Source organism: Hakea prostrata, chromosome 1 (assembly GCF_041222555.1).
Source record: "Hakea prostrata isolate BN-2017 chromosome 1, UWA_Hpros_2, whole genome shotgun sequence".
Classification (NCBI taxonomy): domain Eukaryota; kingdom Viridiplantae; phylum Streptophyta; class Magnoliopsida; order Proteales; family Proteaceae; genus Hakea; species Hakea prostrata.
Window position 1 is genome coordinate 49,522,337 of NC_142600.1, and position 144,179 is coordinate 49,666,515.

At 39.8% G+C, this 144,179-nt stretch overlaps 1 protein-coding gene across 2 annotated transcripts; it reads left to right on the forward strand.

Moving 5' to 3' along the window:
• The first annotated feature begins 44,495 nt into the window (after window positions 1-44,495).
• Window positions 44,496-102,015, forward strand: LOC149029093 (lon protease homolog 2, peroxisomal-like). 2 transcript variants are annotated; one of them, XM_089140357.1, is made up of 17 exons: window positions 44,496-44,731; window positions 45,066-45,178; window positions 45,310-45,418; window positions 46,164-46,333; window positions 59,699-59,790; window positions 72,341-72,520; window positions 72,630-72,716; window positions 73,816-73,943; window positions 83,765-83,966; window positions 84,070-84,276; window positions 86,315-86,445; window positions 86,862-87,075; window positions 91,841-92,134; window positions 92,227-92,421; window positions 93,481-93,726; window positions 100,607-100,708; window positions 101,201-102,015. In XM_089140357.1, exons 1-17 carry the CDS (start codon window positions 44,625-44,627, stop codon window positions 101,282-101,284), a joined length of 2,661 nt encoding a protein of 886 aa, XP_088996483.1. In that variant the 5' UTR covers window positions 44,496-44,624; the 3' UTR covers window positions 101,285-102,015. The 2 variants fall into 2 exon arrangements, with proteins under 2 accessions (XP_088996483.1, XP_088996489.1); XM_089140363.1 differs by having other exon boundaries at window positions 72,633-72,716; window positions 101,201-102,014.
• Window positions 102,016-144,179: the final 42,164 nt, after the last annotated feature.

Genomic DNA, 144,179 nt, shown 5'->3' on the forward strand with positions numbered 1-144,179 from the left:
GTAAAAAGGTTTTAATGTCACCTTCCACCAAGGAGTGTTCTAAAACTGAGAAGAGAAATACAGAGGGGGCAGCTGAGTCAGTCTAGCCCTCTGGACATAATGTCTCCACTCTTTCGTTTCTAGTTCACTCTTCTGCTTGTGAAAACCGCACTTTAGTCAAAGAAAATGTTGAATCAGGAACAAAAGGTGAGGATTTCTCTGAGCATCTAATTAATCAATTCAAGCAAATGGTTGAAGAAATTGGCGTTCATGCTGCAAGTGAAATTATTGAACAAATAGCAGATCAATTATTTGATGAGGATAATCCTGATCAATCCCATCATTCCTGACCAAGCTTTGGAGGGAGCTCTTGATGAAAATGCTTTTGATATTAACCCCCCTACATTGGATATTATTCCCCTTGTTCCACATGTTGCCCCAGATGTTATTCTAGATATTGTTCAAGATGTTGTTCCCCCAAATCCAGATATGTAGATTGAGCCCCACATTCAGCCCTTTGTCGGCACTAATAGTCAAGAAAATCTAGTAGCTGAAGTCATTGATCTTCAAGTTGCCTCTAATGATGCAATAATAGCTCCCAATCACCATGAAGCAATTGGTGTTGCCCCTGATCACCCAGCTAATCCTACCCTGCTTGAAGACACCCAGAGCGTTGCTGACTCGAACTGAATTTGAAAGATCACTTCAAGCCCTCAAGCCCTCTTGGAATTTGAAAGCAATCGGAGATCACTTCAAGCCCTCTTGGAATTTGAAAGAGAATCATACTACCAACTCGAACTGGGAAGTTGCCCATGAATGAGGAACCAAGGGTAGGATTCCACATGACAAAAGAGAAAGTGCTGCCATGAGTGATTTTGGCCTCTATTCTCATGCTTGGGGGTGAAAAACCTATTTCTCTCATTTTAATTCTTAATTACCCTTCTCTTCACTCTCTTCTCCACTGACCTTGTTGACCTGCTTGCAGATGTTTCGGTGCTGCGTTCTTTTTTTGAAGTTTTAGAAAGGGAGAAGGTTATGTCCCTACAGAACCAGAATTTGATCAACAAGAATTTTGAATTGATTGATGAGGTACAGGATCTTAAAAGTAACTTGAATATCTCAGAGTGAATATTAGAAGCTGCAAAATTGAAGGAAAAGGAGCTATATTCTGAGATTGATGGTTTACAAGATGATTTTGCTTTATGTTCTGACCTCTATGCTAAATTGTAGGAGGAAAATTCCAATTTGAAAGCTTTTGTTATAAAACAAAGAGAAGAGCTCATGCAATTGGAGATGATGAAGAATGATGCTCTGGAAAGAGTCGGGCTTGCCAGTCATGAAAGAGAGGAAGGTCGCCAGAAGTTGGAAAGGGCTATAGCATGGTCCCAGAGCATTGAGAAAGAGAAAAATGAGTTATTGATCAGATCTCACAGAGCTATGAAAAAGAATTCAAGTCCGGAGAGAGGAAATAAGCGGTTACTAGGGATTGTTGATTCTCTTTCACGAGAGATATCTGATTTGGAAACTGAAAGAGATAACTTATACTCCAGCTTGAATGAAACTTTTCAAGAAAAAGCTACTTCAGAGGAAGCCTTTGAGAAGGAGAAAAGCCAAACCAACTCAGTTGTGATTTGATTGCAATTCCAATTGATTCTTTGGTAGAACCATTAAACCTTTGTCACATCCAACAAAACCTAAAATTAGGAATACAAGGAATACCTATTATATAGTAGAGATGTAAATGGATAACCTAAATATTTTTGGTAGTGATTTAAATTGGTATCTTACATCGAAATCTATATCGGTGTTCCTATCTGTTTAGAAGAACTTCACATTCCAATCTATTTATGCAATGAATCCATTTGAAAAACTAATATGCAGTTGTCTGAGAGCTGATACACATGAACATAGTATACCCATAATCCAAGAAAAGATACTTACTAGACTCCCAAGTCTCAAACCTAATCTAATCAGTATAATCACAAAAATGTCAATTATAGTTGAAAATTCATATCCAATTCATGTTCATATCCATCTGGAGAATCCATATAAAAAGGATAACTATACAAATTCATTTGAATGAATCCGAAAACTAATTGGTTAGTCTCTAAATCAATCCAAATAGTAGATATGAATGCCACAAGTTGGTCTATTTATGTCACACCCCACCAATGGTATCCCACCTGACTACCCATGGATGTGATCCACATTCACAAGATTAGGTTATGTGGGATAATTCATAATAGTCAACACAATATCATAATTAATAAGCAAAAAGAAATAAATGTCCAATATATATAATTGTCAGAAAGGAAAGGTATAACGACTGTATCAAAAAGAAAGTGGAAAAGAAAATGAGTTTAATTACATCCTCAGTAATATTGGTGTTCCTCCCAATTTATAATATCTATGTCTCTAAATAAGGCAATCTTCCTATCAAAACGGTTGAGTGCCATAGGAGCACTCTAGACACGCACACGAATCTCTATGTGCCTCGTAGTCTTCTACAGCTGGAACCTCGAATGTCTATGCCGGTGCCGAGTTCTTGTATGGCTTGGTCATCATAAGTTGCAAGTTACAACATAGTCTAAAATATATTTCAACAAGAAATGAGTTCCATAGAACTTAGCGAGGTAAACAAGTCAGCACATGACACAATACCGATATCATGATGAAGTATGCAATGTTATATGGGATGCATCTAGTATTCTAACCATGTTGGTCTCTATCTAGGCAACATGCATTAAGGATACCACCAGCCCGTTCTAGGAAGTCTCACACCGACCCCTTATGACACCGACCATCCACATCACAACCATGGTAGGGTAGGCCCACACTCTCTCACCACAACCATTGGTATGAGATTGGCGCACGTTAGAAAAACACCTAGCCCAATGCAAGATGATCATCTAAGTGTCATTTACTCAAGGTTTAGATACATTTCCTCCATGACACTGACTGTCTATTGGTCTAGTATCCTTCCAAGTCTAGGGAATGTCGAATCCTATAGCCTCAACCAACTCAAATATGCACATGTAACCTTATGGTCATCCACATATAATGGGGTGGATGCTCTCGTATCCTCTCACGACACCAACCACCATTGGGCACACCATGAGCCTTACACCTACTGTCATATCCACCCAGCCGGTACCCTACTTGGCATACTCGAGTGTGTGAACCACAGCCCCGAAGAACAAGTATCGAGGAAATCATCCTCCCACATACACAATAATATAATCATGAACAAGATATAATCAATGTGTAATAATATAAACAATAGATCAAGATAAAAAGAAAGAATGACAATATAGTGCGGAAATAATGATACCAATATATAATAATCAAAATGTAGAGTGCGTGGAAAATCACTTCACATATTACAGCAAAAATGTAGCTTGAAAACTAAAAAGGAAAGATTACAACTGATTCTCAAAAGAGAAAAAGAAAAGAAATGATCAAACTGAACTAAGGTCTCTTCGGTCTTATAAGGAATGTCTTCATAAACATAAACAAAAGAAACTAAACAAGGCCGCTTCCATTCCAAAGTAGGGCTAATCTTGGTACGCAACATGATCACTTGAGGGATCTTCAATGTAATATTTGTAACCGCTAGCACCTTGAGTGAAGTATGCTTCATCGGTTTGCGCCTCATAATACTGGCCCTCATATTCTTCAGTACCTACAGGATAATCTAACAAATATATTTGCACAAAAAGGAGTGAGTTTGAAAGAACTCATCAAAGCAATTTATTCCATAACAACATAAATAACATGATAGCAAAACATAGCATGATGCAATATGATACGAAACAGACAATGCATGTATGAATCTAACTCTATGTATGCTGGTCTCTATAGGAAGATATGCTTTAAGTCATAGCACCATACTTCTTTGGGTAGGTCAAGTCACTCTCCCTCAACCATCTAGGTATCTTGGGTTCTGCCAGTGGTATTTGGGTCTTGCATCCCTTGGGACATTCCATGGCTAGGGTTTAGGTCACCGCTCTCTCACATCACCATTGGTCTAAGTATTGGCGCATGTCAAGGTAAAGCCTAGCCAAATGCAAGTCATCTACTTGGTTATATCAACTTAGATCCAGATACATTCATTCCTCGCCTCGAGCGATCCTTTCTGGTATCCTTCACACTAGAGTCATCATAGTCCTGGACTACGGACTCATCAACCCTATTGGTCATCCATAAATAATAAACGGGAAGCTCTCATGTCCTCTCACAAATATAACTCACCGGTCTCGAGCGCCCATGAGCCCAAGCCTACTATTTGCAACCCTACCAATGAATGGTCCCCACAATATGATTCATGTCCTCTCACAGATATAACTCATTGGTCTTGAGCGCCCATGAATCCCCATTGCTACCATGGGTTACTCGGTCTCAATACCCTTCCGAATCATGTCTAATATAACGGGGACATCCTAGCCAAACACTGCTAGACAAGCTCTAGGTATGACATACAATAATCTAGGAAAGCGTCAAAGGGCACCATCAGAAATATCCCATACTATTCCCACTGATGTCCAAGGACAGAAATGTCAAAAGGACATTCCCAATTCAGTCACAACATACACAATCGATATTCCAACATACAGAAAGATACATATAAACATGATCAATTGCATATGTAAATGACAAGGATAAGTAATCATACACGATTCAAGTAATAAAGAAATACGTGAACAAGGTACTACTATACTTGAAGTACGCACAGCAGTAGCATCATACTATAAAAGTATAAGAACGACAGTGAATCTATGAAATTCCCAAAATAGAAACTAAGATTCACGCAATCTATTTTAATATGGAAACAACTGTCCTTACCTTAAATAGCTTCGACGAATATCCAAAGATCAAAGAGAATGGTTCCAAACGCAAATAAACCCTAAACAAGTATAGACACAACATTAGGAAAGAGGCCTAGAAGATCAGAGATCAAACAAATCAAATCGTACGAAGAACACAGCTACTGTTAGCCTTGGTCGATTGGTTCCAATTGACCAAGCAATCGACCACCTGAACAGTATGCAACAAAAATCTGATTTTTTATCCGAAACTCATTCTACAAGATTCGAAACACTACGAAACATAGAGTCTATTCTAATTTATAAAGAACGTCTTCATAAACATAGACTTCATCAATCACGCTCAGACGCTCCCACTCCACAGTAGGGCTAATCTTGGTAACAGGTAAGACCACTCGAGGAATCCTCAACGTAATCTTCATAGTTGCCAACACCTTGCGTGTTGTACGCTTCTTCATCTTGCGCTTCCTCATATTGGCCTTCATAGTCATCAATGCCTATAGAATAATCTAACAAAAGATGTTGTACAAAAGGAGTGAGTTTGAAAGGAAACCTAGTAAGGCAAGTTATTCCATAATAGCATAAATAACATGATAACATAAACAAAGCATAATGTGATATGATATGAGACAGACAATGCATGTATGAGTCTAACTCTAGATATGCTAGTCTCTATAGGTAGACATGCTTTAAGTCATAGCACCATACTTCTTTAGGAAGGTCAATCACTCCCCCTCAGCCATCTTGGCATCTTGGGTCTGCCGGTGGTAGTTGGGTCTTGCATCCCTCTTGGACATTCCTTGGTTAGGGGTTTAGGTCACCTCTCTCTCACATCACCATTGGTCTAAGTATTGGCGCATGTCAAGGTAAAGCCTAGCCCAATGCAAGTCTTCTACTTAATCATATCAACTCAGGTCCAGATACGTCCATTCCTCGCCCCGAGCGATCCTTTCCGGTATCCTTTCCACTAGAGTCAGCATAGTCCCAGACTACAGACTCATCAACCCTATAGGTCATCCACATATAGTAAACGGGAAGCTCTCATGTCCTCTCACGGGTTGGTTACCGGTCTTGAACGCCCATGAGCCCAAGTCTATCCATATGCAACTCTACCCATACATGGCCCCCACAATGTGATGCATGTCCCCTCATGGGTTGGTTACCGGTCTTGAGCGCCCATGAATCCCCATTGCTACCACGGGTCGTTCGGTCTCAATACCCTTCCGAATCGGGTCTGATATAACAAGGAATATCCTAGCCAAACTGTCACATCCTCCCAGCCGGTACCCTAACTGGCATACCCGAGAGTGTGATCCACAGCCCTAAAGATCAAGTTTAGGAACGATCATATCCATTTCGCACAATAACATAATCAAAAGCAAGAACAAATCATAATGTTCAAGTAATTTATAATAAAAGTCAAGAAAGGATCTCAGAAGGATCACTATAGAATATCAGAGTGCGGAATAACAAGATACCAAATCAAAAGACAATTGTAGAGTATAGCGAAAATATACCCTACAAACACATGCGGAAGGTAGATCGAAATTTAAATAAAGCTCTAAGCTAATACAAGTAAAGTAAAAGATAAGTCTAGAAGAAACAAAAGAAATCTAATCCACATCTTCAGTCAGCTCTTCTTCTCCTTCAGTCTTATCTTCTTCACCTTGCGCTTCCTCGTACGGATCGTCAAAGAAATCCGAACCTGTAGAGAAGTCTAACAACAAATTGTACAAAAAAAAGGAATGAGTTTCGAAAGAAACTCAGTAAGGCAAGTTAATCCATAACAACATAAATAACATGGAAGCAAACCATAACAAAATGCAATGCAATATGAAACAAGTAATGTATGTATGCATCTAAGCTCTATGTATGCTGGTCTCTATGGCAGACATGCTTTAAGTCATAGCACCGTACTTCATTGGGAAGGTCCACTCACACCCTCAACCATATAAGATATCTTGGGTTCCCTCAACCATTTAAGGTATCTTGGGCAGCCGGTTGGTAATGGGTCCTTCATCCCTCAGGACAAACCATGGCAGGGGGTTAAGTCAACACACTCTCTCACAACCATTTGGTATAAGTACCGGCGCATGTCAGGGAAAAGCCTAGCCTAATGCAAGTCATCTAGTCAGTTACATCAACTCAGGTCCAGATACTTCCATTCCTCGCCCCGGGCGATCCTTTCCGGTATCCTTTCCACTAGAGTCCTAATAGTCCCAGACTACGGACTCATCAACCCTATTGGTTATCCACATATGGTAAACGGGAAGCTCTCATGTCCTCTCACGGGTTGGTTACCGGTCTTGAGCGCCCATGAGCCCAAGTCTAGCCATATGCAACCCTCCAATAAATGGCCCCCACAATGTGATTCCTGTCCTCTCACGGGTTGGTTACTGGTCTTGAGCGCCCATGAATCCCCATTGCTACCATGGGTCGTTCGGTCTCAATACCCTTCCGAATCGGGTCTGATATAACAGGGGTGTATCCTAGCCAAACACTGCTAGACATCCCTAGGTATGACAACCATTGATTCGGGAAAGTGTTGATGGGCAACCCCGGAAACATCCCATACTATTTCCAATAATGTCCAAGGACAGAAGTGTCAAAAGGACACCTCCCAATCCCAAACCAAACTTAATCAAACACATTCTCAAATCAGTCATGACATACACAACCAGTAGTTCATCATATAAAAGAGAATGTAAAAGCAACATCAGATTAAGCAGTAATAAGTAATTCATATAACATAAATAATGAAAAAGATGATATAAACAAGTGCTACTATTCCCACAGTAGGAGATCAGAATTAAAATACAATAACAGTAGGTAATCTCATAGTTTCATAAAGTAGAAACCAGAGAACAAGCAATCTATGCAGTTAAGGAATTAACTGTCCTTACCTTCTAACTTGGATGGGATCTTAAAGAATCAAGTATGATCTTGACTAAACTTGAGAAGACAGTCCTAAACAAGTGCACACAACATGTTAGGAAAGATGCATAAAGGAAAAGATCATAAATCAATTCGAAACAGACCAAGATTGAGGTTGCTGTACTCATTGGTCGATTGATTGGTCTGCTGGACTAGTCGACCAATGACTCGACCAATGCAGACAGTGGCCTGCAAGAATCCGAATTTTGAGAATCCAGAACCGAATTCGATGGTTCAAAAGGGTACAAATCAGAGGGGAATTATCATGGTAGTATGCTAGGGTATGGAGGACATCAATCATAGATCAAAACAAGTTCTCAAGTTACAACCTAGAAATCATGAGGTTAACCTAATTAGGTTGAACATAGGTTAGGAGGGAAAAATAGAAAAATTAAAGATAATGAACTATGATAAGAAAGAATTCAGATCTAGTAAAGAAAACATAATAATTGGGTTAACATGATCAACAAGGGGGTTCCTGGGTTTGATCCAAGAAAAATTAGGGTTTCACCCTTTTGGCTCCCTGGACAAATAATTGTGAGATCTGAATGAACAAAGACAAATCAAAACAGGAAAATATAGAAGATTAAGTTTTAGGTTAACACAAGGTCACCCAAAAAGGATTTCCCTTTCACAAGGTAGGTTACCAAAAGTTCTCCAGACAATCACACAGGTTAGGGTTTCAAAGAATTAGGGTTAGGGTTTTCAAAGATTCCACTGGCTGAGGTTAAGATCATGATGATGATCATGGATCTTAAAGAACATGATGAGATCATGGAATAGATGGTTGCAAGAGTGCATCATCTTCTTCCTGATCTCAACGAAGAACAGAATTAAAGAAAGAAAATCAGAGATAGAAGACAGAGTGAGTGAAATCATACCTTTTCCGTAGAAAGATGAAGAATTCTTCAAGTCTTTGCGAGAAATCACCAAAGAATGCAAGCGAATGGGTTAGATTAGGGTTCTAACTCGTTCCAGAGGCTTAGGAGGCAGAGGAGGCGGATTATTCCCGAGATTAGACTTAAATAGAAGAGACAGGACCAAATTGGTAAATTCAGACACCATTGGTCGATTGATTGGTCTGTTGGTCCAATCAACCAATCAGGACAGCAAGGTTCAAACAGGGATTCGGAGGGCTATACAGGGTCAAATTGAGTGAGGTTTTCTTCTACGAGTCAATCAAGAAGTCTAGTTTCCAGAGATACTTTCATATCAAGAATGGGAGTTCATTAGTTCCACAAACTAAGCTCATCTTCTTTGATGCGCAAGCAGGATTTGTCAGACATAGTTCAGCAACTTCGGACAGGGATTTGGAAGGTTATATGGGGTCAAATTGAGTGGGGTTTTCTCCTGGAATTCCATTAAGAAGTCTAGTTTCGGAAAATATAATCGGATTGAGCACAGGAGTTCATTAGGTATTTCAACTAATTCACCCCTCTTCGGTGCGCAGATTCAGAACAAAACTGATGGCTCTCATGGAAAGGCTAGGGGTAATCAAGATTCACCCTAGGGAAAGAGAAACAAAGAATGCACAATCTGAAAAGGTGTTGGGAAGTTTCCAACAGATAAAAGAACATTAGGGTCTCAGATATGGTTACCTCTCATAAGAGTTGGTTACCTCCCATGAGAGTTACCCATAATTAACTCTTACAAAAACAACCCAAGATAGATAAAGGAACATCTCATTAATATTTCAAAATCAAGAATGGAATTAGGAAGGGTCTACCAATGAGAGGAAAGAATGTAAATAAATTCAAAGGAAAGAAATCCTAATATCCCATGGGAAGACTAGGGAGAATAAAGATTCACCCTAGGGAAAGAATTTACAATCAAGAAAGGTTTTGGGGAGGGTCCAATGAATTAACAGAAAATAAAAGGTTGCCAATTGGTCCAAGGAAAAACAAGGATCAACTCCTCAATCATGATGACACAAGGGAAGGTCATGGTAATAGTATGAGACCTTCCCCACAATCATAAAGATAGGTAGAAAATTCAGGGAAAGTATCATCAAGATTGTTGGTGGAATCAAATTCAAGAATCATCGCCATATGGCTTCAAGAACATAGAGTGAATTGGGGAATTCACTCTAGGGCTAAAAGAATTAGAGAAGAGGTCATTACAGCAGTGTAATACGCTTCTCATAATCAGAATATCAGAAGTAGAGAAGAAATAATGAATTAAAGAAGAAACGAATTGAATATTAACCTTTTAGAAGAGAAGCCGATGAAGAAATCTGAATAGATGCTTGAGGGTCTTCCTTGGCTTCGAAGGAGAGGATCTAGGGCTCTTCCCATGTTCTCCAAAGGTTTAGAACAGATTGTGATTGGAAAACATGGAGTTCCCCCTTTTAAATAGCACAAAGAGTCCAAGAATTACTAGGATTTCACCAAATTGACCAAATTGACCCTGCTGATTGATTGGTTGCCAAAGAGGAAGATCTAAGGTCCTTTCCACGTTCCATAGAGAGTTAGAAACCTAGTGGGAATGTTTACCACGAAATTAAAAGAAATAAAGCTTTTAAAAACATAAAATTACCAAAATGCCACTGCCGGGACAGCTTGTTCAAAAATAGGGATTTAATGGGCCTAACTTCAATATTTTTGGATGGGCTTCTATCAACACATCATACTACTTACCTAGTATGGAGGGATGTCTTCAAACCAGGTCCAACTAAGCTTTAGGTCCATCAACCAAGTTCTTCTTCACTAGTGAGTAGTTCAATACCTGTTGGAATTTATTAATATGATTAATAAATTAAATGCCCAAGGGCAATATTGGAAACTCACTATTAGGGCGGTTACAAAATAGGGTTATATATTTTGGTAACCACCGCATTAGTGAGTAAGTGTGTGATTCATTCGCACGAGATTTATCTTTGAGAAACGGCGGCTCCATCTCTCTCTCCCTCTCTCTTAGAATCGCAGGCTTGGAAAATTTTTTCCTTTCCTCGCTTTTGATCTTCATTCCATTAATCCACGGAATTTGGGTTGTGGATATCATTCCCTTTCCTAGTGATTGTGGAATCGCCCCGGTAGAGCTTTGGTGGTTGAACGAGAACGTGGATCTAGACTTCCGCTGCGAATACTTCATAAAAGGGAAAGCGAATCCAGGTAAGGAATCCTTCCCCCGTCAATTAAACAATATTGATATATGGAGTATTACCAACATTGGTATCAAAGCCATTGGTTCCCACGTTTATTGTTCCTCCCCATTGTTTAATTTTAATTGTATGGATCCAATGGGAGGATCAAGGGTTTAATACAAAACCCATGGGAGAATTGATAGGGTTTATGGAAACCCTTATTTTGGTTCGGATCCGAATGGGAGATCCTTGTGAATTTCCCTAATGAAGATTTGCATGAATTGATAATCCATGATGATAATTTTTTGTTTAAAATTTATTGTTGGGTTTTTTTCATGTGTTTTTGGATGATATTTTGAGTGAACAAACGTGTTTTACCGTTTTTTGGAAAAATTTCGTTCATGAAAAATCCAGAAAAAACGCCGTTTTCTGGTCACAAAATGCCTGACGGTCATCCGTCTAGTCACAGAATGCCAGACGGAATTTTCGTCGGGGCAGACGGTCATCCGTCTGGGCATAAAAGGCAAATGGAATTCCGTCTGGGCAGACGGCAGTCCGTCTGGGAGATGGATTTTTTTTTATATTGGTCTGTCCAGCTCAGAATATGTTTCTAACTTACTGGACACCAATGGCCCGACAATCTGTGTGATGTTTGGGCATTGAGGGCCTATTGGGACCTAGTGGGAGCTAATGAGGTAGAAGTGTTCTCTATGAACCACCTCATAGCTTTAACATGATTGCATGTTTTATTTTAATAAAACTATTTTTTATTTTGGGTCTATCAATCATGTTTCTTGCACAGAATGAAACTAGTGTATAAGTCTATGTGGGTTTGCATGAGAATTTGATTGAATGTTTGTTAGCATCTCTTTTGGTTTAAATGCTTATCCCATAGGTTGACTATGCTAGTGTGATTTGCTGTTGCTTGAGTTGTGTTTTATGCTAGAATAGTTGAACTCATCCTAGTATGTAATGTCTCTAGAATAAATGGCTGCTACCAAGAGCATTGTTGCTAACTTCGCGAAAGGAGATAAACCGAATGAGAGGTATTATGACCTTTGGCACCGAAAGGTGCAGTATCTCCTAGAAGAATAGAACATGTTGGAAACCGTAAACTAGACCATGTCCCCACCTGAGGAAGGTACCACTGCACAGTATAGCAAGAACCTTGAGCTTTACAATGCCTGGAAGAGGAAAGATCGGGTAGCCAGGATTACAATCCTGAGCTCCATGAGGAATGACCTGATGCTTCGTTATGAGAAGCATAGGACTGCAAAGTCTTTGTGGGAGGCTGTGAAGTTCCAGTATGGAGGGACTTCCACCACAAGAGGCCGCCAGCTCAGACTCACCTTTGACAGTTATAAGATGCGCCAGGGTCACACCATGAGGTAGCATATAACCGTCATGTCTAACATGATTAGTGAGTTGAGCGCATGTGGGCACTAGAAGACTGATGAGGAGCAAGTCTCCGCAGTCATCAGGTCATTGCCAAAGACTTGGGAGCATATCAAGATCTTCTTGACTCATGTTGATGAGGTCAAGACATTTGATCAAGCTGCCAAGCACCTTGAGCTAAAGGAGGATCGGATGTTGGCCGATGTCCCTCACACTGAAGTAGTTGCTGCTGAAGCAAGCACTAGTAAGGGTGCAAGCTTCAAGCGCAAGAAGGAGAGAGCTCAACCTCAGTGGTCTAGGCAAAGTAACAGAGGTGGGAACAGAAACAAGAGTGGTTTATGAGACATGGCTTTAGAATTGTATTTGAAAACAATTCTTTGGTTTTGTATCTGGGTGATACAGTTTATGGTTATGGTTTTCTTCTGAATGGTTTCATTGTATTGGATACAATTGATTATTCATTTAATTCTAGTAGTGCTTTTGTTTGCCAAGATACTGTGTGTATTGATTATAATTTGTGGCATGCTAGACTAAGACATATTGGCTTAGATAGGATGAACAGATTGGCAAGAGAAGGTCTCTTAGGCCAAGGTTCACTATCTGATTTGCCAACCTGTGAGTCATGTCTAGCAGGAAAAGCAACTAGAAAACCATTTAAAAAGGCTTTTGAGAGCCTCTCTTCCTTTAGAACTTATCCATTCAGATGTGTGTGGACCCATGAATGTGCATACTAGAAAAGGACAGTCTTATTTCATCACATTCATAGATGACTATACAAGGTATGGTCACATTTATCTAATTTCTCATAAGTCGAAGCTCGGAATGTTTTAAGAAATTCATGAGCTTAGTTGAGAATCAGTTAGATAAAAAGATTAAAACTCTTAGAACGGATAGAGATAGAGAGTATCTCTCCGATATGTTCAAAGGGTTATGTGATGAAAAGGGGATATCTAGACAACTTACTATTCCAGGGACTCCACAACAGAAAATGGGGTTGCTTTGAGAGGAGGAATAGAACCTTGCTAGACATGGTGAGATCCATGATGGCGCAGGCAAATCTACCCATCTCTTATTGGGGAGATGCTTTACTGACTGCGGCCTATATCCTCAACAGAGTTCCAATCAAATCGGTTCCTTCCACACCATATGAGTTGTGAACCGGAAGGAAGCCAGATTTGAGTTACTTGCGCGCATGGGGATGTGCAGCATATGTTCACTCTACTTCTCACCAATATGGGAAAGCTTGGACCCAGAGGAAGAAAGTGTATCTTTGTGAGATATTCTGAACCCTCAAAGGGCCATGTCTTCATTGGACTAGATGAGAGTGAGAGGAGAACGGAACTTGAGTCTAGGGATGCAACATTCTTGGAGAATGATTTTCCATCTCTTTCAGGAGTTAACAAAGAATCATCGGAATTCTTTGAGATACAAGATAGTGGTCTTGTCACTTCAGGGATTTAGATTCTGGATAATGAACCTGGGGTTCATCCAGAAGATCCTAGTGGGAGTGGGAGTGCAGATGTGATAGCTACCTTAGACGGTGAGCAATCTGACATGCACTTGCGCCGTAGTGGGCGCGGGCTAGTTCCTCGTCGACGTTTCGACATAGAGGATGAAGCCTACATGGTAACTCCTGAAGAGATCGACTGTGAGATGACTTCAGTCGATGAGCATGAACCAAAGAGCGCGCAGGAAGCTCTTGCGGGGTCAAGTCAAAGGAATGGTTGAAAGCAATAAAGGAAGAGTTGGAGTCGATGAAAGTCAATCATGTCTGGGACTTGGTTGACTTGCCGCCAGGCCGAAAGGCAATTGGGAACAAGTGGGTTCTCAAGATCAAAAGAAAGGCGGATGGATCTATTAAGAGATTCAAGGCTCGTTTAGTGGCTAAGGGCTACACCCAACGAGAGGGCGTTGATTATGAGGAAACTTTTTCCCCTGTGGTTAGGTTTGCCTCAATTCGCCTCATACTAGTGCTCAGTTGGACTTGGAGCTTTATCAGATGGATGTAAAAACTGTTTTTCTCAATGGAGAACTTGAGGAAGAGATCTATATGGATCAACCTCAAGGCTTTGAAGCAAATGGACTTGAGCGCAAAGTGTGCAAGCTTAAGAAGTCCATACATGGCTTAAAGCAAGCATCTAGACAGTGGAATGGTAGCTTCCACCAAGCTATGGTGGAAAATGGTTTTTCCATGCTTGAGGAAGACCACTGTGTTTACACCAAGAGATCTGATAATAATCATGTCATTCTGACACTGTACGTAGATGACATACTTATGGCTAGCAATAGCAAGGAGCTATTGGAAACCATTAAGAAATGGTTGTCCTCCGTATTTGATATGAAGGACATGGGTGAAGCAAGCTATGTGCTTGGTGTCAAGATTGTCAGAAATAGGCAAAAGAGATTACTGGGTTTATCTCAAGAGACCTATATTGACAATGTCTTGACGAGATACCAGATGCACAACTGCAAACCAAATGATACTCCAGTGGAGAAGGGTTTGCATTTGAGCATTGATATGGGTCCTAAGACTCCAGAGGAGAAAACCAAGATGGAAAGAGTTCCATATTCCAGTGCAGTGGGTAGCCTTATGTACGCTATGATGTGTACTAGGCCGGATATTTGTTATGCAATGGGTTTGGTTAGTCGGTACCAATCAAACCCAGTCATAGAGCACTGGAAAGCAGTCAAGAGGATATTGAGATATCTCAGAGGAACGAGTAACTACATGGTGTGTTACCAAGGATTGGATTTGCGCTTAGTTGGCTATAGTGATGCCGACTGGGCTGGAGACATCGATGAGCGCAAATCAACCTCTGGATATGCTTTCTTGCTGAATGGCTAGGCCATTTCGTGGTGTAGCAAGAAGCAGGCTTGTATATCCCTCTCGACCATGGAAGCAGAGTATGTGGCATGCTCAGCTGCGGTTCAAGAGGCTGTTTGGTTGAGGAGATTCCTTCGACACACTGGGATTGTGATGACACCCAAAGAGGCTGCCCTTGTCTACTGTGATAGTACGGCAACTCTTAGCTATGTCAAGGACCCCAAGTATCATGGGAAGACCAAACATATATAGTTGAGATATCACTTTATTAGAGACATTACATCAAGGATGAAAGTTGTACTTAAGCACATATCTACTAGTCAGATGGTAGCTGACCCTCTTACCAATCCTATAGCCAAGGATGTTTTTATTTCTCATGTAAAATCCTTAGGCTTGCGTAGATTGTGACTTATTTTTGTACTGAGAATTTCTTATTAATGAGTAATATGAGTTCATTCCAGCATTTATTCTTATTCACTTTCTGTGTGATTGTGTTTCTTCTAGCATAAAACAAGATATGTCAATAGGCAAGAGAATGGCTCACTCACACAAGCATTCGTCTCTGGCGCCTTGGAGGCGAGCAGAGATGAGACGGATTGTGAATGACTTTGTGTAGGTCAATTCATAATCATGATGTCGCCTTGATTTGGAATCAAGATGAGTTTCTCTATTGTGAAGAGAATCGACATGAATGTTCCCACTATTCATGTTGCCTATAAGAGCCAGGTTCGAGTACTTTATGTGGCGCTAGGGTGGCGACAATAAAGAAACTCGGGTTAGGCGCAAGAGGTTGCGACTAGACTATGACCTGTATGGTGTTGAGATGGACATACATTCTATTGTATATAGAATGCTCCACCATAGCACATATATCATACTATGTGTGCTTAGCGATCATTGGAAATAAGAGGATGGATCCCTGCTCCTCTCATTGTGTGAGTCTTGGACCTTATGGTCCATTAGTGTTCTTAGTGACTTTCGACGACATCATGAAACGAAGGGTTGATGTGGCTACTTTGGGGTGTTACCTATGGTCATGATTGATTCGACCTAAAGGGGCACTACTGGGAAAGGGGTCAATCCTAAGTGTAGTGATGGTGCCGGGGCGAAAGGAAAGGTTTGATTCAACCGCACCCTAAAAGTGTTTGCTGGCGCCAACTGTATGTGTTACAGTAGTGAACATTTTAAGGACAAGAAGGTGATCTTTGAGAGGGATCGAGATACCTTTAGTCTGGTGAGTTTGAATAAACCTAGGACACTGTGTTATACTAATGCTTATTTGATTTGTTTCTATGAGTGATGTGCCATTCTGGCCTTCTGGGAAGGTTTCTAGTTTGGGGCTCACGCGTGCAGGTATATCACCGGTCGCACAACCCATTTTGCCAGTATGACTTGTGGATATTAGTGTCTGGGACACAGGTGGTCTATGTATCTGGGATACATAGTGAAGAGATCAATATATATGTATATCCGGGATATACATGTGTGTCTCTGGGACACAAGAGGTCTATGTATCCGGGATACATAACGAGAGAGATTGAATATGTATATCTAGGATATACATGTGTGTCTGGGACACAAGAGGTCTATGTATCTGGAATACATAGCAGAGAGATTGAATGTGTATATCTGGGATATACAAGTGTGTCTAGGACACATTGAAAGATTAACACTTGCCCTTGTGCAAATGGGAGCTGTTGGAATTTATTAATATGATTAATAAATTAAATGCCCAAGGGCAATATTGGAAACTCACTATTAGGGCGGTTACAAAATAGGGTTATATATTTTGGTAACCACCGCATTAGTGAGTAAGTGTGTGATTCATTCGCACGAGATTTATCTCTGAGAAACGGCGGCTCCATCTCTCTCTCCCTCTCTCTTAGAATCGCAGGCTTGGAAATTTTTTTCCTTTCCTCGCTTTTGATCTTCATTCCATTAATCCACGGTATTTGGGTTGTGGATATCATTCCCTTTCCTAGTGATTGTGGAATCGCCCCGGTAGAGCTTTGGTGGTTGAACGAGAACGTGGATCTAGACTTTCGCTACGAATACTTCATAAAAGGGAAAGCGAATCCAGGTAAGGAATCTTTCCCCCGTCAACTAAACAATATTGATATATGGAGTATTACCAACAAATACCAAATCAATTAAGGTTTCCATAAGGAAACACCATCATCAATATCCATGGGTTTTGGGTCAAACACCATATCTTCTACTAAGATGGCCCACGAAGACATCATCCCTCATTTTGGGACATTGGATCAACCCTAAGAGAAAGGTCTGACATGGCTTCCTAAGATTTTCAAAGATAGTAAAACTGAAATCACGGTCAAACTTCAAAGTCAACATTAAACAAAACTGAAATCACGGTCCAACTTTAAAGTCAACATTTAAACTAACCGTTCTTTACCCAAAACAGATAGGGTGCCCTGGCTAGGTTTGGGCTGGATTTCACACAAACACTGCTAGACAAGTCCTAGGTATGACAACCAATAATCCGGGAAAGTGTCAAAGGGCAACATTGGAAATATCCCATACTATCCCCAATGATGTCCAAGGACAGAAATGTCAAAAGGACATTCCCCAATCCCAAATCATACCTAAACAATCACAATCATAATTCAGTCATTATCATCCACAACAGATTTCTCATCATATGAAAGAGTATAATAAGACAAGATTAAATAAATAAGAAACATACATGAATAAGTTTTCATACATGATCAAGTGCATAAAGTAAATAAGGAAATAAGATCCTACTGTACTTACAGCATTCATATCATAATAGAAACTAACATAACAGTAAAAAATCTAAGTAGTTCCCAAATTAGAAACTAAATCTATGCAATCTATCTTAATATGGTAACAACTGTCCTTACCTTAAATAGATTCAAATATATTCCGGACGAACAAGAGGATGAATCCAAAGTTAGCAAATAAACCCTAGAATAACATCATATAGTCATTAGGAAGTAGTCCTAAAAGAATGAGCATCAATCGAATCGAAACGGACGAAGAAATCCAATTCTATCACTGCGGGTTGATTGGCTGGGTTGATTGATTCAGTCGACCCAGTCAATCTGCCCAGGAGTAAATCCGAGTTCAAAAATAGAATCTTGATCCGAAACCTATGCTATACAATCCGGAATGCTACGAAACTTGGAGAGAATGTCTAGCACAGTAGTCTAAGACTAAAAAGCATAATTTAGACATCAAACAACAATTAAAGCATTACTTACTAATTTGAAATCATACTTTCTATTTTGGTAAAAACCATGGTTTTCATTGGAAACATGCTATGGATGAAAGAGATGAACTAGAGATGATAAGGTCTCATTCTAGTACATGAATATAGTAAATCAAAGGTACGAATAATCATGGAGAGGCATCTACAATGCTAGAATAAATCAAAATAAGAATATGATCATACTTTAAGAAGAAATCATAAGAATCATATTAAGAATGAATAAGATGATCATGGCATAAGAGAATGAAAAGAGATTGTAACGATATGACTATAAGGTTGCAGCATCTTCATCGAAATCTCAGTTCAGAGAAGAGAGTGATGATAGAAAGAATGAATCAATAACACAATAGATTGAATACTAACCTTTGATTGAAGAACAAGAGAGAGAACTTGCAAGTTTGCAAGGTTAGGTCTTCTTCAACACTTTTGGAGGCTTGGAGATGAGTTCCCTTTGTTCTCTAAGTGTTTTGGAGGCTAGGGATACTAAAATCACGAAGTCATGGGTGGTATTTATAGCAATATAACCTAAACATAAGATTCTGTTCGAGTTTAGCATCTCTGGGTTGATTGGCTGGGTAGCCTGGCCCAGTCGACCCAAGCAGTCGACCCAGGCAGACAACAAAGCCAAAGTCAGGGAATTGAGGGCCTTCCACTACTCGGAATCAAACGAAACTTTAAACACATATACTATAACTTACCTAGCATGGAAAAATGGCTTTAAATCATATCCCACCAAGCTCTACGGTCATCAACCAATCTTCTCTTCATCAAGGCGTAGTCTCTTTTCTAGATCCAACACTGTCTTCAAATATGGGGCATCATCTTCAATCTCCATAGGTTCGGAGTTGAACACTATATCTTCTACTGATATGGCCCATAGTTGACTTTCACTTCTACTTCGGGTCTTCGGACCTACAGACAAAAGAGTATCCTGGTTAAGGTTAGGGCTGGGTTTCACAAACATGCTAAAGAAATCAAATGGAAAGAATGATCATGGCTTCATGAAGAAATCATAAGATTCATAACTATGATCAAGTATGAAGATCATTGGAATGAATGGAGATTCATTCCCAACCTTGAATACTGTAAAAAGTGGTGTTTGCAAGTATGCAATACCTTCTTCATGATCATAGTACAGGGATTAGTTGTAAATCAATAAGAAAATAAGAGATTACTAACCTTGAAGATGAACAAGAGATGGAGAACTTGAGATCTTGCAAGAGTTCTTCACAAACACCAAGGAGAGGCTTTAAGAGAGGCTTCCCACGTTCTCTAAGGGTTTTAGAAACAAAGGAGGCTAAGAAACACGTACTTTTATTATATAGAGCACAAAAAGACCTAACAGAGGATCTTTGGCAGATTCTGTCCCTATTGGTCGATTGGCTGGTCGATTGGCCACCAGTCGACCAAGCCTGTCAGCAAGGCCAAAACAGGGAAATGAGGGCCTAGATCAAATCCAAATCCAAAGAGCTTATCCCAACATAACATATGACTTACCTAGTATAGAGGAATGCCTTCAAATCATGCCCAACTATACTTTAAGTCCATCAACTAGTCTCAACATCATCAAGGTGCAGTTTCATTTCCAAATCTGTCAAAGCTTCCAAGTATGGAACACCATCATCAACTTCCATGGGTTTTGGGTCAAACACCATGTCTTCCACTGAGATGGCCCATAGTTGGCTTCTTCCTTTACTTCGGGTCTTCGGACCTACAAACAACACGTCCGGGTCAAGGTTAGGGCTGGTTTTCACACCTACCCTATGCAACCCTATCATAAATGACACGAGGTAGGATTATGTCTCTGCATGGCACCGACTAGCATTGGACTCCACGATATGTCTATCGCTGTCATGGGTTACTTGGCCTCAATCCCCATGCCAATAGGATCATATCGTGCTAAGGGTCCCTAGCCATACATCTAGATACCCAAAGAATGTGCATACAAACTACATGTCATGCAAGAGGTACCAAGGGCAATGGTCTAAACCACAACCCCTAATGGAAAGAAAATATGAATGCATCTACATAACCCAACACCCAACATACATCAATTCATATAATCAAAAGAGATAAATAAAAGAGTTAACATAATTCTCAATATCAACCCATGCATGCATGCCTTAACAATGTAAGAAATCAACACAAACTACCACAAGCATGATATAGGAATCAAAATAAAAAAACAATTATCATAACCACATGTGAGGATTTTCTCCCTCACCTGTTCAACATTCAAAAATCTTGAAATGATCCCTGTCACATCCACCTAGCTAGTACCTAACTGCAATACTCGGATGTGTGATCCACAGTCCCAAAGATAAGTTCAGGGTGATCATATACCCACATAACACAGTAATTGTAACCCCCTGTAATTCTAACTCGGGATCTGTATTGCAAGTCCAAGTACCCAAAGGTCCAGCTGGAATAAGTTGTGGAGTATCCGGATTGAAGTCCATGATCCATAACCTGAGCCCATGGATTTGGATTCTGCTGATGAAGAACTTGCCTTACTGAGAATCCAAAAAAGAACCTGTAAAAACCTTGATGGACTGGGAAAGTGGATCACCAGTCCGAGTCAAGATGTGTTTGAGGATGTCCGGAATCAAGGTAAGAACTATGGGGTTAGGTTTGAGTTGGGGATCAACCCCTTGAGCAAAGCACCCAAGTACTGGAAAGTACTAGGGGGTGGTTGCTTAAGGCGATTTATTGACCAATCAACCGCCCTAAGCGATCGCCAAGTTTGCTTACGGGATTTTAAACCCTATTTTGCCCCAGTCTTCTATATATAGCCAATCTCAACCTTTTTACTCATTATTATATTTAGAATTATGGCTCAGGATGGTTAAGAGGCAGAGAACACATGCAGGAAGGTGAGAGAAGCATGGTTTGCGAAGTAGATCCAATCCTTCGTCAGTTTTGCGAATCAAGTGGGGGTAAGTTGATCTCATAACCTCTCTATTCTTTCCTCGTCTCTTTGAATGGTGTGAATCCATCCTCCTTAGATTGGTTGTGAGTTTTTATGTGATGGTTCTATTCCCCATTAATGATCCTGATTAAATCATGTCCAAAAACAGATCCTTGCATTCGAATAAAGGATAGATCTGATTGAAGGAGATGATGTGAATATTAATTATTAAAATTCTCGGGTCTAGGTTTGTTCTTGTGTTGTAGGCTTCTTAAGGACGAAATTCAAATCTAGATTATCCAAAAATTGGATTAAAATTCAGAGATAAAATATTTTGGACTTCGAAGTAGTTTGGAAAAGTTGCGGTCGCTTGGCCGGCCAACCGCCCCAAGCAACCGACTGTGTGAAATCCAACCCAAACCTAGCCAGGACACCCTATTTGTTTTGGGTAAAGAAAGGTTAGTTTAAATGTTACACCTTGAAGTTGGACCTTGATAACAGTGTTGCTACCCTTTGAAACCCTTAGGAAGTCATGTCAAACCTTTCCTTAGGGTAAAACCAAGGTCCCGAAGTGAAGGAAGAAGTCTTTGTGGGCCCTCTCTATAGAAGACATGATGTGTGACCCAAAACCCATGGATATTGTTGATGGTGATCCATACTTGGAAGCATTGTCAGTGTTTAGTGAGAAATTGCGCATCGAATAGGGGTGAATTATTTGAAGTACCTAATGAACTCTCATGCTCAATCTGAAGGTACTTCTAGAAACTAGACTTCTTGATTGACTTGTAGGAGAAAACCCCATTCAATTTGACTCTGTATAGCCCTCTGAATCCCTGTTTGAACCTTGATGTTCTGCTTGGTCCACTCCTTGGTCGACTGGGCCAGTCAACCAAGCACTCGACCAAAGGTTTGCTAAATCCAAGAAAATGCAATTTTAGGGTTTTTTACTCTCTATTTAACCCTACTTCGAGTTTCATAGTTACGGCTGCCTCCTAAACACTTTTTGAACGTGAGAAGACTTCTCCAAAACTCTCTCTGGTGATTTCGAAGACTCCTCTGCAGATCTGAAGCCTCTCATCTCTGATCTGACAATTCAAGGTTAGTACCTCTTCTGAATTTTAAATTATTCTTTCTTCAATCCTGTTCTTGATTGAGATCAGGAAGAAGATGCTGCAATCTTGCAACCATCCCTTCGTGATCTCCTTCGTTTCTTTGAGATCTATGATCATCGTCATGATCTTAACCCTAGCCTATTTATTTTCTTGAAACCCTGACCTTGTATGATCTTTCTGGAAACCTTTGGTAACCTCCCATGTGAGGGAAACCTCATGGGCAATGTTTCTATTAATCTAAATTTGGTTTTCTATGATTTTCTTGTTATAATTGGCCAAGCATTCATTCCCTCTCATTTCGTGATCATAACCTTTTCATGGGAGCCATAAAGGTTGAAACCCTAGTTTCTTGGGTCAAATCAAGAACCCATATTTTGACCATGACTTGATGATTTTATCTTCCCATATGATTCTAATACATCCTAGGAAGTTCCCCTTCGAATTTCGGATCAATCCAACTTCAAACGAAGAAGTTATGACCAAATCAGTTTCTGCAATTCCGTACTGACTCGTTTGGTCGACAGCTTGGTCGACTGGGTCAGTAGACCAAGCACTCAACCAAAGGAGGCAGTAGCTTCATTTTTCGCCCGATTCGATTTGTTTGCTCTCTAATCTTTTAGGTATCTTTCCTAATGTTGTATCTATGCTTGTTAGGGGTTTATTTGCCAAGTTTGGTATCTCTCTCTTTGATCTTTGGATTATCTTTGGCGATAATCAAGTTAAGGACAGTTATTTCATAATTACATAGATCGCATACTCTCTGGTTTCTACTTTAAGAAACTATGAGTTGTTTACTGTTCTTGTACTTTATACTTCTGATATACTACTGTAAGTACAGTAGCACTTGTTTATGTATTCTTTTTCATTATTCAAGCTTATATGAAATGTTTTTTACTGCTTGATCGGATTATGTGCTTTTACATTCTCTTTTATATGATGAATTGTTGGTTGTGTATGTCATGACTGATCTGAGAATGTGTTTGACTAGGTATGGTTTGGGATTGGGAAGTGTCCTTTTGACGCTTCTGTCCTTGGAAATCGGAGGGAATAGTATGGGATGTTCTCCGAAGATGCCCATCGACGCTTTCCCGAATCATTGGTTGTCATACCTAGGGCTGTCTAGCAGTGTTTGGCTAGGATGTCCCCGTTATATCAGACCCGAATCGGAAGGGTATTGAGACCGAACGACCCGCAGCAGCAATGTGATTCACGGGCGCTCAAGACCGGTAACCAACCCGTGAGAGGACATGAGAGCTTCCTGTTTACCATATGTGGATACCCAATAGGGTTGATGAGTCCGTAGTCCGGGACTATTAGGACTCTAGTGGAAAGGATACCAGAAAGGATCGCCCGGGGTGAAGAATGGAGGTATCTGGACCTAAGTTGATGTAACTGAGTAGATGACTTGCATTGGGCTAGGCTTTACCCTGACATGTGACAGTACATATACCAAATGGTTATGTGAGAGAGTGTTGACTTAACCCCCAGCCATGGTTTGTCCCGAGGGATGCCAGACCCACTACCAACAGGAGCCGTATGCGTGACCTACCTAAAGAAGTACGGTGCTATGACTTAAAGCATGTCTGCCAATAGAGACCAGCATACATAGAGTTTAGATGCATACATACATCATTTGTTTGATATTGCATTGCATCATTTTATGGTTTGCTTTCATGTTATTTATGTTGTTATGGATTAACTACCTTACTGAGTTTCTTCGAAACTCATTCCTTTTGTACATTGTTTTGTTAGACTATTCTACAGGTACTGATTACTATGACGGACAGTACGATGAAGCGCAAGCCGATGAAGCGTACTACACGCAAGGTGTTGGTAACAATCAAGATTACTCTGATGATCCCTCAGTTGATCAAGTTGCATACCACGATTAAAGGCAACGTGGAGGTGGAACGTCTCAAATGGATTGATGAAGTCCACTATTTTGAAGATGTCATCTATAGGATAGAAAACTCTTATGTTTAGTTATCTTTCTTAGTTCCTTTTTATTTAGTTGTTATTTCTTTTAGACTTACATACTGCGTTCCGTTGTATTTTGTGGAGTGAGTTTCCGCCTCTCTCTACTTCTTTTGATATCTTCGGATATCTGGTATCATTTTTCCGCACTCTGATTATATTGTTTATTCACTTCTTGTTTTGAACCTTATTTATAATATTAAACCTTGATTATTTCCTGTTTATGATTATGTTATTATATATGTGGGAGGATGATTTCCTCGATACTTGATCTTCGGGGCTGTGGATCACACTCTCGGGTATGCCAGTTAGGGTACTGGCTGGGAGAATGTGACACTCTTGTTAGACTATTCTACAGGTACTGACTACTATGAAGAACAGTACAATGAAGCACAAGGCGATGAAGCGTACTACACGCAAGGTGTTGGTGACAATCAAGATTACTCTGATGATCCCTCAGGCAGTCACATTTCGTACTACGATTAGAGGCAACGTAGAATTGGAACATCTCTGTTGGATTGATGAAGTCCACTATTTTGAAGATGTCATCCATAGGATAGAAGACTCTTAAGTTTAGTTTATCTTTCTTATTTCCTTTGATTTAGTTGTAATTCCTTTTAGACTTACATACTACGTTCCGCTGTATTTGTGGAGTGAGTTTCCGCCTCTCTCTACTTCTTTTGATATCTTCGGATATCTTGTATCATTTTTTGAACTTTGATTATATTGTTTATTCATTTCTTGATTTGAATCTTTGTTTATAATATTTAAACCGTGATTATTTCCTGTTTATGATTATGTTATTGTATATGTGGGAGGATGATTTCCTGGATACTTGATCTTCAGGGCTGTGGATCACACTCCCGGGTATGCCAGTTAGGGTACCGGCTGGGGGGATGTGACAAATAGTATGCTTGACATAACGTAAAATACGTTTTGCTGCTTGTAGATGATCTTCTGTGGGAGATTGCATAAATTGACACACTTGATTGACTGCATAGGAGATATCTGGTCTAGTGATCGTCAGATATTGTAAGGCTCCTACTAATTGTTTGTATGGTGTTGGATCAAGTAGGGGATAACCTGTTGTTGATGATAACTTTGTTCCAATTGCAATTGGGGTTATGCATGGCTTTGAAGTCTCCATTCCAGTAGACTTTAATAAATCGATGGAGTATTTACTTTGAGTGAGTAAAAGACCATCTGAACTTCGATAAGCCTCAATTCCTAAGAAGTAATGTAAAACCCAACCCTAACCTTGACCTGGAAACCTTGTTAATTGTAGGTCCAGTGACCCGAAGTAAAGTAAGAAGTCAGCTTTGGGCCATCCCAGTGGAGGACTTGGTGTCTGGCTTTGAATCCATGAGAGTTGATGATGAGGTTCTATTTATGGAAACTGAATCTTGATGAAGATCGGATTAGTTGATGGACTTGGAGTGCTCTCTATCATGGTTTGAAGGCATTTCTACCTATTAGGTAAGTCACTTGATATGTGTGCAAAACCCCTTTAGGATTGGATTTGATTTGGGTCTTCAATTCCCTGTTTAGGAGTTGCTGAACTGATTGGTCGACTGATTGGTCGACTGGTCCAGTCGACCAATCCAATCGACCAATGGGTTCTGTCTTTGGCAATTAGGTCTTGCTTGCTCTATTTAAGTCCAATCTTGAGTCTACTTCGTATTTTCTGCCTCCAAACTCTTTGGAACGAACCAAAGACCTCTGCAAGTCATCTCCCTTGCATCCTTGGTGTTTTTCTTGACGGATCTTCATCAAAACTCTTCCTTTTGCATCAAAGGTATGACTACACTCTCTTCTTCTCCTCCATCTCTGTTTTTCTTTCCTTTTTGAGTTGAGACAGTAGAGGAGATGCTGCATTCTCTGTTGCAAACATCTCTGGACTTGTCTCTCATGTTCTTCCTAAGGATTAATGGCTAATGCAATGATCTTAACCATGATCATTGCAAGCTTTTGAAGGAATCATGATCAAATCATGATCTTGTCTTTGTTTATCTTTTGATTTGAATTATGGTCTTCTTAGATCTACTATATTGATCATGTTAGTAGTCAATTGCTGTGTTTTCTTTTCATGATCCATGATCTATCAATCTCTAGTTGTTTCTCTTCTACCATACCATGCTTTCTTCATGAATCATGATAGTTACATATATGGTAGGTTTTGTTTCCTTATTTAGATTTATGCTCTTAGGTCTATTTTCTTGAAGATCTAAGTATGCCTTCCATGATATCTTTATCTGAATCAATGATTCATTCTCCTATTGTTCTTGTCTATGATTTCTATCTTGAATTCTTCAAGAACCATGATTGATCTAATTATGGTAACTTTTTGTTTCCTAATTTGTATCTTGAAGACTTGATTCGATTAGTGTTTTGAGGTCCCCTATATGTTAGGATACTACTAATGTAGTTTACCCCTTGATTAGTACCCTTTTGAACCACCAAATTCGGATTTTATATCTTAAAACTCGATTTTGTAGGTTATCGTCTTCATTGGTCGATCGATTGGTCGATCAGGGCAATAGACCAATCCAATCGACCAATGAGTACAAAGCAACTCCAGAATTGGTCTGTTTTGGATGTTTTGGTATCTATTCTGTTAGGGATCTTTCCTAATATGTTGTATACACTTGTTTAGGACCTTCTTCTCAAGTTTGTCAAGATCTTACTTGATTTCTTAGGATTCCTTTGCAAGTTATAAAAGGTAAGGATGGTTACTTCTTTAACAACATAAATTGCATATCTTAGTTTCTATATTTGAATCTTGTTAATTTATTTCTTTAATTAGATTCTTATAATGTTATACTACTGTGGTACTGTCTTGATATCAGTAGCATTACTTGTTTATATTGAATTGACTCATGTATGATTTACTTACCAGTTATATACAAGTTGATTGTAATTATTGATTTCTTTCCATATATGAAGTTACCATATATGTGATGTTATGAATTGATGCTTGTGTATGCTTAAGTATGGTTTGGAAAGGAGAGGTGTCCTTTTGACACTTCTGTCCTTGGACTACTACGGGAATATTATGGGATGTTTCCGGAGATGCCCTCTGGACACCTTCCTAAACTGTTGGATGACATATCTAGGACTGTCTAGTAGTGTTTGGCTAGGATGTCCCGTTATGTCAGACCCTAATCGGAGGGGTATTGAGACCGAACGACCCGTGGTAGCAATGGGGATTCATGGGCGCTCAAGACCGGTAACCAACCCGTGAGAGGACAGGAATCACATTGTGGGGGCCATTTATTGGTAGGGTTGCATATGGATAGACTTGGGCTCACGGGCGCTCAAGACCGGTAACCAACCCGTGAGAGGACGTGAGAGCTTCCCGTTTATCATATGTGGATGACCAATAGGGTTGACGAGTCCGTAGTCAGGGACTATGAGGACTCTAATGTGAAGGATACTGGAAAGGATCGTCAGGGATGAGGAATGGACGTATATGGATCTGACTTGATGTAACTAAGTAGAAGACTTGCATTTGGCTAGGCTTAACCTTGACATGAGCCGGTACTTAGACCAATGGTGATGTGAGAGAGTGGTGACCTATACCCCCAGCCATGGAATGTCCCGAGGGATGCTGGACCCATTACCAACTGATGATGAGTGATTGAGACCTTCCCAAAGAAGTACTGTAAAATCCAGCTTTTACCTAACCCTGACCCGACCCGGTCATTGTTATGTTTGTAGGTCCAAAGACCCGAAGTGGTGGTAGGAGAGACTTATGGGCCCTACTGGTTGATGACGTAATGTCGGGATTCCATTTTATGGACATTGATGATGCTGCTCCTTCCTTGAGCACATTACCAGTGTTAAGTTAGAATCTACGCACTGATGAAGAGCGAGACAGTTGAAATAGCAAACGGACTCTGGTGCATAATCCGAAGGTACTCCCTAAAACTAGACCTCTTGAGTGAACTGTAGGAGAAAACCCCATGCAATTTGACCTTGTATAGCCCTCCAAGTCCGCACCTAAAGTTGCTGTACTATTCTGTAAAATTCTGCAGAGTTTGAATTGGTCGATACTATTGGTCGATACCATCGACCAAATGTATCGACCAACAAGTCTGCTGAGCCAAGATTTAAAGATTCTTAGAATATTCTTTTCTATTTATTTATTCCTCGAGACTGGAGCCCTATCCTCGTGTCTTTAACATCTGGGAACGTGAGAGAGCCTCCCAAGAACTCCTCCTTGGTAGTGGTGAAGCATCTTCTTCATCAATCATTGCCAACCACTTATTCCTACCTTCTTGTTCCACTCTAAAGGTATGACTCTCTCTCCTAATCACTTTCTCACTCATCTTTTCTCTATTTTACTGTTGGGACCATGGTCAAGGTGCTGCAACCTTGCATACACCTTGCCATGAACCTTCTAAACCCCACACAATGATGTTTTCACCGATGTGACTATGATTGATTCACCTCATGATCATTGACTACACATTTCCATGATTTATTGCTTACCAACTTGCTTTATTTACCAAAACTGAGATGGAGCTCGTGATTTACTTAATCTATACCTTGCATATGTGCTCCATGTTACTTCTAAACGATTCCCTACCTAATTCCCCATGTTTTCCCCTAATTTGCATTGAGTTATAGCCAATGCTATGATCTACAACTCTTAACCTTAATATGTCAATTTGGGGATTTCCAAATGGACCATTGGATTATGAAAGTTTCTTGATAATTAGTGTCCCCATGTTGTGCCTAGACTATCCTCCAAGTTTCATGTCAATCCGAGACCAGGAAGACCAAATCCGGGCAAGAATCCCAAAAGCCAGCTTGTCTGTCCTGGGAATTGAATTGGTCGATACTATTGGTCGATACTATCGACCAAATGTATCGACCAATAGAGTTGTCACAAGCAACTTTTGCCCAGCTTCTGATTCGTTTGATCTCCGATTGTTCTGATTTCTTCTCTAACCTTTCATATATGCTTGTTTAGGACTTTAAGACTATTTGGGCCACTGCTTGTGATCTTGGACCATTCTCTTCTCCGATTCAAGGTAAGGATAGTTATCGATGTAATTACCTAGGATATGGAAATCTTGACTTGGTATTCCTATCCTAGTAAATATAGTTTCTAATTCATATCCTTATCATGTTAGACTTGCTACATATGTATTTTAACAAGTAGCTTTGTGTTTACATTATATTACTTCAATGTTGTATCATGTTTATCAATTTCAATATATGATGACTTATGTCAATGTCATGAATCGAATGTTTATTATGACGTTGTATCTTGTGAACTGATATGATGAACTTGGGCATGTGATTGCTTAAGTATAACTTGGGATTGAGGGGTACCCTATCTGGTGCTTCTGTCCTTGGACATCGGAGGGAATAGTATGGGATATTCTCCGAAGGTGTCCATTGACGCTTTCCCGGGTTATTGAATGACATGCATAGGATTTGTCTAGATGTATGGCTAGGATGTCCCTATCATATCAGACCCGATTCGGAAGGGCATTGAGACCGAACAACCCGTGGTAGTAGTGTGGATTTGTGGGCGCTCAAGACCGGTATCCACTCCGTGAGAGGACATAAATTGCATTACGGTTACCCGAAAGGGGCCATTTATTGGTAGGGTTACAAATGGCTAGACTTGGGCTCACGGGCACTCAAGACCGATGAAATGATCCGTGAGAGGGACGTGAGAGCTTCCCGTTTACCATTTGTGGATGACCAATAGGGTTGATGAGTCCGGTGAGTAATATCCGTGACTCTAGTGTGAAGGATACCGGAAAGGATCCCGAGAGGGGAGGAATGGAAGTATCTGGAACTGGCATGATATGATTAAGTAGATGACTTGCATTGGGCTAGGCTATACCCTGACATGCGCCAATACTTAGACCAAACGGTGATGTGAGAGAGCGGTGACCGAGACCCCCAACCATGGATTTTGTCCGAGAGGGATGCAGGACCCAATTCACCCCGGTGATGAGTGACTGAGACTACCTAAAGAAGTATGGTGCTATGACTTAAAGCATGTCTACCATAGATGACCAGCATACTTAGAATAAAGTCATATTGCATTATATGCCTCATATCATCTGCATCATTTTATGATTATCTTGTGGTTTATATGTGGAGGGATAACTTCCTTGCTGAGTTCTTTTGAACTCATTCCTTTTCTGTTGCAATATTTTGTTAGGCTACTCTACAGGTGATTACTCCGATGGTGCCCTCCCTGAGACGGACCCGGATACCTCATACTACTATCCGGAGGCTAGCTACATCAAGACTTCGGTGACCATACCGAAGAAGATCACCCGGCGTACCAGGGTTAGCCCTGGAGTTGTATGGGAGCAGTCATGTTGGATCTCCATGGTCCTCACTTTTGAGGAGGACATATCCATTGTGGAGGAGACTTATGAGTAGTTACTACTTCTTTTTGTGACAGTTAAACTTAGAAGAATTGTAATAACTTTAATTTATCTTCATAACTTGAGACTTGTACTTAACTTAATTTTGACCTCACTTCCGTTTGGTGAAGGAGTGGATTCCGCCCACTGCCTTCTTAAGTTATCTGATTTGATATTTATTTCCGCACTCTGATTATGTCTGACATCTTATTTTTGGATTCCATGATCATTCATTGTTAGTCTATGATTATTATCTGTTCATGATTGTATTATCGTTGATGTGGATTATGTGGTCCCTGAACTATGGATCTGCGGGGCTGTGGATCACATCCCGGGTATGCCAGATAGGGTACCAGCTGGGTGGATGTGACAAGTACGGTGCTATGACTTAAAGCATGTCTGCCAATAGAGACCAGCATATATAGAGTTAGATTCATACATTCATTGTTTGTCTCATACCATATTGCATCTATGTTTGTTTTGTAATCCTGCCATTTATGTTATTATGGATTTAACTGCCTTACTGAGTTTCTTTGAAACTCATTCCTTTATTGTACAATGTTTGTTAGACTATTCTACAGGTTCTGAATATCATGACGGCTCGTATGAAGAAGCGCAAGGAGAAGAGGCATATCTCCAGGAAGGTGATTGCGGTTACGACAATTACACTGAAGATCCCGCGAGTGGTTATGCTCCATACGATGCTTAGTCCGACCATAGAGTGGAAGCGCCCTTGTGCCATTTATGAGATTTATACTTATAGGGATATTGTCTATAAGATTAAGAACAATTTAGTTACCTTTTGTACCTGCTATTGGGATTAGATCCTATCCTGTTTATTCTCTTTTTGAACTACTTTTCCGCTAGTTGTAGAGTGGGATTTCGCCTCACTTTACTTATCTGATTTAGACACTCTGATTATATTTAGTACTCTGATTTATATATGATTCATTCTTTCCTTATTTTGATCTATGGTTTATCTTTCGCACTTCGATTATTATTGTTCATGATTACGTTATTGTTTATGTGGGAGGTTGATTACTCGATACCTGATCTTCGGGCTGTGGATCACACTCTCGGGTATGCCAAATAGGGTACCGGCTGGGAGGATGTGACAAGTAATGCAAGTGTCCCAAATCTGTCATTGTAAATTCTTTGCTCAGGCTTTGAATGACCTTTTGAATTACAGCTTCATTGGCTTCTATCAATATTATATCATCTACATATAACAACAACATTGTCATTGTACCTTGGGTTTTGCGTGTAAACATGGAAGAATCTGCCACGCTTTGCTTGAAACCTTCTCCTTGTAGGTATGTTTTGAATCTTTGAAACCAAGCTCGTGGAGCTTGCTTGAGACCATAAATTGCTTTTTGTAGATGACAAACATGTGTTGGTTTAGATGTGGAAACGAACCCTTGTGGTTGTTCCATGTAAACATCTTCTGCTAAGTTGCCATTCAAGAAGGCATTTTTCACATCAAGTTGATGTATTGGCCATGACTTTGATAGTGCAACGGTTAATACTGTCCAAATGGTGATTGGCTTTACAACTAGACTAAATGTTTCATGAAAGTCCACTCCTGGCTGCTGGTTGAACCCCTTGGCAACTAATCGTGCCTTGTATCTCTCAATGGAACTATCACTTTTTGTCTTGATCCTGTACACCCACTTACAACCTACAATATTCAGACCCTTAGAATAAGGCACCAAGTTCCAAGTCTGATTGTTTATCAAGGCTTTGTATTCTTTTTCCATTGCATCAATCCACTTTGGGTCTTTTGAGGCTGATTTGTAGGTTTTAGGTTCAGTTGGGATGTTGGAGATGGTGGTAAGAAAGGTTTGAGGTATTGGGTGTCTAATAGTGAGTAAAGAGAGAGGGGTTTTTGGTTTGGCAGAATTGGTTTTACTCCTAGTAATCATAGGATGAAATGGTTGGGGTTGTGGTTGGTCTATTGTTGGTGGGGATTGATTAACATCTTGGGTTGGATGTGCCATTGATATGGCTGGTGATGATGTTGTAGGGGCTGTTTGTGATGGTTGGTTGTTTGAAATAGGTGAAGAAGAATGTGAAGTGAGTAGAGGCACATTTGGTGGGGTGTGTGGGATGAAAACAGGTAGAGAAATAAGTTCGACTGGTGGTTTGTTTGATGATTGGTGTGATGGGGGATTTGAAAAGGGAAATTCCTTTTCTTCAAAAATAACATGTCTAGATAAATATACCTTGCCAATGTCCTTATCTAAGCATCTATAACCCTTGTGATAAAGACTGTAACCAAGAAAGACACAAGCCTTGGACTTTGGGGATAATTTGTCTTCTTTGTAGGGTGTCAAGTTGGGGTAACAAAGGCAGCCAAAAACTCTCAATAAACAATAATCTGGTTTTGAGCCAAACAGTGCTTCATGAGGAGATTTTCCTTGCAATATCGGTGTAGGTAACCGGTTTATTAAATAGATAGCAGCAGTAAAGGCTTCTAACCAATATTCTTTGGGCATGTGAGCTTGGAATAGAAGGGATAAACCCATCTCTGTAATGTGTTTGTGTTTTCTTTCTGAAACTCCATTTTGTTCTAGAGTATGAGGGCATGAAATCTTGGATATAATGCCACATTCATCAAGATAGTTTTTGAAAGCTCCCCTTGTTAACTCTAAGGCTCCATCACTTTGAAAAAATTTAATATAAGTAGAAAGCAAGTTTTCAGCCATATTTTTAAAATGCTTGAACAATGAATTGCATCAGATTTAAATCGCAGAGGATAAAACCAAGTAAATCTACTGAAATCATCAACAAAAATAATATATGAATTGAATCCACTAATTGACAAAGTTTTAGTGGGACCCCACAAATCACAATGAATAACCTGTAATGGTTGAGTAGTTCAACTAACTGAAATAGAAAATGGTAATTTGTGATGTTTGCCAAGTTGGCAAGCGTCACAAATTTTATTGGATCCAAGTGTTTCAAAGGAATTAAATAAGACATTATTTCTCAAATAAGTAAGTACTGTAGAAGAAGGATGACCAAGCCGGCGATACCAAATATCAGAAGAAGCTTTATTTCCATAAAGAGCCAAAGGAGGCACAACATTGGCCAAGAAAAAATACAATTTATCTTTCACTGGAGCCTTTAGTAGAGTGATGCCTGACTCCAAATCCTTAACACAGAAACCCCATGGAAAAAATAGAACAATTATTGTTAGACGTAAGTTGAGAAATGGAAATTAAATTCTTTGACAATTGGGGACCTATTAGTATGTCATTAAGAGATAAATGATTTGAATTTGTTTTCAAAGTTAAGGAGCCTATATGAGTTATAAGGAGTTTCTTACCATCACCAATTGAAACCTAGTCTTCTCCTTTGTAAGTGGCAGATCGATGTAGCATGGCTAGATCAAATGACATATGGTTGGTAGCACCTGAATCCGGTATCCACTGTTCATCATTCTGCGGTGTAATGTGTTGGGTATTTTGGGTACCATATAAGCTAGCATAAGGAATGTGAGGTGGTTGATTATGATTATTTCGGCTCTGGGCATAACAGAAATAGCATCTATTGGTCAAATGGCCTTGCTTAGCACATATTTGACATTTGAAGGAATTAGTATTAAAGGTGTTTCGGTTTGGTCGGTTATAGGAATTTTGAGATCTTGGAGGGCCATTTGATGAATTTCAGAAGTCAGATCTAGGTGGGTTTCGGTTGTTGGGTGGATAGGAATTAATACTATTATTAGGCCGATTAAATTTAGGCTGATTTGTAACAAATAATGTAGTAGATGAATGGGAATCAGTTAAGATTGATTGGGTGTTCCCATAGCCACAACGTAACCGTTGCTCATGAGTAAGTAGTTTGGCCCTTAGGTCGGTAAAGGTAACGGGTGGGGTAATATTTTCCACAGTGATGATGAAAGTGAGATAATCCAAACCAAGACCATTTAATGTATATCCTACCAAGTCAGAATCGTTTATCTTGTCATTGATTGCTACTAAGGAATTAGCGATGGACTTAATTTTGTGAAGATAGTCCGTAATTGTGCTTGTTCCTTTATTGATCATCTGCAATTCATTGCGAAGATAAGTCCTTCGAGTAGTGGACTGTTGTTGGAAAAGTTGTGCAAGAAAATCCCATACATCTTTTGCTATTTGAAGGCCAAGAATATGAGAAGAAAGAGATGGTGTGAGGGTGGCATTGATGCATGCTCAAACAAAATGATCATCTTTCTTCAGGTTTGAAATGCTGGATTCGGCGTTTGGGTTCCTCCAGTAGTGACAGTTTGATTTGGCATTGATCCAGTACCATCAAGATGATGCATAAGATCACAGGTAATAAAAATTGATTATAATTGTTCTCTCCACATGAGATAATTTGCTCCATCAAGCTTGACGAAAACAAGGTTGGAGAGAATGGGGAATGGAGTGTTAGCAGTGGCCATTGAAAATATAGTGTTTTGGGGAGAAAAAAAAATCTCAAAACCTTAGCTCTAATACCATAAAAGAATGCAAAGAAAAACTCTAATTATGATAAGTAGATTGCTTACCTTGATGGGTAAGTCTTATATATTTATAAATAAATATGGCTGTTGTACAAGATTCGCTTACAATATTCAAATTTGAATTCAAAATAAAAAACTTGAATTCAAAACTTGAATCCAAAAATTGAATTCAAAAACTTGAATTCAAAAATAAAATTCAAACCATAACAGACCCGTTATGGTCTTTCACTTTCTTTTGGCTAACCTCATCAAACTCACGCCAGACCTCAGTTAGTCTCTGTTCTTCATGATATGATTGTTCGACAGAAACAAAAACAGTGGTCTTGACACCAGAACCGCCCTGACTGGCATAACGTTCAGGGGAGCCCTCGTCAGAAGTTTTACCGCTTCCCATTACAAGGAAAGTTTGGTTTGTGACTTTTAAATCAGAAAAGAAACAAATGCGAAAGTGAAAGGAGTAACTAAAGCAAGCAAAGAAGGCAAGAAAGTTACTAAACTTACTTGTTCACCGGAGTAAGAAGCTTGGAAGCAGAAAGGCAATTAGGGCACAGAGAAGACGACGACGAGTTTTCGAGTTGCAAACAAGAATGAAATTTGAAAAAGCAACTGGCGGTTTTTAAATAAGCCAGCCAGTGGGCACGTGTATGATCAAGATCAATTCAACTTAACGATCGCGATCGGGCGACGATTCGAAAAGGTGTAAATGAATCGAATCGAAGCTGACGTTTTGAGGAACCGTCGTTTTGAGTTAAAAGCAATGATGGTTTCGGCTATGACAAACATGTGGCGACTCCCACATGAAAGCTGAAGACGTTCACGTAACTCAAGGAGAGTGGTGACGCAGTAGCATTAAATGCGACTTGAAATTTATGAGAACAAGCAATTGTTCGGATTCCTTGTTCGGTTTTCACATTCGGTTTAAATCAAACCAAGCCCTCGGTGTTACCGAACGCTTGGTATGGGGGGCTCGTGATACGGGAAAAATATCGTTGAACCGGGTCCGTCCATGGTTCAACCCTCAACCTCGGTCGGGGACGAACCGACCGACTTAGGTTTGAGCGAACCGGGTTCGAAGATGGCGTGTTCAGGAAGAAACCTAACATGATCAGCTAGCAAACATGAGTTCGAGATTCTTGGGACGAATAGCTGGTCAAAGTGACGGTTATCAACACTTGCGGGAGCAGACGATCGTGCCAGCTCGGATAACTGCCACGACCATAGCATCAGGATCATACCATCAGGGGGAGTTATCCATTACCCCACTAACGGGTCTAACCGTCATGACCTGACGGTCAACAGAAGAAGGCACGTACGAGTTCAACGAACGGGATTCAAAGGTAAATTCTATATAAGACAGAACCAACATACGAAGAAGGTATCTGAATCGTATTCCCAATTATCGTATTCTTATTTTAGCTCTGCAGCTAATTAGAGCCTTTGTGATCAGTTCATTAAATGACTTAGCCATCGGAGGTGGACTCCCGACCCCCACGGTCGGACCACATCTGACGATTGTAGGTCATTCTCACGTGATCTAAGGGCTGAGCAGATTTTGGATGCATCACATATGTTACCAAAATCATTGGTTTTGAAGAAAAAGAATGGATGACATGGTCATACTAAACCTCGGTTCCCCACCTTCAGCTAGCTTTCCAAGTCCAAATCTGCAACCTAGGGTATGGAAATGAGATTAAAAGTGGGTATGAACTAGGGCTTCTTTTTATAAATTTAAAAACTTGAAACCTCAAAAATAAAAACTATATTTACTAATATATCTAGCACTTTTTTTTTTTTGGATACAAAAGTGGTTTATATATATAAATGCGTTTTTTTTTTATATACAAGGAAATTTGGAATAAGATATTACATATGTCCCACTGACGAGTGAGGTTCTCAATCATTTCACTAATTCTCCATTAGCAGGATGTAAATCTTACTTATGTCACTAGTAGTCCAGTAGGCAGGGGCGGACCCACTAAGGGGCCGGGGGGCCATGGCCCCCCGAATTTTTAAAATTTTTTATTATTTGCTTAGGTTTTTCATTTTTTATATTAATTTCCTTCATTTTTCCAGCTTTTTTCTCTTCTCACATGTGAAATATCACTATTTGGCCACCCCAAAATTTGAAAACAAATTTTAAAGGTAAAATAATGGGTATAAATGTCATCCCTATTTAAAAAATAAATCCTCAATCTCTATTTATTCTCCCCTCTTCTCTCTCACATCTTTTCTTCCAATTTATTCTCCTTCTATAAACTTGGGTTAAGGGAAAGTTTTTACCAAAAAAAAAAAAAAAAAAAGGGAAATTTTTGAAAAAAAATTTATTATTAAATATTCAAAATGCCATTTTTAATGGAAACTAACTCCTCAATTCCGATTAATTCTCCCCTCTCTTCTCTCTTAATCTTTTCTTCCTATGTATTCTCCTTCTATAAACGTGAGTTAAGAAAATTTTTTAAAAAAAAGATATTATTAAATATTCAAAATGTCATTTCTAATGGAAATTAACTTCTCAATAACAAAATGTCATTTCTAATGGAAATTAACTCCTCAATCCCTATTTATTCTCTCATTCTCCTATTTTCTTCCTATTTATTCTCTTCAGTTTCTTTCTTTTTATTTATTCTATAAGTGCGGATTAAGGAAATTTGGGAAAAAATTCTTCTGCACAATTAGGTTCTCTTTCTCTTTTTCAATTTATTTTTTTTTTTCTCTTTTACTTATTTTTTACGTTATTCTTTATTTGATTTTATATTATTTGTTTTTGTATGCAATTTTTATTATTTGATTTTATATTATAAATAAAATGTCCATAATTGTAATGTAACTAACTACCATTGGTTTGCATCTCTTACTTAAAAAAAAATTTTGTTTGTAAAATTTTTTAGGGTTAAAGTCACGTGTATTTTTTTTAACTGATGCTTTAATTTACTTATATCTTGTTGAAAAAAAATACCATTATTAATAATTTATCTATTTTTGTCAAATATATGTAGGTGTGCTTCCCAATCTGAAATTTTATTATTCGGCCCCCCAATTATTGAATCTTGGTTCCGCCTCTGCTGGTAGGTTGAACTCATGACATTTCTACTGAAAAGTGAGGTTCTCAACCATTCTACTAACCTTCCATTAACATATACCCTGCACTTTTATTTTAAGTGTGATATGGAGAAATTATGATCAGATCGGGTTCATACCTGGTCCGACCCTCGACCCCGGTCGAGACAGAGGAAACCAACTCGCTCCCGAGCGAACCGGATCCAGAAGATGGCTTGCTGAGGAAGAAAACTTATTCAGCTACAAGCACGCCCTAATCCTACTTATGGATTAGGTTAATTACCCTAATGATGGCAGACTCGAATTGACGGCTGCGGCTAATCATTATCCAAGGGATATCATCACATAACCTAAAGGTTATCTCAGGAGTCCTCTACTAGTCCAAACTAGTAGAAGTTTATTGCTCAACGGATCTAACTGTTAAGATCCAACAACTACCCGAAGAAGGCTCAAGTGCATCCGACGAAGGAGATTCGAAGGTACACTCTATATAAACCTCACTACCATACGAGGTGAGGGGATCGAAGACACACACAATCTGAGACTCAGGCTCAGATTGAGATACATACTGATAGACATAAACTATCAGCGGCTGACGATCTAGATCACCTTTCCCAATTCTTTATTCCTTAGCTCTGTGCCTCTAGCATAGCCGTTTGTGATTAAGTTCATCAACTGACTTAGCCTTCGGAGGTGGACTCCCGACCCCCGCGGTCGGGCCACATCTGACGCTTTAGTTTTGCAGGTCATCATGAGGAGATCTAAGGGCTAAGCAGATTCATGGACGCATCATTTGGCGCCGTCTGTGGGAAACGACTTGAAAAGCCATGGTAACTAGATCAGCAGCAGCCGCTGCACAGCGCAATTCCGGTGTTCAGATCCCTGGGGCGAATAATCCAGATATTCCCCAGGGAAGCCAAAATCCTATCGAGGTAGATGGTGGTCAGGGAGGACGTAATCCTCCTGATACATTCCAAGATCAATTGGATCAGGTAAAGATTCAACTTTTGGAGGTGAGCCAAGCACTCCGCATGCTCACCAGATGAGTGGTTTTACCACAAGAACCTGATCAACGCGATTCAGGGAGACGTGCGTTGCCACGTGATCAAAGATTGGCTGAAGACCGGAATATCGGTCAGAATTCTCATGAAGGAGATCGAGGACCTAGGAGGATTGACGATCAACCTAGGCGAGATGATCGGTTCGACAGACCGCAAGAGAGTACAACTGATTCAAATACAAGGTTGGATACAGGGGTAAGAACTCACTCACCAACTATCAGAAGAACCGTTCCCGATGATCGAGCAGTTCGCGAAGAGCGGAATGTTCGGGAAGGACAGGCTGTTCGTGATGATCGAATAGCACGGGATGATCGTGTTAATCGAGGTCGTGATCATATTGCTGAAGATCACCCGACCCCGATTGGTCAGGAATTGGCCAACATCAATGAGAAATTAGGGCAGTTGGCTAAGGGAAGGATAATTGAGGATATTTACTCAGTCATTCGGAAGACCCCCTTTGCCGAGCCAATTGCGGGATATCAGTTTCCCCATAACTTTCGTTTGCCTACCTTTTCTACATTCGATGGCTCCGGAGATCCAACAGCTCACATTGGCTATTACCAACAGACCATGGCAGTTTCAGGTAATTTTGATGAAATTTTATGCAGGGTTTTTGGTTCATCTCTAACTGGAGCAGCACAAAAGTGGTTTTCGAACCTCCCCCTGGAAGGATCGTAAACTTTGATGAATTGGCGCGCAAATTCATAGGGCGATTCCAGAGTGGAATACAAGTCAATCTTTACAAAAAAAAAAAAAAGAGATAACTCCCTAAGCCACTTCTTCATTGTTGCCCGAGGGACCCTGGTCAGGAGGACTTTTCTCAGGATCTTGAGAAGAGTCTTCCTCAAGAATGACATTGTCAGAGTCCTCTTTAGCAGCAGCTTGAGACTCGGCTTGTGACTTCTCCTCTGGAAGCGCCGGCTCGTCAGCCAGGTATGCCTCATATTGAGGGTCAGCTGGAAAAGGATCATTTTCTTCTCGAGCCCAGTCTGGGAGATCCATGCCTAATTTCCCGAAGACCTCTTTATGGCACACCTCACGAAAGGGAGTAGTATTGAAGGAAGGAATTGATGCGAGAATTCGCTCCCAAACGTCATTCTGCCCCAAGCGATAAGCTTGAATGTTGTAGGCACCTAGCAGCTTGGAGAAAGGTACGTTGTTCAGGTATTTCCGAACACACTCCTTCCGAAGCTCTGGCTTGATGTGCTCGGGCTTGCTAGGGACCGCCCACTTCAGATATTCTTCGTTCTCCATACATTTAATTTCAAGCCTGTCACCAAACAACGTGGCAGCTTCTTTTTGCTTCCTGGCCTTGCGTTCGGCAGCAGCAGCACGAGCCTTCGAAGCAACCAGGGCATCCTTGAGGGAGATCACTTCTTCCTCATGCTTTCTCTGCAGCTGCTCTGCAGCTGCAGTCAGTCGGTCTATCTCAGAATTGGCCTTGGCCAAATTCTCTTCATAGGTTTGTAGCAAAGAGCTGTTGTGGCCAACCCGGCTCAATGCTTCCATGTGTTGATAGAAGCTCAACACAGCATTCCTGGGAAGGCGAAAAATATCAGAAGAAGTCATAAGAAATTATAAAAAAATAAGTAAGCGAGAAGACCGGTACCTTGTGGATTGACTAACAAGGGCAACGTCATCTAGGTTTTCAAATTCCTGGCGATCAGAAGGAACAAGACTGAGGGAGATCCACTCTGCAGCTTTCTCAGGGTCCCGAGTCACCCTGTCGGTCAACTTCAGGGTCCATTGGGGGGTGAAGACCTCATCACAATCCGTTGAAGTTTTGGATTTTTTATGGGAGGAAGCATCAATTGTATCATGCCTCCTTTTGGTTCGGGCGGAGGAGGAGACATTAGACCTCTCCACCATTGGCTTCTTTTCTTTACCCGAAGCATCAGCCGCAGGCCTGATATTCCTGATACCCCTATAAGAGGGGTCAGGAGAGGGAACAGAAGCCTCTTGATCTACGGTCAAGGCTCTGGGTGATCGCTGCTCGGCTGTCGCAACGGCCCTAGCGGCCTTCACTCGCAGGTTCTCGGGGTTCATTCTTGGAGGCACTGTAAAGAAGAGCAAGAGTCAGAATTAAAGACATATCACTTCAGTAAAATTAAAGGATGATGGTTATAAGCTCACAATGAGCCAAGCCCCAATACTAAAGAATGGAGTTATACTCCACCTCAAGTCCATGTATCTCTTGATACCATGGAATGGATTTGATCTTCCTGACGGCCGCCTCGTCTTCTTTGGATAAGGGAATGCCTCGGTTATTCTTGGAAGAAGAAGTACACCGCCTCCAGGCGGTTGGGAAGTTAAGATCCGATGGAGGCGCTTGACAGAAAAAGTATCGTTCGCGCCATCTTTTGTGGTTAGAAGGGCAAGTTCCTTTGGCAAGGATGCTGCCCCTCCAATCAAGTTCAGCCTTATTGCGTTTGGACAGAAAAACCATCCGAGAGGATGGGAGATAGAAAGAACATGAAAGTGTATAAAGAGAGAAAGAGATGGCGTAATGCCAAGTTCAAAACACAAACCTAAGAAGCCGACGATGAGACGCCAGCTATTGGGAAGGAGCATTCCGAGACAAATGTCCCAATGATTCAGAACTGCGGAGAATAAAGGATTAAAAAAGGGAAAGCGAACCCCGCTTTCCAGTGCATCTATGTACAGAGAAAATTCACCCGAAAGGGTTGAATCAACCCTCTCATCAGGATGGGGAGCCCTAACCTGATAAGAGGAAGGAAAATCAAAATCTTGGATGGCTGAAAGAAGGGTTTCCTCATTGTAAATGGAGGGAACAGAGCCAGGTCCACCATCGGACCTGGAAGTTTGAGGTTGCCTAGAAGACTCGGCAATCTTGGAAGATCCAGACTCGAGGAGGGCAGAAGGAGTTTCGGTTTTTCTCTCTAAACCTTTTTGAGAAACTTCAACGAAACTCGCGCCGAGGACAGCTTAGGGTTTTGTTATCACTATCCGACTGTTCGGAAGGAGGAGAAGCAAAAGCTTCATTACCACTACTATTACCAACACTGGGTACCGAGAAGACCTATTATCCGCCATTACTTGTTTCAAGAACTACAAAAAGAAAAAGACCAAGAAACTTACCGATTCAAGGAGGCAAAAGCTTGAGAGCAAGAAGGCGCGAAGCAGACAACAAAGGTTCAAATTCCGGACAGGAAGAATGAAACCTACGAAGACAACGAACCGCTTTTAAAACACCCGCACGAGTGTTCGGGAATCTGAATGATAGAGATTGATTCAAAATCGACGATTGAGATTGAAAGACGTTTTGAAAGTTTGAACTCACGAATCCGAAACAGGCGTTCAGAAACCGTTGTTTGGATTACGTGAGCCACGACAGATCGACTGCAAGGAGACACGTGGCCTTACCCTCACAACGCTCGAGGAAAAGTGACCACCGCATTAAATGTGATATGACATTTAATGGAACACGCAGAGACTATCGCCTGACGAAGAACCCAATTAAAAACCAAGCCCTCGGGATCGACCAAATGCTTGGTCTGGGGGGCTCGTGATATGGAGAAATTATGATCAGACTGGGTTCATATCTGGTCCGACCCTCGACCCCGGTCGAGACAGAGGAAACCGACTCGCTCCCGAGCGAACCGGATCCAGAAGATGGCTTGCTGAGGAAGAAAACTTATTCAGCTACAAGCATGCCTTAATCCTACTTATGGATTAGGTTAATTACCCTAATGATGGCAGACTCGAATTGACGGCTGCGGCTAATCATTATCGAAGGGATAATCATCACATAACCTAAAGGTTATCTCAAGAGTCCTCTACTAGTCCAAACTAGTAGAAGGCTATTGCTCAACGGATCTAATTGTTAAGATCCAACGACTACCTAAAGAAGGCTTAAGTGCATCCAACAAAGGAGATTCGAAGGTACACTCTATATAAAGTATAAACCTCATTACCATACGAGGTGAGGGGATCGAAGACACACACAACTGAGACTCAGGCTCAAATTGAGATACATACTGATAGACGTAAACTATCAGCGGCTGACGATCTAGATCATATTTCCCAGTTCTTTATTCCTTAGCTCTGTGCCTCTAGCAAAGCCGTTTGTGATTAAGTTCATCAACTGACTTAGCTTTCGGAGGTGGACTCCCGACCCCCGCGGTCGGGCTACATCTGACGCTTTCGTTTTGCAGGTCATCACGAGGAGATCTAAGGGCTGAGCAGATTCATGGACGCATCAAAGTGTTAGAATGTAAATCAGTACATGTGGCGTGATCCGAAACATCCGATTGTTGGCTGCAACCGTTATCCCAATAAATGCACAACTTTTTCCTCTTTGGTTCTGCACAGCTTCGAAAAAGCCGCAATAATCGCGAAAACAAAAGATGGGAAGAAGCCTCCATTACTAGTTTCTTACTAAAATTCGTTGTACGCCCATTGTGGAAGAAAAATCCATTTCGCTAGAAAACAATGCCATGCCAATTAGATGGTTGCTTTGCATATTGAACACGTGACAAATAAAAATTGGAACTAATGGAGCCCTCTCCGTTTGTCGGCATTCCAACTATTGTCGGGCACGCGAGCGCATATCTAGTGTTCACATGGAATTCTGTGGAGTCCATCCTTGATGGATTTCAATAGATTCTATTTCGACGATATAGAAGAACTCTTAATTGATTCCTTTGGTGCGTTCACATTCATGTACTCTCTCACCCTTGGCGAAATATCATATGTTAATTAACGTTGCCATAACAATACAAACAATGGAGTACGATAAATTTCTCTATCCTCAATGCTTCAACTATTATTTAAAAAAAATACCTACTATAGCATCTAATCTGACGTATGACTCTGTAATGATAATATTTGTAAGTCATTTTAAGGTAGTTAATGAATTTTAATATTTATTTATTTAAAAAAAAAACATTTCCGTCTGATTCCCGGCAGAGAAGACCGACTCACGAACGTTTCCCATACTCCATGTACTAGCTACATGGCACCAACAAGTCCACGTGGGCCCACTCTTCCCCAGCCGAGATGCCGAACCGAAGCCAAGAAACGAAGAAACTTCTATTTTGGGTGCCCCTGGGGTCCGAGTCTTACCCACTAAGTTTGCTACGTGTGGGTCCCATCTTATCTGCAAATCAACGGTCATCTAGTCAACGTGAAATTATCTAATTATAAGTACGAAAAGTTCGAAAACGAAAGGCAAACAGTTTCTCATTATTTCTGACCCCATTCGATTTCGAAATCTCTGTATGAGTCAGAGACTTCTTCTTCTTCTTGGCTTTTTTCGGTTTTTTCTGTCTCACTGTTTTCCTTCTCTTTCCTCTCGTAACATCTGAACTCAGTAGAGATGACGGAGTTGATCGAATTACCGACTCGATTGGCGATTCTTCCCTTCAGGAACAAAGTGTTGTTACCTGGAGCAATTATTCGAATTCGATGCACTTCACCTACCAGGTAATCTTCATTATCCATTTGTTAATTCGATGACGAATGTTTCGAACTCTTCGTTAAATTTTAGTTCCATTTTTTTCTTCGGGAAGTTTTAATTTTTAATGGAGAGTTTGCAGATAAGATTTTGATGATATTTCTAACTTGCATGGTATTTGGTTTGCTTGAGAATTTTGCTTTCATTGTTGTGAAACTTAATTAGCTTGTACATGAACGTCGGACGACGTCAATTTTTCCTAGTTCTCCAACTTGAAGCTCGTACTGTTTTGTTTAGGATATGTTCCGCTGTTGTTTGGATCATCAATAGCATACTTACTGATATGGTGTTGGACTTCTGTAGTGTGAAATTGGTGGAGCAAGAGCTATGGCAGAAAGAAGAAAAAGGATTAATTGGTGTCTTGCCTGTTCGAGATGCTGCCGAGTCAACGTCAGTGGGTTCTGCGTTATCTCCAGGTGAGCGTGACTGCTCTTTCATTTTATTTTATTTTGTTTTATTTTATTTTATTTTATTTCTGAAGAATGATTAGGGGTTGCAAAATCAAAGAATCTATGACTGAAATGAAGGAACCACTCAAACTTTGAAGGGTTGGATACTGAAACTGCGGAGCAAAGTTCAAAAGGTTGTGTTTCAACATCTGACTCTCAGAGGGTGGATGGAATAAATCAGCAGGAGCTAATTCAGTGGCATAAAAGGTATATACTAATTGGTTGCCTTATTGGGCGCTTCACCGCGCATATTTGTGCTTTATCACTCGTAGCTGTATTTACCTAGTCTTTCCTTTCCACTTTAGTACATGAATTGAAAAACAACTTGGAATAGGCAGATGGTTGATTCGAGCTAAAATCTGCCAGCACTGTTTCTGATGAATGCCAATTTCCTAACCCGTTTGAGAATTAGCCTTGAATGCATTATGATATTTTTAACCTTTTTCCCTCTTTTAGTCCATGAAGTAGTCCAGAGTAGTGAAACTTACCTCTTGCAGAAGATTTTTGAACAAAAAAATTTCAGGATATCCAGATGCTGCTTCTGTCTGATTCCAACCTTCAATTATTTTAGTCAATTTGAACTGATTCCAAACAGATTCATATATCGGCTTTGATGGAAGCCAATTCCAGTTTGTTAAGTAGTGAAACAGCCATTTATCTTCAAAAGAACTTAAATGTGTGTGCTTTTTCAGGGAGCTCTTGTATTTTCATTTCTCAATGAATTTATTGTTTGTGAAAAAACTTGTGCAACTTTTAGCTAATGTTGATTCCCAAACCCATTTTTGGAATGCAATTAGATATTTTTGGACAGTTCTTAGCAGAAAACCAATGTAACTTACCTCATGTAGCTAGATCTACAACTAAACTTTTCTATATTCTGATAATGTAATTCAGGACATTAATGTATCTTTATATGGAGTCAATTGATTAATCATTTAACATTGAATTTCAGGGGAGTTGCTGCTAGAGCTCTGCATCTGTCAAGAGGAGTGGAAAAACCAAGTGGCAGGGTTACATACATTGTTGTACTTGAGGGTTTATGCAGGTTCAGCGTACAAGAACTTAGTACAAAAGGAACCTATTATGTTGCTCGGATATCTTGTCTAGACATGACCAAGGCTGGTTAGTAGTCTTTTCTGCTCTCTGTGTCTCTCACAAAGATATCCTTAACTAAGATATAAATGTAGTTTCTTGTACACAAAACTTTATCCACTGAGTCCAAGATATCCTGGAAGTTTTTCTATTTGGAAGGATGTAAGTATTTTTGTACTCCCAAGATCGAGAAAGAATCTCTTCATGTTCCATAAAGTGATCCTATGATTGGACTGATGCAGGGGAAACGTAGAGGCTAGGGATCCTACAAGGGCTGGGTATGTGTACTCTAGGTGGGTGCAAGTCCTAATGGGAAACTCTGAAAGAGAGGGGATCGCAGCAGCAAATAAATGATCACTTGCAACGATAAAATAGAGTAATATTCAATAACCACCTTAACTAGCATGCAAGACTAAGGCAACACTCCATGGGAACACATGGGGAGGGGATCATGGCAACACCTAGTTGAGTGCAAATTTAGCAGAAGTCCCAAAGGTACAGATGCTGTCGTAGTCCAGAAGATCCTAGAACTAATGGCAAAATTCAGCAAATAACAGTGCCAAAGCCTGAAAGGATCCTAGAATTTAATGCAAATGGATTTACTGCACGAAGAGAGAGAAACGAGCAGACTCAAGGTAGAAAAATCAAATGTCTGAACAGCTGCAAGTGTAAGTTACCTTATCAAAACAAGGGCAGGGGTAATTAACAAAACGTAAAAATATAAGTACCTGCAGTTCCTGGGTATGGCTGCAAAACATCAGTTAGAAAGATAAAGAAAAAAACCTGTTACAATGACTTGGGGGTTTTGGCTGTGAGTAGGAAATTAGAAAGAAAAAAAATGCAGCAGGGTATTGTTGAACTGGAAAATAATGGGAAAAAAGTGGCAGCAAGGAGCTGTTGTACAGAATGCAGGGAAGGTTCTTGTCGGGAAAAGGGTAGGGAAAATAAGAAAAGAAAGGGAACAGAGGAGGGCTGTCTACGGGGAGATGAAAAGAAAGAAAAGCAAAAAAGGGAGAAGAGGAGTGGGGGGCAGTAAAGACTGCCGGACAGAATCAGAGAATGGTTAGGGTTTAGAAGAGAGAGAAAGGAGGAAGAAGAGGTTTCACCATGAATGTGTGTGTGAGAGAGGACTGATGTCAGGAGAGAGAAGGTTTGTTGTGCAGAAAAAATTTCTAAAATTTTCATTCCATAAAAATCCAATCTATCGTGAATACATTTCTATTATAAAGAAAATTATTTCTTATCCCTCGGTCAAAGATTGATCTTCACAAAGCTTTTGACTCCATTTGTTGGGATCTCATCCTCAACATCATCCTATCCCTTATGGGATTCCCTCCCTCCTTTGTCCATTAGGTCGAAGTTTGCATATCTACCTTGTCCTTCTTTATCCTCAGTAACCTGGCGGGTTTCTTTTTTCTTCTCTTTTTGGCATTTGTCAAGCTGCCCCCTTTCCTTATTGTCACGACCCCGGTTTTCACAGGCTTGGTGGGGCCCACAATATGGACATTCAACTAGGGCACGTGATAGTTCCTCTCTTTATCAACCTGTTTATAACCACTATAAACAATGTTAGACTAAACATTTTCATGGACTAAGACAGATAACATGTTTGACAGTTTGACTCATAAACATATGTATACAGTCCAAAGTCCTATTATGTTTACATTGGATCTTTCAACAGTATCTAATTAAGTACATACAATCTCAAAGGAATATATACATCCATAGTCCAGTTAAACAAACATTAGTTGCAACAAAAAAGAAAGTGAGTTTCCATCTTCAACTTTAAAGGCGTTATTGGGTAGCAACACCCTTGCCCTTGTCATGTATCTGAGGACCTGTCAACATTTACAATAGTGAGCTTGGCGGCCCAGTAAGCAATATAGACAACCATGTAAGTAAGTCAGACAATTCATCATGCATCCATTATCACATCAAAATCATATAGCATTATGCATTATGCATTCCAATTTTCTTTTTCTTTATTTAACCAGACTTAAGCGCTACCTGTAGAGAGGACACCATCAGTCTAAACCACACAAGTGGCATCAGTCTCAGTCTTAGCCTTAGAGGTTCTCATTAAGAGATTCTCTTTTCAGTCTTTTGGCACAAGGTCAGGTGTTCTCTACAGGAGACCATCATCAGTCGAGTCTATCTTCCCACTTTTCAGCCTTGCTTCATGCCCTCCCATTTGGGTACACTAAGTACCAGGACTTATAGAAGCCGCTTCATGCCCTCCCATTTGGGTACGTAAAGTACCAGGACTTACATAAGCCATTAACATTTTATTTCTTTTTCTTTTACTCTTTTTATATTCAATTTTAGTATTGCATTACTATGTTCTGTCCATTTCAGTGTAGCTTTTGCATTTCAATCATCACTTAGTCTTATCTGAATAAGACTAGACACAATTCATATATCCAATCATTTAAATATGAGAACATGAAAATTGTAAATTTAACAAGCATAAGCATCATTTCAAATTCATAATTCAACATCTCAAGAATACTATCGGCATTTCAATTTAAGCAATTCAATAAAGTCTTTAAGCTGTCATCCGATCCCATGTATTTCTATTCCATTCACAAAGCAATATATTATGCATTTCCATAAATTGTATAAGTGGATAAATAAAATAAATTTTATATTAACCTGTGAATGCGGTTGTCTACTAAGTGGAATCACCCACTTATATACATGGGTTGGTCGATATCACTTACCTGTTCATGTTCCATGTTTGTCTCTCGATCTTGCCTTAGTTTAAAAGTCTATCCTCTTTCCTATATTCTGAATAATTATTGGCTATTTTCGAGTACGCGGGAGTCAACAGGGTTTCCCCTTTATTTTCTCTCTTCCTTTCTCTCTCCTTACTCTCTACTCTCCACGTTCTCTCCACTTCCCTTTCTCTTCTCTCTCTTCTCTCTCCTCCTTAATTCTTCTACATGTTCTGTTCTTCTATTTCTCTTTTCTATCTGTTCTCTCCATTCTTTCTCTTTTCTATCTTCAGTGTACCCACATATGATACCACCAAAATAATAATATAAGTGAGGATACTTTTTTTTTTTGGATGATTAAATAATTCATTACCAAAGAGAAATATACAGTAGCGCAAACAACAAGCAACTGACAAGCCAGATATAGCAAGAAAATGCCTCAACTAACAAGCAGCCTAAGAGGCATTGAGCCAAGCAAGAATTTAAGGGCAATAATAATAGCAAACTTGTTACTTAGCACAAGAGATCCAAAGCCATATTTGCACATGGACCAACTAGCAACAATTAAAGCAAAGAGGCCTAAGGACAAATGAAGAGGCAATGAGCCAAGCAAAAATTTAAGGGCAAACTTGATACATAGCACAAGAGATCCATAGCCATATTGCTGCAGCAGTATCACAATTGCAAGGGCAGGTAGCAGCACAAGAAAGAGATAAAGAACTAAGAACAGATTAGACTCCAAAATAATTTGAGAGTTCAAAATCGATAGCCTTCATGGTTTTCCCCCAAAGCCAGAAAAGCTGTCAATGGCTAAACTCATGAGTATTTGAAGCCAATCCCAGAAACAGGAAGGAAAAAGAAGGAGAAACAAAGGGAGAAAAGGGCTGGGAACAAATCAGGGTTGGAAAGAATCCGTAGAGTTCAACAATGATGGCCCTCATGGCTTCCCCCAAAGCTAGCGAGACAATCAAAGGCAAGAATCCTCGACGAACAAATTGTAACCATGAAATAGGAAGGTACGCGGGCAAGAGAAGGAGAAAGAAACAACTGGATTAGAGAAGATTCGGAGAAAGCAGCTATAATGGCCCTCACGGCTTCCCCTGATGCCAGAGAAGCCATTAAAGACAAGAACCCTCGACGAAGAAACTGAAACCCGAAATAGAAAGGGGAGCGGGAAAGAGAAGGAGAGAAGATGAAGGAGATGAGACCATAATTGGGAATGAAAAAGAACTTGAGAGATCCGCAACAGTGGCTCTCAACGCTTTCCCCCTAAGCTAGAGAGACCATTGAAGACAGAAATTAACAGGCATCCATAGACAAAACCCGGACGGCCAATCTTCCTTTTTTTTTTTTTTTTCTGGCCAAAGAGGAAACCTCAACGATGAAAAGCCGAACTCAAACAAAAAGGGAGAGAGGAGAAGAAATAGAGAGTGGAAAAGAGTTTGGATAAAAGATTGAACCCGATTTGGAGAGAATAGCGAAGGTGCACCTCAAGACTTCCCCCCGAAGCCTAAGGAGCAAAAGAGACTGGAACCCTCAACAAACATAGATGAACCTGAAATGGACTCAGCCACGCTTTCTTTTCTTCTATGTCAACCCTTGTGTAAATTAGAAATAATAAATCCTGAACATATAATAGATACAATACAAGCTAAATATACTGTCAAGGATAGTGATGAATTTAAGATGCATATGGCGGAACTTATAAAATACAAATTAGTAAGAAAATCAAATTCTAGACATTCTAGTGCCGCATTTATAGTCAGCAAGCGTTCTGAACAAATTAGAGGAAAAACTAGAATGGTTATAAATTATAAGAGATTAAATGACAATACATATGAAGATGCTTATAAAATTCCAGATAGAGAACATCTTCTTAGATATAAAATATTTAGTAAATTTGACTGCAAATTTGGATTCCATCAAATTAAAATGCATCCAGAATCTGTTGGATGGACTGCATTCACCACAATTAAAGGACATTACGAATGGTTGTTAATGCCATTTGGACTTAAGAATGCTCCTTCTTGTTGGGTTTGGGTGTCTTGTATTCTGTGGGTCCATGTAATTATGGTTTTGGTTGTATTTGTAATTGAAACAGGGTTTGGGTCAATTACTAATACTGGGGTAAAATTGTAATTACATTGGGATTAGGGTTTTAGGTTTCCCTATAAATAGTCTCTGTGGGATAACCTATTGGCATCAATCTCTGTAGGAGATTGGGGATACAGGGATTGAGAAACCCATCTTGAGGATAAGGATGGGGCAAACAAAGGGTAGCACTTTGTGGGTGTGAGGTTTTTCCTGAAAATAGTGAAACTCCTTTTCTCTCTGGTGGATGTAGGCATGGTTTTACCGAACCACGTTAAATCCCTCTTGTATGTTTTGCTTGTGTTTTTCTCTGTTCGTGGTTGTGCATCCATTATCCCTACCACTTTTGTTATACATATATATACACACACACACACACATACATACATACACACATACATACATACATACAATATATATATAACTTAATAGTGGGCTTCTTTATGGGCTTGTGGGCCTGCTTTATTATCTTACCTCCAGCCCACTTTGAGGTGTGAATATTAATACCTTCGGACGCAGAAAATTATGCTGATCATTTCCTTGTTTTCAATTCAATCTAATTCTACCGTTGTGGGACCCACAAGTGATGTCGGATCTCGACCAAAATATCAATTAGAATCTAGTTCCATTTAAGCTATCATGTAATTACACTCAAACCATTTGATTAAACCATCAAACCAACCATCATGATCCTTTAATAATCTTAAAGACTGAAACATTCACACACAATTATAAAATAATAATATAAAAAGATGTGGGGCATCACACTCATCTTTGTTCTCTTGCCCTCAAAAGTCCTCATCGGAATTATTATCTAATAAAAAATTGACCAACATCTCATCCACTCTATCCCAAAATGAAAATCCTTTAATCTCAACCACCTTGCTTTTGCTGATGATTTTATGATTTTCTCCAAGGCTTCTCATTCCTCGTTTCTTTTAAGCTATCTTCCCTCTACCTCGTCGAGTCCCTCTTTGGGCTTTGGGCGAACCTTGAGAAATCCCTCTTGTTCTTGGTAGAAGTCTCTAAGACTACTAAGTCCTCTCTTCACCGCCTCACGGGTTTCTCCCTTGCTTGCCCAAATTGTACTCTTTTGGGGAGCCATTGCCTCCTTTTGGCCTTGTTCCAGATGCTTTTGCGGCTTCTGCAAGGATTTGACTTGGTTTTCCAGCTCCTTCTTGAGATCTTCTATTTGTGACACGACCGAAAAATGATTTTTGGTGCCATGATTGCTCATCTTTGGTCCTCAAGAGATGGACTTCCAACTTTAGGTCTATCGACTAGAATTGGAAAGTCATTTGTTTTGATGTCTTTGCCAGGATTCAAATGCTTCCGTGCCCCCCTTGTGTTGGACACCCCAAGGAACAGACTAATTGTTGTCACCAAGGGTCTTGGTTCTACTTTTCTGCCGCCTAGTTGGTTGTAATTCCCCCTTCCTTTTTCTCCCTCTTCTTTCCTTGTACATTCTTTCCTCTTCTCCTTTTGGGGTTTTGTTAACGAATATCCTTTTTCATCCAAAAATAGAAAATTCTTTTTTTGGGTACATTTTATAAGAAGATTCAAAAAAAGAAAAAGACAAAGTTTGAAACCTTAAAGGGCCTCCTTTAATATTCTAATAATAAGGTCAAAACCGGAAGTCCACAAAAATGCGCTTAAGTGAAACAACCCATGGGGCTGATTATAACCCATGGATTGGCTCAAAGCCCATTTAACATTAAATAAACCAAATAACAACCAAATGAACCAAACAAAACCCAAATAAAAATCAAGAAAGAAAAATCCAAATAGAAGACACATAACCAATAAAAGCAACTAAGCTGCACTATGGGCGATGCTCCCCATCAAACCAATGGAACCTGACAATTTGATAGCTTCTAAACATGTGTCCATCAATGTAGGTGCTGCAGTGGGTTGATCGCCACATTGATGGAGTTGATGAACTTAAAACTGTAGCTCCGTAAGAATGTTGGGGAAGTTCCAAAAGAATGATGTCCTCGACAACTCTCCCCAACTTGGAAGGATTCCCTTCTGGTGAATAAAGACTTTGGAAGTACTCACGCATGTGCGGGTTAGGCCGTTGTAGCTCTCAACAGTGTCCAAGTGCAGTCAACTTCAGCAAAGGTGGTAATGGGGAAGAGGGAGGGGGTTTGAGCAACAGAGTCATCAAGAACGAAAGGAAGGTTATCAAGATCATTTGGATAAAATGAGGCAACAGTGGGGGTACCATAGTAGGGAACAAAATCCTCTATTAGTAATTCCCATGTTAGCTAGTAGATCAAGGAAATAAGCGTTAGCACCTGTCAGAAGCAGACTTTAAAATGGAACAGAATCTAGAATGGAGAAAGAAGTGAAGAAGTGAATGAATTGGCAGAGATAGGATAACTCCCTGTAATTTTGGATTGTTCTCCTAGAATTGTAGGCCAATTATGTGTAGGCTGCAATTACAATATACTAGGACATAATATTCGGTCCACTAAGACAAAAACAAATATTACTAGGGATCAAGATAGAATATTTAATCTAATATTTTGTTTACAAAAAATAGGAAGCAATAGAAAAGAAAATGTCAGAAAATAGAAACTGCAGCACCAAAACAGAAACTATAGAAGGCAGCACCAAAATAGAAACTATAGAAGATCCGGATCTCCAATCCAATAGAAGCTGTATCCATATCTCATGCAAATCTTAACACTCCCTCTGAAGCTGGAGCATATAAATCTCAATAATATGAATATATATTAAAATTTTCATCAATCTTGAGCATAAACTGACCCCAAGAGAACTTCACCAGGCAACAATCTTCATGTTGACCGAACCATCAAACAATGAGAACAATAGGCTGTATTGAAGATGAACTATATCCATAAGTATAGTAGCTTTAGTGGCACTATCCAAATAATGCCACTAGTAGGAAGGAATCTCCACACAATAAGATAAAATGTGTAACCTGAAATTGAATATAAACTCTTCGCAATAAGACAAGTAGTAGGTAAAAGTATTGGTAGGTAAAAGGCAACATGGGTTGTGTGTTACTGTGGACTAAGTAGGTAGATGAAGGCAGTATTAGTTACTATGGACCAGGTAGGTAAAGGACAGTATGGGTTACTGTAGACCAAGTAGGTAAACGGTATAGAATACCATCTTAGGAGGATAAAATCTTTAGAAATAATATTGTTTAACAAATCTTGAGTATATATAGAATAAGTCTCCAATCTCCCGCTCACATGTAGCATTACATGTGGACTAGACAAAGTAATAACGAAAAATAACACCATTAATTATCAATGCACCTTTCACGATAGAAATAATGGCCGCACAAGTGCCAATCTTCAAAAAGTTAGTATGGGTTAATGAAGACTGAGTAGATAGGTAAAGGTAGTATGAGTTACTGTGGTCGAGGTAGGTAAAAGGAATAGAATACCATCTTAGGAGGATTAAAATCTTTAGAAATAATACTCTTCAACTAATCTTGAGTAGATATAGAATAAGTCTCCAATCTCCCCCTCAACTGTAGTATTACACATAGACTACACAAAATAATAACCAAAAATGGCACCCGACTAGATTCTTGTAATTCCAATGCACCTTTCACGATAGGAATAATGGCCACACAAGTGCCAATCTCCAAAAAGTTGGATTTCCAAGTGATGAAATAGGAGTCCATCAAATAAAATGTTTAGCATAGAAGCCCAATGGCAGTTCTATAAACTTTAACCACAAAGAGGGATCCACCATGTAAAATAATCCCAATGGCAATTTTGTATATTCTGACTGCAAAGAGGTATCCACCATGCAAATTAAGCTCAATGGCAATTTCATAAATTCTGGCAAAAAAGGGATCCATCATGCAAATGAGCCGAATGGCAATTCTGTAAATTTCTTTTTCTTGTCTGCAAATAAAGAATAACCAACATAAAAAGGAAGCTGAATAAAGAGGGACAATTAGCATGACATAAGCGGTGACCAAGTCATGATAAATATATTAAATAAATAAAGAAAGAGAACTAATGCTGGAAATAAAGGCAATGGGTGGAGTATTAGTAATGGAAAAGCAAATTTAGGATGTAACTATAAATAAGAAAACCAAATAAAGCGAAAGAATATGATGGGACACGAGGGAATACTGGATAATGGAAGCATTATTTATGGAAGTCAAGTAAAGAGAAGCTGAAATAAAAAATAGCATGCAAGTAATGTGATATTCTTCAACCCTCAATTAGGAAAGCAAACAAACTGCCGAAGAAAAAAGGGAAAAACAAAGTAGAGATTTTTGAAGGAAAATAGAAAAATAGAAGGTGACTTTTAGCCTTGTGTTTTAGGTGGTGACTTTCAACCTTAGTTACCAAAAGCTAGGGAAGGAAGCAACAATACTTTGGTCTTGCAACAAGCAATTCTCAATATTTTGAGAAACAAGAAAATAACCTGATGCAACCAGTTATGAACTAGAAGTTGAACCCAAAAATCCCTGAAAAATAGTCTCTGCCAGAAGAAAAGAGGGCAATAGGATGTGGTTACCAAACCACTAGAAATTTCCTGGATTGTGATTTGAGTGCCCTTCTAAATAGATACAATAATTCCTGAAAGTTGTAGCAGCATCAACATTGATTGTAGAATGAGAAGGAGCATATCAATCTTAACCCAAATGGGTGTGTGTGTGTGTGTGGGGGGGGGGGGAGTCAAGTGTCACGGACATATTTAGATCAATAAGAAACATATCACCCTGGGTCTCCAGCAGTAGGAATGGTAGATGACTTCATATGTGTGGTTGGGAAGTTACTACCATATGATTATAGCAGCTACATACGGCTGTGCACTGGTAAGAAGAAAACAAGAGATTGAAAAGATTTGACTGGAGGTGAGAGAAGAGGAAGTAACCGTTAACCTAATCACAGTGACTCTGATACCATGTCTGAAACCAGACTCTAAAAGTCAAACCAAAATCTAGAATGAAGAAAGAAGAAAGAAGCAAAGAAGAAGAATGAACCAGCTGAGATAGGATAACTCTCTGTAATTCTGGATAGATTTCCCAGAATTGCAGACCATTTTCTCTATAGGCTGCAATTACAATATACTAGGATGGAATATTCCGTCCAATAAACTATAATCAAATATTACAAGGGATCAAGATAGAATATTTGGTCCAATATTCTGTTCACAAAAAATCGAAACAATAGAAGGCAGCACCAAAAGAGAAACAATAGAAGGCAGCACCAAAATAGAAACTATAGAAGATCCAGCTCTCCAATCCAAGATAAGCTGTATCCATATCTCACGCAAATATTAATAGCACCTATTCTTTTTAGAACCTTGAATGGACTTGCACTATGAGCATGTAGTTTATTCCCTTTAATGAAACGTCGCAATCCAATCCTAACCATCACTGTATCTCCTTGTTGAAATTCTTGTAGTCGCCATTGAACATTAGCTCCTGACTTATATTGATCTTTAATCAGTGCTATCTACTGTCTTATGTGTGCATGTAAATCAAATATATACTGCACAACAAACTTGGCTAATGAGGAAGTCCTAGAGGTGGACATGGTTGGAATAAGGTCTATGGGTGCCCTGGGTTGGTATCCTAAACAAACCTCAGAAGATGGTAGACCAGCGGTTTGGTACATAGATCTGTTAAAGGCAAACTTAGTTTGGGCAAGGACATGGTCCCAACAGGTAAGGTACTCTATGAGGCAATGTAACAAATTCCCTAGACTCCTATTGACAACCTCAGTCTTAGGGTGGCAAGACATGGTGATGTAATCCCAGAATCAGGGACCTTGTGTACAAGTTGCAGCAGCTAATTGGAAGGTTTAGGGTTTTGGCTAGGGCTGGTAGTTGGTCTAGGGTTGCTGATTTGGTGCTTTAGTGATGCTAATAAGGGTTAATTCAGGGCTAAGATGTGTCTGGGAAGTTGGGACAGATATAGATAAGTTTCAGAAAAATCTGGAAATTCAAATTTTCTGCAACTTTCTATGGAGAAGATGAGTTGCAGAAAAATTTCAGGTTAGGATTAATGGTTTAAAGGGGCTGAGGGCTTGGGGAATGTAATCCTAAGCTTGGTGCGATTCTAGGGAAGGGTTTTGGGGGTCTAAGGGATTTAGGGTTTTTAATAGACTATTGCTATTGCTTGTGCAGAACAAGGGAGGGAAAAGGGGGACTTGCGGACTCTAGGGAATATTAGGGTTAGGGAATTGGGAAGGGAGAGGTTTCAAGGTCTGAAACTAAGAGGGAGGGGCTGGGATGGCTGCGGGCAGAAGGGAGAGTGAAAGGCTAGGGGAGGGGCTTAGTACTTGTTGGAAGACGACCTGTAGGAACTTCATTCTTGTGAACAGTGAATGAAGGTCTTGAAGTTGAAGAAACAACACCTAAACCAGATGCAGGTTCTCCTTCCAGGATATCCACAACTTTACCAGACTGTTTTCTCAAAACTCTTTTTCATTGAATCAACTCTAAAGGAAAACTTACACTAGAAAGGTTATTTATAGCCTGAACAAAAGACTCAGACTCCTACTGGGTTACCCTGACTACTAGGGCCCCACCACAACTTGAATTGGACTCTCACAAGGTATCTAATTACTACACAATCTTAGCCCCTGGATCTGAGATCACACTTAAGTTACCTAATACTAATTAGATAGCAGACATACTGGACTCCAAAAGGAAATAAAAGTTTCCTAATTTAAGTTATCCTTAAAATAGGACCTCTAAAAAGGAAACATTGCTTTACAACCCTATGACTCTCTTCAAAATAAACTAAACTATTGGACTTTGGTCTTCAATATAGCTCGATCCAGGGGTAAGAATTGACCATTCTACCCTTGGGATGGATTCGGCCTCCCTGGCTCATAGCTTGGCTTGGTTCCTTTTTTTTTTTTTTTTTTGGGTGGGGGGGGGGGTGTTCCATCCCTGGATACATCACAGTGTCCCAATAGGTAACGTACTACTATGAGGCAATATAACAAATTCCCTAGACTCCTATAGACAACCTCAATCTTAGGTGGAAATAGAGGAGAAATGAAGCTTAGTACTCATCATCCTCCATAGAGTCTGCCAAAAGTGATTGGTAAACTTAACATCCCTATCTGTGGTATTACTATTACTATAAAAGCATGAACTCAAGGAACATTACTACATTTCTATTTACTTAAATATCCTTATCCATTCAATCGATTAGATCTTTTAGTCATCAGTATTAGTAAATGATATCCAAAACTATAATTCCCCATTCATAAGTATAATAATAGTTATTACTAATGGATAACATTAATTGAAATGTAATAATTACTATTGATTGGCCATATTACCTAAAATACCCTCAGATTATAATACTGGGTGATTGGTGTGTGGCAAATCTTTCATCGGACCAATTTGTCCTATTTATAACCTACAAAATCACCTACATGCTCACTACAATTAGTGAACTTTATTGTTTATAAGGACAATTTTGTTCATTTATTGAGTGGATTTGTAGCTGATCTTTCATTGGACCAAATCAAATTAAGACCCTAATTTTGCTTAACATATGAAATTAAAAATTCTGTAATGACTTGAGGAAGAAAAAAGTCCAGCGATTGGACTCTTCACTCTTGGACAGGCAAGGTTTATCTCTTACTCCCACCTCCTATTGTACAAAATCCAAAACACCCTTCCCTGTTCCAATCCAAAGATCAGATGTATTGGTTTAGGATGTTTTGCCTTCACCTTGGGTGAGAGAAACTCCATAAGTTTCTCAGACCCTCTCTCCCATTTGGCAAGTCATCAGTCTAAAGTTTTTTTCCCTGCAGACATATGCTGACCCTAACATAACAGGAAGTTTTCATTAAGAAAGCAGCCACTTTTTTAGAAAATTAAACACTGACATAATATACGCAATTATTATGGCTAATCTATGTCAGGGTTCTTTTTCATATTTGAGGAATAGTGCATTAGATACACTATCAATTTTTGTTCAGGCAGATATTCTTGGGCAAATTGGCTATGATCAATGTCTTAAATAGGTAATAAATTGTAAAAGTGGTGAAAGTAGTCTATTGGAAAGCTTAAGAATCTACAATCCATCTCTTTGTCAAAATAGTTAACATATTTCTCCTATGTCGGACTTATGGGCTTTTGAACATCCTTATTAAGGCAAGTTTGGTAGTCCAGTTTTCATCCTTCCACGTGTCAAATGAGTTGTCATGGGTGAAGCACTTCTTAGGTGGGTCTTCAATAAGGTCATCTAGATCATGTTCAATTGGTCTCTGAATGCGGTTGCCTACTTTACATCATCTAAATTTTATATAAATGGTCTTGTACCAACTATTAATCCTGCAGCAAGTAAGGATTATTTTCTCTTGAGTTGTATTGCTCAACTTGTGGAAAATCTGATGGACTGGAAGAAATACCATATGGGATACTGCAATGAATATTCCCACCATTTTTTCTGAGTTTCTGAATACAATATCCTTAAGGGATAACTGCAACGAATATTCTCCTCCATTTTCTCTGAGCTTCTGAAAACAATATCCTTAAATGGAATGCTAAATGTTGACTGCTAGATTAAAGTTGTTGCATGTAAAAATGCTGAGGCACATTTCATTTTTTTCTTAACTAGAATTGGAGCAAGTTGTCCAAGATCCAGATCTGAAATCCCTATCTCGACGATTCAAAGCTACTGCAATGGAGCTTATCTCTGTTCTTGAACAGGTAAATATCAAATGTTTCATTTGCTATTCTGGAGGCATTTAGAAGGTTAAAAACTAAATGAATCATGGAATTCCTAAGAGTATATCTTCTTTAAACTTTGATGCATTTGTGCTGTCTCAAGCTTACTCAAGTTGAGCATTTGCTTTTTCTTTTGGGATTATGATCCACTCCAGAGCATTGGCTAGATTAATTTGCTGTGCTTTCTCGTTTCTACAGAAGTTTATTTGATGAAGTTTACTTTTTTACTAAATAATTGTTTAAATAAATTCTGAAATTGGAAATTTGAGGTTTTATGAACCATTGTATTCAGCTGTGTATTGATCTGGCTCTATCTGGATTCAACTGTGCAAGATATAGTAATGTACAGGTGTCCCCATTTGGAAGAACAAATTAATCTAAATACCATTCCGAGTCCCATTGTGGGGGGAAAATCTTAGTAACTAATATGTCGTCATTATGAAAGGTTGCTTCTTCATTCTTTGCAAATAAGCTATTATGTAACTTAATTAGATTTTAGGCATTGCCCTAAGTTATTTCTTCTTAGTCCCAGTGATGTAGGTTGGACTCGACTAGCCAAATCGCTTTGTCAAAGTTTTTTTTTGGATGATTAAATAATTAAATTAAATGCAAGAAATAGAGAAAGTACAATGGGAGGAAACAGGGGGGGAGACTAGCCTTCAAGCAGGAGGCCGAAAAGATGAGCTAAGATCCTAGGTAACAACAATGAGCCTGTTCCTTGGGGTATCAGTAACTTGGGGGTGGGGGATAGAAGTAAGCCTAGAAGAAACTTCATGATATATGGCATTCCAAATCAAGTCCAGGGAACAAGATTTTGACTTCCATCTCCTAAGATTGTGCTCCCACCACAGGTGGTGGACAGTGGCACTGAAGACTAGCTTCCCAATCTAATCGCAAATAGAGGAACCTGAGAAATTTCTCAAAACCGAAAATCAATCTCGAGCAAAACCAAAGGAGAGTCTTGAATAGGGTCATATCAAAGCAAGGGCTCTTCCCTAGAGGGAATTAGAGAAGGGACAAGTAAAGAAAAGATGGTCGAGGTCCCCTCAACCATTCCAACACAAGATACTGTTATGGTTAACTAGAATGTGGCGGCTAATAAGAAAGGATTGGGTATGAAGGGCAAGGTTAAGGTTTCTCCACATGGTGAGAGCGTGACGGGGGATGTGGCCTTTGAACCAAACAAGGGAAGGCCAGGGGGCCGGGGGGGTAGGGGGAGCGAAGTTGGTTCCAAGCAGAAGAAGTGGAGAAATGATTAGAAGAAGAGGGGAGCCAAACAATGAGGTCATGGGGAGGTCATGGAGAGAGGGGGGGGGGAGAGAATCCCAAACTTGTGTGAGATTGGGTGGGAGAGAGGCCCCCAAGAATTGTTAGTAATGAAAGTGGAAATAGGGGCAACTTTAGGATACGGGTCTTATAAACAGCACGGGGGCTAAGGAGAGTTAGGGTGAAGGAAATGGGAGGATTTTTGACCCTTCCAAAGGAAAGCAATGGAGAGGGCTTCAATGATATGGATAATGGATGAGGGGAGGGAGAAAATGCCCCACTAGTAGAGGTAGGAAGATTGGAGGACATATTTGATTAGCACCGCTTGCCCAACAAATGAAAGTAGCTTGTCCTTCCAAAGTTGGAGCTTCTTGCAAATGAGATCAAGCATTGGGGTACAGTGGTGGCTGGTAAGTCTACCAAGGATGAGCGGGAGACCAAGGTAAATGACAGGTAAGGAACTAGGCTTGAGCCTTGAAGCCTTGGAGCTGAAGAAGGGACGAGCCCAGCAAATTCGAAACTCTAGAGAGGAAGAAAGTAGACTTATCAAGGTAAACCTGGAGGCCATTCAGGGATTCAAAAAGGGTGAGAGAGGAAAGGATGGAAGAGCCAGAGGAGTGGCCAGCTTTAGAGAATATCATAAGGTCATCTGCAAAAGTAAGGTGAGTGAGTTTGAGGGATTTACATTTAGGGATAGGGGAAATAAGAAGTTGGTCAATTTTAGATTGGAGAATGCGGAGAGAGCTTCCAAGGTTAAGGAGAAGAGATGGGGGAAAGAGGGCATCTTTGACGAATACTGACATGAGAGGAGAAATAGCTGGCAGGAGAGCCATTAGTGATGATGGAGAAATGAGGAGTGGAGATGCAAGTCATAATCCAATGGATGAAGGAGGGAGGGAAGCCTATAGAAGAAAGGACATCATTAATAAAGTCCCAACGAATAGATTCAAAAGCTTTATGAAGGTCCACCTTTATAAGGGCAGTGGGGGAATGGCAAGCTCTATCAAAGCCTCTACAATTTTTGCACAGAGAAGGATGTTATCCGCAATGCTACAGCCATAAATGAAAGCAGATTGGTTAGCACTCACAAGGGAGGGCATGACTACCTTAAGCCTATTCACAAGGATCTTAGAGATGAACTTATAGAGAAGGTTATAGAGAGAGATGGGATGGAAATCCGAGAGAGAAGAGGCTCCAGGTTTCTTGGGATGAAGCAGAGAAAAGTTCGGTTAATGGAAGACAGTTGGGAAGGGTTAAAGAAGAAACTACGGGTAGCACAAACAAGGTCATCCTCAATAAATTCCCAAGTGGCCAGAAAGAAACCCATACTGAAGCCATTTGGTCCCGGAGCCTTGTTGGATTTATGGAAGCGGATGGCAGAGTGGATCTCATGAGTGGTAGGGATGGAACACAAGGAAGCTAGAGAAGCAGGATCATCGAATTTATTGATAAGTCCTGGGGGGGAGGGGGTGCGATCTAGGAGGGAAAAAGGGGGGGGGGAGAAGGTCAGAGAAATAGGAGACAACTTCTGCCTTATTACTCGAGGGTTGGAGATCCAAGAGCATTGCTAGCGAGGAGCAGGGGAGAGTTAAAATTGTGGCAGACTTTTAGAGAGTGGTGAAAGAATGCAGAGTTAAGAGTCCCCAAGCTTAAGCCACTTGATTCTAGCTTTTTGGAGGAAGAAATTCTACTCAAGGGAGACAAGGGTAGAGAGCTCAGAGGAGAGATCCTTCTCTCTTTCATCTAGGGAAGGGTTGAGGGGGTCAACCTGGAGAAGAGACTGGGCCCGCAAAAGATCGGAATGACAAGAAACTAGTGATGCCGATGGAGGAGTTCCAGGATTGAAGAGCTTCCTTAGTGTTTCAAAGTTTGCAGGCAAAGGCAATGAGGGGGAGAGAGTGGCAGTGGACAAGTTTGGTCCAAGCATCTTTGACTGTGGGAAGAAAGGAAGGGTGGGAGGACCATATATGGAAGAACTTAAAAGGTTTAGAGCCAAAAGAGGAGGGGGTGAGGATATGGAGGAGACAAGGGGAATGGTCGGAGAGACCAGAGGGGAGAAGGAGGCATAAGAAGCAGAGGGAAATAGGAGAGCCATGATTCATTAACAAAGAGCGATCAAGCTTCAAAGCGATCCTATCAGGGCCAACTCTACGGTTATGCCAAGTAAGAAGGTGGCCTAACCAACGGAGATCAGTGAGGCTAGAGTCTTCAACACAGGAATTAAATGCCTCAACTGCTAAAAGTTTGGGGGGGGGGCATCCACCAACACGCTCGTGGGAGAAGCTCACAATGTTAAAGTCACCCTCGATACCCCAAGGGTGGCCCGAAGAGGAGGAACAAATAGAATGGAGATTGTTCCAAAGCGCGGCACGGTGAGAAGCACAGTTGAAACCGTAGACAATAGTGAGAAAGAAGGGGGGAATCGAAGAGTTAGGGGAGAGACGGAGATGCATGAATTGGGGGGAGGAATCAAGGAGACAATTTTGGAATTTAGATGGGTCCCAAAGAATCTATATGCGACCATTGGGAGAATTTGAGTTAGAGAGAAAAGACCAAGAGGGGGCAATTGAAGAGGCGATCCGATGGGCATTATCACTATGGAGATGAATCTCAAGGAGAGCATAGAAAGAGGCTTGTGATTCACAAAGGGCATTTTTGACTTCCTAATGTTTTGCAAGGGAATTGATTCCCCTAGCATTCCAAATAACAATATCAGACATTAATAAGAAGGGGGGTAGGGCAACAACATTAATGCAACAAGGGGGTAGGGGCAACCAGTTGAACTACTAAAGATTGGGGGGAGGGGGTCTCACACGATTGGGCTTCCGAATGGGTGGGGGATTCCAAAGGGGAAGGTGTTTCAAATATGTTTGGGTCAATAGATGAACCCAAGTAAGGTGTTGATGGGTTAGGGGGAATGGATTGGTCCAAATGGGAAGGGCTTAGGAGGGGCTAAAATAAGTTAGGATGGGCTGTTGGAATGTTTAGAGGCCTTAAAGGGGCTATAACAAGATGTATTGAGGTGGGCTATGGGTTTAATGGGAAGATGGTGGGTTGGCCCAGAAGGGTGGGAGGGAGAAGGCCCTTTCACGTGTAGGAGGGATGCAAAGAGGGTTTGGGCTGAAAAGACAGAGGGATTAAATGGTTTTAGGCAAGGGGTGGACACCACCATAGCGTTGGGGAGGGGTAATAAAGGGTTTTCGGGAGGGGTAAGTGAGGGGAGGTGATAAAAACGAAGCAAGGAGAGGGTAATCAGGTTGGTAGGTGGTATCTTCCTGAGGATGGGGCTGAAGGGAAAGTTGTAGAGGAGCAGCAGGACTATCGATTCCCAGGTTAGCATCGCGAGAGTAAGGTTAAGCTGGAGAGGTAGAGGGGAGAGAAGGAGGTACCTGCAACGACTGGTAGGAGCTAGATGGATTGTTGGGCATTGTGGTAGGGACGACAATTTGATTAGGAGTAGGAGCTTCAACAACAGAAGGCAGGATGGTAGGTTGCTGTAGCGGCATAGGTGCAGAGGTTGCAGTCGAAGCTTTCTTTCATCTTCTTTTCCTCAGATAAGTTTTTCCAACAGGAACTACCGGCGGAGTTTTGGCAGAGATGTTGACAGGAGTCGAAATCTTTTCTAGGGCGTTAATGGTGTTTGGAGGAGCAGGTACATCTTCAGGAGGCATTTGGTTTTTAATAGAAGGTGGAGAAACAACAGCAGTGGAGCTTGAACAATCAGCCATGGCAGAGGAGCAGAGATTTGATTTATGGCCAAAGGAGGAGCATCGGTCATAGCGAATGGGAACCCAGTCTATGACCATAATTTGAATCATACTTAAGGCCATTGTCATCTTCAATCGAGGGGGGTGGGGGAGGGGTTTTGTAGCAGGGAACTCAACACGAATTCTCGCATAAGATAGACGGTCCATTTTGATAGTTTTTGCATCTGTGTGAAAAGGTCTCCCAATAACAGGCCCAATGCAACTCAGGCAATCAGCGATCCAAAATTCAAGTGGGAGGCTAGGGAGATTGATCCACAGGGGAAGGGAGCTGAAGTCGACCCTGCAGAGCGGCATCGAAGGTTCCAAGGTTTGATGAAAATTGGGGACTTTCTGACAAACCATGGGGAGCCCTTTATGGCACGGGACATGCAAGCAAGGGAAGAGAACTTGAACAGGAAGATACCAGCATCCAACTAGTAAGTTTTCAGGAGACCTTGAGCAAGCCATTGTTTAGAGAGGCTCTGAGAATGCCCTTCCCCCTAGGGGGGGCAGGGCCAAGGAATTGGCCAAAAATGGCAAATTTCCAGCGGAGAATGCCATCTTCCATAGAAGAGGAAGGGCGATGAGAAATGGGAGCTGGGCTATCAGAGATGGGAGGGATGAAGGTAAGGTTTAAGTCAGAAACAGAGGGGTCAGGGGGGATGAATAAAGAGTTCCAGGGTCGGGCTTGGGTTTGAGGAGGTGAGGAAGCAAGGGGTAGAGGTGGGTTCAAAGGGGAGGTAGTTAGAGTTAGAGGAGGTGGGTCACCGGAAGGGGCGGAGGAGGACATCCAGGGCTCAGGTGAAGAAAGTTTTCTCCACCTTGCCAGACTTTTCTTTGTCTAAGTTGACAACTGATAATGCTTAAAAAGTGAGCCCTATCAACTAGTAAATTGAAAAAAGGAAAAGAAAAATCCTTAAATAAGAATCATGATTGGCCCATATCTTAGGTAGCAGCAAAGACTGTAGTTTTTACTTGATCTAACATGATGATGGTATACTTAACAAGCAAATCGACAACAGTATAATATTTGATGGGAACCTATATATTCAAAATTATAATGCTTTGGGCCTTCAACTTGTTGTTAGTTGTTACCATAGCTTTGTTCCGTCCCAAGGTTTCTACCGCCTTGAGAAGATCAAAATTTCAACCAAACCTGGTACAAGATTGTGCCAGATTTGGGTGGAAGGTTTCAGTGTTTTTATCTGGCTTTTGTTAAACAGCCTATTTTAAGGCCAATAAACATGTTGAACAATATTAAGTAGGAGTTACCCTTATCTTTGACCCTTTTTTACTGTTTTTTGGGCGTCAAGCTAGGAGTTGTAGGTTAGCCTTGACACTTATTTGGTTCCAGATTTTATTTTTATAATTTAAGTTAGATATTGGACAGATCTGATCTGATATGTTTCCAGATATGTAATCAGTTTAGGAAACTTCTCCTAAACTGAAGCTCTTCCATTGTTAATATATTCTATACTTTTTTTTGTTGGGGGGGGGGGGGGGGGGGGGAACTTGATTCTGCAGCTCCTTTTCTCCTCTTCACTTCTTCTCCATTCTCTTTTCTCTCATCATATCTTCTTTGGTTTACAATTTTCAGATTTTGTGTAACAAAGCACATTTCTATACTTTATTTTTGGATGAATAAATAATATAACAACTAAAAAAACAGCAAGAGCACAAATACATTGTTAATTGTTAATATATTCTATTTTTTTTTTTGGGGGGGTGGGGGGGGGGGAACTTGATTCTGCAGCTCCTTTTCTCCTCCTCACTTCTTCTCCATTCTCTTTTCTCTCATCATATCTTCTTTGGTTTTACAATTTTCAGTTTTTGTGTAACAAGCACATTTCTATAGTTTTTTTTTGGAAGAATAAATAATATAACATCTGAAAAAACAGCAAGAGCGAAAATACAAATAGAGGGGAAAGAGAGAAGAGGGGGGGGGGGGAGACCAGTCAATGATGGGACTGGCCTATTTCTTGGAGAGTCAACAACATTGGGGTGGGGAAGAGAGCGAAGTTTCGAAAAAACATCAAAATTGATGGCATTCCAAATCAAATCTCGGGATTGGGATTTGGAAGTCCATCTTCTCATGTTACGCTCCCACCAAAGATGGTGGACGGTGGCAGCAAAGACAAGCTTACCCACATGGTCGCAAATAGTAGTACCGGGCCTACCGGCATAGTTTCTTAGGATCTAGTTCCAATCTTGGGCAAAGCCAAAAGAACGACGTGATCGGGGCCAAATGGAAGCCAGGGCTAGGGTCCAAACAGAGCAAGATAGCGGGCAATAGAAAAATAGGTGGTCAAGGTCCTTTGAACTATTCCAACAAAAGGTATAGTTGGGATGGACAGGGATATGGCGGCTAAAGAGGAATGTTTGGGTAGGGAGAGCGAGGTTGAGGGCTCTCCAAAGGGTAAGAGAGTGGCGAGGGATGTGGCCTTTGAACCAGACAAGGGGGACCTAGGGGATAAGGGGGGATGGGATTCTGAGGAGATTCTAAGCTGAGGTAGTAGTAAAGGATGTGGTGTGGGAAGGAAGCCAAATAATGCGGTCATCATTATGGGAAGAAGGGGGGGGGGAGGGAATGCCAAACCTGTGTGAGACAAGGGTGGGGGGGGGGGACCAAGAGCCATTAGAGATAAAGGAGGAGAGGGTGGTGGATTTTGGGATACGGGAGTCATAGACAGTTCCACGGCCTAGGAGAGTGTACAAAATACCCATCGGATGCCAGGGATCAAGCCAAAAGAAAGTGGAGGTACCAGAAGAAATGCCGACAGAGATGTTGGAAATAGCACAGCCACGGAGGAGAAGCTTTCTCCAGATCCAAGAGGGGTTGGAGGGGAGCAGGGCAATCCAGATGGAGTCAGATTTTAAGGAGATAGGAATAGACCCAGGATATCCAAATGAAATCATGTTTGGAGGCAATCTTCCAGATGAGTTTCATGAGGCAAGCCAAATTTATATAAGGAATTTGGCGGATTCCAAGACCCCCTTCAGATTTGGGGCGGCAAATGGACTTCCAGCAAATAGGGTTGGAGGGGAGCAGGACACATTTCTATAGTTAGTTTAACTGAAAAACACTACACAAATTTTTTCTTTTTGATTCACACATGCTCAGTTGCATGCAGACAGAACTGAATGCTGTATTTTCACAAATCTAAACATGCTTGAAGTATGGATTAACATAAACAAGAAGCAATTCAATTAATAATCAAGAAAAGCATAGAGACTTTATTAAGATATGCGTAGCAAACTGTTGAAAGAAACGATTGTAGTAGAATGGCTTATTGATCCATGATCTCAAGCCCTTTATTTATAATAAAATGGAAAGTAGACTATTACAAGGAATAGAAGTTTACATGAATGCAAACTTTAATTTAACTCCTATACAAACTCTTATTAGACTCCTAATAGAATCCAACACTCCCCCTCAAGTTGAGGCATGGATATCACACATGTCCAACTTGACCAAAAAAGTATAAAACATTTGTCCAGGTAAACATCTGCAATTTGATCTTCAAACTTATAGATCACGTTTGCCTTATAGACTTCCATTTGATTTGTCCTCATCTTTACTGCAACTTTATGTCTCCAAGGAAGAACGCCCAAGTAAAAAAGTAGAATCTTCAAATGTTGAGAAGACTAAATTTCTGCACAAATCTGAGGGAAAATATATTTTTGGGGTAACAATAGCTAGGGTAAAACAACCAAAGTGAAAGTTTTGATTTGTAGCAATGTTAGATCTTTAAAGGGAAAGTTTGCCAAGGGACAATCTCCAAAGGTAGGGGAAAATTTGTCAAGATAAGTGACAATCTCCAAAGGTAATAGAGATCAAGTTCTGCAAAGGTCAAACGACAAGTCTTTTGCAAGGTTAGATCTCTGAAGGGAAGATGTCAAGTTAAGGGGCAAATCTCCAGGGTTAACAGAGATCAAGTTCTGCACAGTCAAAAAGATAGCTCTATAGCAATGTTAGATCTCCAAAGTGGAAGATTGCGAAGGTAAGGGACAAACTTTCAAAGGTAACAAAGATCAAATTCTCCATAAGGAAGTCTACATGAAAGGCTTTGAATTGTAGACATCTTCAATCTCCCCCTCACGTGTAGCGTTACACGTGGGAAGATAATAATAAAGGAAATTCCAATGGGGAAACTTGGAAAGGAAGAAATTGTAATGGTAAGATAAAAGTATCAGGAAAACAAATCTAGAGAAAATGACAAAATTTGAAAGGGGGCTGACCGAGCCTACGGTGCCACTGATGAAGGTCTGATATTACCGAATGGACCGGATTAAAGATGTAGTCAAAGCAGAAGTAGATCCTCCAATCGGCTTGAGCAAATAAAGTCCATTTACCACGACCAATCTCCTTCCCCAGATCCTGAAGTAGCTAGGTAGGAGTTGGTAAGGGTAGTAGAGGAAGCAGTGGTCGAGGCTGTACCGGCAGTAGAAGACTGCATAATACGTCGTAGAGTAGCGAACTCCTCCTTCGAAAAACCAACGTCTGCAGAGGGTGTGGTGGAAACTATATCAGAAAGATTAGCCTTTTGTTTTCCCTTTCTTTGTGCTCTTTTTGCTCAAAATCAGCCGGCTTCCCATGCAATTTCCAACAATTTTCCTTGGTATGATATGGTTTGTGATAGTGCTCACACTTAACAATCTCCTTAGCCGGATCAGATTTAGTGCGAACAGACTGTAAAACTGATTTCTTCATAATAGGAGTATGAAACATGACTAATCGACGACTTTCCTCACACTGAACAAGAGCATAAGACTGTTCTAGTGTAGGAAAGGGAGAACGACTTAAGACTTGCACTCTGATCTGATCGTACTCCACGTTCAAACTTGCCAAGAAGTCATATACTCGAATCTTATCAATGTACTTCTTATATGTCGCCACATCATCTGGATTAGTGGGGTGATAATCCCCATAATGATCCAACTCTTGCCAAAGAGATCGCAACTCAGCATAATAGTGGGCCACAGTTAATTCCTTTTGGGTAGTCTCATGAAGCTTCTTTCGTAGCTCATAAACCTGTGCATCATTCCCCAACTGTCCATATGTTTCAGTAGTTACCTTCCAGATTTGGGCTGTAGTATCAAGTAATAGGTAACCCCGGGCAATATTTGGATGCATGGAATTCAAAAGGAATGACATAATAAGAGAGTCGTTTGATATCCATTTATCCTGTAAAACACCTGCGGTAGTGGGTTTGATAGTAGTGCCCGTAATGTATCGAACTAGTCCTCTTCCAGCAATAGTCAGGTAAGCAGATCGAGACCAGATCAAGTAATTTGTGCCGTCAAATCTTACCGAAAGAGAATGAAAAGTGGAAAAATATTCGGATCCAGTGGGAGCAGTAGTATCATCAATAGTTGTCATGTTGACAAAATTATGTGCAGTTCTTCAGTCTTCACCCTTTCGAAGTAACAGAAACGTCGTCGAATGCAATAGCCAAACAACTCAGACAAATTTTCTCCTTTTTTTGGAAAATTACAGATATGGCCCTATAAAATGATAGGTGCAGGAAGCAGATGCAGTAGTAGCAGAGTGTTTTTGTCTGCTGTTTCGACTCCTCTTTTTCTGTCGATTGCACAGGAAGCAACGGCAGTAACTAGAATCAGCAGGCATTAGCAGCAGCGGTGGCAACAGGAAGCAGCAGCGGCGGTAATAGGGAGCGAGATTCTTCTTCTCTTCTTTTTTTTTTTCTTTGGTCGATGGCGGAAGCAAGGATTAAGCAGATCTCTGTTAGGTGCGATGGGATGTTGCAGATGAAGAAGAGATGTTGCAGATGAAGAAGAAGAAGCTTAGTTGCTGCGGTGATTGTTCTTCTCTTCTTCTTTATATTTTTTTTCCTGGTCTTCGAAGTTTGCAACAGAAAAGATCGTGCACTGAAGAACAAGAAAAGAAAGAAAAAAAACTAATCGTAGTAACTGAAGAACGATGGTTTCGATGGGTTTGAAAGAGAGAAAAAAATTCTAATCGAATTTAGGCTCTGATGCCATGTTGAAAGAAACGATTGTAGTAGAATGGCTTATTGATCTATGATCTCAAGCCCTTTATTTATAATAAAATGGAAAGTAGACTATTACAAGGAATAGAAGTTTACATGAATGCAAACTCTAATTTAACTCCTATACAAACTCTTATTAGACTCCTAATAGAATCCAACACAAACAAATAAGACATAAGTAGAACATCTGAAAAGTAGTCAAATGTCAATTACAATTTACAAATTACAAAACACCATCTCGTAAATCATAACTCAACACAAAAATAAAACCAAAGAAAATCCTCATGATTTAGGCTAATAGAAGCTGCTATGTAGGCCTTACTCAATTCCGCTGTATGTCCTTCGGACCCAATGTGCATTGTGCTTCGACTTTGCCACATGACCTTCCCACTGTAAGTCTGTCAACCTACAATGTTCAACATGTATTAATTTCATCAAGATTGAACAAGTTTTGAACATACATTTTCGAAAATACTAGTTTTGAGAAAAATGGGTTACCTCGAACTGGAGAAAATACCTCAGTCTTGCTGTTGGGAGGTCAATCTACATCAAGCACGCTTTGCTGGTGAGGATCTGGAGTTTCCCCCTACAATTGAGCAAGAATGGAGTCAAAATGGTTGAAAGTCATAAGTTGAAGGTCAAGTTAGGAGATGCTGTCTGGAAGTCGAAATTTTGCATGAAATGGTGAAATTTTTGAGGAAATGTTGTATTTACCATGTCAAAATTATGAGAAATTTTGAAACATCACCGAAGTTTCAGATTTTAAAAAAATTCATTCCAATTTCATTTTGCCAAGGTTGAAATTGACTTCCAAAATTTCGTGGTATTTTATCTTCAAATGGATGATAGAAAAACTGCTATACAAAGAGGAAAGGCTTCCTGATACTACATTATCAAACAACATGATTTGGACTATGATTCATAAAAAGAGCTGACTTCCTTAGGTACAATTCATAATTCAAAGGAGGCTTTGGATTTTCTAACAAAGTTGAAATTCTAGAAGTAGACTTTTGAGTATTTCAATCCATAAAATTCATAACAGAGTAACCCTCTCTGATGCCTTGGCGGAGCTAGACTTTAAATATTTCCTTGGGAGCCTGGCTTTGTCATCCTGAAATATTTCCAGAGTGAATCAGAATTCTAGTTGAAAGCACATAAATTTGCTTCATCATGGATATTTTGAACCTTCAAACTGAATTTTGTATGTATTTCTTAGCCTTTTTCCGCAGGTATACGGTTAACACAAATTTGGGAGAGTTCTCATGCAGCATTGCAAGGGGATTGCAAGAGCTAACTGTATTGTATGAGATGGCATTCCTAATAGATAACAGCTAAGAGCACGCTATAGAAACTGTAACTGAAGTTCATAGAGTTTGTCATTTTTTAGGAATCATGTTACTTTGGTTACTGGTTGTGTTGATTAATGTTCTTGTGCTGTTCTTTCATAACTTATAGGGTTCCTGCGTATGCTCCTTATGTTTAAAATTGAAATGTCGTTTCTGGTTACAGAAACAGAAAAGTAGTGGAAGGACAAAAGCTCTTCTGGAGACACTCCCGGTGCACAGACTTGCTGATATATTTGTAGCAAGTTTTGAGATAAGCTTCGAGGAGCAGCTTTCCATGTTAGATTCAGTTGACCTGAAATTAAGGCTTTCAAAAGCTATGGGGTTAGTAGACAGACATTTGCAGGTAATTAGTGATTGGATTAAATCTAGACAGCAAACAGTGAATAGTTGCTTCAGAATATATGTAATCGTCTCTCTGCCTCTTTTAATCCTTATAATTTCTTTTTCTGTAGCAGTCAATTCGTGTTGCAGAGAAGATAACCCAAAAGGTTGAAGGACAACTATCAAAATCCCAGAAAGAATTCCTTCTGCGTCAGCAGGTTTGGTTCCCCACCTCCCCAGATTTACCTTTTAGCATGCTCCAGAAAATATGGTATTATGGCTAACACATGCACTCTTCATTGAACAGTGGGTTTTTTTTGTAGCATTTATCTAGTTTCTATTAGGGCTGTTGCACCTACTCATCTGTTAGTGTGATGATGGGATTCGAGTCCTTGAGAGAAGGTGCTTTATTCTGAAATAGCCAAAGGTTACGCTTGATTCCTATTCAATGCGTCTGGGACCATGTTAAAGTGGGATTAGCCTAGGTTACAGAAGTTTAGTTTCCTTGGAATTAAAACTTCAACTCCTGGGATGTTTATGCAGTTCTGTAACTTGATTCTTCATCATCCACCAAACAAGAAAGCTGCTTCTTGGAAGTGTTAGGATTTGACATAAAGTCTTGTATAAAGTTTACCATTACTCTTCCTTCCCTATCTCCTGTTTTTTAGGACACTTTTTCATGAGGGACCGGGCACGATACTAAGCGGTCATGGAATGCATTTGTTCTTTTTGGGCTACTATCAGTAGGTTTCATGTTGTGATGTTGATCTTTTGGGCTACAGAAACCAAGAATCTGAATTAACTACAAACAAGAAGGCTTATGTTGTTGCTACTCTTTTTAAGGGGGGAAAAATGCTGTGTGCAACGCAAAATTTTGCTCCCCACCCTCCCAAAAAAAAAAAAATTCAAGTTTAATGCGTGTCAGTTAATTTCACTATCCCTTTGTCTTCCATTTTAAAGTTTCTTTAGGATAAGTAGGTATCATTTAGACACGAATAGATTGTTGTGGTAGTTTCTGACTCAGATAAGATTTAAGTAAAAAAGAGGTTGTGATGGTTTGATTGAGAGTTGTATTATATTTTTGGTTAATTTCCTGCTTGTAGTGCATGGGATTTGATGTAAAATCATCATTCGCTCTTGGAGTTCCTTTTTTGCGTTCCTTCTCTTTCTTTTTTGTCTCTTATGTCCTCATTGTGACTCCTAGTAAATTTCTGTTGCTAATCCTAGAGATAAGTGTCAGTATGTGCTGCTTTGTGCCTTTCATTTTAGCTGAAATGAGTGTCTTCTTTACCAGCTTCTTCTGATTGCATTTTCCAGATGCGGGCTATAAAAGAAGAGCTTGGTGACAATGATGATGATGAGGACGATGTAGCTGCCCTCGAAAGGAAGATGCAAAGTGCAGGAATGCCTGGAAATGTCTGGAAGCATGCACAAAGGGAGCTTCGGTATTTCATATCAATAACTAAATGATAGCCATGATTACTTTTTCTATCTTTAGCTATCTTCTTGTGTTGTTCTGTCATGCTTATAGCATTAGATTAGCTTAATCGACAAAATGGAAAGACAAGAAATGCTGTCAGTTCCATGTGAAAGCATCACGCCATGCTTGGGCTTTCAAATTGCAGCAGGGGCATTATTTGAAACAGAACAATAGAAACCACACTAGTTTCTTACTGGGATAGAAGGTTGACTTGTTGGGATTAGCAAAAGAATAGGGTTTCAAAGGGGTATTCCAAATTTTATGTGGTCTAATTTAGAATTGGGAATCACCTTTCATTGGCTTCTGTGTCTAAGGAACTCAAGGAAAGGGGCATGTTCTCCATCTGGATTAGTGGAGGTTTTTAAATTTTTCGTGGTAAGCTTGTATTAATAGGGTACCATGTAGACAAAGTCAGTTTCTTGGATCTCCTAGGGAAGAGATTTTTTAACATGAAAGGCATACCCTTACTAACCATTATCCATGAATACCCCGAACTTCTCTTACACTTTGTGGTAAATTTGTGACTCTGCATCCTTCCTGATGTGATTTGACAACTTGATAGAGAATTCTACAGGATTATTTACCCAAAAAAAAAAAAAAAAAGAATTCTACAGGATTCCACATCAGTTCTGTATCCACTACTTCCACTCCTGTCATAAAAGAAAAAAATATTGGTAAAAAAAGGTAAGTGGTGGTTGTTTCCTGTGGAGATTTTTTATTTGATAGCATCATGGGTCATATAGACTTTTCATTGTACAATGCTTAAGTCATTCTCACAATGTAGGCATGGGAGTTGTTTAATACACATGTAAACAAGTCTGATATTATATGTATTATCCTATGGAAGGGAAAATGTCCTGAATAATTGGAACTCAGAAACAAATACTTATAATCCAAACTTTCCATATAAATGGCGTAATTTACCCCAAATTTGAGGGGAAAGTATGTTGTTTCCACGCCAACCCGAATGGCCTCCACAAACGACACTGACTGGAGTTTTAAATCACTGATGTACTCTTATTATGTTATAAAAAGTTGCCAATCCACCAGAAGCTTGAGTTCTGTCCTTGGAGTTCAGAGTGTTGTATGGAGAAAAGGTTTTGGACCATGATTATGTCTTTTGTTTATTATCAGCCACCAGTGAAATAAATGCCTAGTAGTACATAGTACAATGCTGTTGGATAATACGACATTGATGCACTGGTGTTTGCTTTGCTGACTATCCACTGTTTCAAAACCAAGGTGCTCTTATGGTAGTTAAGGGATAAAATAATCCCTGTCAGTATAGGTTACCAACAGTTATATGACTTTAAGCAGTGGTTGCGACTTTGAACACTGAAAAATCCATAGCCTTTACTCATGAAACACTAAAAGCAGCTTTTGGCATCACAAAAGATGAAGGCTGGTCAGAACCATTCCAAGTGGTGAACATTTTCTGTTAAGCAATGATGTCAAAGTTGTGCTGAGGTGGAAAATATGGTCAACTAGGTCATGAAGATGCCATAGAGAAATTGACGGGGAAGGATGTAGGAACAATGGTCCTACACCAAGTTGGTGCAGACCTTCGAGATGATTTGCTATGGTGGGCTTCACAGAGAGAAAGGTAGAAAACAAAAAGAATGGGGAAGGGAAGAAAACTCATTTCACTCATGCAGACAAAGTTGCTGCTAAACTCAAATTTTATGAGAATAGCTCAGTCCCTGTTCTGTCGCAACTTCAATGAATAAATATACAAGACTCTTATATGAAAGAAACATAATTAGAACGGATACAGCTTTGGTTTTGGAAACTAACTATTTGCAAAATAAAAGTAACCGCAAGCGCACGGTATCGTGTAGCTAACGGGTTGATCTCAGGGAGATATGCCACTTTAGAATTTAACCTTTTAATGGTAATACGAGAGTGCAATGATTCAAAATTTTTAACTAATTAATTAAACTAAATGAGCAGTCTTAACACATACATCTAATGTGATCGAATTGAGATTAAAAATAAAACATACATAACCTAACTATTCATCATCTAATAAATAAATAAAAAGGCAGAAATAAAAAAAATACAAACGAGAAATAAATAAACAAATAAAAGAGAAGTGATCCGAGTGTCAGCTCTGGATCGAGGGAAGGGGAGTATAACTAGGATGACTTCGACCGTGGACCCTTTGCCATACCTTACAGTCCACCGATCGGGGGAACGGATATTAAAGATAGAAAAAAAATGTAGAAAGTAAATTACAAAATAAATAATAAAGCAATAAAAGGAATAGGGTAACATTAACCAAAGAGAGGCATGACTGTAGGCATCTTTGATCAAGGACCCATGGGGAAAGGAAAACAATAAATAAATGCTGAAAAATAAATCCTAAGTTAAGAATATGGAGGGGTAGACAGAAGCGGGAATGGAGGGGGGGGGAGAGAAGATTACTGATGAATGCCTACTTGAATAAATGAATCTCGAATGACAATAATAATCCTTGAACAATCGATTCGAATCTCAACCAACCCTAACAACTAGATCCGGAATGATACAAATCTGTGATTGCTAGACCCAGAGAAAAACGAATCCTCTTGAAAATTGAAACTCAAAACTTGAAGCTTGAACTCAAAATTGAAATTGAAATTGCATTGCTCAAAAGAAAGGAAATACATTTGCATAAAATAAACTAAAAAACTTCAATATTCCTTGCATTACATTATAAAAATTGAACCTACACATTCAAGAAACTAGAACCCCACAAAGCAATCAAAGAACTAGAGAAAACTTAAATAACCTAAAGAGAAAGAAAGTGTAAACCTAGGTTGAAGAGGGGAGGGTATATTTATAGGAGATGGTGAATTGGGGTAGAATTAAGAAAATAAATAAATAATAATAATAAGTGAAATAGGAAAAAGGAAAAGGAAAAAAAAAGAGAACCTAATTTTGTTGCAAAATCTAAGGAATAGAGAGAGAGAGAGAGAGAGAGAAATAAGTGGAGAAAAATAAACAAAATACATATTGTGAGTTAGATGTGGAGAAGAAAGGAAAGCAAAAAAAATATTTTTAGAAAAGTAATGTGGCTAAATTAAGGAAGAAAAAAATAATAAAGTAAAACATAGAACAAAATTCCATCGAAACTTGCAAAATTTCCACTGAAACTTCCCATTTTGGAAAATGCGAAACGAAACTCATGGGGACTGAAAAAAAGTCCTCAGTTTCGATCGAAACTGTCAAAATTTCGTCGAAACTTGTCAAAACCTTGAAACCTGTCGAAACTTGGTTCAACCCAGTTGGACCAGCTGGTTCATGAGGAAAACAAATTCCCAAATTTCTTGGGAAACTTGGGAAATTTCGTGGGAAACTTGGAAAATTTCATGGAAACTTGGGAAATTTTGTGGAAACTTGGGACTTTTTCCTGTAAATTTTGTAGTTTTCCCAAATTTTTAATTTTTTTGTTTATTTCATGTTTCCCCAAATACCCACGACAAATACCCCCTCCATCAGGACTTCCCTATCCAAAGTGCATTCCCTCAGGTTGGTTATCTTAAGCATATTGATGACCAGACTCATAAAGTTACAGTTGTCGATTAACTTGACAACCATTGGCATAGAATGTCATGGGATGTCTATGTTCGTTGGTTGGAGAAGAGGATGTTACAGGCATAGTACTACTCAGCTCACAGGATGAATCCACTCTTGGCACTCCTCTTAACACTAAGTTGTATTTTCCTTTTATTGTCAACTATTTTGAAGTTAGAAATTATATATTGAATGTTATGTGCTTAAGTAGTTAGTTTATAATGTACTGTTTGGACAACTCTACATTGATGTTATGTACATTTAATGACATATCTACATTGATTTTTTTAGCAAAATACAACAAATGTATTTTTTTTATACTTTAATTAGCTTAAATACAGGATCCCACCCCAAAATACTCTCTAAAACTTGTTGAAACTTTATGGAAAAGTCCTCAGTTTCCTCAAAATTTCCCAAGTTTCTACCTAAGTTTTCCATTTTCACCCGGTCGAAACTTGACTTTCCCTCGAATTTTTTACCATGAAGTAAAAGAAATAGAAAGTGGGGAGAGAGGGAAAAAATATTTAAGGAAAAGAAATAAAATCTTCTAGAAAATCTATAGAAAAAATAGAAATCCTAATCTTTGACTACTAGTGGGCCCCATACATTTTTCAATTACAATAAAGTAAAATAAAATAAAAATCCTAACTAATCTCAGGCGTAGATCAAAATTGGTTTCTTTATTTCTAAGATATTTTGGAGTTGGCCCATAATGGCATCTGTAGCCCATCATGCTCGAAATCAAGCCCTTTTCGCACTTGAGAATTTGAACGGACCTCTTGACGTGTAAAATTGCATGTTTCATACCCATAACTCCAATATTTACTCAACTCTTGAAAAATCTTAAAATTTGCAAAAACAACATAAAACCCAAGGTAGCTCTACTCTAAGTGTGTAAAATGCATGCTTTATGTCCTAAGATTTCACACATAAATGTGCTCATCACTAACCATAATAACCTACATTTAAGAAAAGGAAACTACCGAAGAATCTCCTAGGTAATCTGCACAAAATAAAGTAAATAGAATTATACATAAACCTCCTAGGTAATCTACCCAAAATAAAGTAAATAGAATTGTTAGAAAATAAGCTTTAAATAATCAAAATAGCAACTAAAACTTGATAGAGGAAAGAGAGAAGAAGAAGAAGAAGAGGAGAGATGAAGAACCAACATAAGAGGCCTGCGATTCTAGCTAAAGAGTCTAGAATCACAAGACCCTTTTATTTATAGCTTCTAATGAATCTAATACAACTTAAGAGACAAGTAACAAAAAAAAAAAAAAAAAAAAAAAAAAAAAAACAAAAAATTACAGCTTTAGTAACTTTCTACCACCTAAAATAGAAAGCTCTGAAAATAGAAACTACCACCAAAATATAAACTATGCTTTCTATAAACTCCCAAAACTTATGTAGCAAGACTCCTACATTAGAAATAGAAAGTATAGTAGCATCACTAGAAAACTACTGTTCACGTCAACAGTAAAAACAACATTTATTGTTCACATGAATAGTAATGTGAATAGTAAACCGCCCAAACTTGCGTATACTTCAGCACTTCCCTTAAGTTGGAGCATACAAATCTCCCATGCCCAGCTTGCAACAGATAGACTAAAAACTTGGTCTGAACAAAACTTTGGTGAACAAATCAGCTAGTTGGTCAGTAGAGCTCACAAAAGGAATCGCTATAATAAGCTTCTTCTTGATTGCATCACGCTCAAAGCAACAGTCTACCTCTATATGCTTCGTCCTCTCATGGAACACTAGATTACTAGCAATGTAAGTGGCTGCCTAATTATCACAAAACATTTTCATAGGGGCAGAAATTGGAAATCCCATTTACTTTAACAACGAACAAAGCCACATCAATTCAGCAGCGGTGTGGGTCATAGCCCTATACTCAGCTTCAACACTAGATCGGGCAAAGGTGGACTGTTTCTTACTCTTTCAAGTCACAAGATTTTTCCACCAAGAAAAGTACAATAACTTGTAGTTAACCGGTGATTAATGATGGATCCAGCCTAATCTGCATCATTAAAGGCAACCAAGTCAATACTCTAATTTGGTGATAGATGAGCCCTTTTCTGGGTGCACTCTTGAGGTACCGAAGTACTTTCGTCGTTGCCTCCTAATGGGCCTTCCTAGGAGATTGCATAAACTGACTCAACACACCAACAGAATAAGAAATATCAGGACGAGTAACAGTAAGATAAATAAGTTTCTCAATAAGACTCTTGTAACAATGGACATCATCCAACAAGTCACCATCATCACGTCCTAACTTCAATTGAGGATCCATGGGAATGTCGCTAGGTTTAGAAGTAAGCATGCCAGTCTCAGTCAAAAGATCTAACACATACTTCCTTTGTGACAAACTTACTCCTTTTTTATTGCGGATCACTTCAATCCCAAGAAATATTGTAGATCACCTAAGTCTTTGGTTTGGAAAGACTTTTGTAAGTGTGCCTTGACTGTATGGTTGCATCACCATCACTGCCTAAAAGAACAATATCATTAACATAAATTGCCATAATGACAACATAATCACCTTGCCGTCTAACAAAGATAGAGTGATCAAAATAGCACTGTACGAATCCAAAAGACTTCACAGTCTTGCTAAATTTCTCAAACCAAGCCCGTGGAGATTGTTTGAGTCCATAAATTGCTTTATGAAGCCTGCAAACACGAACATTATCTTCCCCTTGAGCAACATACCTTGAAAGTTGCTCCATGTAAACTTCTTCATGAAGATCACCATATAAGAATGCATTTTTTTTGTCAAGCTTAAAATGAGGCCACTCATAATCACAGCTAAAGAGATCAAAACACGAACATAATAAAGTCTAGGCACAGGAGAAAAAGTCTCAAAATAATCCACACCATATGTTTGTGTATATCCCTTAGCCACCAAGCGGGCCTTGAGCCTTTCAACCGTATCATCAGAATGGTACTTAACAATATACACCCACTGACAGTGGACCACATCTTTCCCAGGAGGTAAGTCTCCTAAAGACAATGTATGACGAGACTATAAAGCATCCATTTCCACATCCATGTCGACTTTCTAGCCGGGAATTTTAAGAGCCTCGGTATGATGGGTTGGAATATGAATGGCAGATATAGACAAAGCAAGGCAACAAAAGTTAGGAGGGAGATGAGAGACGGAGAGAAAATTGGAAATAGGATAATAAACAATATTAAAGCGTAAAGTACGAGTACCTTTCCTCAAAGCAATTGGTAAGTCATCTAAAGGTGGAGTGGGATCTCCACTAGAAGAATCTACCGGTGGAGAGGATGAAGAAGGAACATCTGTAGGGCTAGCTTCAAGCTCCACTAAATGAGAGCTGCAAGTATTGTTAGGAGGTACTGTACTATCCACAGTGTGTTCTGCTAACTTATGTCTCTACTGATAAACCTGTAGAGGAACACTGCTAGTGGAAGAAGCTGAAGAGGGAATAGGACGAGTATTATCCAGAACACAATTTTCATCCGACACAGATTGACTAGGATAATAAGGAGTGTCTTCAAAAAAGGTCATGTCCGCACTTATAAATAGTTTGCGAAGAACCGGATCATAACAACGAAAACTTTTTTGAGTACGTGAGTACCAAAAAAAAAATACACTTAACAAAACGGGGGGAAAGTTTATCCAAAGGATGTGGTATGTGAACAAAACATGGAACCAAAAATTTTGGGTGGAACTAAAAACGGTTCTCTATTGGGAAAAACAACTGAAAAAGGAGATTTTTCAGAAATCAAAGTCATAGGCATTCGGTTGATTAAATGACCAGCAGTCAAAAGTGCATCACACCAATGACTCTTGGGAACATTCATTTGAATAAAAAAAGTGCATGCAACCTCCAAGAGGTGACAACTTTTGCATTCAGCTACTCCATTTTGTTGGGGTGTCAATGAAAAACTGGTTTGATGAATCATTCTAAGAGAATCACAAAGGTTAGATATATCATATTGCACATATTCTAAAGCATTATCAGATTGAAAAATTTTAATAGGAAGAGAAAATTGAGTCCGAATTTCATGAATAAAACTTTTAAATGTAGTTAAAGAACTCTATCTGATCCTTTCAAAGATAATGTAAGATGGGAGAAATCGTCCACAAAAGTGACAAAATATAAAAAACCATGCCTATTACTAACTCTGCAAGGACCCCAAATATCAGAATGAACAAGAGCAAACAATGACTCACTACGAGGGATAGACCGTGGAGGATAGGTGGCACAATGATGCTTCCCTAACTCACACGCTTCACAATTTAATCTAGAAACTGACTTAAAAGAAGGAAATAAAAATTTTAAGCTAGGTAAAGACAGATGGCCTAAACGATAGTGCCACTGGAAAGCATCTACACCATCATCAGAGAGAGCCGCAATAGGGGCAGCATAGTCTAGATAGTAGAGTCCGTTCCTTTCACACCTTCTACCAATCATCTTCCTCATGTGAAGGTTTTGGAAAACACAAGAAGTGGGAGTAAAAGTTATAGAGCAATTTTGTGCTTTAGTTAACTAACTAACAAATAATAAGTTAAAAGGAAAGTTAGCAACATCAAGTATGGATGACAAAGTAAGAGAAGGTGTAGGAGAGACACTTCTAGAGCCTAGAATAGGTGTGAAAGTCCCATTAGCTATGGCAACGGAATTTTTAGTAGTAGATTTAAAAAAGAGCTAAAAAGTGATGAAAGTCAAGATATCTTATCAGACAATTGAATACTACGACCTCCAAAAGATTTGCTAACTCCCACTGAACCACGACCACGTCCCCTTCCACGAGAGGTAGTGGAAGACATTAAACTGAGGTAGATATCACTCAAATCAGTTTTTCAGAACTTGAAGTAGAAAAAAAAAATCTGCAACCTTAGGACTGAATAGGAGAATACAAAAAAAAGAGGTTCGCAAAGTGCAGCAAAAAGAGGTAACGAAGGTAGGTAGAAAACAATATTTAATCCAAGTTCTGGAACTTGTAAGAGTAAGGTAATAGGTAGAGAAGATTAGTTCACATGAATACCTGATCTAATAGTCCATAATATACAACATTAGGTGGCTACACACCAAAGAAAACAGAAATACAAAAGATAACTTTAGAAGAGAATATTGAGAACAACACTGTTTTGATTCAAAAAAGCTTGATGCCATGTTGAAAACAAGCTTTAAATAATCAAAACAGTTGCTGCACTTGAACAGAGGAAAGAGAGAAGAGAGATGACGAATCAATAGAAGAGGCATGGGATTCTAGCTAAAGAGTCTAGAATCACAAAGCCCTTTTATTTATAGCTTTTAATGAATCTAATACAACTTGAGAGACAAGTAATTGTCTTTTAGAAAGAAAAGAAAAAAAAATAAAAAAAATTATAGCTTTAGTAACTTTCTAGCTCCTAAAATAGAAACTACCGCCAAAATAGAAACTATGCTTTCTAAAAACTCCCAAAACTTATGTAGCAAGACTCCTACATTGGAAATAGAAAGCAGAGTAGCATCACTAGAAAATACTGTTCATATGAACAGTGAGAACAGCCTTTACTGTTCACGTGAACAATTAAACAGCTCAAATTTGCGTATACTTCAACAAGAATTATACATTCTAAATAACTAACCTAGCACCCCTTGGCATACTGGGTTAGGATCAGTCCTTGGTCTGGGTTTCCGAAATGGATCATGGCCAGGCTAAGGCTGCTGCATCAGGATGCCTTGGCTGGAGAAATGGATTCATACCCATGACCATTTTAGGGAGACAAAATTTTGCCATGTAGGAAATAGTTTAAAGCATTAACTATGATAACAGAATTCTGCAGTCGTCCTCTCGTTTGATCTCAGGTATGTAGACGAATGATATTCTGTCAGATGGAACTTTTTAACCACATAATAAAGGAAAGATAAGGGATTTCAAAGCAACATTTAGCTGAATATTTAGGATATTTTATTCTAGAAGCTTCCATATCTCCGCTGAATACTCCTAACGTTGGAATTATTCTCATGTTATGCCTTTTCTAGCATTACTTACATTCACCTGATTCTATACTCTATAGTTCATTGAGACTTATGTACAACCTCTCTAGACATGCACACGTAAATATATTAAGAAAAAGTGAATTTCCTCTGTCAGTGTCTATTATTAGATGTACTGGATACTTTTTTGGATTTATTGTTTAAAATTTGAGTGCAAAGACTTATAAAAGTATTTAGGCCTTTGTCTTTTTCTTTATCTTTTTCCTCTCTTCAGGCGACTGAGAAAAATGCAACCTCAGCAACCTGGGTATAGTAGCTCATTTGTTTACCTGGAGCTCCTCTCCGATCTGCCTTGGCAGAACGCTAGTGAAGAGCCGGAGTTGAGCTTGGGAGCTGCAAAAGAGCACCTTGATATTGACCATTATGGTTTAATCAAAGTCAAACAAAGGATTATTGAATATCTGGCTGTCCGCAAGGTTGTTTCCTATCCAATTTTTTATGCCTCATCTATTGTGCCTTGTGCGTTCCATATGACCTACTGATGCTAATATAGCCTGTTTGAAATCAACCATATTGCAGCTTAAACCCGATGCGAGAGGCCCCATATTGTGCTTCGTGGGTCCACCAGGTGTTGGAAAGACATCTTTAGCTTCATCCATAGCTACTGCTCTGGGCAGAAAATTTGTACGTATATCTCTTGGTGGTGTCAAAGATGAAGCTGATATTAGAGGACATCGGAGGACATACATAGGTAGCATGCCAGGGCGTCTTATTGAGGGATTAAAGGTTTAAACTGAATCTTTTATGCATCTTTATCACCATGATAAACCTTGTCTAAGAGTAACCTAGCGAGTGATTGATGTCTTGTTATGCTGTATATCTGCAGCAGCCTCACATGGTCACAGGCTAACCCATCTGGACTGTGGCTCTCAGTGGATTTGATCATATTTCAAACTGAATCAAAGATTAAATTTTTGTGTAACCGTCTTCAGACTGGAAAGTACATATGATAATTTCAATAGAGTTAATATAAAAAGTACTTAAAATTATTTATTTAGATAGTTATTTTGTACTACTGTTGCTATAGAGCTCATTGCATGAAAATATTACCTTAGAATTCTCTATTTTTATTTCATGCTTATTTTATATAAGTATATCAATCAATTGATCCATTAGATTATCTCAGAATGGGCACCTAGAAAGATGTTGAGCCTGCCATCTGGATTTTTATTTATTAATATTAACTGAATATGATTTCTACCTGGTTCCTGTGCATTGCACAGCTTAAGTCTAAAGGATATTATTCCTGCTTTCGGCTTAGAATCCTGCCTCTTTCTTCCTAAAAGGTTAGGCTTCATTTTGGACTAATTAATATGGTGGAGGTTCACTGGTCAGTGGAGCAAAAAAGCAGTCCATCGGATTCGTGGGAAGTGGTGATTCAGCCAATAGGGAGAGATTCATTACCCTTGATTATTCCCAACCTCTTCTCCACCGAGCAGGAAAACTTTTGTCAATTTGTAATAATCTGGAGTTCATTCCAATTACAGCCTTAGACTTTTCTTAGGTCCATTCCACTTGTACCATATGTTATGTTGCAAAAATCTGACCAAATCAAGTTGTATTTCCTTACTATACCATTTTTATTTCAAAAGGGATTCATAAGATTATAAAATTCAAGGCTCTACAATTGAAAATTAAATTGCAGCGTAGCAGCCTAGCAGGCAATGTTTTTGAGAATTAAATGTTTATGCATTTTATATCTATACTTATATATAGTAAGACTTGAGAAAGGGATGATGGAGTCTGAGCCCTGCTTCACAGAGAGGAGGTTTCCTGAGACTCAAACTGATGATGATCACTTGGTCACGATGGAGCAATTAGCAATTTAACCATTGCCACTAAGGCCACCTGCTTTGTAGTTGTTTTTACATTTAATTATATTAACAGTCCATTTTCAGTAGTTCTTAATTTATTTATTTATTTGGAGTGTGAAAGCATCCTGAGTGACTTATCTTGAGAGACCTTGAAGGAACTGTGAATGACATCTTGCTTGGAGGATCTTAATGCAACTGGACTGGAATTCTCGTTGCACTTTTATAAGTAGTAATGAGATATTCTTGGCAGTAATATTTACAGATGGAATATATCATCCAATTAAGGTGTCTTTGACATAGTTGTCACAATATTGGAGGGGGCAGGATGCAAGTTGACACCAACAAGGTGCCCAGATGCAGTATTGCCCTACGGGATATTTTGGACACCTCCAGAGCAACATCCTTTGAAAGATATTTCATAGAGTAACTGCATATAACATTATGACAAAGGGAAAATTGTTATGGACTAGCATTTTTTCACCCCTTTTTTTGGGGAAGGGGGAATTAGGGTGAAGACCTGAAGTTACAATTTATTGATAGACATTAGCAATTGATTGGAAACTAACAAGTGTGTTATTATGTTGACCCTTCTTGTTTTGTAATTGCACTTCTCAAAATTACTGTCAATTTGGGGATGTCTTTATGAACTACCCATACCACTTTTTTTCTTGGGATCTTGAGCCATTATAGGTCCTTGTGGAATACCTTGGGAAGTGTGTGCAGAAATAGAAGTTTTCTGAATCATCTGATCTGCCTCTTCATGTTGCTATGCTACATCATGCCTTTTGGAAACCTTGAGGTCTTCCAAACTGTTAGCTTGGTTGGTTGTATCTTTTAAATGTTCTACATACTAAATATTTCCTTCTGTTCCCTGATTTTTGCATTGTTGACTGCAACTGTTGTGATTAGTTTCTTCTCAGTTACACTAATGTATACATTTATACTTGCAGAGAGTAGATGTTTGTAATCCTGTTATGTTGCTGGATGAGATTGACAAGACTGGTTCAGATGTCCGTGGGGATCCAGCCTCAGCACTTCTGGAGGTTCTTGATCCAGAGCAGAACAAAACATTTAATGATCAGTATCCTTTTTCTTCATACTACTAAAGTTCTTTGTATGTTAGACTAGTAGTTAGTGAAAATGTTTTCTATCACTTTCAGGTAATTGGACCTTGTGATAAAAATTTGGGTGTCTTAGAGTAGTTGAATGTACCTCTTTTGGTTATTGTTTTCATTTGGCTGAGCTTTTTGGACTTGTGTTTTGACAGAAACTGTTGATCAAAGTCTGTTGTCATCAAAAAGGGATTTTCTGATAATTGTTATGTGATTTATTTACTTGTATGGAGATTCCATTGTGAGGAAGACAGGGATTTGTAGTTTCCTGTGATGCATGTTATTTTTGTGCTGATAACATAGTGTAGGTATGACATATATGGAGCTAGATTAGAATTGCAATGATGAAATTGTAATAACTAGTTTCCTTAATTGATTTAAACAGCTATCTGAATGTCCCATTCGATCTGTCAAAGGTCATTTTTGTTGCAACTGCAAACAGGGTCCAGCCAATACCCCCACCACTGTTGGATCGGATGGAAGTCATTGAGATTCCTGGATATACACTTGAGGAAAAGTTGAAAATTGCTGAGCAGCATTTAGTTCCGAGAGTTCTCGATCAGCATGGCTTGAGCTCTGAGTTCCTCCAAATTCCTGAGGTATGTGTGTCTTTGGAAGATTTAATGATGGAATTATGGTTTTGGCTTTCCAAATACAACAATGCATGACTAGTTTAACATCTGGCAATCATATCGATATATTACCATGGTCTTACTCTCTTGATCGTTTATGGGACACTTCTAGTGCACTCAAATCGATGTGCATTTAATTTTTCAGTGTGTGCTTACTCTTTTGTCAACTTCTAATTCCTTTTCAAATTCAACAGTTGCGTATTGAAAATCATATGAAGTTGATTTATGGTTGAGATGCACACTTTATTATTTGTGTACTTTTTATTGTTGCATGTGACTGATGTGAGTAGGTAGTCTGGACATTTGAAAGCCTTCCTACTAGTGGACTATGCTTGATGTTTGAAAAAAGCTAAAAACCAGTTCATTTTTGGGTTTTTAACAGTTTGGAATTCATCTTTCCTTCTTGTTATATATCTCAATGACTCTACCCATTTTGCAGTTTGTTCAAATATAGTTGTGAGCATAGTGCAAAATTTTGGCGAAACATGTTGTTTCACTGCCCAGGAGAACTACCAAAACAGCAAAATTTCGCCGACATTTTGGAATGCTTCGGTGAGGTTTCAACCCCAGTTTTTGGGTGTGTTTGGGGTTTTGGTGTCTACCCTAATTTGAGGCCAATAAACACATTGGGATTATTATTTTTGCCTCAAACCCAACCTAAAGTGGTGTTCAAGAGCATGAATTTGAACCAATGTAAATATGAATATCATGCAAGACAATGCTAAGATTTTCATTAAATGCAGCAACACATTTAACAAGTAGAATTCAATATACAAGTATGTGTCGGGTTGGATCCATCCTCTGGGTCATGGAGGAGTACCCTTACTAGACATAAGCATGCCATGGCATTGTGTAGATAAAGTAATCCATATAGTCCGTTATTGGCATAACTAGTTGTGCTGGTCCTAATGGATATCACTTGATCCATCTCCATATTCATATTTCATATGCAAACATGCTACTACAATCTGAAAATGAACCACCAAATCCATAAGCCCTATATGGTACAACCCCTTTGAATTTTCAAAATTTCACCGAAATTTTCAAGATTTCAGTGAAATTTCCGAAATTTCTCTGAAAATTACCGTAATTCCCCTGAAATCTAAGACTTTTGTTCTTTACCCAAGTAGCAAAACAGCAAAATTTCGCCTAGTTTCACCGAAATGTTGTACCTTGGCTGTGGGTTCACCCTAAATACTCAAGATTTTTCATGTTGTAATTGGGGCTTGAAACAACGTTATTCATTCTGTAGTTCTATGCTAAAGAGTATTGTGATTTGTGAGACAAGTTATCCTTGTCTTATGGCTCTTTTCTTTGTTGGAAGTCTGATATGGTCATTGTGATCGTAGGGTTAATGGGGTTTCCTCTAACGGGTCCATCATCTTAAATTTGAGTATCCAATGTCAATATTATGGACACCATGTATTGAATTCTTCCCCTTTACTTTTGGTTCACTCTTTTCATTTAAAAGAAGAAAAGAAAAGAAAACCAACATCAAATATTTGTTCTGGCATGCGGTGAAGTCTAATTGAGCTACTGGATAATGTTGGAAAATAAACAGATATCCTGCTGGACTCGGAAAACATTTCCATAATGAAATAACCTTACAAGAAAACTGACTACACCATGAGTTAAGCATGGTTGTCCAAGCATTAGTTGGAAATGTTTGAATTCCTCTGAAATTTCATTTATCTCATTCACTAGTTCAACTGCGAAGGTCAACAAATTGTTTGACTATTCCGGACAAGATTGCGCAGTAATGATTGATTCACCTTTTTGACTGTGGGTAACAAATCAACTCATCAGTTCATGACTGGATTTTACATTGCTTAGAGATCTGGTAGGCTCAAATGTTGAAGTTGTAATTTTGAATAGCATCCTGTTATCATTGGTCACTGTTTTTGTTTTCCTGATATCATTGGTCACTGTTTTTGTTTATTCAAAGAGGAAAGTGGTACAGCCACAGGACCAACAACTCCGGGGGCTTCTGAAACCAGCATATTGCTGTGCCACAATGATATTCTTAAGATGAAGCAAAGTAATGAAATTAAATCAACTCCATTCCATCTTCAAAGTGATGAACTATGTTCATGAAATGTTATGCATCTTTAGATTCATGACATGTTGGTTGTACTCAGTACAGATCTCAACTTGACAAACTTATATATCAGGCCAAAGGTTTCAGTCAATAATCACAGAATGCCGGGTTCTTTGGTAAACTGCGACATTCTAACAGTTTGGGTTGGTGGGGTTCACTACGAAGGATTGGATCCTTGAGCTGAACCCGACCTATTTATTGATCAAGTTGTATAGGTAAAAACAGTATCCTAAGACCAGTTCGGATTAGAACTTCTAAAGTTCTACCATGAATTGTGTGTCATGTAGTTATAATTCGTTTCTTTTTTTCTAGGTACCCATCCCTCTTTTCCTCCTGTGCTTTGGATAATGCAGTTCTTGAACCCTAATCTCCCAATTGAGATTCTAGAGTTAATAAGGTGCTGGTACCTGGTTTATTGGTATATGATCTAGGGACTTGGATCTGTCTGGATAAGCTATGAAAATCAAGACACACCATCAAATATAGAAACTTTAGAGGAAACATTAGAAACCATTTCAGTTATTAGGCACACAGTATATCAGACTGAAGATGTTGAAAAATCCAATAAATAATTGGATCTGTTACACCAGAACCAAGAATATAGTAGTGCAACAGTCAGTGGCGGAGCCACGTTGGGGCCATGCCACCCCCCCCCCCCCACTTTTAAAAAAAAATTAGTTACTCTCTTTATTTTTCCTAATTTTTTTCTTCTTACGTGTGAAATATCACTTTCTGGCCCCTCCCCAAGTATTGGAAATTTTTTTTAAGGTAAAGATGATGGGTATAAATGTCATCCTCAATAATTATCCAACGGTTACAATTGAACCCCTATTTTCAAGGAAGAAAAAGTTAAATCCAATTAAAAACTAACTCATAATCGCTAAAATCTCTCCCTATTTATTCTCTCTTTCCATTCCTATTTATTTTCTCATCTCTCCTTTCTTCACATGTAGTTTAGAGAAGAAAAAAAAACTTGAAAAAGCTAAAGGTAAGGAGTTTATTCTTAAATCTTCTCCACAATCACGTATTCTCTCACTATTTCTCCATTTTTATTCTCTCCTTTCTTTATTTTTTATTTATTTTCCTTTTTATTTGAATTTATATGCTTTGTCTTTCTCGAGTACTTTGTCCTTCTTTCTATTTGATTTTTATATTGTGAATTGAATATTTAGAGTTTGTAAAGTAACCAAACTATCATGGTTCGTTTGGTTTGCATCTAGCTTTCTATTGTTGAAATCATCTTTTTTGTTTTCCCCTTTAATGTTGATTTTGTAAGGAGTTATTTTATTTTATTTTTTATTATTTTTTAATTATTTTTTTAATAGAAAAATTAAGTAAAACTAAAAAATATTTTATAAGATTTTTATTTGTTAGCTATCCTCATGCTTTAATTTACCTTTTCTTGGTAAATAATTTACTTATATTTTTGTAAGGGTAAAAATGTCATTATTAATAATGACCTATATTTTTAATATGTATGGGCCCATGTCTAAACATGATAATATAATTTAGGGGTGGGGGATCCTTGGTAAGTCCCACATGGGCCCATACAATGTGTAGTGAAAAAGCATCAGTGCTCCCCCAATGGGGAGGTGATCCAGACTCTCATTATCCGGCCCCCCACCAATGTTGAATCCTGGCTCCGCCCTTGGCAACAGTGGAAGTGATGAATGCATACTGCCAGATCTATGAAGATAGAACAGAAACAGATAAAGCGTAGGTTTAGAGAACAGGTCTGGTGTTGATTTCCAATTAATAGAATACAGAGATCAATAGATTGACCCTATTACAGATAACCTGATGGAATAGAGCTACGTTCATCTCCTGCGGGAGGGGGAAAAATGATCTGGACCATAAAAGATACACAAGGGATTGCAGGAGAGAGAAAAGCAAGAATGGGAAGGCAACAGATTTGCTACCAAGGGAGGGCTTCAAATCAATGGAGAAAAACCAAAGATCCCCATGGCTCCCCCCCCCTCCAACCCAAAAAAGGGGGGGGGGGCGTTAAGAACAGAACCTATGGGTCTGGAAAACCGGGCAGCAGGAAATCCCTGCTATCCGTTGTCTCCTTCATCTAAGCTCGTGAATATCCCCCTTCAGTTTTAGTAGTTTCTGTAATACCATTCTTTTAAATCAAAATGCGTTTCCATTTTGGCTCCTATGATTGTGGCCAGGAGCAAAATTCCTGCTGCTTGGTTAAATTTTTGTCTGTCTAATGTACCTCAACCTCCCAAGAAATAACATTAACATGATTAAAATAATAGAATCTGTCTCTAAAGTAAACCTTTCTCTGGACAGGAGTGACAAAGTTGATTGCTAGGTACTGGAGTAATCCAAGTATCAAATCTAGACCCAAGAGATATAAATAATAAATAAAGATTTTTTTGAGAACTGCCGAAAACCCCTTCTACTAGCATCAAGCTTTCAACCAGACTTGGATGGCTTGTAATTCTTAGCCAAAGCCTTTCATTGTGTCCAGCAGACTAATTGCTAGTGTATCACTGGAGAATTGTTTGGGTTTCTTGTCCTTGCATTTTTTTATTTTTAACATTTGATATTACTGATATTATGTATGAATTTGTATCATTCAAATCTTACTGTAAATTTTTGTGTGATGATGGCTGTTGTTGGTAGTCTATGGTGAAACAAGTAATTCGAAGATATACTAGGGAAGCTGGTGTACGAAACCTTGAGAGGAACTTGGCTGCGTTAGCTCGTGCAGCTGCAGTTCAAGTTGCAGAACAAGAACCACTCAGCAAAGGTGTCCATCAAATGGCTGCACCACTGATGGATGCAAGACTCGCAGATGGAGCTGTAATAGAAATGGAAGAAATTCCAATGGCTGTTAACAATGATTTGATATCTAATGCTCTTAAAAGTACGTCACCTTTGATAGTGGATGAGGCCATGCTGGAAAAAGTATTGGGGGTAATCAATTCTTCTTTCTTGACTTAAAAGGCGCTTATGTAGTTATTATCTTAAATAAATCTGAAGCTGCACTTCTCTGATACTGGATGCAGCCACCAAGGTTTGATGCCAATGAAGCTGCAGAACGTGTTACAACTCCTGGAATATCAGTTGGGCTTGTTTGGACCTCCTTTGGTGGTGAAGTACAGTTTGTTGAGGCCACAGCAATGGTGGGAAAGGGTGATTTGCATCTTACAGGGCAACTTGGTGACGTTATTAAGGAATCAGCTCAAATAGCACTTACATGGGTAAGCTTTATTTTTCCCTTCATTATGGGACACCTTTTTGTCACTGAAATGGTTTTCTTGTGCTTCTATATCTCATTTTAAGTTTTGGAGAATGCCTATTAATTATGTTGCCTGTAATCTGCTAACTATATAATCTGTGTCTTGGTGAAAGGGCCTCAACATATTCATCCTTCTTTGCCAATCAGACAATAAAATTGTCAGCATACATTACTCTCAGCGTTTTTCCCTTCCCATTAGTCGGGGCTGGTTTTTTTTTTTATTTTTTATTTATTTTTATTTTTATTTGGGGTTGGGCGGGGGGGGGGGAGGAGAGGGAGGGAAGTGATGGTAACCAGAGTCAGATGCACCTATAGTTGCCACTTACCAGAGTAGAGAATAGATGGGCACATAGATTCAAATACAGCTGCATTGCCAGCTTGCCGTTCTGTTTATCATGTTCCGATCCATAGTATGCAGTAATTTACAGTTGACAGACATGCTCCACACATAGGCGTCCTACTCCCTTGTACAATTTGAATACCCTTTTATTGAACTTCTAGTTGCATTTTGATTCTCCAGGCTCATGCTGAAGTCCAGGTGGCTGATGTATTCACATGCATATGCGTTATCTACACATATATGAACCAATCAACTCCTTTCACAACTTCCACATTAACCCTTGCCAAGACATGATTTTTATCTTTCATTTTTGTGACTTCTCATAATTAATGATTTTTTGGGGCAAAAGTCTCACGATTGATGTTTTGTGGGAGAAGAACAGCTGCAATGCCTGAAGCCAGGGTTAGGAATTGGTGTTGGATCAGGCACATTGGCCAAATCATATTGGTTTCAACCATTCTCTTTAATTGCCTGGTCCCAATTTTTTCGGTGATCCTGCTTGAACCATAGATTTTTGGTACAAAAAGGACTGCTTGATCCCATATTGGTCATTCATCCTAATATTCGGAAGTCCGAACCAAAACCACGCTACTTTTTTCTTTCACTTCTTCCTTAGATAAAATATTCATTACATTCTTGTACTATTATTTTTCACGCCAATGGATGTTCTTAATTTGGTAGGTAAGGGCAAAAGCAGCAGACCTTAAGTTAGCAGTGGGTGGGGAAAGCAATCTACTGGAGGGCCGGGATATTCATGTTCATTTTCCTGCTGGAGCTGTACCAAAAGATGGACCTTCGGCTGGTGTAACAGTGGTATCATCTCTAGTTTCCTTGTTCAGCCAGCAGAGAGTAAGAGCAGACACAGCAATGACAGGGGAGATGACCCTTAGGGGTCTGGTGTTACCTGTTGGCGGTATCAAAGATAAGGTGTGATTACCCTACATGTGCTTTTTTTATGTTTTACTTATTTGACCCATCAATAAGACAATCTGATTGCATTGGCTATGATATTGCATTGCCCTGATTTATGCCATGCATATGATTTTAGTTTATTGGTAATGTATCCTTAAGAGAATTTGAAAGACGTAATTCTTCAGTAGTGAAATTTGCTTAAGAGAAACAATGACCAAATGTTCGAGAAGCACACTGATCTGATTGTTTCAGATGAACCCCTCCACCTCTCCTACCTCTGGTAGATTTGACCCCTTTGGCTGCCTCTGATCTTCCCTTCTCCTTCTTGGACATCTCTCTTTTCTCCATCTCCCCAGTCCCCCCAAAACAGAAGTCCCTGCGACTGATACCCCCACCCTTGTTAACGGCCATCTCGTAGCCTTTTATCCTACCAGAGTCCTTGATGAAGAAGCATCCTGTTGGAGCATGTCTTCTAGGGCTTTTCCTTGGAACCCGTCCTCCATTCTACAATGTCAACTCCTCTGTCCAAGCAATGGAAACCCAAGGGAACCACGGAGTCTTTCCTACTGAAGCATGGGTTCTTTCTCGTCAAATTATTGGACGACAACAATTGCTGGCCTCTCGAGGAATGGCACAGGTGGTTGGGAGAGAACCATTTCCTCCGCCAGTGGCATTGGAGCCTTCTGCTCACCAGAGAAGACCATTCCTCTTTGGTTTTCTCATAGGGGATTGCCTCTCCACTACTGGTGCCTAGAGGGGCTGAGAATTGTAGGTTCCATTCCAGGAACACCACTCTTCTCTAATGCCGAAACAATGAAGAAGGATCCGACTCTGCTTTGCGATTAGGCAAAGATGTCTCTACCAAAACACCTCTTCCCTCTTCAATCCTCATCAAGCAAGAAATCCGGCCCTGTTTCAGTCAAGAAATTCAGTTCGAATGTGTAAATCAGAGAGAAGAAAGGTAGAAGAAGGAAGAACAAAGAAAGTGAGGTGTAGAAGAGGAAGAAGAAATTATGAGAATAGCCAAGGAGACCTTATGTTATCGTGTTAAGCCTCGAAAGCCATGGCTTTTTTTTATAGACTGAAAGTATTCAAGTTACAATAGGAAACTTAAAAGATGGAAATGGAAATCAAATCAACCCAAGAAACTGCCATCTCCTAGCGCTAACTCAAGAATCCTATTCAGTTGCCAGTTTTTCTCTCTATGCTCCCCCACAAGCTGAAGCATATAGATCAAACATGCCCAGCTTGTTACGGATATAATCAACTCTGGCAGCCCCTAAAGACATTGTGAGCAAATCAGCCAACTGTTAGCATATACAAACATGCTCCGGAGAAATCAAGCCTTATTGCAGCTTCTCACAAACAAAGGGACAGTCAACTTGAATGTGATCTTGATGTTCATGAAACATAGGATTAGTAGCTATGTGAATAGCCACCTGATTATCGCACCATACTGTCATTGATGAATCTTCAGTAAAGCCTAGCTCTTTCAAAACTTGTCGAATCCACATCAACTCATAATGACCTGTGCCATAGCCCCATACTCAGACTCTGCGCTTAGCCTAACCACAACAGTCTGTTTCTTACTGTTCTAAGATATAAGATTATCACTAATCAGAGTGCAGTACCCAGTCGACCTTCTATCAATTGGTTTTCTTGCCCCATCTACATTAGAGAAGCTTTCAACTTTTCTATGATCATTATCCTTGTAAAGTAGTCAATGGCTAGGAGCCTTCTTAAGGTACCTCAATATATGTGGAACTGCATCCCAATAAGATGTCTGAGAAGTGGACAGAAATTGACTTACAGCATTGACTGGAAAGGCAATGTCAAGTAGAGTCACAGTGAGGTAATTTAATTTTTCAACAGGCCTTTGATATCTCTTTGGATCATCAAGAACATCTCAACCAAGGATTTGGGACCTTACTAAATCAAACTCCTCCCAAGTCGTCCTAAAAACTAATAACTGCCAGTTGCTCACGCTGGTTCTACATTTCAGTAACATTTGAGGTAATGGGAAGTATGGAATTAGGCTCTTGGTAATCCGTTTGACGTTCGTAAAGTATTGGGTGAAAGGACGGCCCTTCTGATCGACTCTATAAAACTCCTACGACAGCTCACAAATGCGGAAAGGTTGTTTTGACCAAAATGGGGGACATTCAAATACTCTATAGTTCCTTAATAATATCAATATGGGTAGCCAGACCTACAATATATTTTTCCATAGGATTCAGCATTTGTCCTGATACGGGCATCCATTGTTTCCTAATTAGGGTCTATAACATCATGCTTCTTGGTCAAATGGTCTTGTTGCCCTCTTCCAACGATACTACCCTTACAATTTTCCTCCACTGGTGGAAGTTAGTGGTGCCTCCAAGTTTATGTTCAGTAAGATGGTAAGAGGAAGAGAACAGAACCTCAGTTATGTAGTTTTAGTTTCAGTCTTAGCTTCAGCCATTCAATAATTGTAAGCTGTTGTCTGCAGACTTTTCAGCTGGGAAAAAGTTTAAACACCCACCTAGAACAGGACAAAATTACTCGAAAGGTCTGCCTTTTGGGTTCTAACATAATTACATAACCAATTGTCAAATTTACAGCAAAATTGACTATACACCTTCAGCAGAATATACTTCAGGTCAATAACCACTCAAAACTACAGTTTCAGAACCAGAAATGATTATTCAGAAACAAGGGGCAAATTCAAACCAAACTGCCTACTTAAAGCAGGATCTAACAAGGATGATTTAATGGGGGACAGGATAGAGAAGAAATAATGATAAAGAAGATAGAGGGAAGAAGGAGAAGAACACTCATAAGAAGAAGAAGAGAAGAGGAGAGAGAGAGAGAGAGAGAGAAGGTGGGGCTGCAAATACCTGAATCTAAAGGTTCAATTCATTTTTTTCTATTCTATGAATCTCCTCTTTATTGCAATGTAAGGGCCTGTTTATAGCCTAGCTAAAGCTTTGCAAAAAGTAGAAACATAGTAGACTAAAACTAGAAACTAATAGCCTAGTAACTAGTTACAATAGAATCTTAAGGATTACCAAAAAAAGACAATAGAATCTTAGGGAAATATAAACTAATTAAAGTTAGAAACTATTAGGCTTTATGTTTCAGTGACATGCATAAATAACTAAACTGGAAACTTCCAAAAGAGAAACTATACTAAAGTCCTAAATCTCCTAAAAAAATCTTCATACAGTCTTATTTTGGGACCCAGAAATCCTCTATGAAGCATTCCCAATATTTCCAAATAAAGGGTTGTGACACTGATCACGTGTGTTTTGGCCTCCTTCATATTTTCTCCTATTGTAGCAGTTTCAGTTGACTGGTAAAAAATGTGGAGCAATGTGACCTTCTATTTTGACTAGTTGGCTGGTTTGAACTGGTGCCCAACGCAGGTTTGAATTGGTCCTAGCTGGTTGTGCTGCATGAACTCTCCAAAAAAACTCGTCCTCGAGTTCTAGTGAAATAAAAATTAATGTTGTATAGAAAGCGCTTGTTCAAGAAGGAAGTATGCTGTTTTTCCCCCCAAGGTGTGCAGAATGAAAAGAAGTAAGCTTTGCAAGAGTGATATTAATCACAGTGGTAGTGATTCTAGTGAATAGGTGGAGAACAGAATGGGGAGGAAGATCACAGAAAGAAGAAGAAATAGAGAAGACAAATCAGACAGAAGAAGAACTAGTAGGGAAGGCAAATCATAAGAAGCAGGAAATTAGCAAGAAGACAAATTGAGAGCAAGATCGAGAGTGAAGAATCCAATTGACAGAGAGAGTTACCCAAGTTTGCGCTATGATACCAAATTAATAGGGAACAGGATAGAGAAGAAATAATGATAAAGAAGATAGAGGGAACAAGGGGAGATCTTTGAAGAATCAGTCTTGAAGAAGGGGAAGAAGGGGAGGAATACTCATAAGAAGAAGAAAAGAAGAGGAGAGAGAGGGAAGGGGGCTGCAAACACCCAAATCTAAAGGTTTTCAATTCATTTTTTTTTCTCTGTATTCCATAAGTCTCCTCTCTATTGCAATGTAAGGATCTATTTATAGCTCAGCTAAAGCTTTACAAGAAATAGAAACTTAGTAGGCTAAAACTAGAAACTAATATCCCAGTAACTTATGACAATAGAATCTTATGGATTACAAAAAAAAGACAATAGAATCTTAAGGAACAATCTGATTTTGCGCCCCGTCAAATCTTCTATGAAGCATTCCCAATAATACCAAATAAAGAGCTATGACACTGTTCACATGAACAGTGTTTTTGCCTTCTTTCTTCACTTTTTTATTTTATTTTTATATCCTATTGTGGTAGTCCCGGTTGACTGGTCAAATTGTGGAGCAACGGGACTTTTTATTTCCACTAGTTGGCTGATTTGAATTGGTGTCAATACTGGTTTGAATTGGTCCTAGCTGCTTGTCCTGCATCACGATTCCAGACCTATTCAAGTACTGGAAGACAAGATAATTTCCGGAGATAAAATAGCAGTTTCGAACCAAGCCAACCAGCACAACTTCTTGGTCAAAAAATACTTGAAACAGCAGGGAATAAATCTGGGCAGAATTATCATGCAATTCTCCCAAGAAAAATACTCTCGTAACATGACAGAATCAGGGTATTATCGTTTCAGAAATGAAGACCAGAAGTTGCACAAAACTCCTTCAACCGAAACAAAAAGTTTGAGAACTTATCTCATTCAATCTTCAAACGTTAAAATCACAGCACCAGGTGTTGTCGCCCCTTCAATCGACAATTCGAAACCCAGAAAACCCTAACTCTCCAAGTGTTACAAGTATTCTCTAAACCAAAAAATAAATAAAGGCTTTGAATGAAAAGAGATTAGAGGACCTACAGCTCTGATACCATGTAAGTCAGAGAGCTGATATGTAGAAGAAGGAAAAAACAGAGAAGGTGAGAAGTAGAGGAGGAAGAAGAAGATCTGAGAATAGTGAAGGAGGCCTTACGTTATTGTGTGTAAGCCTCCAAAGCCTTATCTTTTATTTATAGACTGAAAGGAAGTATACAGGTAACAATAGGAATTTTAATGAACGAAAATAGAAACCAGATCAGACTAGGAAACTGCTATCACGCATTTACTCAACACCTCTCTTTGCTTTCCAGTTTTTCCCTCTAACAGTATGGAAGCCACCCCCCAAATTGCCTGGCCTGTAAAATGTTTGGTCATCATTCTTTTGAGAAGAAGAATGCTCTTGCTACCTCCGAGCAGTACCTTTCCTCCCTAGTCGAATCACTCCTCAAAGGGTTCACCGTTGTTGGAGGAGAACTCTCTAGGCCCCCCTCCAGTATGAAGTGCTACTCCCGGTGTCTTCTCAGGCAACATCCAAGCCCCAAATGTAGCCTAAAACCTCCTCTGGTGTTGCCAGCAGAACTCATTGGCTAAGCCTCTGTTGGCCTAAACCAATTCTTCGCCCTAGCCTCTGATGTTGGCCCTGCAGCCTTGCCGGTCGTTCTGATTGGGAAAACCCGCTGTGCTCTTCTGAACCTGCATGTGCGATTTTTCTTATTCCAGCTCCCATCTGCCCTGCTGCTTGCTTCTAACTTGCAGCCTGCTTTGAAGTTCTTCATTGTCTCAATGATCTCCCCCACCCCTCTTCGCCCCACTACTGCTCCTCCACCAAACCTTGCCCTCCCTTTTGACTACTCTGGCACCAATGTGAGCCCCTCCACTCTAACCCCCCCCCCCCCCCCCCAAAGTTCCAGCCAGGTGACCCTCTCCTCTTTCTTTCCATGAACTCTAAGCCCTCCTTTCCTCCCAAGAGGCCTTCTCTTCTTTCTCTCTCCAACTCTAAGCCTCTATCTCCTCCCACAAGCCCAACCCTTAACAGATCCACCCAGTCAACCCCGAACCACCTGCCCAGCCCCTCCCGTCCTCCTTTCCCCCTCTGACCCTTTGGACCCTTTGGACCCAACCATCTCTAACCTTTCCCTTCCTAGCCCATCTGAATCTTCCCTCACTCTGACCCCTGAACCCATCTGGCCCACCCAATTTCCAACTAACCCACCCTATCCCACCAAGCCCATTCAACCTTCAAAACCCCCAGCCCATCCCTAAACCTATGTCCACGAGCCCATCCTCCCTTTAATTTCCCATCCCTCTCCAAGACCTTCCGAACTGGGGATTTCCAGTTTTCTTAAGAGCATGGGCAGCACCTTCTCCATCTCCATTCCCTCCCTCCCCTTTCCCCCATTTGCACGCTGTCTATTTCCAGTAACAAGGATCGCCCTCGTTGCTCAACAAGGATGTTCTTGAGGGTACTCCTGAGATTGGTAACCCTACCCCCTACATATGGCTCAGATCACACCAGTTGTATGAGAGTTACCAAGTTGATGGAGATGTCTTTCTCAATTTCAAGTCTTCAAGAAAGAGAAGAAAATGAACTAGATAAAAATATTAAGTTTTCTTCTGTTGCCTGCCTTTTAGCTATGCTGTTAGGCTTGTTGCCCTTTGTTGAGTCTCTATTTGGCTGGGCTTTGCCCTTTGGTCCATTCTTGTAACATTTCCCTCCCCCTCCTCTTCCCCCCCCCCCCCGGCATTTTTCTCTCAAATTATTGAATTTATTTATTCATCCAAAAAAATAAAACTACTACTTGGTCAACTGTCTGCCTGAGTGATTAAACTAGTTATTACATTGTACATGTAAAAATGCTGATTGATTAAATCTATTAAATGAATTACCACAATGAACTAAAGTTCATCACAATGTGTACCATGCACCACGTGCACTATACATGGGCTTAGAAAATATACATCAATATAATTGTTCCATGCTCTTTTTGCCAAGTAATCACATCACCCTTTTTGTTTGTTGGACTTGATTATTATTCCAAGGATGGAAATGAAGTCTCCAGATCCTGTTTATTTGCGTCTGTGCAGGTATTGGCTGCTCATCGTTATGGTATCAAAAGGGTTATACTCCCAGAGGGGAACCTGAAAGACTTGGTTGAAGTGCCATCAGTTGTTCTTAACAGCCTAGAGGTATTTTTATGTCTTTCAATGGTTATGGCATTCTGTACATGCGTATGTCACCTGTACCTAACTGGTATTTTTCTTTGTAATTTTAGATCTATTCTTTGACTCGTGCATATAATGCCTTAAATTTGCCTTACCATTTTAATCTCATCATGGAAATTCTCATCTTGATCTATGCCACAATCAGTTGATTAGACTCATTAGACCAAATGCCACTTGCACCTTAATACCATTCATGTCGTTATTTTTCTGAAATAGTGCCAACTTTAGTGGACTTTAGCAATTTTAGTTTTCATAGATGTACCTGCATATCGTGCTTCCTATTTGAAATATATAGTAAATGTTTTATTCTTGCTCTGAAAAACAAATTGAGAACATTCTGATGAACATTGTGGGTGCTACTTTGGTTCAATTTGATTGTTCAACCTTAAAAATGCTTGGTGATGGCTGAGCACCAAAAATTGACCCATACCTTATTACTTCCTCTTGTTCTAACAGATTGTGTTGGTGAAGCGGGTGGAAGACGTATTGGAACAGGCATTTGAGGGAGGTTTTCCCTGGAGAAAGCATGCAAAACTATGACAGCCTTGTATATACTAATCAACTAACTTATCTTCAATGTCAATGATATTGCTCTAGCCCTTGGCTGCTTCATTATCATTTGGATCAGTTTAGTTAGAAACTGCATCCATTACTAACTCTGCAGTATCAGTTGCAAGTTGGGAAAAGACCATCATCCATTGATGCGTTGAATGTAAGTTTTTGCATAAACCAAGTGCTCTCTCTCTCTCTCTCTCTGTCTCTGTTCACACTCCCGCCCCTACCTACATGGCATGAATTGGTAGATCCCTCTACCAAGTCTTATCAACAGTTTCTATTGATGCTTGAGAAATCAAATTATAAAGGTGGAAGCGAAAAGGTTCTTGCATATATTGTTTTCCAATCAATTATAAAGAACAGTATTTTGTTTACATGGTGAAGCATATCCTAGCTGCTACCTTGTAAGATGGTTTTCTGTAGCTCATAAATTGATCTCTATGGCAGTTGGTCGGGCGGTGAAACGTTATTATCAAATGCGTTCTTTTCTTCCACTAAATGGGAATTTGTATGTTCTTGAACAAAAGCATAGAAGTATAAGTAAGGTGATTATCAAATCAAATAGATTTTGCTCATTTTAAAATCTTCTAGCTGATGCGTAGCTGATCACATAATCATATACACTTAACAATTTTGCCTCGGAAATGGAATCATCTGGGCCGTTCAAGTCAATTCCTGTTAATTACAGAAGATCAGAGTAGTCAAACAGTTAATTTTAAAGAAAGAAAATTCTATAGATGTTCCTTAAAGAATTTGAAATTAAAAAAAAAAAAAAAAAAAAATTCAACCCAATGTCTCTTCTGAAACCAAGACAGACTTCAAGGTCCTCTTGGTCTCTTGTCTCGTTATATATCTTGTGAAGGTGTAGAGACTTCCTACCTATTTCATTTCATTTCCCATTCCCATATTGACATGGCCAAGACAAATTATCTCGCGGGATTTGATTTGAGTTTCTAAATTTTCTTTTTTTCGTACCTAAATGTTTTTTTTTTCTTGGTACAAAAAAAAAGAAAATTATGCTCAAAAGTGAACCCTTCTCACATTTTTTTTTGTGGTTGCCAACCCCGGTTTTCAAGGCTTTGCCCTGACTAATCCGGTGTTCGACCCAGGTCGCACACCTGGCTGTGGTGAGTGAGTCTCCCAGCGGGAGTTTTTTGCATCCACAAGGTTTCCATACTGGAACCTTGCTTAAGCAGACCAAACTGCTTACCACTTGGACCAACCCCCGTGGTAACCCTTCCCACATTTAGATGTACGTAACTCGTAGGTCTAAGGTAGTAAACGAGTTCAATTTTTTTTTAAACGGTTCAAAACCTATGCTTGGACTCCTTGAATGTTCGGATTCCACTTGGGTCATAAATGTGAAAGATGGCAAACCTATTGCAGGTTGATGCCTGCAGCCAAAGGTTATGATTGCATTATGTGTCTAAGAAAGCATCTAATGGTATTAAATCAAATGATTAGGTTATAGATGTAAATAAAATTTTATTTTTTACATTTAAAGGAGTTTTATTTATAAACAAATATTTTATTATTTTATAAATTTGCAAAAACAAATCCCTATATCTAACTCTTAGATAACGATTCTTTACCGAAGAAAGAAAAGCAACCCCTCTGCTTCCAACTCCACTGTGGTTTTTTAAATACCCTTTACATATTGGTGTGATAAAATGGCAAACTAGCTTTACTGCAGAGATCGCAAATTAGAAGCCTACATTTAGTAAAAAGTTGAACTAAGATGGATTTATTGCCTTGCACATAGCTGCCGCAATTGGAAAGTTAAATATAGTTAAAGATCTGTTGAAGGTGGACAAGGAACTTTGTCTTGTTAAGGGTAGAGAAAAAATGATTCCTGTTACTGCACAATCCTGCTCGTCCCTTCAGCCCGTTGAACCTGCAAAGATGAGCTTGACCGTGGAGGTCGAGTTTTCACCTCCAACGATCTAGTCAGAAATCCGACTAAGGAAAACAAGAAAGTAATGAACAATAATAATACGAATAGTGATAGTTCTATTCAACGTACCTTTCTCTTGTGCTCTCATACCTTTTTATAGTTTTTCTAAGTATGAGTTTGAATGGGACTCAAACCTTAATTAAGTTGTGATCTGAATCTTTAGTCATTGAGTCCGACTCAAGTAGGAGTAGTTGAGTCCTGACTGAATACTGTTTCTTTGGCTTGAATCTTATTCAGATTTACCTTGTTATTCAGCTTTTGTACTTATTCGACCGACCTTGGCTTGGTCTGTCTAACTTGATCTGAGATGGTCGGACTAGGCTCAAATCGAACTGGTTCGATTCCGATCTAGGTCGGACTGGGCTCAAACCGAACTGGTTTAAGCTTATTTATTCTTTCCTTATCAATTCCTCTGCACCATGCAATGGCTATATTTGGGAATGAAGCTGTTCTAAATGAATTACTCTCTGCTCGGCCAAAATCCATTAAGGAATTGACAGTTGGGAAGGAATCAACTCTTCACTTGGCCGTGAAGAACAATTAGTATTATGCCTAGAAAGAATTGCTGAAATGGGTTGATGATGTGCCAATTAGACCAATGATGCTCAAATGGGTAGATGATGGAGGTAACGCCATATAGCATTTTGTAGCATTGAGAAGACAACATGAGGCAATTTGGATCTTTCATTTTTCGATGGGCATCTCTTCATTCTTTAATCTATAATTAACTATTAGAAATTCTAACTTAAATTATATATCATATGATCCACATAATGTCGGGTTATGAAAAACCCACCAAATAGAGAAATCAACAAATAAGAAAAAATAATAACACAAGAATTTACGTGAAAAACCCTTAAAGGGAAAACACCACGGACAAGAGAGAAAACTCCACTATAGATACAGAATTATACAAGAGGAAAGATTCTTTTGGATGAATTACATGTGGAGGGGGAAGCATCCTTGTATAGTCTCTCCCCATCCCACCTTCTCCCACATGTCACATCCACCCAGCCGGTACCCCATTTGGAATACCCGGGAATGTGATCCACAGTCCAAGGATCAAGATTCGTAGGTCCATGCCTCCCACATACACAGTGACATAATCATGAACAAAGATAATCAAAGTAAAAACATTTAATACTAAGTATCATGAATAAGATAAGATTAAATAAATCAGAGTGCGGAAGACAATAACAGTAAAGTGTGAACATAATCATAAAGGTGAGAGAAGGTATGATAACCACTCTCTCAGAGCAGCGGAAAAGAAGTGTGATAACGTTAATTACATGTCCAAGTATTAAAGATAATCCCAAAAAGTTAATTAATTACAGGTCCAAGTACTCCAAAAATACACCAAGGGAATGGGGCACTAAGCTAGGGTTTCCTCTACTCTAATAACAGTCTCCTCAATGGTACGGATGAAGTACACCCAGCTTTGCCGCTCCCTCACAACCGTGGGGCTAACCCTGGTGCGGATAGTAATCCTCCTTGGCACCAACACTCGAATCTTCATAGATGCCACTACCCGAAGGGTAGTATGCGGAATCATAGTCCGTCTCGAAGGGGGTGCCATCGTAGTCTTCGGTACCTGTAGGATAATCTAAAAACATTTGTACAAAAGGAATGAGTTCGAAGAACTCAGCAAGGCAGTTATTCCATATTGAGAAATCATACTGATATGGAGAGTTTATGATCAGACCGGGTTCATACCTGGTCCGACCGTCGACCCCGGTCGAGACGGAGAAAACCGAATTGCTCCCGAGCGAACCAGATCCGGAAGATGGCTTGCTGAAGAAGAAAGTTTATTCGGCTGCAAGCGTGCCCTAATCTTACTTATGGATTAGGGTAATCACCCTGATGATGGCAGACTCAAACTGACGGCTGCGGATAATCATTATCAAAGGGATAACTATCGCATAACCTAAAGGTTATCTCAAGAGTCCTCTACCAGCCCAAACTAGTAGAAGTCTATCGCTCAACGGATCTCACTGATAAGATCCAACGACTACCCGAAGAAGGCTCAAGTGCATCCAACGAAGGAGATTCGAAGGTACACTCTATATAAACCTCACTACCATACAAGGTGAGGGGACGGATCAATCGATCAAAAAGAATACTATCTGAGACTCATGTTCAGATACATACTGATAGACCTAAAATATCAGCGATCTGCTATCTAGATCACCTTTCCCGTTTCTTCATTCATTAGCTCTGTGTTTCTAGCAGAGCCGTTTGTGATTAAGTTCATCAACTGACTTAGCCTTCGGAGGTGGACTCTCGACCCCAGCGGTCGGGCCACATCTGACGCTTTCGTTTTGCAGGACATCACGTGGAGATCCAAGGGCTGAGCAGATTTTGGACGCATCACATACACATACAGAACATACATAATGCAATGTGATATGGAACATATGATGCAGTATGATTCTAACTCTATAAATGCTAGTCTCTATGGTAGACATGCTTTAAGTCATAGCACCATACTTCTTTGGGTGGTCAGTCACTCCCCCTCAATCATACAAGATATCTTGGGTCTGCCAGGGTAGTTCGATAAAGTCATCTCAAAAACCATGGTAAGGGAATAGGTCACCACTCTCTCACATCACCATTTGGTATAAGTACTGGCGCATGTCACAATAAAGCCTAGCCCAATGCAAGTCATCTACTCAGTCGGTCAAGTCAGATCCAGATACGTCCATTCCTCGCCCCCGGCGATCCTTTCCGGTATCCTTCACACTAGAGTCAGCGAAATCCCGGATTTCGGACTCATCAACCCTATTGGTCATCCACAAATAGTAACGGGAAGCTCTCACGTCCTCTCACGGATTGGTTACCGGTCTTGAGCGCTCGTGAGCCCAAGTCTAGCCATTTGCAACCCTACCAATAAATGGCCCCTTTCGGGTATCCGTAGCATGGTTTATGTCCCCTACCGGATTGGTTACCGGCCTAGAGCGCCCATCCAACCATACACTACCACAGGTTGTTCGGTCTCAATGCCCTTCCGATTCGGGTCTGACACGACAAGGATAAACCTAGCCAACCAACTAGACAGTCCTATGTATGTCATCCAATAACCTGGGAGAGTGTCGATAGGCACCATCGGAGAACATCCCATACTATTCCCTCCGATGCCTAAGGACAGAAGTGTCAATAGAACACTCCCCAATCCCAAGTCAATACGTAAGCAATCACATATTCAAGTTCATCATCTTTCATGCATCCAATGCATCTTATCATAAAATTTAAATCATGATATTGAAATGAATCATCATAGACATAAGTAAACAAGAATAGTAAGGTAACATGACAAAAGTATGAAGATGTCAATACTACTGTTCTAACACATATATAACAGTCTTATAAAGATTTAAAAGAAATCAAAAGGTTCTATTCATAAACAAGAACATAAATCATAAGTTGGTGATCTATATATTTATGGAGATAACCATCCTTACATTGGGTTGAATTGATGATGAATTGAGAGTACCAAGAAATAGTCCAAAATAATTGTTAAGGCCCTAAACAAACATCAATAATAAGTTAGAGAAGAAATTAGGAAGATTGGATATCAATTGGATCAAAACTGGCCAAGGTTGCTGTCAGCAACAACTTTGGTCGATGGTTTTGGTCGATGGTATCGACCAAAGGATCGACCAAAATTTTCTTCGGGACAAAATGATGGATTTTTGGGTGTTTTCATCCTAAATTGGTTTTCCGATGTTCGGATCAATCTGAAACTTGGAGGAACACTTAACAACAGTAGTAGGACACTATAGGTCAAGAAATTTACCCAATCTAATGGTCCAAACAAAAAGCCCCAAATTGAGCTAATAAGTTCAAGTGACAAACATCATGGCATGAGTTGGGATTGATTGCATTGTCATGGAAATGGCATGTAATAGCTAGGGGAACTAATAGAATTTCGATTGGAATCATATAGAAGTGATAAACATGAACATAGCATGCCCTACAATTCAGTTTGGTACAAAATGACATGATGATAGTAGAAAAATAGAGGAATACATATGCTAGGCATGAGGTGGAAGCATAGCATCAATGGATGGCTAAGAAACTCATAGGTTAATCATGTGTAAACACTTGGAGTGGTGGTTGCAAGGTTGCAGCACCATTTCCAATGTCTCACCAGCAAGAAAGGAAAAGAAAATAATAGAAAATGGTAGGATAGAGAGTGGAATGGTGATTCATACCTTAGTGTGGAAGATGTAGACAAGAATCAATAGTAAACAATGAGTTTTTGATGAGGTGCCCTTCACATTAGCCAAGGAGGTGCCTTGGGAAGCTCTCCCCACGATTTCAGGTGAGAAAAATGATTGCACAAGGCTCAAGGCTCGAGGTCATAATAAATAGAATAGGAATATTCCATGGAATCTTTAACTTGGTAGACTGGGAAACTTTGTACGATGGTTTTGGTCGATGGCATCGACCAAAAGGATCGACCAAAATGTTTCTCAGCAGAAAAACAGGTTTAGTTCAGCAACTTCAAGTAGGGATTTGAAAGGCTATACAAGGTCAGTTTGAGTGAGGTTTTCTTCCACAATTCAATCAAGAAGTATAGTTTTGGGGAATACCTTCGGATTGTGCACAGGAGGTCATTAGGTATATCAACGAGATTAATCTTCTCTGATGCGCAGACTTTCCTTAAACACTGATAATGCATTTAAGCAAGGGGTATCATCATCAATGTCCATAGGCTCAGTCTCCGAATCATGATCATCAATCAGAATGGTCCATAGGTCTCTTCTACCACCGCTTCGGGTCTTCGAACCTGAATACAACAGTGGATCCGGGTTAGGGTCAGGGTTAGAATAGGGTTGGATATTACACCACATCTACTTGAAGTAGGACTAAAACTCTCAACAAACTCCCACTTCTTTTCGATGTAGGATAACAACTCCCACTTCTACTAGATGTGAGACTAAGACTTTCAACAATCTCCCACTTGGAGATTATATTGAGAACCAATTAATCTCCACACCATTCTCTAACTTGCCACCACCATGCTGTCTATGTCTCTGTCAAGCCATACAAGGATCTGCACCGAATGAACTTGCCAGTGTTGATTGCCTTTGTCAATGCATCTGCTAGGTTCTCTTTCGTGTGGATTTTTTGTATATCCACCCTTCTGTCTTCCACCACTTCACAAACAAAATGATATTGTACTTCTATGTGGTTTGTCTTGGAATGAAAAGCTGGATTCCTTGCTATGTGCAAGGCACTTTGACTATCACAATACAAGAGAATCTTCTCTTGCTTGTACCCAAGTTCTTCCATGAATCTTCTTATCCAAATTGCTTCTTTACAAGCTTGTGTAACTGCCATATACTCAGCTTCTGTTGTAGACAGTGCTACAACTGTCTATAGTTTAGATATCCAGCTCACAGCTCCTCCTGCAATTGTAAACACATAGCTAGTAGTAGATCTCCTTTTATCAAGATCACCTGCAAAATCAGAATCAACATATCCTCTGATAGTAAATTTAGATCCTCCATAACATAGAGCAACATCCGAGGTTCCTTTAATATATCTTAGGATCCTCTTCACAGTAATCCAATGCTCTCGTCCTGAATTCTCCATGTGCCGACTAACCACTCCCACTGCATATGTAATGTCTGGTCTTGTACATATCATAGCGAACATCAGACTCTCCACTACTGATGCATACGGTACTCAAGACATCTCCTTCCTCTCTACTTCATTGCTAGGACACATACTTGAGGATAACTTGAATTAACAGGAAGCGGGGTAGAAATTGGCTTACAGTCTTGCATATTGAAGCGGTGCAAGATTTTCTTTAAGTAACTCTTCTGAGATAGCCAAATCTTTGTGTTATTTCTATCTCAGTGAATTTGCATCCCTAGAATCTTGTTTGTGGATCCCAAATCCTTCATTTCAAATTTCCTAGTCAACTGAGCCTTTAATTCTACGATATGATTTTTGTTGGGGCCTGATACCAACATATCATCAACATACAACAACAAAATAATGAAATCATAAACAGTCTATTATATCCAAGGCTCAATATGAAGGAATCAAATCTCTTATACCAACATCTTAGCACCTGTTTTAAACCGTATAGAGATTTCTTCAACCTGCAAACCAAGTTCCTCTTTTCTAGTTCTTCAAAACCTTCTGGTTGGAGCATATAGATTTCCTCTTCAAGATCTCTATGAAGAAATGCATTTTTTACATCTAACTGCTCAAGATGTAGATCAAAAATAGCACAAAATGCCAGAATTATTCGGACAGTAGTAAGTCGAACCACTGGTGAAAAGATTTCTGTAAAATCTACACCTTTCTGAGCATATCCTTTGATCACCAATCTTGCACGATACAGCTCTACCTGATCATCACTGTTTTGTTTGATCTTGTAAACCCATTTGTTACCAATGAGCTTTCTTCCTTGCGGTAAAGGTACAAGCTCCCGCGTCTTATTCTTATGAAGAGCTTCTATTTCTTCCTGCATAGATGCTATCGAAAGTGACACTTCTGAGCTATCAATTGCTTCTTTGAATGTTGATGGCATAGCTTCCCGTCTTCTATTAGAAGACAATATGCAACATTGCCCTCCATAATATAATCAGACTGCCAGGTTGGTGTGTGTCTTTCACGAGTTGACCGTTGAACTTCTACAGTTGTAGACTCGACTGGTACTTGTTCCTCGTTTTCTGAATTTGCTCTATAAGAATCTTCTAGTTCGGACTTCTCTTCCTCCTGAACTATTGTACTCTCTGAAATTCCTATTGAAGTGCTACTCACATCTTCCTTCTGCAGCTTATCTTCTGCAAAAATGACGTCCCTGTTGATGATGACCTTGTGGGCAGTGAGATCCCACAGTTGATACCCCTTGACTCCATCAGCATATCCCAAGAATCTGCACTTTTTTATTTTGGATCCAATTTTGAAATTTCTTGGGAATGGTACATCACATACACAGGACTCCCAAATGTGTGCAAGCGTGAATAATCAACTGGCTTGCCGATCCACATCTCCATCGGTGTCTTCAGATTAATCGATCTTGTTGGTGATCGATTAATCACATAGCAGATAGCGTTTACGGCTTCTGCCCAAAAGGACTTAGCCATACTTGCAATTCTTAGCATGGCTCTCATTCTTTCGATAGAGTTCTATTCATTCGCTTCACTACTCCATTCTATTAAGGAGTGTAAGCCACCGTGAATTGTCTCTTGATGCCTTCTTGATTACAAAACTCAATAAAGTCATCCCTTGTATATTCTTCGTCATTGTTTGTGTAGGTAACACTCCATTAATTTTCATTTCCATAATGGGGAAAGATCCTTACCTGGATTCGCTTTCCTTTTAATAAAGTATTCGCAGCGGGAAGTAAATCTGGATCCACGTTCTCGTTCCACCACCAAAGCTCTATCGGGATGATTCCACAATCACTAGGATAGGGAATAATTTCCACAACCCAAATGCCATGTGGAAAAAAGGATGGTAAGTGATCTAAAGCAAAGGAAGGAAACCTCCAATGAGTTTCTCCTTCCTATATTTCTTGGAGAAAGGGAGAGAGAGATGGAACGGCTTCTTTTCTGGAAAAATTCTCGTACGAATGAATCACATACTTACATGATGCGGTGGTTACAAATATATAACCTATATTCTGTAACCGCCTTAATTGTGAGTTTCCAGATTTTCCCTTGGGCATTTAATTTATTAATTATATTAATAAATTCCAACATCTCCCACTTGCACAAGGGCAAGTGTTAATCTCTCAATGTGTCCTAGACACACATGTATATCCCAAATATACATATATATTGATATCTTCGCTATGTATCTCAGATACATAGACCACCTGTGTCCCAGACACTAACATTCACAAGTCATACTGGCAAAATGGGTTGTGCGACCGGTGATATACTTGCACGCGTGAACCCCAAACTAGAAACCTTCCTAGAAGGCCAGAATGGCACATCACTCAAAGAAACATATCAAATAAGCATTAGTATAACACAGTGTCCTAGGTTTATTCAAACTCACCAGACTAAAGGTATCTCAATCCCTCTGAGAGATCACCTTATTGTCCTTAAAATGTTCATTACTGTAACACATACAGTTGGCGCCAGCAAACACTTTTAGGGTGCAGTTGAATCAAACCTTTCCTTTCGCCCCAGACCATCACTACACTTAGGATTGACTCCTCTCCCGGTAGTGCTCCTTTAGGTCGAATCTATCATGACCATAGGTAACACCCCAAAGTAGCCACATCAACCCTTCGTTTCATGATGTCGTCGAAAGTCACTAAGAACACTAACGGACCATAAAGTCTAGGACTCTCACACAATGAGAAGAGCAGGGATCCCATCCTCTTATTTCCATTGATCGCTAAGCACACATAGTATGATATACGTGTTATGGTGGAGTATCTATATACAATAGAACGTATGTCCATCTCAACACCATACAGGTCTTAGTCTAGTCGCAACCTCTTGCACCTAACCCGAGTTTCTTTATTGTCGCCACCCTAGCACCACATAAAGTACTCGCACCTGGCTCCTATAGGCAACATGAATAGTGGGAACATCCATGTCGATTCTCTTCACAATAGAGAAATTCATCTTGATTCCAAATCAAGGCGACATCATGATTATGAATTGACTTACACAAAGTCATTCACAATCCGTCTCATCTCTGCTCGCCTCCAAGGCTCCAAAGGCGAATGCTCGTGTGAGTGAGCCATTCTCTTGCCTATTGACATATCTTGTTTATGCTAGAAGAACACAATCACATAGAGAGTGAATAAAATAAATGCTGGAATGAACTCATATTACTCAATAATAAGAAAGTTTCAGTACAAAACTAAGTCACGATCTATGCAAGCCCAAGGATTTTACATGAGAAATAAAAACATCCTTGGCTATAGGTTTGGTAAGAGGGTCAGCTACCATTTGACTAGTAGATATGTGCTTAAGTACAACTTTCTTCCTTGATATAATGTCTCTAACAAAGTGATATCTCAACTGTATATGTTTGGTCTTCCCATGATACTTGGGGTCCTTGACATAGCTAAGAGCTGCCATACTATCACAGTAGACAAGGGCAGCCTCTTTGGATGTCATCACAATTCCAGTATGTCGAAGGAATCTCCTCAACCAAACAACATCTTGAACCACAGCTGAGCATGCCACATACTCTGCTTCCATGGTCGAGAGGGATATACAAGTATGCTTCTTGCTACACCACGAAATGGCCCCGCCATCAGCAAGAAAGCATATCCAGAGGTTGATTTGAGCTCATCAATGTCTCCAGCCCAGTCGGCATCACTATAGCCAACTAACCGCAAATCCGATCCTTGGTAAGACAGCATGTAGTTACTCATTCCTCTGAGATATCTCAATATCCGCTTGACTGCTTTCCAGTGCTCTATGTTTGGCTTTGATTGGTACCGACTAACCAAACCCACTGCATAACAAATATCCGGCCTAGTACACATCATAGCGTACATAAGGCTACCCACTGCACTGGAATATGGAACTCTTTCCATCTTGGTTTTCTCCTCTGGAGTCTTAGGACCCATATCAAGGCTCAAATGCAAACCCTTCTCCACTGGAGTATCAATTGGTTTGCAGTTGTGCATGTGATATCTCGTCAAGACATTGTCAATATAGGTTTCTTGAGATAAACCCAATAATCTCTTTTGCCTATTTCTGACAATCTGGACACCAAGCACATAACTTGCTTCCCCCATGTCCTTCATATCAAATACGGAGGACAACCATTTCTTAATGGTTTCCAATAGCTCCTTGGTATTGCTAGCCATAAGTATGTCATCTACGTACAGTGTCAGAATGACATAATTACTCAGATCTCTTGGTGTAAACATAGTGGTCTTCCTTAAGCATGGAAAACCCATTTTCCATCATAGCTTGGTGGAAGCGCACATCAAGGTTTAAAGTATCCCACGATACTATACAATACTAGCCGACACTTATCTATATTTAACCCAACCAATACGATACATCTCGATACGTCTCTCCACTGAATTACACTAAAATACATTAGCCAGAGCGATACAATACTCGATACAGGACGATACGTCTCTGAAAATCACTTGATTGATACGATACTCGATACCGATACTTTAAACCTTGGCGCACATTCCACTATCTAGATGCTTGCTTTAAGCCATATATGGACTTCTTAAGCTTGCACACTTTGCGCTCAAGTCCATTAGCTTCAAAGCCTTGAGGTTGATCCGTATAGATCTCTTCCTGAAGTTCTCCATTGAGAAAAGCAATTTTTACATCCATCTGATAAAGCTCCAAGTCCAACTGAGCAACAATGGCTAGTATGAGGTGGATTGAGGCAAACCTAACCACAGGGGAAAAATTTTCCTCATAATCAACGCCCTCTTGTTGGGTGTAGCCCTTAGCCACTAAACAAGCCTTGAATCTCTCAATAGATCCATCTGCCTTTCTCTTGATTTTGAGAACCTACTTGTTCCCAATTGCCTTTCGGCCCGGCGGCATGTCAACCAAGTCCCAGACATGATTAACTTTCATCAACTCCAGCTCTTCCTCTATTGTTTTCAACCATTCCTTTAAGCTTGACCCCACAAGAGCTTCCTGCATGCTCTTCGGTTCATGCTCATCGATTGAAGTCATCTCACAGTCAATCTCTCCTGGAGTTACCATGTAGGCTTCATCCTTAATGCGAAGAACTAGCCCGCACCCACTATGGCGCAAGTGCATATCAGATTGCTCACCCTCTAAGGTAGCTATCACATCTGCACTCCCACTCCCACTAGGATCTTCTGGATGAACCCCAAGTTCATTATCCAGAATTTGAATCCCTGGAGTGACAAGACCACTATCTTGTATCTCAAAGAATTATGATGATTCTTTGTTAACTCCTCAAAGAGATGGAAAATCATTCTCCAAGAATATTGCATCCCTAGACTCAAGTTCCGTTCTCCTCTCACTCTCATCTAGTCCAATGAAGGCATGGCCCTTTGAGGGTTCAGAATATCTCACAAAGATACACTTTCTTCCTCTGGGTCCAAGCTTTCCATATTGGTGAGAAGTAGAGTGAACATATGTTGCACATCCCCATGCGCGCAAGTACTGGCTTCCTTCCAATCCACAACTCATATGGTGTGGAAGGAACCGATTTGGTTGGAACGTTGAGGATATAGGCAGTAGTCTACAAAGCATCTCCCCAATAAGAGATGGGTAGATTTGCCTGTGCCATCATGGATCTCACCATGTCTAGCAAGGTTCTATTCTCCTCTCGACAACCCCATTTTGCTGTGGAGTCCCTAGAATAGTAAGTTGTCTAGATATCCCCTTTTCATCACACAACCCTTTGAACATATCGGAGAGATACTCTCTACCTCTATCCGTTCTTAGAGTTTTAATCATTTTATCTAACTGATTCTCAACTAAGCTCATGAATTTCTTAAAACATTCTAGAGCTTCTGACTTATGGAAATTAGATAAATGTGACCATATCGTGTATATTCATCTATGAATGTGATGAAATAAGCCTGTCCTTTTCTAGTATGCACATTCATGGTCCACACACATCTGAATGGATAAGTTCTAAAGGAAGAGAGGCTCTCAAAGCCTTTTTTAAATGGTTTTCTAGTTGCTTTTCCTGCTAGACGTGACTCACAGGTTGGCAAATCAGATAGTGAACCTTGGCCTTAGAGACCTCTTGCCAACCTATTCATCCTATCTAAACCAATATGTCCTAGTCTAGCATGCCACAAATTAGAATCAATACACACAGTATTTTGGCAAACAAAAGCATTACTAGGATTATATAAATTATCAATTGTATCCAATACAATAAAACCATTATTAAGAAAACCATAACCATAAACTGTATCACCTAGATACAAAACCAAAGAATTGTTTTCAAATACAACTCTAAAACCATGTCTCAAAAGATAAATAACAGAAACAAGATTCCGTCGAATGTCTGGAGCATACAGCACATCATGGAGTAACAACGTCCGGCCACCTTGCAAAACTAATCTACATGTGCCTATGCCATGAACTTTCACACTTGAACTGTTCCCCATCGTTATTCTCCTGCTTCCTCTTGGAATACAACAGTATTCCACGAAGCTCGAGCGTTCCCTTGTTATGTGTTTTGTCGCACCTAAATCAACAATCCACAAAGGATTTAGTTCAGCAAGCATAGTAGAACTTGTTACATGACAAGATGAGGTATAACACATAGTACATACCTCCTGCTCAGTGCAATCATAAGCAAAATGACCAGGCTTTCGGCACTTGAAGCAAATCAAAGGTGATTTCTTCTTGCCAGCACTAGTCCCCCTTGAACGCTTGGGGCCACTCTTGTTTTTGTTCCCACCCTTGTTACTTTGCTTGGACCACTGAGGTTGAGCTTTCTCTCTCTTGCGCTTGAAGCCTGCACCCTTACTAGTGCTAGCTTCAGCAGCAAGTACTTCAGTTTGAGGGGCATCGGCCAACATCCGATCCTCCTCTAGCTCAAGGTGCTTGGCAGCTTGATCAAAAGTCTTGACATCATCAGCATGAGTCAAGAAGATCTTCATATGCTCCCAAGTCTTTGGCAATGACCTGATGACTGTGGAGACTTGCTCCTCATCAGTCTTTTGGAGCCCACATGCGCTCAACTCGCTAATCATGTTAGACATGATGGTTATATGCTGCCTCATGGTGTGACCCTGACGCATCTTGTAACCGTCAAAGGTGAGTCCGAGCTGGGGGCCCCTTGTGGTGGAAGTCCCTCCGTACTGGAACTTCATAGCCTCCCACAAAGACTTTGCAGCCCTATGCTTCTCAAAATGAAGCATCAGGTCATCCCTCATGGAGCTCAGGATTGTAATCCTAGCTACCCGGGTCTTTCCTCTTCCAAGCATTGTATGTCTCAAGGTCCCTGTGATGCTGTGCAATGGTACCTTCCTCAGGTGGGTTCATGGTCTGGTTTATGGTTTCCAGCATATCCCGCTCTTCCAGGAGATATTGCACCTTTCGGTGCCAGAGGTCATAATTCCTCTCATTCAGCTTATCTCCTTTAGTAAGGTCAACAACTATGCTCTTTGTAGCAGCCATTTATTCTAGAGACATTACATACAAGGATGAGTTCAACTATTCTAGCATAAAACACAACTCATGCAATAGCAAATCATACTAGCATAGTCAACCTACGGGATAAGCATTTAAACCAAAAGAGATGCAAACAAACATTCAATCAAATTCTCATGCAAACCCACATAGACTTATATACTAATTTCATTCTGTGCAAGAAACATGATTGATAGACCCATAATTAAAAACAGTTTTAATAAAATAAAACATGCAATCATGTTAATGTTATGAGGTGGTTCACACAGAACATTTCTACCTCATTAGCTCCCACTAGGCCCCATTAGGCCCTCAAACATCACATAGATTGTCGGGCCATTGGTGTCCAGTAAATTAGAAACACATTCTAAACTGGATAGACTAATATCCAAAAACAATCCATCTCCCAGACGGAATGCCGTCTGCCCAGATGATTGTCCGTCTACCTTTTATGCCCAAACAGATGACCGTCTGCCTTTTGTGCCAGACAGATGACCGTCTACCCAGATGGAATTCCGTCTGCCCAAAGGATGACCGTCTACCCAGACGGAAATTCCGTCTAGGTCACTGTGATCAGTCTGACAATAGACGAACGTCCGTCTAGTCCACAGTGACCAAAAACGACGTTTTTTTCCCACAATTTTCTTGAACGAAATTTTTTCAAAAAAATGGAAAATCACGGTTTTTTCACCCAAAAAATCATCCAAAAATACATGAAAAAAAAAAGCAATAAATATTAAACAAAAATAATTATCATAGATAATCAATTCATGCAAAAATTCATTAGGGAAATTCACAAGGATCCTCTGACACCAATCCGAACCCAAAACATAAGGGTTTCCAAAAACCCTATCAATTTCCCATGGGTTTCATATTAAACCCTGGATTCTCCACGGGTTTCCATAAACCCTTGATCCTCCCATTGGATCCATACAATGAAATTAAACAATGGGGAGGAACAAAGAACCGTGGGAACCTTAGGCTCTGATGCCAATGTAGGTAATACTCCATTAATTTTCAATTCCATAATTGATGGAGTATTAATTTTCAATTCCATAATTGATGGGGAAAGATCCTTACCTGGATTCGCTTTCCTTTAAATAAAGTATTCGCAGTGGAAATAAATCTAGATCCACGTTCTCGTTCCATCACCAAAGCTCTACTGGGGTGATTCCACAATCACTAGGATAGGGAATAATTTCCACAACCCAAATGTCATGTGGAAAAAAGGATGGATAAGTGATCTAAAACTAAGGAAGGAAACCTCCAATGAGTTTCTCCTTCCTGTGTTTCTTGGAGAAAGGGAGAAAGAGATGGAGCCGCCTCTTTTCTGGAAAAACTCTCGTACGAATGAATCACGTACTTACGTGATGCGGTGGTTACAAATATATAACCTATATTTTGTAACCGCCCTAATTGTGAGTTTCCAGATTTGCCCTTGGGCATTTAATTCATTAATTATATTAATAAATTCCAACAGTTTGTCTTGAGACACTTGATTATCTTCTCTATTTCTCGTTCAACTTGCACTTTAAATGTTTTGAAAACTAAAAATATATCTGACTTCTTCCTGATAGGAAACAACCAACATCTTATGGAATAATCATCAATAAAAGTTACAAAGTATCTTGCTCCTCCCAGAGATGTAATCGGTGCTTGCCATACATCAGAATGAACTAATTCCAGAATATTTTTACTCCTGGAATCAAATGCATTGAACTTTAATCTATGCCGCTTACTTATAACACAATGCTCACAAAAGGGTAATGAAACCTTTGTGAGGCCCGGAAGTAATTTTCGTTCAGCGAGAACCTTCAACCCTTGCTCTGACATGTGGTCTAATTATTTATGCCACACTTTTGTCATCTCTTCCACACTACCGGTTGATGCAACTGATGCTTCTGCCTCCAGACACGTTTCTCCCATTAGTTTATACAAATTTGCAGCACTCCTTTCAACCTTCATTACAACTAGTGCTCCTTTAATGATCCTCATCATTCCATTTTGGATGCGGGTTTTACACCCAATTTCATCTAATTGTCCCAAAGACAATAGATTCTTCTTTAAGCCCTTCATATGCCGCACATTTTGAATAGTGCATACCATACCATCGTACATCTTCAACTTGATGGTGCCAATTCCAACAATCTCCAAAGCATGATCATTTTCCATGTACACAGACCCTGTAGAGATAGGTTTATAAGTGTGAAACCAATCTTTGCAAGAGGTCATGTGCCATGTCGCTCTCGAATCCAAGATCAGTAAGCTCCAATCTATCATTGGATACTGTTGCTACTTTGCTATAAAGAATATCTCCTTCAGCAACGCACCCTTGAGATGTTTCTGCCTTATCTACACCCTTTTTGAATCAACACTCATTTTTTTAAGTGTCCCCTTCTGCCATGATTATAGCACTTGATATTCTTTTTACCCCTGGATTTTAACCTCCCTTGTTTGTGACTCCCATTGAAATCACGTTCCATTGACCTTCCTCGCATCATAGACAAAGGTTCTACTTGTTGTGAGCTTGCCTGTCTATCTTCCTTGCTTTTCTGTCTATTTTCTTCTTCAATAATTGCAGCAGCGACATCATCAAATACCAGATAAACAGAGAGGATATTACTGGTTAAATTGATGATGACTTGGTCATATGAAGCTGGAAGACTTTAGAGTAAAATTTCAACATGTTCCTGTGGCGTAACATTATGTCCCAACGTTAAAAGTTGAGAACATGACGAAGTCAGAGTATGTATGTGCTCTGTAACTGATGTAGATTCTGACATCTATAAGGTATACAACTTTCTCTTTAAGAAAATTTTGTTGTGAAGTGACTTGGCTTCATACAATTTGATGAGATGATCTCAGACATCCTTAGCATTTTTCTTCTCTTCTATGCCCGCTAAAATATCATCAGATAATGCAATATACAAATTGGAAAAGGACATTGCATCTATTCTGTTCCACTTTTCGTTATCTATGATCTCCGCCGGCTGATTACTAATGGCTTCCAGGAAATTATCTTTTATCAATAATGCCTTCATCTTCATCTTCCATAATGAGAATTTTGTGCCTCAAACTTATCGATGTCAATCCTTGCTGCCATTGCTTCTATCATGAACTATTGTTTACTACAGAATAGCACTCACTATTTTACTTGAAAAGTATCTCCTCAGGTTACCTCCAACTGGTATATTGTTTAACCAAAGTACACCAGGAAAGTTTCCAGGAAAGATTGGAGGGACACAACCGGTCCGCTTAAATACCAGACTCCTTAGACAAAATTTTCCTAGACATGCACTTAATCACCTAATATACCTTTCCAGGATACCCGAAAAGAAAACAAACACGTGAATAGCGACTTAAAAAAATATCTGCAGCACCTCCGTATGATGGAAACAAAACCTTGATCTAATACCACTGTCAGGTTATGAAAAACCCACCGAATAGAGCAATCAGTAAATAAAAGAAAAGAAGAACACAAGAATTTATGTGGAAAACCCTTAAAGGGAAAAAACTACTGGCAAGAGAGAAAACTCCACTATAGATAAAGAATTATAGAAGAGGGAAGATTCTTTGGGATGAATTACATGTGGAGGGGGAGGCATCCTTTTATAGTCTCTCCCCATCCCACCTTCTCCCACATCTACTCGAAGTAGGACTAAAACTCTCAATAAAACTCCACTATAGATAAAGAATTATACAAGAGGGAAGATTCTTTGGGATGAATTACATATGGAGGGGGAGGCATCCTTTTATAGTCTCTCCTCATCCCACCTTCTCCCACATCTACTCGAAGTAGGACTAAAACTCTCAACAAACTCCCACTTCTTTTCGATGTGGGATAACAACTCCCACTTCTACTAGATGTGAGACTAAGACTTTCAACACATAATACACTAATTAGCATGGACAGTGGTGTAACTTCTTTCCTGAATTTGGAATGTTGCATAATGATGTCTTGCATTTTGTTCTGTTTGCTATTAGTGGCTTTAAACCCGCCCTTCCCTATGCCATACACCTGCAGTCCATATGTTTGATAGATGGCGTAAACCAAAAGTTATTTACACAAGGCTGTTTCCTTACCAACCATCAATTCCTTAATGGATTATTCATCCAAAACAGCTTCATTCCCATATATAGCCATTGTTTAGTGAAGAGGAATCATTTTCTTTTCTACCCTTAATAAGACAAAGGTCCTTGTCCACCTCTGTTGCATCTTATATCTGATCCACATCCTGATCTATAGAAGAATGGCTCTTGCAAAAGATGTTAGAAGCAGGCCGGCTAGGATGTCAAGCACCCGCCTTCGACGGTTAAGTTAGTCTGGGATCAGACTGATTCCAAGCAAGACCTACTCAGAGATTATTCAGAAAAAGTTTGTGTGTTTACCTAAGGATTGGGACCTTGTTAAATAATGTGTGGATTACCTTTTTTAGTGCTGACAGGATTTTGCACACCTGCTCACCGAGATGTTATTAGGAATGAACCTCCGATTAGAAGTTTCCATTCTTGCGGGCATTGCCCTTTTTTTGCCTTGGTGCTGGCAAGGCATTCCTTGTTGGTTTTATCCAATCTAGATTGATCTTGACCTATAAGCCGGGTAACAGACCAAGTACCTAACCAATCTCGTTCTCGTGTGTGCCCACACGTGTCTGTCTTATTTGTAACACTAGCCCCCTAGCCCGTATGTTGAGGGTTGTCATTGAGCGGGTTAGTTCTTATCGGGACATAACCGTTGTTCCCTTGATTGTTTGTTTTTCCTCAACCACTCAATGGTTATGCGACTGTTGAGTTTCCCAGGCATTAGCCCCAGTTGCATGGTTACACGTCACCTGATGGGACAGTTAGTCATAATGACTTCTTTGAGCAACTCAATCATCTTGCAACTCTAACCGTTGATCGTGCCATTTTCCATCCATTTGATTAATATCGTTTCCACTTCTTCTAGAGGTATAAATACCCCCCCCCCATTTCCCTGTTGTAAGTACTTTGCACATCACTTTCACTGCTCTCAACTCAACTCCTGGCCTTCCTTTATCTTTGCTTGCTTTTGCATGTTTTCCTGACTAGTAAGTTTCATTTCATCATGGTTAAGAAACGTGGTTTAGGTCCCAACCGTAGATTTAATTTTGATTTGCCTAAGAATCTGAGAAAGAAATCTTGACCTATCCAGAGGGCTATACGAACGAGGGTGACAACAACCAAATGGGAGCTATTTGTCTTGTGGAGGATCTCCTCAAGGATTTGCATGAGCAATCTACTGAGGACTTATCCGAGCGCTCTCCAGGATACAGTCCCACTGATGACGATACATCAAAATATGATAAAGTGATTAGGTTAGTGTAGTCTTTTACTGAGTCTGGTAATAAGAGGGTCCCTAGTCTACTTCGGTTGAGGAGGATCCTGACATCATTTGTCGGGCTGCCTCTGATCCAGAGAATGAGTCCGCACTCCCTTCTACCTCCCACGTTGGCCTCCCTTCCGAGCCAAGTCTTCTATTCCTCGTCCCCCATTCCGACGCCCAAGGGGGTCTCGTGGCCCTTTCCCTCCTTAGCCTGATAGGAAGAGGCTAAGTGTCACATCCTCCCAGCCGGTACCCTATCTGGCATACCCGAGAGTGTGATCCACAGCCCGAAGATCAGGTATCGAGTAATCAACCTCCCACATAAACGATAACATAATCATGAACAATAATAATAAAAGTGCGAAAGATAAACCATAGATCCAAATAAGAAAAGAATGAATCATATATAAATCAGAGTACTAGATATAATCAGAGTGTCTAAATCAGATAAGTAAAGTGAGGCGAAATCCCACTCTACAACCAGCGGAAAAGTAGTTCTAAAAGAGAATAAGCAAGATAGAATCTAATCCCAATAGCAGGTACAATAGGTAACTAAATTGTTCTCAATCTTATAGACAATATCCCTATAAGTATAAATCTCATAAACGGCACAAGGGCGCTTCCACTCTATGGTCGGACTAAGCATCGTACGGAGCATAACCACTCGCGGGATCTTCAGTGTAATTGTCGTAACCGCAATCACCTTCCTGGAGATATGCCTCTTCTCCTTGCGCTTCTTCATACGGGCCGTCATGATATTCAGAACCTATAGAATAGTCTAACAGACATTGTACAATAAAGGAATGAGTTTCAAAGAAACTCAGTAAGGCAGTTAAATCCATAATAACATAAATGGCAGGATTTCAGAACAAAAATAAATGCAATATGGTATGAGACAAACAATGAATGTATGAATCTAACTCTATATATGCTGGTCTCTATTGGCAGACATGCTTTAAGTCATAGCACCGTACTTCTTTAGGAAGGTCTCAATCACTCATCATCCGTTGGTAATGGGTCCGGCATCCCTCGGGACATTCCATGGCTGGGGGTATAGGTCACCACTCTCTCACATCACCATTGGTCTAAGTACCGGCGCATGTCAGGGTAAAGCCTAGCCAAATGCAAGTCTTCTACTTAGTTACATCATGTCAGATCCAGATACGTCCATTCCTCGTCCCTGACGATCCTTTCCGGTATCCTTCACACTAGAGTCCTCATAGTCCCTGACTACGGACTCATCAACCCTATTGGTCATCCACATATGGTAAACGGGAAGCTCTCACGTCCCCTCACGGGTTGGTTACCGGTCTTGAGTGCCCGTGAGCCCAAGTCTATCCATATGCAACCCTACCAATAAATGGCCCCCACAATGTGATTCCTGTCCTCTCACGGGTTGGTTACCGGTCTTGAGCGCCCACAAATCCCCATTGCTACCACGGGTCGTTCGGTCTCAATACCCCTCCGATTAGGGTCTGACATAACGGGACATCCTAGCCAAACACTACTAGACAGTCCTAAATATGTCATCCAACAGTTTAGGAAGGTGTCCAAAGGGCATCTCCGGAAACATCCCATAATATTCCCGTAGTTGTCCAAGGACAGAAGTGTCAAAAGGACACCTCTCCTTCCCGAACCATACTTAATCAATCACAATCACAAATCAATCATATCATACACATTTATAGTATATAGAAAATATACCATAATAAGATTCATCTCATATATAGTTGACAAATAAAGACTTTCATAAACTAAAGAAAGCAAGTAAATAATGCTACTGTAGTTGAAGTAAATACAACAGTAATATATTCATAAAAGAATCTAATTATGGTAACAAATCCGAAAGATTCTAATATAGAAACTAAAATCACACAATCTATGCTATTATAGAAGTAACCATCCTTACCTTATATAACTTGAAGAGAATCTCCAAGGATCAAGGAGAATCTTTCCAAACTTGGCAAGAAGGTCCTAAACAAGTATATATATCATATTAGGAAAGAAACCTAGAAGGAAAGATATCAAAACATCCAAAACAGACCAAATCTGGAGTTGCTGTACTCATTGGTCGATTGGATTGGTCTACTGTCTCGATCGACCAATCAGTCGACCAACAGAGACAGTGGCCTACAAAATCAGAGTTTTAAGAATAAAGAACCGAATTTTGTGGTTCAAAAGGGTACCAAACAAGGGGGAAACTACTATGACAATATCCTAGTATATAGAGGACTTCAAAACACTAATCAAATCATATCTTCAACTTACAAATTAGGAAACAAAAGTTACCATAATTAGATCAATCATGGTTCTTGAAGAATTCATAGTAAAAATCATGGACAAGAACAATTGGATGATGGATCATTGTTTGTGATAAAGAAATCATGAAAAGCATGCATAGATCTTCAAGAAAAATAGATCTAAGACTGAAGAACATGAATCTAAATAAGGAAACAAAACTTACCATAAATGTATCAGTTATGGTTTTCTAAGAAAGCAAGGTATGATCAAGAAGAAAGAACTAAAGATTGACAGGTTACAACTCTTGTAAAGAAAACACAGCGATTAACTACTAATATGATCAATAAAACAGATCTAAGAAGATCAGAATTTGAATCAAAAGATGAACAAAGACAAGATCATGATTTAGATCATGATTCCTTCAAAAGCTTGCAATGATCATGATTAAGATCATTGCATTAGCCATTAATCCTTAGGAAGATCATGAGGGATGAGTAGAGAGATGTTTGCAACAGAGAATGTAGCATCTTCTCTACTATGTCAGACCAAAAAGGAAAGAAAAACAGAGATGGAGAAGAAGAAGAAAGTGTAGACATACCTTTTGATGCAAGAGGAAGAAGATTACTTGAGTTCTTGCAAGAAATCAACCAAGGATGCAAGGAAATTGATTAGAATGGAGTTCTAACTCGTTCCAGAGGCTTAGGAGGCAGAGGAGACGAAGTAATCCCGAGGTTGCACTTAAATAGAGCAAGAAAGACCTAAATCTGGAAAACAGATCTCATTGGTCGATTGGATTGGTCTACTGGCCCAGTCGACCAATCAGTCGACCAATGGAGACAACAAAGGTGCAGATTACCTTTGTTTTGGTCATAACTTCTTCGTTTGAAGTCCGATTGATCCGAAATTCGAAAGGGAACTTCACACAAACATACTAAGACTATCTAGCATGAATTTGACATCATCCATGGTCCAAAAATCAGTACTTTATAAATTGGGAACATGAGTTTCTAAATTGGAAACAACATGGTTCTCATAGCAAACTCACCATGGATTCAAGGGAAGAATTAGAGAGAACAAGGCTTCTCTCTAATGGAATATCAAGAACATATCAGAGGCAAGAATAACTAAATAGAAAATCAAAAGAATACTAATCCTAGAATGAGAGGAATCAAAAATAGAAACTTACTAGAATGCTTATATCAATGGTCAACATAGAAGGCTAAAATGGCTAGAAAGAAAGGGGAATTGATTCAAAGAGATGAAATACATTAGAATAGCAGTAAGGCTAAGATCAAACATGTTAAACATTAATTAGAAAAGAAGCTACAGTAGAATGATCATGTTGTCCAAAACTCAACCAAAATCAGTGAAGAATTGAGGAGATTCACCATGTGGTTTCAAGGAATGCATAGAGTGATTGGGAGTTCACTCTAAGACATAAGGAGATTAGAGAATAGGTAGTTATAGTAGTGTAACACCTTCTCCACAATCAAAACATCAAGATAGAATAGTAAGAAGAAGAAAAGAGAGAATAAGGAGATAGAACATTGAAATCAAGGTCCAACTTCAAGGTGTAACATTAAACTAACCTTTCTTCACCCGAAACAGATAGGGTGTCCTAACAAGGTTTGGGCTGGATTTCACATTCTCCCCCCCTTAAAATAATTTCGTCCTCGAAATTGGGAGAGTTCCTGGATTCCGAAAGACATGGGTACTTTCCTATTATCTTGGCTTCCTTCTCTCAAAGTCCACGGAAAACAAATAACAATAAGTCTTATGTAAGAAAACAAGGAATATATCTTACATGCTTTGAAATCAAATCGAAAGTATGATCATGGCTTCATGAAGATTTCACAAGGATCATGGCGAAGATGAATATGAAGATCATAAAACCTTAAGAATTAAAGGAGATTGTAGAAGAGATGGTTGCAAGGATCAATATGTTGCAAGGATGCAGCATCCTCTTCATAATCTCAATCTCAAAGAATAATCATAGCAAGAGTAGATCAATACAACACTAGAGATATTACAAATCTTTGATTGAAGAATAGGAGATGAAAAGCTTGAAGTCTTGAAACAATTAGAAGGAATAATAAATCATGAAGATCACACTTGATTTCTCTTCGAAATCATCATGTGGAGAATTTACAAGGTTATAGAGTGTATGGAGATCCACTCTAGAACAGCAGGGATAGGAGGATCAATCATGGGAATGATTTAAGATCATCCTCCTATCAAAGGGAATGTAAGGCACAAGAAGAAATTGTGGAGAGAATAGATCAGCTTTGGGGTAAACTTCTATCAAACGAAACTAGGCAATTCGTACAGCAGAGAATAAATCGAACAATGCATATGGTATGCATATGGTATGTATGCATTTGGTACAGCAGCAAGGTTAGGGTTAGGTGGGATCTCACACTAAGTGCCACCACCTTAGCTCGGGCTCAAAATGAGCCTCGTACTCCCTGGCACATCGATTACATCTAGAGTACCTTGAGTCTTGACTTTTATCCATGTAACCTTTACTCCCATGGATTTGAGTAAGTTTCTCACCTATTTTGATATTCCCGAGGGGTATGAGGTTTGTCTTCCGACTCAGGATGATAGGGCTAACCATCCTCCCGAGGGATTCTTCTCTCTGAGAATTATTTTTTCCCTTTTTTTATTTTATTATGTATATACACACACACACACACCTTTTTGCAGTGCGTAAAGGAGTTTTGTTGGATGCTCTAACGGCTGCCACCAGTGGGGCGGTGCTTCTTGCTCGGGCGAAGAAGCCCCCCCCCCAAATGTCAAAGCCTACTGTTGAGGTCGTTGCTACCATTGTCAACAAGCCTCCACCCCCGGCCAAGAGCCCCAATAAGAGGGCTGCCCATGAGGCTTCCAAGAGAGTCGTCGTGCCTTCTTTGGACACTGTTCAGGCTCCACTGCAAAAATGTGCTAAGTGGCTTGTTGCTTCTACATCGTCCAAGCCGTCGGGCGTCTTCATTCCCCACTGGAACCTAATGGCTCTGGACTTTGTGTTCACAAGTTTAGATACTTCCCGAAGTTGGATTGAGAACTCAACTCTTCCATTCAACTGGGGTATCTGAGGGATTCCCGAGACGAAGAGCTTCTCTCGGACGCTTATAGGTAAAAACTTGAGACTTATTCATTTTCGCGTTTTGTCTCAATTCTTATTTGACTCCTTGTTTCTTCATGTACTTGGCTAAGGCAGCCCACTGCTTCGTGGAGGTTGTCGATCGGGTGGCCCATTGGGCTAGAGAGTTGAAACTCTCGCAGAAGCTGTGCAAGCAGGAGAACCATAGCTCCCACCAAGCCAAGTTGGAGCTTGGAGCCCTCAAGAAGGAGGTTGAGGCTTTGAAGGGTGAGAACTCCAAGCTGAGGGAGAATTGGGACAAATACAAAGGGAAGTCTAAATTCCTTGGGAAAAAGCTCGGGAAGGCCTCTTCGAATTTGGATAAAGCTATTACCCTTCTCGATCAGCTGGAGGGGGAAAATAAAGACTTGAAAGAGGCAGTTAAGCATCTGAAGGGTGCGTCTTCATCTCCCCAGGAAGGGCCAGAAGAGGCGAGGAGGAGGGTGCTGGAGGAGTACTTCAAGACTCCTCAATTCGCAAATCTGAAGCTAGCTCTTTCTATAGCTTCCTTTAGAAAGGGGAGGGATCAAGCATTTAAGCTTGCCTTACAGTAACCACCTTCCCGAACATGTAAAGTTGCATTTATTCCTTGACCCGGTGGTGTTTCACGAGCTTCAAATGTCTTGTCTGGCAAGGCTTCCCAAATTACCACCTATGGAAGACCCTGATCCCGAGGACTTCATCGATTCTCCCCCTCCCCATCAAGAGAAAAGTGAGGAGGTTCTTGGAGATGCCACTCCTAAAGATGTAGCCCCAACTGCTTTTGCCGACTGCTGATCTAGTTGCTTCCACCAGCCCAAGTCAACCCCTCATACTTGTATTTTTTTTCTTTTTCTAGTACTTTTTTTTTCTTGTACTTTTCTTTTTCTTGTTGTAATGCTTGGGATGCATCCGTTAAAATGAAATTTACATTCCGTACATATTTTCTCTTGCAAAGGCTTAATCGTTCTGTGTGATTCCCGACTTGTTCTTCACTTTTTACGATAATGAATGAATTGCAAGCTTGAGCGTAATTTGTCCCGGGATCGTTCAATCTTGCTTTTTATAGTTCTAGGTCATTTAAAGACGAAGTAGTGAGGAATCATGCATTCCCTAAGTGTATGTCCGAACGGTATACTCAGTTCCATGATCGGGCAATTGTATACTCAAGCCCATGATCTGGAAATCACGCATAGCGATGAAATCGTGTGAGGTGTGTTAGTGTCCAAATAGATCAGCCCATGTGTAGGCAGTACTTGTCCTCAAATGAGGTGCTAAAGGATGCCAAGCCCTCAAGCCATCCCAGTCGTGACGTTTTATTGAAATATGAAGTTATACAAATGTTACTAGTAGAATCTTCTTAAGTTGGTAGAATTCCACAATCATTCAATTAATTTCCCAGTCTCCGGGTCCTTCAAGCGATATGCTCCCAGTTTGGTTTCTTTGTCGACCATATATGGCCCCTCCCATGTAGGGCTAGCTTTCCTTGGTTCCTTGGGTCTGATGCCCCGACCCTCCGTAGTATAAGATTGCCTGATCAGTATCTCAGACTTTTGATCCAAGAGTTGTAGTACTTTGCCACCCTCTCCTGGCACCTTTGATTCCAGTAATTAGCCATCTCATGAATTTCGTCTAGGAAATCAAGGTTGATCCTGAGTCCTTGTTTGTTTTGGCTTCTCTTCATAGGTTTGATACCTTCTTACTGGGCTAGGACCTCAACCAGGGCTAGGGCTTCGGTTCTGTAAGTCAAATGGAATGGTGTCTCACCTATTGGTGTTTGGGCAATTGTCCGATATGACCATAGAATGCTTAGGAGTTCTTCTACCCACATGGCCCGGCTATCTTCTAGTCTCTTCTTTATCTCATCCAGTAACATTCGGTTTGTGACTTCTACTTGCCCATTACTTTGTGGGTATGCTACTAATGAGCACCGGTGTTTGGTGTGGTACCTTTTACAAAATGCCCCAGACTCTGAGTCTTCGAATTGTTTGCCATTGTTGGTCACCAAGGCTTATGGTATCCCGAACTTGTAAATGACTTTGTCCTCAAAAAACTTCTCCATTTGTTTTTTTGTTATGGAAACCATGAGTTCTGCCTCGACCCACTTATTAAAGTAGTCGATTGCTACAACAAGATATTCTCAACCCTCATCGCTCTTGGTAGTTTCTCAATTATGTCCATCCCCCACATAGCGAAAGGAGTTGGACTTAAAATAGGGGTGAGAGGACTTTCGACCCTCTTGGTATTGGTGCATGTTTCTAGTATCGTTCGCACTTGCGGACATATGCTAGTGCATCTTGCTTCATGGTCGGCCAATACAAGCCCGATCGTAGAATTTTCTGCCCTATCGCTTTCCCGCCCATATGGGTGCCACATATTCCTTCGTGAACCTTAGCCAAACCGTACTGGGCCTAATAGATATTGACACATTTTAGGAGTGGTTTGGAAAATGACCTCGTACAATTGGTAATCCAATATGGTGTATTAATCCGCTAAGCTTCTAATCTTTTTGCCTCTATTGGATCGATCGGGAGGTGATTGTTTTTTAGGTAGGCCCAAATCGGGTTTGACCAACTAGGTTCTTACTCGACCTCCATGGCTTCGATCTCCTGTATGCTCGGGTAGATGAGTTCTTCTATGTATACGGCCGAGTCAAGGGTTTTGTATTTGGCCAAGGCTAGTCGGGATAGCTCGTTGGCTTCCTCATTTTCTTTCTAGGGAATCTGCTTGAATGTCACTCGATCAAAATCAACTTTGTATTGCTCTACCTTTGTGAGGTATTTAACCATCTGGCTTTCCTTGGTCTCATATTCTTCTTTGATCTAATTTACAATGAGTTGAGAATCACTCCTTACTTCTAAGTCTCGGACCCTTAAGGCCCGGGCTATGAAATCCAGCCCTAACCTTGACCCAGAAACCCTGTTGTTTGTAGGTCCGAAGACCCAAAGTGAAGGAAGAAGAGAACTATGGGTCCTCTCAGTAGAAGAATGGTGTTTGACTCCGAACCTGTCACATCCTCCCAGCCGGTACCCTATCTGACATACCCGAGAGTGTGATCCACAGCCCGAAGATCAGGTATCGAGTAATCAACCTCCCACATAAACAATAACATAATCATGAACAATCATAATAAAAGTGCGGAAGATAAACCATAGATCCAATAAGGAAAGAATGAATCATAAATAAATCAGAATACTAGATATAATCAGAGTGTCAAAACAGATAAGTAAAGTGAGGCAAAATCCCACTCTACAACCAGCGGAAAAGTAGCTCCAAAAGAGAATAAACTAGACAAAATCTAATCCCAGTAGCAAGTACAATGGGTAACTAAATTGTTCTCCACTTTATAGACAACATCCTTATAAGTATAAATCTCATAAATGGCACAAGGACGCTTCCACTCAATGGTCGGACTAAGCATCGTACGGAGCATAACCACTCGCGGGATCTTCAGTGTAATTGTGGTAACCGCAATCACCTTCCTGGAGATATGCCTCTTCGCCTTGCGCTTCTTCATAGGGACCGTCATAATATTCAGTACCTACAGAATAGTCTAACAAACATTGTACAATAAAGGAATGAGTTTTAAAGAAACTCAGTAAGGCAGTTAAATCCATAATAACATAAATGGCAGGATTTCAGAACAAACATAAATGCAATATGATATGAGACAAGCAATGAATGAATGAATCTAACTCTCTGTATGCTGGTCTCTATTGGCAGACATGCTTTAAGTCATAGCACCGTACTTCTTTAGGAAGGTCTCAATCACTCATCATCAGTTGGTAATGGGTCCGGCATCCCTCGGGACATTCCATGGCTGGGGGTTAAGTCACCACTCTCTCACATCACCATTGGTCTAAGTACCGGCGCATGTCAGGGTAAAACCTAGCCAAATGCAAGTCTTCTACTTAGTTACATCAAGTCGAGATCCAGGATACGTCCATTCCTCGTCCCCGACGATCCTTTCCGGTATCCTTCACACTAGAGTCCTCATAGTCCCTGACTACGGACTCATCAACCCTATTGATCATCCACATATGGTAAACGGGAAGCTCTCACGTCCTCTCACGGGTTGGTTACCGGTCTTAAGCGCCCGTGAGCCCAAGTCTAACCATATGCAACCCTACCAATAAATGGCCCCCACAATGTGATTCATGTCCTCTCACGGGTTGGTTAAAGGTCTTGAGCGCCCATGAATCCCCATTGCTACCACGGGTCGTTCGGTCTCAATACCCCTCCGATTAGGGTCTGACATAACAGGACATCCTAGCCAAACACTACTAGACAATCCTAGATATGTCATCCAACAGTTTAGGAAGGTGTCCATAGGGCATCTCCGGAAACATCACATAATATTCCCGTAGTAGTCCAAGGACAGAAGTGTCAAAAGGACACCTCTCCTTTCCAAACCATACTTAAGCATACACATGCATCAATTCAGATCATCACATATATGGTAACTTCATATATGGAAAGAAATCAATAATTACAATCACTTTGTATATAATTGGTAAGTAAATCATACATGAATCAATTTAAGCAATGCTACTGTAATCAAGGTTATGCAACAGTAGTATATCGTTGTAAGAATCTAATTAAGGAAAACATATCAATGATATTCAAATATAGAAACTAGATTCATGCTATCTATGTAATTAAGGAAATAACCATCCTTACCTTTTATAACTCACAAAGGAATCCTAAGAAATCAAGTAAGATCTTGGCAAACTTGAGAAGAAGGTCCTAAACAAGTGTATACAACATATTAGGAAAGATCCCTAACAGAAAAGATACCAAAACATCCAACACAGACCAATTCTGGAGTTGCTGTACTCTTTGGTCGAGTGGATTGGTCGACTGGTCCAGTCGACCAATCAGTCGACCAATGCAGACAGTAGCCTAAAAAAAACAGAGTTTTAAGATATGAAATCCGAATTTGGTGGTTCAAAAGGGTACTAGTCAAGGGGTAAACTACATCAGTAGTATTCTAACATATAGGGGACCTCAAAACACTAATCAAATCAAGCCATCAAGATCCAAATTAGGAAACAAAAAGTTACCATATTTAGATCAACCATGGATCTTGAAGATTCAAGGTAGAAATCAAAGACAAGAACAATAGGAGAATGGATCATTGCTTCAGGTAAAGATATCATGAAAAGCATACTTAGATCTTCAAGAAAATAGGCCTAAGAGCATAAATCTAAATATGGAAACAAAACCTACCATATATGTAACTATCATGATTCATGAAGAACACATAGTATGGTAGAAGAGAACAACTAGAGATTGATAGATCATGGATCATGAAAAGAAAACACAGCAATTAACTACTAACATGATCAATATAGAAGATCCAAGGAGATCAGAATTCAAATCAGAAGTTAAACAAAGATTAGATCATGGTTTGATCATGATTCCTTCAAAAGCTTGCAATGATCATGGTTAAGATCATTGTTCTAGCCTTTAATCCTTAGGATGATCATGAGAGACAAGTCCAGAGATGTTTGCAACAGAGAATGCAGCATCTCCTCCACTGTCTCAACTCAAAAAGGAAAGAAAATAAGAGATAGAGGAGAAGAAGAGAGTGTAGACATACCTTTTGATGAAAAAGAAGAGTTTTGACGAAGATCCGTCAAGAAAATCACCAAGGATGCAAGGGAGATGACTTGCAGAGGTCTTTGTTCCGTTCCAAAGAGTTTGGAGGCAGAAAATACGAAGTAGACTCGAGATTGGACTTAAATAGAGTAAGAAAAACCTAATTGCCAAAGACAGCACTCATTGGTCGAGTGGATTGGTCGACTGGTCCAGTCGACCAATCGATCATCGACCAATGCCGACAAAGCATTCCAAAACAGGGAATTGAAGACCCAGATCAAATCCAATCCTAAAGGGGTTTTGCACACATGTCAAGTGACTTACCTAATAGGTAGAAATGCCTTCAAACCAAGATAGAGAGCACTCCAAGTCCATCAACTAATCCGATCTTCATCAAGATTCAGTTTCCATAAATAGAACTTCATCATCAACTTTCATAGATTCAAAGCCAGACACCAAGTCCTCCACTGGGATGGCCCAAAGCTGACTTCTTACTTTACTTCGGGTCATCGGACCTACAAATAACAAGGTTTCCGGGTCAAGGTTAGGGCTGGGTTTTACAGAACCCATGGAGATTAATGATGGTGCTCCATACTTGGAAGCTTTGGCAGTGTTCATAAGAAACTGCACCTTGAAGAAGGAGAGATTAGTTGATGGACCTAATGCACCCTCGGACATGGTTTGAAGGTAATTCTCTGACCTAGACTAGTCAATTGAGAAGTAGGAAGAAGCCCGCTCGAATTTGAGTTGATCTAGGCTGTCAAATCCTTGTCTAGGCTTGCTGTCCTAGCCAGTCGACCAGCCAGTTAGCCAGCTGATTGTAAGATCTGAGAATATTTGATTTTTAGGTCTTTTAAGGTTTTATTTAAGTAGACTTCGTGGTTATTAGCCTCCTTTTTTGCTAGAACTCTTTGAGAACGTGTGAAGCCTCTCTCAAAGCCTCTCTTTGGTGGTTGTGAAGAACTCTTGCAAGATCTATTGTTCTTCTTCTCTAGTTCATCTTCAAGGTTAGTAATCTCTTGTTTTCTCTTTGATTTACTCTTGTTTGATCTTGTTCTTACTACTGCGATTATGAAGAAGGTATTGCAACGTTGCAAACACCTCTTCTACAGTCTCCTTTGAGTTAGAATGAATCTCCATTCATTCTTTGAATGCTATGATCATCATACTTGATTCTAGCCATGTTTCTTATGGTTTCTTCATGAAAGCATGATCATTCTAATCTAGATTATCTAGCATGATAGATTTAAGTTTATGATAGTATTCATCTCTGATCCATTGCTAATGATCCTTGTGATATGATCCTCCATTCTCCTTTGCATCCATGGCTGTTTTTCATTGAAAACCATGCTTTTATAAAAATTAGAAAGTCATGTTTTCAAAATAGAAAGTCATGGTTTTGATCCTTGTTTGATGTGCTAGATAGTCTTAGTTTACTGTTCCTAAGATTCCTTTCGAATTTCAAAGTGTTTCGAGTCCCGGAAGTATGGTTTCGAATAAAAAATTCAGTTTTGGCTTCGAGTACTGTTCACCTGGTCGACTGGATCAGTTAACCAGCCAATCAGCCAGCTGTGGACAAATTGATGCTTTCATCCAATTTGATCCGTTTGACCTCCGATGTTGGTGCTATTTCTGCCGATCGCCTCAAACCGTAGTTTTCTGCACCGAACTCCTCAGATCTGATTCGATCTGGTTTGCTCTTCGATCGATCAACCTCTCACTCCTGAAAAAGACAGAATACCAGTAAGAAACGGAGCCGATCGTCTTGATCGGCGTCTCGTCTCCGACGATTTAGTCAGTATGGTGTCGATAGTGTTTTTAGAGCTCTCTGGAGCTTCTAAAATGCTAGTAATGGAGTTCAATCAGAGTGAGCTTAGAGTTTTGGTTGATTCTAGAGACTTACCTTCTTTCGGATCTTCCCTCGCTTTTATACTTGCATTCCCGCTTATAACACTCTTTCAATCATAACCGTCGGATCATCGCTCCTCTTTGGACGTCGCTGATCATCCTTCCTTTATCTCTCAATCGAACCCATCTAAAATTGGTTTGATCGGTATGAACCGGCAGTGGACATATTAGTTACAACATAAGCCCCCAAGCCTGCTGATCAGGTTGAACCTAAATGAGACTCGATCAAGTAGGCTTTATCCTTTTCACCAAAATCATACAGTATTCCTTGTCCAGCTATTACGCCTTTTCCCCAGGTAATCCTCGATTTCTTCAAAACCTTGATGACGAATTATCATATCATATCATCATTATCTTGAAAATCAGCTTATAACCATGTCCCTCATGAAATCATGTCCTTTGCATTGGTTGAAATTATATTACTGTACTCAGCCCCCAAGTTATCTTAAAACTGGCTGAAATCACTTGTCTTGTCGACCTTTTATGAATTTTCAAATATAACTTTTTAGCTTCCTTAACGTTACCGCCGCTTGATCACTAATTTCGTCTTTTTCCCATGCATTACCATCATATTGTTCCCTTGCCTTTTCACACATCATCTTCATTCTTTTCAACTGCTGTTTTCATACGTTAGCCGATTGATCCCACGCGTCGGTTACGAAAGGTAATGACCATTGATTTTGGACCATCGTGTATTTCCCCCTCCTTTCAAGAAATCCTCTCTCATTCTTTATATATATCATCAATCACACTGTTCCTTTCTGTACTCTGCTCTTCTTCTTCGCGAACATCAAACATACCTATCTGCCATTTCCTTTATCACTCTTTTTCAGATTTTACCTTTTCAGTTTTCTTCTTCTTCCTTTCTTGTCTCCGCCATGGATCCTGCTTCCAATCCTTCAGTACCCAGTACCTCTGCTCAACCGGATATACCTCCAAGCAGCGAGCAAATGAAAAACGTGTCTGGTGCTTCCTCCTCTCAGCATAATCCTTCAGATTGGAAACCTGTTCCGTATGCTCACGATGAAGCCATTCTTCTTTATACTCCTGTCAACATGTCCAGAGAAAAAATGGACCCAAAGCATGCTGGTCCCGAGTGGTATCCCACCAAATTAAAGAAATCCCATCTAGATTCTTATTTGGAAAATTACCATTTTCCTTCCGATGCTAGAATATGGGTTCCTGACTCCTCCGACCGTCCCTACTAAGTTGATCCAGGTGTTATCACCATCTACCTTGATCACCTTGATTCAGGTTTTAGAATCTCCCTGATTCCCGTAGTTCAATCTTTATTGGACTATTATCATGTCTGCCCTTCTCAGCTTACTCCAAATAGTTGGAGACTAGTTTACTGTTTTTTTGCGTTTATTCTCCAGATGAATCGTGTCCCATCTGTTGACCTTTTCAGAAATTATTACACCTTGAAAGTATCCCGCGAACGCGGATACCTTCACTTTTCCAGAAGAACCTGCATTGTGAGTGAACTGGGAAGAGAATCCAAAATTTTCATTGATTCTTCCATTCCCCATGACAACAAGCAATGGCGGGAAAAGTACTTCTTTTGTGCCATTCCAAATCCAAACTTCCGGTCTCGATGGTGCTTACATTCCTTGGAATCCTTATCTCCTCTGAAAGTACGTCCTATACTTACTGAATATGACCGAATAACCTGGAGTATGATTCCCACTGGAACTCCCATAGATGCGGCCAAGTTGAAGACAGATGCAGGTCTCATTAGTCACGGCCTTTTTCCAGGTAAAGATAATAACTGTTGTATACCTTTCTTTCTTTTTGTAATCCTTACTCATTATCATATATTTTTATCATCAGAAGTAATTGCTCGTCCCATCCCTAATGTTGCTGATCTCCGAAGAAGTGCTTCAGAGGAAAAGAAATCCGATTCTAGGGTTATTAAACCCTCCAAGAAAAGGAAACACACTGCCTGTCATCCTTCAAAAAGAAAAACTGTTGAAAAAGATTCCCCTGACCAGGAGAAAACCATCCTGGCTCCAGAAAGTGCCATCAGAGAAGATACCGATGTGCAAATTGTGAAAACAGTTGCAAGTAAGACCCCTGGTCCCAAGATGAGGACCTCCAGAACCTCCAATACACTGAGATGCAGACTTAGGTCTACAGGTCCAGTTTCTGACCAAGGCTCATCTGGTTCGAAGAAGAAGAAGAAGAGAAGAAAAGAAATTCATACTGCCCCCACAGAAGTTCCCACTGTTGAAGATAGTCCACATGAAGAAATTCCTCACGATACTTCCGTCTTCCCAGAAAAAATGGTTGAGGATGAAGGTCAAGGTAAGGATTTATTTGACCATTCTTCTGACCATTTGAAGAGAATTGCTGAAGACATATTAATACATGCTGCAGGTGGTATTATTGAAGAAATAGCTGACCAATTATGTGATGAAAATGCTGATGTTCCTATCTCTCCCTTGGATGTTGTTGCCGAGGATCATGTGAACGAAATTTCCGTTTCCGTTTTACCTTTATCCATCCCTGTGTTGGATGTTGCTGCCCCAGATACTGATGTTTCCCCTTTTGAGAAAAGTGATCAAGATGCTCCTCCTTTGGAGGAAAATAACCAGAATATTTCCCAGGAAATTCATGAAGTAGCTCCACCAAAGAATAATCCTGCCCCACCTGAAGCTCTCATGGTAATTGACCCTCAAAATGGTCATGAAAACCAAGAAAATATCATCATGCAGACTGGTTCAAATGATGTTGTTGTAAATGTTAATCCTGAGAATATTCTTGAGATAGCTGACCTCCAACCAGCCCCTGACCAGGTTGATGATACCATGAGCAATGCTGATTCCGAGAATCCTTTCCACCCTGAGTGGTTTTTAAAAGAAAATCATACGGCCAGCCATAATTGGGAGGTTGCTAGAGAGTGGGGCACAAAAGGCAGAATCCCCCGCGACAAGAGGAATACTGCACGAATGTCTGATTCTGACCTTTATTCTCATGGGTGGGGGTAAGAATTAGACCTTTTTCCCTTTCTTTTATTTAGAATTAATTTACTATTGATCTGATTACTTATATTGTTTTTAATGTATATATATTGATTGATCAATAGATGTTTTGGGGCTGCCTTCAATGCATTTTCTGAAGTATTGGAGAGAGAAAAAACTGTCTCAGGAAAATGATGAACTGATCAAAAAGAACTTCGAATTGGTCAATGAGGTACAAGATCTTCGAAGAAAATTGGGATCGTCAGAGAGAAAATTAACAGCAGCTGAGTTCAGAGAGATTGATTTGATGAATGATCTTGATAGTTTGCATGCTGATTATGAAATTTGCTCTGACCATTGTGCTGAATTGCAGGAAGAAGTTTCTATGTTGAGAGAAGCCGTTTTGAATTATAGAAATGAGCTTTTTCAGCTTGAAATGTTAAAGAATGATGCCCTTGACAGGGCTAGGATTGCCACAGATGAAAGAGAAGATTTTAAAGGAAAGCTAACCAGAGCCTAGGTCTGGTCACAAAGTATTGAGAAAGAAAAGAATGAACTCCAGGAAAAGTTCAATGAGATTGAAAAGCTAAATACAACTTTAGAGTTGGCTCAAGAATATCATGTGAAAGCTTTCAGTTCAATTTTGCTAGAGAAGTCTGCTTTGGAGGATAAAAATAATGATTTGGGGTTAAGACTCAATGAAATAACAGCAGAAAAGGATAATCTCGATGCTTCCTTTAGTTTGGTTTCTAAAGAGAAAGAAAGTCTTCATGCTCTCCTGGATGAAACTTTAAAATTCAAAACTTTACTGCATGAAGATTTAGAAGCAGAGAGGAAACAGTTTGAAGTTGAGAAGAGAAGAATACAAAATGAAAACCAGATAGTCTTAAATTCAGTTACCTCCTCAATGAAGGAAGTTGGAGATAATCCAACTTTCCTAGGGTTTTGCAAGAATATGGTAAAGGATTGCTCTGACCAAATTTTTTCAGAAATCCTTAAGATTCATCCTAGTTTAGATTTCAAGCTGTTATCCCCAGAATTTCTCCCTTCCAGAACCTTTTTTTATCTTAGGAATTTGAAGTATCCCAACTCTGATTGCTCATCAGAAGATGATTCTGACAATGATATGAGTGACTCCTCCAGCTCTGGCCCAGATCATTCTCCCAGCGGTTCAGATGACAATGATGATGATAACTTACCTGCTCAAGGAGATGAAGAGACTGCTGCTGATGATATTGTTGATGTTGATCCATCTGGTAATGCTACAGATGTTGATCCATCTACAAAACCACAAATTTGAAGAAAACACTCTTTTTGTTTTATGAACTTACCTTTTTCTTTCTTGTCTACCTCTTCTGCATATGAGGTTTTTAACTTGTCAAACTTTTATATGAATGAAATTTTCTTCCTTCCTTCTGTTTTTTTTTTAGTTTTGACAGAATAGTATCTTTTGTAATGTTAACTATCATCTTCTAACCAATTCATAATTGATTAGATGTATATATCTTTGATCAAACTTTGTAAATTGACTTCTGCTGAAATACTTCTGATGAAAAAGTATTTGAAAGGAACTTTAATACCTGATCAGATACCTTGAGATGTTGATTTACAGATAATCTTTGAACTTCGATTAATAGTCCTTGGTGTAACCTGATCCTTGAGTTATTTTATTGATTAATTCCGTCGTACTCGATCCGAATGCTGCCTTAGAAAGATGTTTCCTTAGAAAGATGGCTACTGGAGCCTGACTTCGGAAAGTCGGGATCATTCCTCGGAAGGAACAATCCGGGATCACCTCGTGAAAGGAATGATCCGTGATTAGCTTAGCATGACCTGGCTTCTTGAGCCTGACTTACGTAAAGTCGGGACCACCCTCGGAAGGAATGATCCGTGATCAGCTTCGGAAAGCATGACCAGGCCTCGGAAGGCTGGCTACTTGAGCCTAACTCACGAAGAGTCGGGATCACCCTCGGAAGGAATGATCCGGATCAGCCAGCATAATCACGCCTCGGAAGGCTGGCTACTTGAGCCTGACTTTGGAAAGTCGGGATCATCCTCGGAAGGAGTGACCCTGAGTCAGTGTTGAAAAGGCATGACGTGACCTCGTAAGGCTGACCACTTGGGCCTGACTTCAGAAAGTCGGGATCATCCTCGGAAGGAATGACCCTGGATCAGCGTTGAAATGGCGTGATCAGAAGAACTGGTTTGCATAAATGTCCTTTGGATCAATAATGAAGAAGAAACTTTGGATGACCACGTTTAATAAAATGCCTTCTCCAAGAATACCAGAAAATTCTTTCTACTGATAATATTTCTTAAGGTGAATTACATTCCACGGTCGTTTCAAACAACTTCCATGAGAATCCTTCAGCCAATATGTGTTTTTGCTCACAGTTTTTGTTACCACATATGGCCCTTCCTAGTTTGCAGAAAGCTTTCCACAGTTCCTTGGATTTGATGCTGATTTTTTCCTCAAAACCAAATCTCCTACTCTGAAAGATTTATGTTTGATTCGAGCATTATAATACGCCGTTGTTCTCCTCTGATATTCCATATTACGGTATAAGGCCTTTTCTCTGACTTCATCTAAAAATTCAAGGTTTGCCCGCAGTCCTTCTTCATTAGTTATTGGATCAAATCCCTCATATCTGTTTGATCCCACCATAACCTCCACTGGAGCCAATGCTTCTGACCCATATGCCAGTCTGAAAGGTGTTTCACCTGTTGGGGTCTTGACCGTAGTCCTATACGCCCATAGTAAATGAGGTAGCTCATCAATCCACAAACTATGCACTTCATCCAGCCTCCTTTTTATTCCATGCAGAAGTGTTCTGTTTGTTACCTCAATTTGGCCATTGCATTGAGGATATGCCACAGATGAGTGTTTGCACTCAATATGATAGTCTGCACAGAATTCCTTGAATCTTTCATTGTCAAATTGCGGTCCGTGATCAGTCAGTAGAATCTTTGGTAGGCCATATCTGAATATGACATGATTTCTGAAGAATTTTTCAATTTGACTCGTGGTAGTTGTTGCCAAGGCTTCTGCTTCTACCCATTTCGTGAAATAATCGATTGCAGCCACTACAAACTTTTTCCCTCCAGTTGCAACAGGAAAAGGTCCCAACAAATCCATACCCCACATAGCAAATGGGAGAGGATTAAGAATTGATGTTAGCTGCTCTGCTGGCTGGTTCTGAATTGGTGCATGAATCTGGCATTGATGACACCTTCTTACATACTCAATCGCCTCAGATTGCATACGTGGCCAATAAAATCCTTGTCTTAGAATTTTATAAGCCAAAGCTTTCCCACCTAAGTGGTTTCCACAGATTCCTTCGTGAACCTCGGATAAGGCATAAAGAGCATCAGAGGGTCCCAAACATTTCAAAAGTGGCCCAGAAACTGTTCTTTTATATAATAACCCATTCTTTAGAATAAACCTGGTAGCTCTTCTTTTCACAGTTCTGGCCTTTTCCTTATCTTCAGGAAGAATACCATCTTTCAGATATTGTATAATAGGATCCATCCAAGATATTTCTACGTCAATTTCCATTATTTCTGGCTCTGAATATGCTGGAATATCTAGCTCCTCATAATATACAGCTTGTGGAATAGAAATAGACTTTGCGAATGCTAATTTTGCCAGAGAATCTGCTTCATTATTTTGATTTCGAGATATCCTCGTGACTGAGAATCGTGCGAACCACTCCTTACATTGTGATACTTTTTTAAGATAGCTGACCATTCGATCATCTTTTGCACCATACGCTCCCGTGACTTGACTGACCACCAGCTCAGAATCACTTTTTACTTCAATGCTTTGAACACAGAGGGATCTGGCTAGTCGTAATCCTGCAATAAGAGCTTCATACTCTGCTTCATTATTTGAAGCATGAAAATTAAACCGAAGTGCATTTTGAATTACAAATCCAAACGAACTTTGTAAAATCACCCCCGCTCCTGATCCCTGTGAATGACTTGACCCATCTACATGTAAGGTCCACACAGAAGACACCTCACTAGAATCTTTTTCCTCCTCTGGTGATGAAATACTTTCAGCAATAAAATCAGCCAAAACTTGTGCCTTTATCGCAGTTCTAGGTTTATAATCTATATCATGTTCTGTTAACTCTACTGCCCATGATACCATTCTCCCCGCCAGATCAAGTTTATACAGTATTTTCTTTAAAGGCCAATTGGTAAGAACAATAATTGGATGAGCCTGAAAATAGGGTCGGAGCTTCCTGGCTGCTATTATTAAGGCGAAAGCCTATTTCTCAAATTCTGGATATCTAGATTTTGCATCTAACAATGTATGACTTACAAAGTAGATAGGATTTTGGACAGTACCTTCTTCCCGAATTAACACCGCGCTTACTGCCGCCTTTGAAGAAGATAGATACATCTGCAAGCTCTCTCCGGGCTTTGGCCGAGATAAAACTAGTGGATCGGTCACCTCCTCCTCTTCACTCTTCAAATGAATTCCCGACACGTCCTCCGACCATTTGAATTCGTTGAATGCATTTAGATTTTTCAATGCCTTGAAGAATGGTGCACACTTATCCCCTGATCTTGATATAAATCTACTAAATGCTGCAACTCTTCCTGTTAAGCTTTGAATTTCTTTCATACTGCTGGGTGTTGTCATATTTAAGATAGCCCTGATTTTTTCTGGATTTGCCTCAATACCCCTCTGCTTGACCATGAAACCTAGGAATTTACCAGATGAAACTCCAAATGCACACTTCTCAGGATTGAGTCTCATTCCATTTCTCCTTAATACATCAAAGCACTCTCTTAAATCGGCAAGATGATCAGATTTAAATTGACTTTTTACAAGAAGATCATCAACATAAACCTCCATATTTCTTCCAATCTGATCAGCGAACAGCTTGTTCATCGCCCTTTGGTATGTTGCACCAGCATTTTTTAACCCAAAAGGCATAACCTTATAACAATAGCTTTCCCGATTGGTCATGAATGCCGTGTGAGGTTGATCCTCCTTCTTCATAAGAATTTGATTATAACCAGAATAGGCATCCATAAAACTCAACATTTGCTGACCTGATGTTGCATCAATTAACTGATCAATTCGTGGCAAAGGATAGCAATCCTTGGGACATGCCTTGTTCAAATCAGTGTAATCTACACACATTCGCCATTTTCCATTATGCTTTTTTACCATTACCACATTTGCTAACTATCTTGGACACTCAATTTGCTCAATAAATTGAGATCTCCTAAGCTTATCCACTTCAACTTTAATTGCATCATGCTTTTCTGATGAGAAATTCCTTCGTCTTTGTTTTACTGGCTTGATAGATTTATCTATCCATAGACAATGCTCCGCCACTTCCCTGCTTAAACCTAGCATGTCTTGTGCTGACCAGGCAAAGACATCTGCGTTTTGCTGAAGAAATTCTCTCAATTGCTCCTTGTCCTGACTGCTCTGATCAGCTCCTATCATAGTCCCTTTTTCTGGATTCTCCAAACCAAAACAAATTTTTTCCATCTTTTCTACCGGTTCACCTCTTTGAATTTTTTCCTCATCCCTATTATCCGTAACTTCAACAGTAAAGGCGAGTGCCTTACCTTGTGCTTTTGAATCCTTCAAAAATGTTGTATAGCTCTGCCTTGAAGTTTTCTGATTTGATTTGCATTCTCCAATGCCTCCTTCTGTTGGGAACTTGACCTTCAAATGTCTTGTCGAAACTATTGCCCCAATAGTATTCAACGTTGGTCTCCCGAGAATTATATTGTATGCTGATAGACTTTTTATTAACAAAAATTTAGTAACTGTAGTTACCGTTTGTGGATGTGTTCCAAGTGTTATTGTTAGCTCTACAGTCCCCTCCACCGAAGTAGATTCTCCAGAAAATCCAAATAGCCTTGTGTTGCAAGGTTTTATCTTGACTGTATCCAACTTCAATCGCTGAAAAGCTTCATAAGACATTATGTCTACAGATGATCCTGTGTCTACCAGAACTCTATGAATATCTTTGTTTGCCACCTCAATGACCACCACAATGGCATCATCGTGTGGTTCTTGAATTCCTTCCATTTCTTCCTCCGTGAAGATTATTTCCTTCATCATTTTGATTCTTCTAGGAGTAACATGAGATTCAACAGTATTTACGTACCTGGCATGCGCCTTAGATTTTGAAATTGAATTTAAATCCAAACTTCCCAAGATGGTCATGACAGGGGACTGCTTCTGTTGAATCTGCCGATTTTCCTATTGTTTAGCATTTTCCTCTAGAGAGTTGTACTGAAAATCTCCCTTGGTTTGGTCTTCTCTAGCTGGTGTTCAATTATTCCACCTTCTCGGCTGATCAACGGCATTTCTTATGTTGCCTCCATTTCTCTTTTGAACAAATTGATCCAATCTTCCTTGATTGATCAGTCGCTCAATTTCATTTTTCAGAATTCTGCAATCATCAGTATCATGACCATGATCTTTGTGATATCTACAGAATCTATTCGGATTCCTCTCATCCGCCTTTGCTATCATAGGTAATGGTCATTTCATAAATTCCTGATGCTGAATTCGCATCAGAATTTCTGATCTTCTTGCGTTGAGAGGAGTGTAGTTTTCTTGGAATGGTCTTGGGATGTCCCTTCTGTATTGACAATCAGGAATATTTCTTG

Coding starts and splice junctions, on each gene's coding strand:
- LOC149029093 (XM_089140357.1), top strand. CDS start 44,625: ATGACGGAGTTGATCGAATTACCGACTCGATTGGCGATTCTTCCCTTC. Junction 44,732..45,065: donor CGATGCACTTCACCTACCAG/GTAATCTTCATT, acceptor GGACTTCTGTAG/TGTGAAATTGGTGGAGCAAG. Junction 100,709..101,200: donor TTGTTCTTAACAGCCTAGAG/GTATTTTTATGT, acceptor TTGTTCTAACAG/ATTGTGTTGGTGAAGCGGGT.